The sequence below is a fragment of the Anas platyrhynchos genome, chromosome 3 (assembly GCF_047663525.1).
Source record: "Anas platyrhynchos isolate ZD024472 breed Pekin duck chromosome 3, IASCAAS_PekinDuck_T2T, whole genome shotgun sequence".
Classification (NCBI taxonomy): Eukaryota; Metazoa; Chordata; class Aves; order Anseriformes; family Anatidae; genus Anas; species Anas platyrhynchos.
This window is the reverse complement of record NC_092589.1, coordinates 33897892-34005096: the sequence shown is the minus strand read 5'-3', so window position 1 is coordinate 34005096 and position 107205 is coordinate 33897892. Positions and strand designations below refer to the sequence as shown.

The window sequence follows — 107205 nt, the reverse complement described above, 5'->3', positions numbered from 1 at the left end:
GCTGTGGTGAAAGAAAGCAAAATGATCACCACAGGTGAAACAGCACTGTCTTGAATGGCACGCTACTCCAGGTAGTGAGATGAATAGTGGGGGATGAAGGTCTTGGCAAATGGGGAAAGGACAAAATATCGTATTGGTTGACTGTGTGGGTACCTCCCTACCTCCATTTGACTTTGTCAGGTAAAGCAGAGTAAGATCGCTGGCTGGGTACTGAACCATCTGCCACTGGCTGAAAACAGCATTTCTGTCTTTCTGTCCATTGGTTCTCCAGCTGTTTTTTCAGCTATTACTTCTCCCGAAGGGGACCTACTCCTTAAGTGAATGATGAGTCCATGGGGCAGAATGAAGAACATCTGTCTTCTAGGTAGAAAATGATGCATCATGGAATTGATATATTCTCAGCTTTACCCTGAAGCCTTAGGAGAAAGATGCTATTCTCATGCCATACGAAAAATTAATTTCAGTCCTCTTCTTTCCATGTTTTGAGTTTATTTGTTAAAGGCTCTTATCATGTCAGCAAAATATACAAAGACCTGGAATTGAACCACTGTAGCAAGAGCTTCCCAAGAAAGCTGGGGATAAACAGATAAGTTTAGTTTCTGTTGAACTTCAAGCAGAAGTCATTCTGGTTAAACACACATCTCCATAGAGAAAACATCCCTTTTAAGGCAGAACCGTATTAGATTACAGGGTATGTGACACCATTTTTCCACATTCCAGTTTTACATTCACACAAGCTCTTCCTTACAGATGTGACATTTTGCCTGACACTTACTGCATGTCATGCACTAGCCTGAAGGCAGTAGGTGAAAGTGACATGGCATTTAAATAAAATGTTCCCAACAGCATCGTCACGATCCACAATCACACGAAAATCTCTACCATTTATTTGTAGTGGCTTGCTTAAAGATCTGTACCCAGCCCAAGGGCATAAAGCAGTGACCTAAAGTCTTAAATAGCATTCCACTTGAAATAAAATAAAACAAAGGAAATATGCCACAGTAATAATATTTGAAAGATCTGCTGAGTGGTAAAATAAACACGGCCTCTATTTATCTGGCTATCAATCCATGGAGAACACTAAGTAATTTGTAATGCTGGAATGGGGAGACTCGTGAGCATCTTTGGGATCACTTAGCTCTTATACATGAAAACATAGTGGGAAGACACAAGATCAAAAGCGTGTCTTTTTTAACTTGGCGTTTCAGCCAACACTGAGTAAATAATAATTTCCCTTTCCTTTTCCCAGCGGTCATCAATCTTATTTACCTCAGGAATCCCAGCTATGCTCGATTTTAATTTAATATCCGAAACAATCCTGTAATGTGCACTAAGAAAGCATTTTGGTATATTTGCATATTTTAAAAAGGAATTTACAAATAAAGCCGGACTGGTTTAAACAACTGCATTTTGAAGTGGGCACGATGCCACGTAAGTGGTGGTGGGAGGCCGGGTGTGGATTAGAGCAGATGCAATGGATGGGCTCAGGAACCAGGCACAGAAGTCTCCTTGCTCTGTGCCATGTCAAGGAGCACTGGGAAGCTGAAGGTGCACCTCAGCTGATGCTCAGGTGCAGGATATGGCCCGATGTTCTCCCAAAATATGCGCCTGATCCCACCACCAAGTCAGGCCTGGCATTCAGACATGAAGGAGCAAGTCTGGGCTCAAACACGGTCCTACCAAGGACACGGACACAGACGTGATTTGGGGGGATTTTCTGCCTAACCTCCTTCCATTCTCAGCTCCGGGCCATATTTGTAGCTGCCCAGTAATCAGGCATCGAGGTGCTGGTCCTTTTGCACAAGAAGAATGGAAGAAGAGGCCATTACTGTTGGTAACAACTGCCTGCACAGGAACACAAATTCGGATCAGAATTATATGGCTGTCCTTTCATTTTATGTGCCATTATGCTGCATTAACCACACGCTCCCACATTTCCAGCAAATAAGGCAGGAGTGCTCCAGGCACTCTCCATCATGCCAAGCCTGCCTCACTTGCCACACTGAACATTGAGCAGAAAAGCTGCTGGACACGGCAATAGGTAAAACCCTCAAAGATTCAGTGCAGCGCTTAGAAGCAATGAAAATATAAATCCACGATATATAAATAGAAACACCGCCTATAATCTGGCAGAAAGAATGTTAGAATGATCTCAAGTTGACAGCAGTATGCAAACATGAAAAACATGCACAAGGATTAATATTAAGGGACTAGCATGAGGGGAAAAAGAGCCTAGTGCCTGAGCACACGCAGTCTGGGGTTACAGAAAGGCTAACCCAGCAAATGGCCCCGTTCTCAGAGGGAAGCTGCACGAGGATCTCCAAAGGTCTCCCTCTACCCATTTCATGTCCATGAGCAAAAGACAGAACATGACCCAGAAACAAAGGATAACGTACTTAGCATGGAAATCCTAATGCAATCAACTCTTCCTGTAAATGGATAAATATATAAGTATTTATATATATAAATATATACCGGAATATAAATATATTCCGGTATAAACATAAAAGGCTTGTGATGAAGCCTTTATATATCCAGAGTGGGGAAAAGACACAGGAATGACTGGGAGAAGCATTTGGAAAGGTGGCTTAGTTATCTGTTTGGGGGAGTTAAAGCAATGGTAAGAAAATCATTATGAGCTGGGGGCAATGGCACTGCTCAGCATCTTGACTTCTTTACATTTCGCATCTCCTCAGGCTTCTCATTAGAACCATATCGCTGGTCTGAAACAGTAGGAGTCAGCAGGATAAATGTACTGTAAGAAACACATTTTCATCCAACAGTTCAAAAGCCTCAGTAAAAATGGCAAAGCTTAATCTGTCCGCTGTGGGCTGTAGCAGCAGACAGCATGGGTGGGGCCTCGCTGCAAGTCTTGGCTGTGTGTTTTTTTTAGGGAGCTTGAATAAAGATATTTATTCTTGGAAGAAAATAGGTCAATTATTTTCTATGGCAACTGGAAAATAAACACACAAACTGGCAGCAAAACATCCATCCCCTGTTTAAAAAAAAAAAAAAAAAAGGGGGGGAAAAAAAAAGGAAAAAAAAGGAGAAAAAAAAAAAAAAGACCAACTAAAAGGTTACTTTGTAATGTTCATTGCTAAACTATTTATTCAGTTAAATTCCGTGTTGGCTTTCTCCAGCCATACCGAGCGCAGTCTGCAGCACTGGGAGCTGATGGGATGAAGCTGAAGCCAAGCCTCAGCCCGACCAGACCACCGCTGACAGCGAGGGGGAGGAATTTCACCTGGATGCTCACGCAGACTGGGAACATGAATCCAGGGCACTGCCTCACTTCTAGCAGGGTGCATCATTTGTGTATACATTAACCTTATATCCACAATGACAAAACTTACAAATTGGGCATCTTAAAAGACATCAGTACTACTGGGTTGCTGGGCTCAGAGGGAAGGTACCTATTTGTTTTTTTCCCTCATCTCTGCAGAAGCCAGCACTGCTGTCAGCAGGGCAGCCAGCCTGCAGTTCACTTACTTCTCCTGAGCTCTCTACAGCTCGGTTCCTTCTTCCAAAACTCAGAGGGCTGCCTCAGAGGGAGGACCAGAGAAACACAAAAGGGCTTCCTGGCTCCTTTCACAAGAAATCTGACTGCCTTCCCCACCATCTTTGAACAAGAGGCAGCCTTAGCCTCTCCCAGCCTATTTAGGACTCCCAGTTGTACATCTCCCTGTCAGCCTCTCTCCCTCTTCATTGGCAGTGGGTGATCTGCCAAACAATTAACATTTAGAAACGACAGGTAACTTATACCATTGTGGTCTATACTTGTCAACCAAGACTCTTATTTCTGGTATAAATTTGGAGTAGTTCAATGGATCTGAGTTGTAGGATTCACTTCAAACTCAGAGTCAATTGATGTCAGTTTGTAGCCAATTGATTAAACTTCACAGCAGCACAGCCAACGTGGGAAGCCAGCCTATGTTCTTCCTGGGAGAGAAGAAGTGCTCAAGAATCAGACTTGATGGGATCAAAATGAAGAACTATAAACTGGTTTAATAAAATAACAGCATCTTTGAATACCATGAAACAGGGAGAGGAGTAATAAGGTAAGGAGCAAGTAGTAAGCACGGCACTTAAAGGTGAAAATATAAAATGTCTTTAAAATATCTGCACATTCCCTACAAGTGGGCAGGAAAACAAGCTACTGCTGTTAGCAACATGCTTTGATCTAAGCAGCTGTTCAGAAGTCAGGACCTCCTAGGACTGCCAATTGGGAAGAAAACAGCAATGGATTCAATCACACGTCTTTTACGCAACTTGACTTACAGGAATGTACAAATCCTGCTTCTTTGCCTACAGAAAATAATCAAACAACCTGACAGCTTCTTCACTTACCCCTTCAAGACTTTCTGCCAGAACCTTAATCCAAGAGCCCCCCCTCCAGCTTCCCACAAGCCTGTACAGCAGAGCTGCTCAGGCTGCCAAAGCTGCTATTTCTCTCTCTTTCAGCATGGTCTCACTCCTCCTCTCCCTGAACCATATCTCACGTGTGCACACACACGTGCACACACACACACGTGCACACACACAGAGGCACATGTGTGCACACATGCAGACACACACTTTTTCAGGAGCCCCATGCAGCCAAAGTATCCCTGCTCAGAGCATTCAGACTCCTGAGCAGCTGTGTCTTGCCTTCATTTTGTGCTGAGTATCTAAGAATTTAAGAGTTGTGAGGCCAGGAAGAAACCAAAAAATACAACCTTGATCCAGAGGCTGCAGTGTTAGGGGTCTTCAGCCCTGAAAGTGGGCACAAATGGACTCTAGTTCCAGCTTCCTCGAACAATTTTTCTTTCTTCCAATAACCATGCACTCCGAACTGCATCCTTTCCTGGAAATGGGTTCCTCTTTTTCTCATCCGCGTGCTGTAAGGAGGGGGGCAACCCCCTTGCTTGCTCTAAGTGAAGGGGCACGATTCCTCCTCAGGTTCCTGGCAGGGCCTGGCAGCTCTGCCCTCTCCGAAGATGCGATGCACGAGGCCTCCTCTGGGCACGCTTTTCAGATAAGACCTATGAAGGGCCACAGGTAAAGAGGCACAAAGAGCTAGATAACAACAGAGCTGAATTCCCAGATTAGGTTGCTTCCGAACATGTGCGGTATCTACATTTAGGTGTCTAAATTGAGATCTCCAAGTACTTTTAAGATTAAATACTTTGGGGCAGTAGGCTTTCTGGAGCTCCTCCTTAAAATTCCTGTCTATATGCAGCACAGCTAAAGTTTATCCAGTTTGTGTCATGCCTTTGGTTCTGATATTCTTTTTCTGTCGAACTCAAGGTGTTTACCTCAGAGATATTATTCTTCATTTTTCTATTGTAACTGAATCTGCATTGGACCCAGAAGCTGTGAGCCACTGGAGCCTAAGTCCAGTAGGCTCTTAATGCTTGGATAATTTTAGTACATAGAGATGCCAAAGGGTACTTGGGTTTGGAGTGAAAGACTGCTTACATCCACAGTAAATACCACATGAACTTTTACTGGTACAAAACACCTCTGTTAAAAGAGACCAGGCACAAAACATTTTTCTTCAAACATCTCTGTCTTTACTGGAAAAAAGAATCGTGTTCATAACACGAGTTTCACTTTTCTCCTTTCTCTTTTTTACCACCAAAGCTTCTGTATACCCCGTTTCTCATTTTCCACTTGTGGAACTTAGCAGAACTGTTGCAGTTCCCGGAGACAACACTACATACAGACTTGTTTAAATTAGAGATAAGTGGGGAGAGAGACAGAAAAGACAGCCTAACTATTGCAGTTTCAAATGGCCAGTCCTCCCAGTCTTCCCAAGATGCTGTTTTAAATGTATAAAACAGCCTTTAAGTAGGGATAAATTATGCTTCAGAGAGAATATTTCAACCACCCATCGATTTGGGATTTTACATGTGAAATGTGTCAAACATTTTAACGTGGCAAAGCATCCTGCAACTTCCTGGAGATCCTTAGTGTTGGAGAGTTAGCTACTCGTTGTGACTGAAATTCTCCTTGCTGGCTGGTATGAAAAGTTTTAGGTATCTACACGTATACATATTGCCTTATAACATAAAAATTTTTATTCCAAAATACCAAAGAAAGCCATGAACATGGCTGTTCACTCACTCTAGCGAGTAACTACCACGCACTGGTAATGAAAGGCATTTGGGCATGACAATGTGTGTGACCACTAAACCTATTTTTGTCAGTATATTCGTGTTATTGAATAATTGATTTCCCTCATTTGCTTTGTGTCCTGATTTGCTGGCCTTCCACTCTGCTAAATGTTAGTTTGTTCCCAGCAGCTCCTTAATTCCTTCCAAAGAAAAATGGGGCTGTGGGACTGGGCATCGTGGTGCCAAGTGACAGCCTCAGGCCAAATACCACACGCTGTGTGTGCCATCAGTCTGCTTATGAATGTGTCTGCTCTCATTTCCCCAAAAAATGATGAAAAGAGGTGCTGACACTGATGTCAGGTATGAGCGAGACACTAACTGGTATTTGGAAATGGAGATGGAGGAAAGAGGGGCAACACAGGGTGGATACTTTGGTGATGTCCAGTGGTCTGTCATCCATCAGAAAAGAGCTCCTGAGAAGAGGTCTTTATAACAGGGTGTTGTTTTCAAAGGCTGAACTGGGCACTTAGATGGCTATTTATTTGGATACCCTGGTACTTTGATGAGATGCTAGATGCCTCAGGAAATTAAAATGAGCAATACTTTAAGAGCAACCAGAATCTTTTTGTAAATCCTTCTACCAGTTTCTCCACAAGCTCCTGAGAAAAGAGCCTCTACAGGTGGCCGAGAGGGCAGTGAGGTTTGGCTGAATGCTGCACATGAGGACCTGTCTTAGAGAAAGCAAAGACATTAGAGCCCATCGTTTAAAGAGAACAAGACGAAGCTCAAAGGTCTCATTAAATTCCAGTCCTAAAAATACAGACGGAAGAAAGACATTTTTCAGGTAAATGGCTTCACATTTTTGTTTTGCAGACTCATAGCTGAAATCAAAAATCCTGAAGTTTGGAAACTTTTCGCCACCCAGTGCAGACAGGATGTATTGACACACAGGCAAGGAACTCCACGCACAGGAGGAAATGAAATAGTAAGGGATGAAACCGGAATATTTGAGAAAACAGTAATTTTAGATAAAAGGAAACCACTTAAAACTGTATTAATGGAATACAAGTAGTTTACCTCAGGGGACTGAAGAGTTAACCCATTTACAGACTATGTGACTTTTTCCAAAATAAATTCTCCCACACATGAGAGCATTGAGCTGGGGAGAAGATTAATCTCTTATCAATGCCTTATTTATTTTAAAAAATTAGGGCTTTATGAGACTAACAGAATGATTTCCCAGTGGCTCTGAAATACTGTAAACATGTTATCTGGAGTTTCTATGTGCATTTTTCTCTGGGATCTCTAGGATAAATTCTACAGCTGAACTGACATTCACATTTGCTAGGGTAGAAGACACTGATGTGACTCACATTTTTAGGATCGTTACCAGATGCAGCAAGAAAAGAAAAGAGGAAATATTAAAGGAAGAATCAACCTTAATTACTGCTCACAGCAACTTATTATGAGGTCACATTATCAGCCACATGGAAAAAATGCTCTCCTTCTTACTGCTCTTGATTCCACATCCATAAAGAAAACCATAAAGCAGCTTTGTTGTTATTTCAGATGGCACCCAAGAATGCTCTAATTAGCAGCTGGAGACTGAAACCTTGCAAAAAAAAATAAATAGCTAAAGCATAAGCATCTTGGAAAAAGAAGAAAACATTTCCCAATGTATTTCCAAAGTCCTTTAAAATTCCTTAAGACTGAAAATGGAATAGCTAACTTCTGCTGTAAATTTTGCTGTTTGTGGCAAAGGTTTGCATAGTTCTTTCCTGCAAAATGGTGGAAAACTGAAGTACTTAATAAGAGAAGATGCTTTCATGAAGATGCTTTCAGCAGAACTGAATTTCCATACAGCACATACCTCAACTGCATTTTAAAACTTTTGGCTGAAAAATCTCTTACTCGGTTGAGTGCAGGGGAACAGGAGAATAATGGGCAAGTATCAATAGCCTCAACGGATGTGTATCAGCAAGTTCTAACTTGTTAGAGGAATAGGAGACCCTCCTTTGTTCTCCTGTTGTAACAGAGAGCTGCAAACCTTTCATACCTAGAATGACTGTACGCTTTAGCATGCTTAGTGGTATGAAGCATGTCCTCAGGTGTTTCATTTGCTAATCTACTGATACATTTCTCACTGTCCATTTCTTTGGTAGGGAAAAACTGAAGTATATATCTGGGCAGGAAAAGCAACAAACCTCATACAGCTAAATTCAAACTTGCATCTCTAGAAATGATGACAGTAAGTAAGTTCATATGTATTCACGGTACTTTCTTGTCTTAATCACAGCCATCAGGGCCATAATTCACGATGAAAAGGCATTCTTTAAAAATTGAAACCACAAAGCATTTGAGACCCAAGGGGCCTTAAAGGAACCTAAGTGGTCTACTTACCTCTCCTGCACATTCTCTACTTGTTTATTCATAATGCTGGAGGATGTTTCTGGATTTTAGGGATGTGACTGAGCAAACACATAGCTAGCACTTACATAGGCTTAACAGGGCTCCAAGAACCCAGAAAGAATATCTTGGGAAGAAGGCAATAAATTGTTCATGAGACATGGACCAACAAAGTAGCTGAATGGCACCCATCAGCTGAATCTGTTCTTTTTCACTGTGACTACTGACAAATTTAAGTGGTCTGTATACGCACAGTCCCTGTGAATTTCTTCAAGTCTACCTATAAAGAGAAAATGTTAGCTCTAATGAGCTTCAAACTTCACTCTGGAGTTCAGATGTTTAAATAACCATTAAGATTTATTCAAACAACATATATGAGTTTGTTTTGATATTTCTGTCAGTATTGTAACCATTCCTACAGTTTTATTCTGACTATACACATGTAACCTTAAAAAGGGAATAATTTAACAATCATTATGAGCATATGTAATCTTATGATGAAAAATGGACAAATCTGCTCTTGTATAATTTCTAATTTTACTTCCACACCAGTAGAACAGCTGTTAGATGGAGGATACTTCACAGCACACTATTGTAAGAAGTATGTGAAAATTATATAAAAGAACACTGAAGTTTCATTTTGATAGCCTCCGACATAGGGAATAACAACATTGTTCACAAATCCTTAATCCCACCCCTTCATACACTTGCAGTACCAATAATTAGTAGATCATATATGACTTTTTTCCTGCAGGACTGCTATTTCATCCAGCATGGTGTATCATTAGATTTGTCAGTGACTTCTCTAAAAATCTCATTAGATCCTTGCTGGCCTTGCAAGACCCGGACCTACTGAAAAGAAGCTCATTTTTCCTGATTTTTCACAGCAGCAGCCTACAGAACCTTTAGTGAGCTGGGCTTCTGAAGCCTGGGGTGGGGTCAAAATCTTTGTTGGGAGTCTTCAATTTACGTCTAATTAAGTCTATGAATAAGCAAACCTTGCGCCTTGCCTGCTGTAAATTCCATGCTCTCTGAGGCTTTCAATTGTCACAAATTGTTGAAACCACTGCTGAGCTATATCATCTTCAATAAACTACACCTCCTAAAATCTATTGGTAGAATGCAAATAACAGTTTTCAGCATTGATTATAGCTGGTATACTTATAACACATTGTCAGTACTAACCTTTTGCCATCATTGGGGCCTCCTTCCTGCTGCTTCTTAGCTGCTTTGATTATATAGCAGCAGTGCTAGAATTATTTATGTTAGGATTTTATTCTAATATGCATCACCATACTGTGAATGTGCCACTCATTTACATACAAATGCATACGAATTTAGAGACACAGTCCATATTATACCTCTTCTTTTCTTGCCTCTGATTGGTAATCTAATTGTAAGGATTCAGCCCTAATAAAATTAGCATAATTACCAGTGCTCCCAATTCTTAATTGTTTTAGCAGTCCTGCAATTGCTGTTGTTCCCTCTAGCTTCTCAGCTAGAGTACTTAAAGACTGCAGATTTTCTTATTAGAGAAAAAAGTAAAAACAAAAGGAAGGAAAACTTCTAGCATTCTGGAAACTTTAAATGCTGACAGCAAGAAACAATTAAAGAGTACCAGAATACTATTCATATTTTTGCATTTAAAATTTTATTTCAAAGCCAGTCTAAAGCTTGGGGAATCTGGCTCATATTTTATGGGAATGTTTGATACATGCCTTTTTACTGTGAAACATAAAGCACTGTATGGCAGAAAGTTAGTCTAAAAGCAAAGAGAAAACTGAGCTGAATGACAGTGGCAAGAAGAACTTGAAAATGTTACTGCAAGTTAGGAAAATAATTCATCCTAGAAGAACAGGGGAAAAAGCACCTTTCATCACAGTACTTAGAGAGCAGGATCAGGATAACTGTAACATCTGGTGTGGATTCACAGTGATTTCAATCCCAAACAAACTCTGTTGTGCAGTTATATGGGAAAGAAGCTACAGTGTGGTAGGTGGCAGATTTTGAAAATGTCAGGAAGATTTTGCTCACTGGTCTTGCATTTATTGTATTTTCTTTCTATGCAACATCACTGAACAAAATGATGAATGGTAGCTACTTACATCCTACATTTAACTCTCTTTCATAAGCTGTTGACAGTGTAAGTAGAGTCTCCTCAGCAGATACTAGAGACCCACAGATTCCTTACTAAATTATCTGATTTTTTCATGCTCCTAAATTTGTCACTGCAGCCAAGAACTAATTTTGCAGCTTAGTGCTGTCAGACAAGAACATGCCTCTGACCTCATGTTCCTTAACCTTGTCACAGGCTTTTCTGTGTCACACCCAAATCCTGTGGCTACCTAGTATGTCCAGAGAGTTCAAATTTTCTTAAGATATCTGCTTCCTGACTCTGTCAGCAAATGAATTACAATGACAGGTAGAGTAGAAATCTCCAGTTTGTACAGTCATCTAGCTCAAACTAGACTTATAATGTTGGCCAGTCTTATTTTTCTGAATAAAAGTAAATTAAAAAAAAAAAGTTTTAAAGATCATCACAGGTTTTAGAGACCTGGGAGCTGCACACAGATGACTCAGCAAGTGAAGGGGTTAAGCCCAGGACTTCTTTCCAGAAGCTCCCAGGACTTCAGTAGCAAGATGCTCCATAAATCATCCTTTTTTGGCAACCCCAAGTCCAAAGAAAAATAGGTGATCTGGAAGGATCTACTGTCTCATGATCATGACAGAAAGCAACTTTAGACAGTGGCCTTGGTAGAACATTTGTCTTACCCAGAGAGCAAATCAATTAGACTGGCTTGACATACTTCAACATAGAAGTGTAATTATAATCTTGCCTAAGAAAAAGAAAATGGCAAGAAATATCACCTTTTCTGATAGCAACAATGATAATCAATAAACATGCCTGAAATTACCTCTTCAGAATATCATCTTAGTCTGTGTGCTCTCAGCTCTGATTGTGTTTGTACATGGCGAGCCTCTCTACCAGCTCTATTACCACCATTTTAAAGTGAAATTTGCAGGCAAGAGAATGCATAATATCATAGTTTTGTTTCTTTAGGTATCGTGTATGGCAGAAATAGAACCATTTAATTCTTAACTAGAGTAGTCATTTCACAAATTCCTTTCCCTGTAACACCCCCTGACAGACAGGGAGTGTACTCTTTCATACCTACTTACTGGCAGCTCTCAGAAACACGGGACCATTTGTACCCAAGGCAGAACATCAGTGAGAAGGGCATGGACCTCTCCTCCGAGCAATTTCTCTTCTCTGCAGTCTCACAGATAGAACTTGTCAAAGGCTGTTGCCAGAGCAACAGAAACCTCTCACAAAATATCATTTCTGATGTGAGACAGCTGCACCCCAGGGAAATACAAAGGCAACTATTTTTAAATGGCTAGCGTTGAAGCTACTTGTTACGAAAATGCAATGAGCCATCTTAAGAAATTAGTCTAATGGTTGGTGAGATCATCTTTTGTAATGCAACTTCCCGGACAAATAGAAAAATAATCTACAAAATAATGTTTATGAGGAGGCCTTTAGGATAAATTCAGCCCTTTTCTCCAAAGATGAAAAAAAGCTCTTGAGATTAGAAGCCTAATGACTCAGCTCCAGGATGAGTGCAAAGAACTGGCTGCAAGGGGTCATGTCATAGCCATCGGTCTCTGCACATCTGACCAGGGAGCAAGAGGCAAGAAACCAGAGCCAGAACAGCAAAACAGGGGCATTCGGATCTCAAGGTTGAAACTATGACTATGCTTTACTGTTTTATTATAGGTGCTGAAAATAACGCATCCGTGCAGGTTTCTTTTACCACTTGACTTGGCATGCAGAGCAGATCTTCAGTGAGGAAGTAATTCCCTTTCAGTTTCTTGAGCTACTGAAGAAATATGCAATATTAGCAATAAAAAAAAGAAAAAAAAAAGTGACTGAGGGCTGTCTGAAAACAGTCTCTCATTCAGAAAAAAATATATCTTTCTCTGAGTCATCTATTTATTTATTCTTATATATTTTATTTGGACTCAACTTCAAGTTGTGAGTCATCAAGAAAATGTTCATTCAGAGAAAGTAGGAGGCAAAGAACATATGTAAGCTGAATTATAGCACAAACACGCAAAAAGTTGTGTCAAGCAAATGTGATTTCTCTAAGTGTTCTCAAAGATGGAAAAAGTGATAAAGAAAAGATGCGTTGCTTATGCATGTCACTCATACCTACATTTTTATCTCAAATATAAAGAAAATGAAGGAAAGGGTGGTGGGATTAGAAAGTGAATGCTGAGTTCTGCATTTTTATTTCTCACTGGGGATGTCAAACTCCAAGGTGTTGAACACTCTGTCCCTTATTGTGCTAGCCTTAGTCCTGTTGATTTTGGTGACCGTAGTCATTATATTTATATTGGGTGCAAGCCTCTTGAAAACAGTGTTGGTAAGAGTTTCTGGGGACTTTCTTCTTTATTGGATTAGTCCATCTAACCTACATTATATGCTCTCCACTTAAAGCTATGGTTTCCCATGTTCTTTCCTTCTAAGTGGATTTTTTTTTTTTTTTCCTTAAAAGGCCACCAATGGGGATCTTTCCAAGTTTGTTGACATTTGCATTGTGTAAGGGGCACATTTTCTGATATGCTACTTATCTTCTTCAGGAATTGGGGAAAGAAATGTGCACTTTTGCATGAAATGTAGTTCAGTGTAAGCTATTGAAAGAGAGCCCTCTAACATGATAATTTCATTATGGGGCTGTAAGCCATTTCCATGGGAATCAACTTAATGTTACACAGTTTATACATCTTTTAAATATCACTGTAGCAATGTTTGGACACAACTATAACTACAGAACAGATTGTATTTCAAAATGTCAGGAATCTAGCTACGAATATTTTTCTAAATGATGTTTCAGCTGTCTAGCTTCCAAGTGCTCCAACACTGGAGCACTTCGATTAGAACATTTGTATTTACTAAACTGCTAATTTCTAGAACTCTATTTGAGGAATCTGTGTCATTAATGTTGCTTCTGTACTGATGACTTTTGAGGTCAGAATTTTGATCACTTCAGTGCATGTTAATAGGATGCTATTAAAAATCAAATGCCCATTACAAATATATTCAGTAAAGAAGACACAGTGTCTATCTTCATTTTCTCTCTTTCCTCCATTTCTAACAAATGAAGATCTATCCATTGGTAATCAGCTTGCATAGGTTGAAAATTTCATTTAATTTCAGAAGTAACTCCTCTTATCCACAGGTGTTTATTTTGCTTTTATCTTCACAACTGTCTCAGCCAAAAAAAAATGGGGTAATGATGTGGAAGCACCTTCTAAATAACAAAAAAGTATGTCTGCCCTTTAATCTTATCCTTTCTGTGGATCCAGTGCAGCTATTTACTCACATAATATCTCCTGACCTCAGACAGGAAGATTGTCCTTTGGTGGATACAGACTGCCACATACACAAAGACCAGAAATGAGAATACCAGCAGTAGGTACGTGGAGCTGCAGCAGCATTTCATAAATCTCCATTATCCAAGGGGAGATACTCCCATCTTTTAAGCCAGTTCTGAGAACAACTGCTGAGACAAGCAGCAAGAATTTCCACAGTCTGAGTGGAAACCTTGTGCATCTACCAAATATCTTGAGATAAACTCCTGAAGTACCTTTAATAATGTCAGGGAATTAAATGGTAATTTGACTATTGACTTCAGCGGAGACATGGTTTTGCTCCTGTGTTAATAAGCTGAGCCAGTGTGCACTCTGAGAGATGTCAGGGAGATCAAGGTCCTCCACAAAAGGACCCTTGAACAATTTCTTCAAGAGCTCCTTCAGACAATCTGACTGGGTGAAGAGGGGAGAAAATGCAGACTTGCATGATTTCCCACATTTTTCTCCCAGTGGAGATGAAATACAGAATCTTAATTTGGGGACTTTAATTATTAAATCTCTTGGTACCCTTCCCCCTGTTCTCTCATGACCCTCCTTCCTTCACCCCAATTATTTTTTTCCACTTAAAAATGACTTTGACTATTGAGTTCTGAGCATGGCCCAAAGTTGTTTGTTTCCCAGCAGGTCATGAAGTCCTGTTTGCTGTTATTGGTTATTACTTTCTGGATGCTCTTTTACTTTAAACAGTATATTAGCAAGCACTGTAATATCTTCTGCCTTTGAAACAGAAGAGAACATTTTTTTTTTTTTTTTTGAGATCTTAATCATAAATAGGTTTCTTGGACAGAAATATTCACTTGGCATTAAGCAACAGCAAAGGTCTTTGCTTTCACTTCAGGCTGCTTTAGAACATTTCAAAGGCTACAGGAAATATTCCTTCTATGATTTATGCTCTATCTTAATTGTGCTGCAGTATTTCCAAAACAATATTGAAAGATGTTCTTTCGTGGGTAGCTAGGAACAAAAATATCTTGTTTAACTTTGGAGCTATGTAGATTTTCTTGGCAAAGAATAATTCAGGAGATGGATAAAAGATAGCTTTTTTTGCTCCAAGGAAAGGCTTTACCCCAGCAGAGTGAATTCTGTTACCAATGCAAACCTATTACAGATTAGGTTCAATTATAAGGAATAAAGCTAGGAGAAATGATATTTCCTTGGCTATTTCCCAGGGTTTGTTGGTTTGACAGTATTTTTTTTTTATAAGTCTTTGTCATGCAAGGCATCTGAATGCTTGTCCTCTATTTCTCATTTTTTTCATTTTTGGAAAGGAAATCAGTCTCAGGGTCTAACACAGCTCAGCATGGAAAACAAGATGTGAAAAAGAAAGATTTTGTTGACTCTGTCTTCTGACTTGTATGCATTTCTGTTTTTCTTCTCCTTTCTTCTACTACGGTAACCCTGGGTATGGGAATAGAAACATTTTTGCCTGCCAAAAAGATACAGATCATCTAAAACACCCCCTCCATCAGGCCCAATGTCAAATTGTGTTTAGAAGCCTGTCAAGAGTGGCAGGGAGGTGCGCTGGCCTGCATGGGGAGGGAGATTTCTAGGTGATGTTGTGCTGGAAGAGTCAGGGGTATCTGGAATTAACTGCCATGTGTATGCTTTAAGAGGCTGGGAATTCTGCAGTGATCTGGAGTGCTTTGGGACAATTAATTCTGTTTTTGTTGTAGTTTTCAAAATGCAAGGGTTTTCTTTTATGCAAGACTGTGGCAACTGTAGGATTTGTTGCTTTTTTCTTTCTCTTTTTAAGAATGCAGTGGTGTCTAGATTTATCCAAACAGATATTTTCTCTTTATTGCAGACACTGAATATGGCTTTTTGTTTAACTGATGGTAGAATTCATATATGAGTCATACAGTACTTCCAGTATGTTTTGTTAAACTTTCTTACTGCCACTTAAAATATCAGCATTATTACTGATTTCCAAGATCTTCTGGAGAGATTATATGTTGAGGTGAAGTGCAAGTTTGCTTAAAAATAAAGAGAACAAATGAAATACTCTAAGTGTTCAAAAGTTTATGCTGCAAAGCCTATTCAAATTTTAATGGGTAATTCTTGAATTAATATTCTATCGCTTCCTAATATTCACCCATCAGTTACACTCAGCAAATCAGACTGAGGTGGAGTTCCTTCTGTAATGACCTCTCTGGTCCCTGTTGGTGATCAGTGGCTCCTGGCCAGATGGGTACAGCTAACTTCCACTCACCGACAATGACACATATCAGGAGACTCTACATATATACAAACACATCCTGTTGCCATCAGGATGGCATTCATTCCAAAATAAGTTGCTTCCTTTGCTGCAGCTATGCTCCCCCCTTCCCATAATGTGCAGTCTTGACACTTCTGTGATAGCAACGGACCCTCACTCCCACACGTCTGTGTGGCATGCGATAAGATATTCCTATAGATCTGTAGACCTTCTATACGCCCCATGTGAGGTACGGTTCCCCTCTGTATTTGCAAAGCACCTTCTACAGAAGTGAGTACTGACCTACGCAGGAATGTAGCTGGAACAGTGGCAAACAGGACTTACTTTCACTTGTCATGCATTGTATGTCTACGGCACACTTCTGGCAGCCTCTCAATCTCTAATGGTGACAGGCTGCAGCCATCACTTGTGCGCAGTCAGAATACAAAGAGACATGGAATATGATAAAAGAATACATATTTCTAAACCTCCTGACCATGCAACATGCTACAGTTCCATCTTAAAATGAATCTTATAAAGCAGAGCTGGTATTTTGTTTGTGTGCCTGTGAAATGTGTACTTGTGGAATACTCCTTTTCCTTCCTCTTGTCTCTCTGTGGCTCAGATAAGAAAAATAGGTCATATTTAAAACAAAGTGCGAGTTACAACTAAAATGTAGGCTTGTGCTAATAAACACACTTTAAAAGGTGTGAAACTGTGTTTACACTTACTTAACTTCAAATTTCTGTCTAAAGAAGAATTTAAATGTTTTCAGTCAAGGTCTTTTTTTTTTTTTTTTTTTTCTTTTTTTTAAGCCTAGACAAGTTGGAAACATTGTCCTCTCCAAAACAAACTTATTTTTTCTAAATTTGACCTACCTTTAAGAATTTCCAAATAAGCAGCTATTTGTCCTGTTCCTGGTTTCAATCAAAACCAAAATAAACACATCTATATTTCATAATGCTCTAGCTGAAGTTGCTAAATTTTCTTTGTCTGTACTAAGTTGAAGCAGGGATGCAAATCAGAACGTGAAGTAGCCAGAATTTTTGGTGCCCATGTAAATCAAAATTGGCAAGGTCTGCAGAATCCTAGCTTTTGGTTTGCTCCAGATTTTTTAATATTGCAAAACAGACTTAGCTAGGAATCCTAAAGATGCTCAGAGAATTAAACATTTAGAGAAAGGAAAGGCTGTACAAATATTTACTTATGATATTGCTGTGGTACTTTCAGATCCAGGCCTCCAAACACTTAATAGATGTACTTAACTTTAGTGGGAATACTTCCACTGAATTCAGTAGAAAAACTCACCGGCTTAAAGCTAGACGCAGATGTGTTTGTGGGACTGGAACTTTATGTCTTATATGACTGGTATTAAATTCACCTTCCAACTGTAGCTTTAAAGTTCATTTAATAATGGGACTCCTGGGGGAACAAGCTTAGAAATAATGTATGGTCCTGGAAAAATATTTTGAGTTCATAAATAATATGACAGAGGATATTTTCAAACTTTGAAATAACTTTTCCATTGAGACAAATTTAAAGACTATTTAAAAGAAACATGAAGCTTGATTTAAACATTGGAATACATTGCAGGAGGGAAGAGAGTATGCATTTTCAATGTAATGAATCGTGTTTTGCTGAATTATTTCATTTACTGCCATCCTATTTGCATTTGCAAGGGGCTTATTTTACAAAACACAAGGGCAGAAAGGACTTTTCATGCCTGAGGTGGATTCTAATATTCCATGAAAATGTATCCTGATATATGTCTTGTATCTGACATTTAGGTGTGACCACATGCTACGTAAGTGAGACAACTCGGTACAATAGGCCCAACTTATCTTTACTTTTTGCCCTTTGCAATGTTAGTAACCGTGATCCTAAGTGAAAACACACAGTCTGTAGAACTCTACCAGGTCACACTGCTGCTTGCCCAGGCAGAAATGAATGTGGTGCAGGGTAATAGCACATAGGACCCAGCATGTTTCTGCACTGAAACAAAGCAGAGCTCAAAAAGTTGTGAACAGAAAAGGGTGAGAAGGCCGTAATCCTATCTCTGTGGCATAAGTGAAAGCAGGATCTGATCTGGAGCTTTCAATACTGTGCTGAAAGCTGGAGGAGGTGCCTGAGAAAGAGAGAAAAACCATAGAAAAATGACAGCAAAGCCTTTTTTTTTTTTTTTTTAAAAATAGAACAGAGAATTGCAGGCCAGTCGAGAGGGAGAGCAAAGCACTGGAACTGTTGGGCAGTAGAAGCGTTTGGGAAGACAGGATGCTGTACTAACAGTAAGTTGATTTCTAATTTTAGGTAACAATTAACTTTAAACTCTTATGAGTTTTCTATGAGGTCAAGTGCAATATCCTTGTGTAGTTCTACACAGTTCTAAAGAACCTGAAAACCGAAACCCAGGAATTATTTTTCCCTCATTTGACGAAGTACTTGTGGAAAAAACATAAAATGTAAGAAGACAGAGAACTGACAGGATTTTCTAAAGACCATTACAGAAATGAAGGAAAATAAATACATAAATAAATAAAAATCTAAGACCAAAAATCTTCTCCATAGGCTTCATTAAACAATGCTAGGCAGATTGCATAGAAGGATGATCATTCTCTATCACATCCTCTAATGCCGCTCCATAAGGGCCGCTGGCATAAGCAATCTAGTCAAAACACTAGCTGTCTTTTAATACGGTCAAAGCATTATGTTTAGGAGCTAAGGTTTTCTAATGGAAGGTTCAGGACAAACAAAAGTAGCCAGATGGTATAAACAGACTAAAATTTCTGAGTTTGTCTCAGTGAGGACTGCCTGAGCAATATAGAAAGGAGGCCATAAAATGTTCGCTCTAGGACTCCTTTTCAAGCTCAAGAAGCACTCTGAAGTCAGAAGGAATACATTTAAAGGCAATGAAACCCCATGCAGTGCTTAGGAAATTACAGACAACACTGTCTAAATTAAACCAAACACTTCTCAAGCCTCTGGAGTGTCACTGGAAGGTGTGAAGCTTGTTTAAAGCTACCTTCCTTGCTAAGATGCCAGATGCTGTACAGCAAGTTTCCTATGCCATATTTCTTGACCACATATCTGAGAGACAAAGGAACTGGACCCTGAACTGACACAGATCTACTGGACATACTCTTACCATCCTCCGTGCCACTTCACTGGAAGGCTGCAAACTTCCTTGTAAATCCACTCCTAATCCAGTCGTCACTTGTTTGATCAAATGTCAGTACACTGCATTCAGGATCTTTCTTCCTAGGGAAGAATGAATAATGTCATGACCAGGATTTATAAAACTGAAGTCTAAACCCAGTTTCTTCTTCAGTAAACATGTTCATTTACCAGTAATTCTGTGACTCCCACAATAGAATTTGTAAGATTTATATGCTTTCAATCTAATACAAATTTCTACATAACTGAATTTACAAATACTAGTTAATAAATGACTGAAAGGTACTTATTTCACCTTCTTGACATGATATGCAATTTAAGAGCTGTCATTTTTGATCAGCTTTGCCTGCATTAATGATTTGATTCAAATTCACACATTTTACGTTGCATGTAACGTTTCCTGCTTAAGTATTAAAAAATTCCCACTGTAGACTATGTTGAAAAGCTACTATATGATTTTGATTTGGTAGGAGATACAAATAACAGTGTAGACAAATCTACACTAGATAGTATCACTAGTATCAAAACTAAATAATGAGTGGAAATCAACTGGAAAGCAAACATATCTTACAAACAAATACATTTGGGGAAACATAATCTGAAACATATTGAATTCAGCGGGAGTGAATCACAATGAAAATGGAAAAGGACTATTTGCAGGGAAACAGCAATACCAAAAGGACTTCTGTAATAAAGGAGAGATATATTCTTTGTGTCAACAAAGGCTTGATATGCTTACTTATACAAAATAGGCAGTGTAAAGGGAGAACACAGCAAGATGGAAATGGGGAGAGTCTCATGAAGGCTTACTACATTCATGAGATGTGTTTCTGGGGGACATCTGCTCATCTGTCTACTGAATAAAGAAAGGATATCAACAGTCTAAAAAAAATGAAAGACTAGAAAACTCTACGGCTAAATTGTCTTCCTCCCAATAATATCAGTAGCCTTTTGAAATCAACAACACAAATATCATGAGCAAGCCAGGCACAGTTGGACCTGTAAGGAGTATTTGTAAGTTAAACTTAGATTTCTTTATTTGATATGCTTTACTGAGTCACTGGACTGGGACTCAGAAATACTACTGATAAAATTTCCAGCTTCTTGCCTACAAAATCTGGAACATGCTCATTTCTCTGTGCACTTCCATCCCTTTTCTTTCTTATACATTTAATTTGGAAACCCTTTGAGACAGAAACTTATTCTGGCTGTGTAAACATGCATAACCAAGGACAAAGGGACAAGGTTTTAAATGGAATATTCTAGGTACAGTTAGCACACATCAATAAATCTTGAATATAAAATTTTAAATATAAATTTTCAATATAAGTTACTTACCTATCATCAATCGGGTCTAAATTCCGTTCCTTTCAATTTGGGTCTTTTGATTTTAGTCACAGAAATACAGTTTGAGAATCATGATGTTCATCCAAGAGGGATATTTTGTGATTGCCTGTGTTTGAGTTCCACTTAGCCACAGCTGTAACTTTCCACTACAATTTTGTCTAATATTCCATTATCAGTTTGCTTATATAAATGAAATAGTATGCTAGTAGAAGTGCCCTATCGATAATTACACAGAAAGCAAACTTGCCCAGGAAGTTTATGAAGTGTAAGATTCTGTTAGGAATGTCCCTAAAATATTCGGCTAATGCAAGTCAAGTAAAATTTTTTAACCAGATTTATCACGTGGCCTTGCACAGCTGTGGTTAGCACAATGCAGCACAAAATACTGAATCCTGAAGGAGCAGATTGCTTTGTCAGCCAACTGTACAAAGCGTGAATTCCCACAGAGGCTCAACAATATACTGGATAATGGGAGATTAATATTTCAGAACGGCAAACCAGCATATGCAGTCAGCATGTAGACTAGCATATATATTGTAAGCACTGCAAAAGGAAAGAATTTCTTCAAAAAGTCTGTCCTAGGTTCTTTAAACACCATTTTTGGGGGAAAATCTTTTTGCAGTGTTTCTATCAAACAAGTTCGAGAAACATGATGCAATTGGCATTCACAATGTAACTCACCATTGACAGCCACCTGATCAAATGGTGGATATTTGAAGATGCTTTTACTAAATGTCTCATGACACACTGAAATTGCATTGTTTGGGTGACGACAAAATTAGAAAAGTCAAGTTATCTTTTTAGTTATATTTGCAGTTTCTGTGAGTTTCTCTGGTAGTTGCTTAATTATCAAGCAAAGTGGGCCACCTACTCCTTACTTGAAGTTATGCTGGGGCTCACACCCCACCAAAACCTCATTTAGGTCTGTTTTCTTCTCCTCTACCCCTAAATGACCCCATTAGCTCACACAGCCTTACCCTTTCTGCACTAACTTTTCATCTGACCCAACTCCATCTAATCCAAATTATGAGCTTGTCTCCACACCTTGCCTTCTAGCATTTCTCATTTCCACTTACACAAAACATTTCCTAAGCTGAACTGCTGGGGAGGGATTCTTTGTGCCATGCAAGAAGGCTGGAAGAGTATCAAAGGGCCCCAAACTATTGTATCTGATGAGCGATCTATTCCAGTGCTTAATCATCTTGAAGTTGGGAAGTCTTTCCTCATGTTTGAACTGAATTTCCCCTGCTGCAGTTTAAGCACATTATATTTTTTCTTGATCATCAATAAACATGAAGAGCAATTAATTTCTACCTTTTTCCCAGCAGTCTGTAGGTATTTAAAGGCTGCTCTTGTGTCTACCTTCAGTTCCTTTTCCCTAGACTAAACAAACCTCATCCTTTCAGTCTCAGATGTCAATTCTCTAGACTTCTGATCATCTTTGCTGCTTCACTCTGGTTCATGGCTTTCTTAAAATGGGCAGCCTGACCTAAGCATGATGTTCCAGATGAAATTTTGCCAGAGCTGGCTGGGAGAATTACGATGCACGCTTCAAAGGTATGTCTTAAACACATTTTAACACATCCTTCATTATGATCTAAATCTCCTTGCCCTTTTGCTCACAAACGCCATCTAGCTGTTTGTTCTCCATCTTTCACACCTGCAAGTAAATATTTTAAAGTGTACAACTTTGTGTTTGTCCTTACTGAAACAGAAGTTATTTATTTAATATTTTATTATTACAATCTTTTTTAGTCACCCACAGCACTAATAAAAAACACATAAATACTGATTCAAGAAAAGTTGTTTCTAAAGATGTATTTGTTACCATCATGTATTTTGAGAGACAGACATTAATAACTATCTTTTGAGTACAATTTTCTGACCATTTTTCCATTCACCATGTATTAGATTTGCTTTACCATACATCCCTAGGTGGCTTATATCATCTAAGACCAAATTAAGATAGACCATTTACTCTTTCTCTGGTATCCACAAGGCCAATAGCCAATTTATAGAAGGAAATTAGATTAGCGTGATGTAAGTCTTTCTAGAATCACTGAATCATCTAGGTTGGAACAGATCTTCAGGATCAAGTCCAACCATCCACCTGACCTACTAAGTCCCATATCAAATGATGTCTCTTAGTGCTACGGCCATGTGTCTCTTCAATACCTACAGGGATGTTCAGTCTAAATTTGTTCTGGTATTCACTTAATACCCTGCAGAGTCTCACTTCACATGCTGGGAACATGCATGTGAAGAAACTATTACCTACACTACCCTCCTTTTTATAGCTTAGCTTCAATAAGTGGCATTTTAAGCGATAATTTATACTGTCTGATTGCCTTTCCTAAGGGGATCCTAACAAACCAGCATATCCTGGTGTAAAATATCGTGTACCAAGACAATATCCAAGCGCAATTCATTTGTCCCTGCACAGATGCTTAACGTCTCTTGTCTTACCAAGTTTTCTAACTCCCCAGCATGTCAGAATACGTCTTCTACTGTGGTTTTGAGGCTACAGAGTAGCCCATCTTATTTTAAGGATAACCCCAATAGCAGAGCAGACTAAGGCATTTATTTACCCCTTCACATTTCAAGGCCAGGCTGGATGCAGCTCTGGGCAGCCTGCTCTAGAGGTTGGCAACCCTGCCCAGAGCAGGGGGGTTGAAGCTAGATGACCTTTAAGGTCCTTTTCAACCCAGGCCATTCTATGATTGATCCTGTGATTGATTCTATGATTTATTCATTTGCCCTTCTTCACAAATCCTCAGAGGGAGCAGAATGTTCTCTGTCTTAAGTTATAATTTCTCCTCTTCAGTTTTGCATCGTGTCATAGGGGATTTCCCAATTCTTCTTGTGTTGTTTTTTTGGGGGGGGTTTGGTTCCAGGCTTTCCTAATCAAAGACTACTGAATTATCTAGTAAGCGATATAAAATTTCAAATGTATGAGAAATATATTAATTAGCGTGCTAAGTTCTTTGCTACAGCGATGTGCATGTGTAATGTGTTCCCATTGGCCTTGTTCTGTCATTTTTGTGTTGACAGAAAAAAGGAATTGAGAAAATCCACCTCTTCATTTGCAATCATTAAACTGCTCAGCTTTATGTCTGTATTGACACTGAGTGTCCAAAAATGCAGATAAGGATTTGATGGATTGCTTGCAAAGGCAAGACAACCTTTTCCAGTGCCCAGTGCTGCAGATTAGAAAATATACTCACCTGCACTAGGGCTGCATGACCAGAATTATTGTGTACCTGACTTAGCCTGTTGCCAAGATAATTCATCCCGCCTTACCATAAGCTGCATAAGGAAATCCCTAAAATGGTTAAAAAAATTAAAACTGATTGGAAGCTGTTTTATAGATCTATCTAACACAAGCCATCAAATAGGAAGGACAGACATACATAACCCTATCTCTGTCATTCACATCAGTAGAAATTTGCACACACAAGTAGAGACTGTGAATGAGCAAGGTTCCTTCAGCCATTCCTCTTCTCATGGGTTTGAGAAACTGCAGGATTGTTTGTTTCCACAAATCTATAACAACATCTGCTTTATACATTTTTTTTTCTTATTATTTTAATCACTTTCACTGCTACTGTGAGTACTAGCAACCCAAACAACTAGCTGATTGAGCTTCCAAAGTTAAAATAAATGAGTGAAAGGATCCTTCAGTGGCTTGTTGAAATCTGTTTTAAGTATGTTGCAGAATGGCTCTTGAACCTTGCCTTCCTTGCCAGGCTTCTTGGAAGACCTCCTTGGGAGCATCTACCAAATTCTGGGAAGACAGGTAATACCAATGGCAAAGGAGGGAATAACATTAGAGGCAGGAGAAAAAGGGCAATGAATGAAATCCAGGAGAGACAGGGAAGGCAATGACTATATCTAGACAGAGATTCCTTTAAGCAACTGAACTCATGTTTTGGGATGAAGTACTGCAAAAGCATGTTCATATCTTTTATCTTCTCATTAATCCATCAAGATAGCAAGTGGAAGAGCTAAAAGTCCACTTCCCCAGCCTTTTGTACCTTTTTTGTAATTTTTGACCTGTCTTTCTAATGGTCTTTAAAAAAGGTGAGGTGTAATTTACAGAGAGGTATACGCAACTTACTTAAAGTAATTCTCCCCTACCCACCCCCCCAAAAAAAAAAAAAAAAATTAGAGACCACAGCACTACTGCAGAACATGAATTGATACAAGAATAGACTACTTGGAAGCACATTTGCTCATGATTCTTGCTGATCTCAGGTTCAAGGACAAGGTGAGGGGATGAGGGAAGCTCCAAGCTTTCCAAGCTGTTAATTTATTGTCTGTGAGCAATGCCAACAACTACGTGCCTGTGAGACTTCCACATGAATAAAGCATGATCAGAAGACACTCCCGATTCTCTCATTTCTTTCTCTGTGTAAGTGTGAGAGCCCTGTTCTTGAGTGCTAATACAGTTTTTCCAGAGTCAGTGCACAAGCAGGGGCTCAAGAGCCAGAAGGGACATTATAGGGGGTGTAGGGTGATTTAAGACTTAGAGACTGAGCCATCAAGAACAACTAGCCAAGCTGGACAAAGGAAAAACGATGTTGAGTAAAGAAACACAAAAAGAGAAGAAGGTGAGGGGAGAGGAGCACTGAAGGAAAAGCAAGTCATGAATCTTCATGTGACTAAAGCAAATGCCTGGTGGTTCACACTTACGGGATCTATTGAAAGCTTTCCTGATGACCAACCTAGCCTCTCCCCCCTTGTACCTGTGCAGATTCCCAGTGCTTTAACTCCCATTATACCACTTTCCTGTATAACAGGCACTCCGAAGGGCTTTAAACAGCTGCAAGGAAAGTATCTGATGTGTGCCAAATATTATCATTATTAGAGGAGACTAAATGTCGCAGAGGAAACTCATCCTTCTCTGTTAGACAGTGTCCCTGGAAGTGCCCTGTGATCACATCAGGCTCACAAAAGACTCGCCCCACGGCCCGTCATTTCAACTGGCCTCCAGCAGCTTTGTGGTTAAGGCGCTCCAGCTTATCTCTGTCACTGACTTCCCACAAAACACAAATTTCTCAGTGCCTTAACCCCTCATTTGTAGAAAAGGCATGTTCCGAACAGGCACATTGGAAAGATCAGCCCATTTGTGATGTGCTCACGCAGTCCATGTAGTGTTGTACTTTGGGGGGAAAATTCTGACCCTAACCAACATCTCTGTGAGGCCAGCAAAACAGATTCTCAGCCCTCTACTCCTGTCAAGTGCCTACATTCCCCATTTCCAACACAGATGATATCTGTATCTAAAATTTCATGGAAGTGCATTAGAAAAAACCTGGACAAGATTAACAAATACCAGAGGCTGAAGTAATACGCACAATTATCTTGTTGGAAAAGAAAAAATAAACACAATTATCTGAATAAAACCAGAACTTGCAATACTGAGATAGGAGGCATACCAATTTTGATTTGAACGAGTTACCAATTCAGCGCTCGTATATCTACTTAAGCTGTCAAAACATTACATGCTGTGGAATATATTATATATATTAGATGGGTCAGATTTAGGCCACTTCCTTCCCACATACAAAATAGGAGGTGGTTAAGTAGTGCACAGATTTTAAGCTTGTTCATGGCCTCCCATAATCCTACTCTCAGCAAGTCCTGTAGTGGGAGCCAGAAGAGGAACAGAAGGAATCAGAGGGAATAATTTATATTTTTCATTATTGCTGTCCTTCATCCTGATGTTCTCAATGCTTTCCTCTGACAGAAGTCCTTAAACAGCCAGGAGTGCTGTGGAGCAGATGACTTAATCATTCGACCACGTGTCACGCTCTCCAGATGTTGCCTGGGATTCTCATGGACTTACTACATGCTGTTGCAGTCTTTCTGCCACTCTGTGACCCCGCACGCCAGAAGTATTAGGATCTGATCTACTGATCCGTAATCTGCAGACCAGCTGGCTCCTGTACACGATGCTGGGAAGCAAATGCGAATTACATCTCAGCAGAGCTCAGTATTGAAAACAGGAATGTAAGATCTACCCTACCGTGCTGGACCAGTATTCTGACCCCACCAGCGGCTGCAGGAAATGATAACTGGGAGAGCTTGCACTGTTGGCCACGATCCCCCTACTACTGCTCCTGTGTCCACAGTCACCGGTTAAGCAATTCCTGCCTGGTTTTCCAGGCACTTCCAATTCCTTTTAGCATCTGCTATCTGCCTCCAAAATTTGTGGCAACAAATGTCAGAACTTGACCGCCTGCTGTGTGAAAGAATATGTACCTCTACCTGTTTTAAACCCGTTTCCTACTAGTTTTAAGAGGTGACACCTGGTTTTATAATGAGGGGTTTGGTGAGTTAACAGCTCCACATCCACCTAATTGAATGCCTTCACATTTCTAACTGACCAATCCCCACTCAAAATCAAAGACTTAGACCTTTAAGTCTCTCCTTGCAATGCAGCTGCTTGAGAATCTTAATAATTTCTCATCTTTTTCTGCACCTTTTCAAACGTTACTGTGCCTTTTGCAATGTGAGATCAAACTGCACACAGTACCCAAGATGTGAGTACAAGATTTTGTACCACAGCAAAATGATGCTTTCCATTACGTTCTCAATGCCCTTTCTGATGATACTTGACTTGTTTGTGTGTGTGTGCACACTGGGGCTGATATTGTATCTCAAGGTGATGATTTCAGAGTATTGCCAGTGATGTCTGCAAGATCTCTTCCCTGAGCTGTGCCTGCCAATTTCAAGCTCAGCATCCTACAAGCACACTTTAGACTATTTTTCTAAGGTGAATTACTTCACTTTATTATTTTTATTATTATTATTTTAATGCTGAAGCTAATTAGACATTTTTTGTCCACTCAGCTTTGTGAGGTCTTTCTAGAAACAGGCCCACCGAAAGGCACATTCCTCAACTGCAACTGCATGAGATCCCTCTTGTCACTGGGCCACCTCCAGCCCATGAAGCGCTTTGCAAACACCCTGTGAAGATGTGACTCAGCACACAGGACCATCGCTGCTACCTGAACAGTGGCTCTGAGGAGCTGGGAGAGCAGGAAGTTGAAAACTGCATGCCTGGTAGGGATCGCTTATTTGTATGATGGCAAAGCTGGTCTTCAGCCATTTCTGGAATGACTAAAACATAAAATGCTTGCATTTGCATCTAAGTAGTTATGAATTCATCTTTAGGATCAGAAAAGGAAAGAGTTTGCTTGTCTGAACAGCTATGAGAACTCTGCAGCCTAGTGAGGAGGTCACACCCCTTCTCCTTCACTGGCTTCTCTGCATTGACAGCTGGTCTGTCAGCTCCTTTGACCATCTGGTTTGTTTATTCAGTCCTTTGGGATCCATCTTTCATGTCAGGCTATTCCTACCTCAGGGGCATCAGAAACACCGATCTCCCTGCTATGTCCAAGAGGAGTGAGAACACAGAAAGCTAAAGGAAGCATCCTGGTTTTTGTAGTGTAGTACCAGGCAGGCAAATTAATATAATGCCTAATGACAAAGCCAGATGCCTCCCTGTTTTCAAAACTTCCCCAATATGAGACGGATTAAGCAATGACAAGTAGCAAATAAAGATCTGCCATAGGCCAGGGAAGACCTAAAGTCTGAACGTAGAGGGAATGTCAGAAACAGGAGATGTGTGCTGTCTGTAAGCCTCCATCGAAGGGCTGTCTTGAGTCAGAGAAGTGAACACCCTCAAATCTAGGAGCTAAAACTGCAGTATACAAACCAGTTCTTTTGACGGGCTGTGCTTTATGTGCTACACAAAACTTGCTTCCATTTACCTGTGCTTTGTTTCCAAAGCTTTTACTGAAATAAAATGCTTCAGAATAATGCTTCAGACAGACATACTTCACAAACAATCTTTCAGTATTCAGTTCTGTACCTGAAAGACAGTTCAATCTTCTCGTGCTCTCCTACAGTGTGAAAATTATTGGCTCATCATATTTTTGGTGTTTGTCTTTGATTAAAATAAAAGAAAACCACCACCATCACCACCACTACCACCATGACTGAAACACACAGACAAAAACCCCTACAAGAAGAATACACCATAAAAGACAGATCATATGTTCTGCCTCAGGTGGCCACTCCTTGAATTCCTCTTGCAGGATGACGTAGTCCATATCCTAAATGAGCTTTCCTTGGAAAAAAGGAGCTGCTTCCCTCGAGAGCCTGCCTCCACATGCCGGGAGCTTTCACTGAAACCTTTCTCAGCAGGACTGCCACCTGCTTCCAGGGCAGGCCCCTCAGGCAAACATTCATCCTCTTAGAGGACAGCAGGGACCTAATCGCAATTCCTGCAGCAAAAAACAGGGAGAGGCTGATGGTTGGGCTCTTCAGTCTGGAAAAGGGAGGCTCAGAGGGGGTCTTCTCAGTGTGCGTAACCCTGTGATGGTGGGGAGGAAATAAAACAGAGCCAGACTTCTCAGTAGTGCCCAGTGGAAGGACAAAACACAATGGGCACATGTTGAAATACAGGAAATTCCATTTAAACATAAGAAAAATAAATAAATATATATATATATTTAATTTTAAGTGCGAAACACAGGAACAGGTTGCTGATGCGGGCTGTGGAGTCTCTGCCCTTAGAGATAATTCAAAATCCAACTGGACACGAGCCTGAGCAACCTGCTTCAGCTCTGAGCAGGTAGGGCTGGACTAGACAGTCAGTTCCTTCCAATCTCAGCCCTTCTGTGTGCTTTTCTGTGAACATCTGCAGGTTTGAAAATGCTAACCTCACCGTTCTGCTTTCTTGCAGATTTGCCACAGGACACAAGGGTTTGAATGCAACTTTTGAGCGGGCATGTTTGGGATAGGATGGGTTTACACAGAGACAAGTCAGGAGAAGAAGAGTAATAAACTTGAAAGACACAATTATAATTTATGTTTGGACATCTGGCCCTGTCACGTGCTGTAGGGCTGACTCTCCATCAGGAAGTGAAAGGCAAAATCCACCTGAACCAGAACTATTAAAGAATATGACTCAGAAAAGAATTGGCATCTGTATATGCAAACAGATTTTGGTGGAACTTACTTTAGAACTTTACTGAATCAGGACTGAAATCCAGTGATACTAACAGGGACTTCACCTTTGTAGGGTGACCTACTTAATTACACTAATACCTTATAAGAGATTTATTCCTCTCCTGAGGTATGCATTTTTTCTCTGGTGTTTTAGGAAAACCTACGACAGCCACTATGATGTGTTAAGTGAACTGCTAAAGATTCAAAATAGTCCCAGACAACAAAGAACACATTTTCTTTAATGTGCTTTAGAGGAGTAAAGTAAATATATCTGGAAATTTAAGAGCACCAGCTGAAGTGTTTATGAAGTTGTACATGAGCTATTTGGTTGTAACAGCATTTAATTGTAATTCAGTGATCTTATTCACAACCTTTTTGTTTTTTTTATGACTTGTTTCTTATGGGACTAAGCAATTTACACTGCTGTGCCACTACAGGTTAGAGTGTCATGCTACAAAACAAGATTTACCTTTTGCTGTTTCATATTAAGGACCATTTTCTCAGATAGTTTCAGGAATTGTTTTCCACAAGTACTGACAAATATCAGTCTCATTCACCCATCCTGAAGGAACAAAAAGATTTTAGGCCGAAGGAAGTTCCTCTGAAGAGACTGCAATTGCGAACTCTAGCTGTCAGCTACTCACAACCAGAAGAAGGTACAACTATTGCTAATAAACATGCCAGAGCTTCCTCATCCCATCAGATAGCGTTGAAAACAGCTGCCTTCTAGCATACCCAAGGTTAGATGTGTTCAGCACCTGTTGCAGCAAAATGTGGTAACTGTTGAGTGTGTTTTTCTAAAGCAGGTGCTGAACAACCCTGACCCTATCCGCATGAGCTGGACAAATGGACAATTGTTTTTCCTCAACAGAGAGTGCTTGTGTGATCTTGACATGCAGTCATCTCTGTGATTTTAAGAAAGCCTAAGAGCAATATCTGTTGTTTGCAGCTTAAAGTTTGAGAGGCATTTCAATGAAGTGGGAACCAGCCCTGAACTGAACACCTTCTCCAACTTAAACTTGAACTTTAACAGGGTTGTGATTAATTTAGACGATGCCTCTTGCTAGCTCTTGTGCTCTCTACTGCAGCTCTTTTTTTTTCAGCCATCTGGAAACCTATAGCTGACCTCTCCCTTAAACATCTCCAGATGCACTTGTTTTTCAGCCTCAGCTAATTCTGAAATCTTTGGCACCCTAACCCCTGTAACACCATTCAGCACAGAGATGTTGCTTTCTCTATGTTCTTTCCTGGACATTTATATTGGACGGGCATTCCTTACTTCATACCAGGTCCATCAGGAAGTGCAAATGAATTTTTCCCATTTTATAAGGTGTTGGTAGTGTGATAGATAAAAACATACTGGGTAAGAAGATGTATCAGGGTAGATGTTTTTCTTCTGATTTAGGCCTTGGTTCCTCCCAAATTTTAATCATATTGCCCTTTTCCACAGGGAAAATATACCATTCTATATAAAGTCTTTCAACTGAAGTTAATAACAGTGTTGTTCACAAGGCTTGGCCCTTTTATTTTTGTGATTTTCAGCTTCTTGGCTTCATTGGACTGAACAATTTCCACTTCCATTTACAGAGAATCAAATTGTACTGGTGAAAAAAAAAAAACACCTTCTAAAGCCCACAGTTGTACGTAACCATGGAATATTAATACTGCAACGCATTTTCAAATCATGAAAAGACATTAGAATTTATATGCAAGTATGAAATTAGAAGAGCTGCAAAGTGTACAGCAGTGTATAGTAATGTTCACGTACAGATGTAATAGAAATAAAGCTAAAGAGAAATGATTCTAAGATATTAAAAGAATAGAAATTCTCTTGCCAAAGCAAATAGTATTTTATGGAGTAAAACTAATTAATGTTCTCTTATTCTTATTCTGGTGTTCTCCGTGCCCATAAGTAGCCACTTGAGATACACAAATAAAGTAATTTTAATTTATTTTATTAATTTCATGCATGTCCTCTGTGAGCCATATCTAAAAATTAGTTCCTTCAGAAAATTGGTTATCACGAGCAGGAAATTACTGTTGGATTTTTCAGTAAGATGGGGTTTGAAGTTTGTTCAATATATGGGTTCTCTGTTCCTAGGATTTATCAAGCTAAATGTCACATGAAAAACTGAAATTATTTCCTACTTTCCTTCTGTTCAGAAGCAAAGAGAGAAAAACAGCCTTATGCTTTGTATACTAACTTGGAATTAGGAATATCTATTTTCAGTTCCAAGTTTTGGGACTGGAAGACTCTTTTCTGACACTGACTGATTTCACTCAAGTATCTCAGTTCTTTTTTCTAAATATCAAATATACATAGATCAGGAAAATAAATAAATACAAGCCTGTATCGACTGTAATATGTTGAGCACAGTCTTTGCAGGCAGTTTCTTCCGTGCTGACTCTAATACTTGTACATCCAATGCTGAATGTCTGCGTACTGGTATGTTGTCTGACTTTACCTCAGTATTAAGCAGCAGAGGTAAAACAAACCAACATTTTCATTTTCTTAGCTCTATGAATGTAATAAAATATTTCAACCTTGTTTTTCTCTTATTGAGCTTTTTTCAGTATTGCTACACTGTTATAACAAGCCAAGGTGCTACGACTGGGTTTACATCACTGATAACTGATTGCATGTTGTGCTAAGAAAAAGATGAAGACTTCTCAAGCAGCCTGCTCTGCTGGGCTGCTCCCACAAAGTGGAGGCTGCTGGTTACATTTACAGCCATGCAGCCCCTGAATGGAGGTTTTTATTTACCAGACAATTCCCCTTGCTCTCTCCCTTTGTACCAGCTGGCACACACAGCTGGCAGACACAGCAACTTGTCTGCCCCAGCCAGTGCTCCCACTTCTGCAAGGGGTGAATTCAATATAGCGTGTGCAAAATAAATACCTGCTTACTTTCACTCTTAACACTTGTGGACTGGAAAATGTTGCTATGCTGCCCCAAGAAAAATATATGTATTGCTCCTGCTTTTGCCCATTTTTTTGGCATCAAAACTGACTGTTTTGGAAGGCAGCTAATTTCTCTTTCATGATGTAGAACTAATTAAGAGGAACAACCTTTCAAGTAGACTTGGAGTAACCTACAAAAGAAAAGCACTGTATCTGTTAGTGTGGTGGATGCTGCTAATTTGAGGCTCTCAGAGCAAGAGGCTCTTCTAACCTTTCTTGTTCTGCTACCAATGAACTCATTGATGTGTTAGTGAGGTTCTCTACCAGATATCAGTCCTAGTCCTTCAGGGAACTGAACCTGTTCCTAACTCCCCAATAGGTCAGGACTGAGCTCCCTCCTTCATCGCAGTGAAAATGGCCTTTTTTTTTTCTGACTAAGGCATACTTAGGAGTCCTCCTGGGCATCTCTGTGAGAGGAGGTCCTAGCTGAAAAAATAATCTATGATTTTTTCTGCCTAAACTATTCTTGCGTGGTTTTAAAAAATCTTGACAGGATGAAATACACAGGGTTTTTCTCCTGGTTTTTTTTTGAAATTTGTAGCTCATAAAGGGTCAGTCACCTCCACACAGATGGTCTTAGTGGTCACAGATGATGTTAAAACCTGTTAAGCCCCTGTAAGGCAGGGCAGGACAGTACGATCTGAGCCTCCATCACAGCTCAGATGGTACTAGTGACCTCCCCTGTAGGAGGTTTTCATCTCTGCAATTGCAGAGCTGCCATCTGGACTTCATTCACCCTTTTTAATTGCACTACACAAATATGGATACTTTCAGGCATGAGACTGCTCTGTCCTGAGAAAAAGAGTCCTTCTGTTTTGAAGGATTTAAGGGACAGCAGGGCACTTCTCCAGTTGTGCCGTGGTATGTTGGAGGTACTGCATGCAGTCACATACTTTGTAAACACATTCCCAGATAAGCACTCAAAGAAAAAAAAAAGAAGACATTACTGGTACCTGGAATTCTTTCAAGCTCTGTTATCTGTGGGTGTGCTTGCAACTTCCTCCTCAACATCTCTGTCCTGGGTCCCTGAAAACATGCAGGATTTATGAAGGCAGGAGGAGCTTGGGGCCATAGCACTGCTAACAAGCATAGCCTTGCTTCTCGGGAGGGCAGGTGAGTGGGTGGAGGCGCTGAACGCTGCTGCAGGTGCTGTTAGAACAGAAAAATACACATGGCTTTGCCAAGCTGCAGGTACACGGGGTATCCTGATGCACTGCAGCTACTGGTGAGCAGCTCCCTTGTTCTGGAAAAAGAGCCCAGCGCCAGGAAGGTGATGCTGTGGACACCCCAGAAGTTCTCCTTGGGGTGCTGTCAGATGTGCTCCTGGCGTGACTGCAAGCTGTGACGGGGCTCTCTCCAACAGGAGCATTCACTCCACTCCTTGCCAGCCTCTTTACAACTCTGTGGTCTGAAATTACTCTGGTCTAGGTGAAGCTTTGCATAACCGTCATTTTGCAATATAACATTTTGTTCCATTACAGCATTATTATCGAGCCACAGGTTTTGTGTTTAGCTTGCATGAAGAATTTTGTACAGCAGTACACTTAATGAACGTCAGCTACCTTTGAACTGAAGATTTATGTAAATAGCAGGCATAAGGGCTGCTTTGAAAATACAAAGAAAATAATTACCTAGAGGGAGACACGTAGAATTCTGCTCAAAAACAAAATAACCAAGAAATTGAAGTGTTGAAATTAAGGTCTCTCACAAGCATACAGCATCAAGTATTTGCTTTATTACTATTACATAAAGGACTTATAAAGGAAGCCTCAGTCAGAGCCTCAGCCAGTCCAAACTGGACCAGGATTACGAATTTAGGGAAGGCAGCAAGCGTTTTCCATCTCCTAACCTACACAATTCCTGCCACCCTAACAATTTAAACTAATATAGCACCTGGCCCCTTCTGAGTCTCCATCTTATTAGAAACACATTGACTCTGACGGCTGCCTGGGAAGCCAAGAACCACATTCATCACTGGGGTATCTCATCTGACATCAGTGAGATCAGACTTTGGCTTTTATCCTCCAAACAGTGCACAATTTTTACACAGGACCTATATGAAAATTAACCTTCAGCGCTGCACTAATTCTGTGGTATTTGGAGAAAGGCACAGAATATCGTTCTTTGTTCAAAAGTTCTATTAAAAGAATCCTTGATCAGCTGTCTTCATGTGAAAAGCTTTTTGTCCATTGGTACAGAAGAAGGGAAAAGCAGCCTTGGGATGAAGGCAGCGCTCGTGGCACTGAGAGCCCGCAACAGGCACAGAATCGCCAGACCAGACAGGCAGCAAGCTAGTTAAGAACAAAGATGCAGGAGACATGTGTAAGCCCCTTTTCCCAAAAAATACCTGTGCAGAGGTATGGAAACAGCCAGTATTCCTCAGCGATGGCTGAGCTGTTAGTTTGCAGCAGCTGGTAGGGCCAGACCGTGCTGTCAGGAATGCCGTAGCCTGGAGAACAGAAGAATGGAAACTCACTATATATTACTTGGGTTGTATGCTCTGATTTTGTTTTGGTTTCAGCTGCTGAAAAGAAACAAGAAGACAGGAAGAAGTTCTGTTTAATGGACAGCAAGTGCATGAATCAAGAGGAGGCAATGGAAAAAATAATTGTATGGGTACTGACTGGGTAAAACCACTCTCTCCTCTTTTATTTTTTATTTATTTTTTTTAATCTAAAGATCTTTCAGAGAACCTTAATTATTATTAAGAACCGCTTTAAAATGAGGCAAAGGATTACTTTACTACTTTTTACAGCTACATTTTCATTTTAGCTGGATTTCAGATGAGAAATTATTTTCGTATTTGTAACATTTTAATGGTATTTTGCTAACTCTCTGTGGCGTCAAGGTACCTACAGTGCGTTATTTGTCTCCTATGCTATGCTAAAATTCCAGAGGTTTCAGTTACTGACCCTATTTTTAATACCTGATGCAGATGGATTTTAGGTGTTTGCACTTTGAAAAGGTGCCTGTAATGAAAAAAGAGCTTAATTTTCAAAATGAACTTCCCTCTCAAAATCTTCTTAAGTGCCTTGAATTTGGCTAATCAGCCTCTTTCAAAAATTTAGGCTAGTACTCCCAATAAATTAAATCAGAGATTTCTATCTCAAACACAGGATAAAACCACAAATGCTGGACATCCCTCTCCTTGTGCTTGCGTTTGTGGATGTGTGTGCATACGTATATATATTGTACAGACAAAAGTTACTGAGTTTTTCATAGCAAAGTCTCTTTAGCTACTTAATCATTTCTGTTGTTCTGCAGACTGGGGGAGATATTTGCAGGGAGCTCTGTGCAAGTTGACTTTTACATAATTATCACAAATCAGTCTTCTGGAATATTTCTTGTGCGATAAGCGTTGTTTAGAAAGTAGTTTTATGTCCATAAATAATTGGATTTTATTTAACCTTCCTTTTCATTGGATTTTTTTTTTTTTAAAAGAAAAAATAAAGAAAACAAGGACACATTGGTAGAACTGATGGTATTTATGACAGATCTTTAAAAAATATTTTCAGAAAGATTGACTAACGATACAAAGATTTAGATCCTCCACTCTAATTTGAGCTTACTGTAATGATCTTATCTATAAATGATTAGCAGGTTTATGGGATAGGAAAAAAATGGCTTTTGGGGGGGTTTTAGTACAAATCATGCCCAGAACATGTTCTTTGGCATCCTGAAAACCAAAATAGAGCAGGAATGTGTTTCTTAATATGAAATATTAATCTAAATTGGAGCATGTTCACCCTCTGGGGGTTCTATTCTGATTTTTAGTGATTGCCAAGTATCTTTATAGATGACTGATTTGGTGAGTGCTCTACCCAGCATTCAGCAGTGTAAGCACTAGAAATATGTAGTTGCGTAACATCACAGAGATGGGCTTTTGCCAATAAGACATGAGCACAAATTGCAAATAAGAAAAAAAAGATGTTTTTGCCTTGTTCTATGAAGAATGTAACTTATTACGAACCTTTTCCCCCACCACCATGAGCCATCCTAAACACAGGTAAACAGCCTGAAATAAAACGAGAAGCTGTCTTATCTTGTCTAAACAGTGTAAATTTGGAGCAACAACCATTGTTGCCTTCTTTCTTTATCATTTTGGAAATGGAAAACTGAGACTTACATAGTTGAACAACTGCCTGCAAAGCCTGAGGCACGCAGCTCATTACCGCACTGATACTCTGGCCACTTCTCACAAGGCAGTCACTTGAGAAAGCCATCCATAGGTATGGAGCCAGAGTGGTTTTTAAAAGAAGCAGAACCAAAGTTTCTGTTTGGCTTAAAAAATCAGTACCGTTAAAGAAAAAAGTGCTACTTTACACTCAGATACTAAGAGCTTGACTGCTAGTAATATCAACAGTCTTAGGTCACAGCCCAAAAACCAATAATTAAAATTTATGTTAACCTTAGAAGTCTACTCTGTAGAATAGATACAAAATATGTTAGCTCCTTACTCATGGATTTGGGATCATGCTCCTCCTATCCCTTTTGTTTCGGGGAGCTATTAGCAGAAGTCCCTCTTAGGACTTTTAAAGCAATTAGGAGAGGTTCTGTGTTACGGCAGAGAGAAAGGGAGCAGTTTACATACCTGTATTCAAATACTATGACAAGACATTGCTTTGCATATTATTATATTTTAAAAATGGAGCCTGTTTCTTATGTGAGACAAGGTCCATGATATCTGACAGGAATGCACATAACAATTGTTGCAACTATACACGGAGCGTAAGGAGTTGAAATCGCTGACAGAAGCCTTAGTAGGTGCTAAGCCTTTTAGGCTTAGTGAAATTATGAGATATATGAAGGTTAAGACGCTAATGTAAAACAAAAAATAGCATTTCGTTATGCCTTAATTTGGAAAAAACATGTCGGTGTCTGTCAGTTTATATCTACATTTTCAGTTGCCTTAAGGTCTGAAAGAAGACTTTTTGAAAACTAGTCCAAAAAAATAGGATTCCTTGTTAGAAATAATGAAAAAATTCTGTATGTATATATGCAGACGGGAACACAGATGCCTTTATCTTTCCTAAATTGAGTGAAGGAAAGCTCAAATGGTGAATGAAGTAATTTTGGCAATTCCATGAAAGCTTGCAGTACACAGGCAGATCTGTCAGAGACAGTGCCCTCAGCAATAATACTGGAGGGATAATTGATAAGTGGTTATCCAAAAAACACTGGAAAAGACCACCAAAGCAAAAAAGTTGAAATCCTGCCATCACTCTATCACTTGCTTTTATACGGATTGAATCCATTTAACACCAAAGTAGTTGGGCCTCCAAGTTGCAGAGGAGCAGTGACCGCTGTATTTGCATGTTATCCGTAAAATCCTGTTTTAATTTACTAAGAACACACATCAGGATACCACTTCAACGTGCTCAAAATAAGGTACAAACTGCAGGCCTTTATGGTTGGGAGTCCTGTGGTTTACGGGCTCCATTAATTTCTTTGTGGGTTGACAAATGACTGTGGTGTGGAGCAACTTCTAATAACACGAAACCTCCTCAGACTCCATTCCTTCTGTCCCTCTCTTACCAGCTCCTCGGTGTCTTTCATTCCTGTTAGCAATTTAAAGCCAGCTACGATGCTGATGTTAAACAAAGCACAAATTACTTTACAGAGCCAGTTCTTGTTGACGCAGAAGGAACATTTCTCTGTTTCTGCTGGCAAGACCTGCAGTGGCATTTTGTGGTTTTGGCGTGTTTCTCATCGGTAAAGGAAAATTTGCTTTATTTTGAAGCCATATATAGTACTGGTGGCACATGATGACACTTGCTTGTAAATAGCCATGCGAGAAGCAGACAAAAGTTAAGCTGCACCAACAGCTGTAAAATTCCCCTTCTCGCTTCAGGGCATGATAATTCTCAGTTCCTTAGGGAAAGGTCATCCTGTTGGCATGCCTTCTTAGGGCACTTACACCCCATTCCTGGAAGGTTTTGGTTGCATAAGGCACACACCAGGCTGTCTGCAGTGACAGATACCTCTGGGAGGTGTCCATCAGAAACCTCCACATGCGAGTGCAGCCCTGGGCACTAACCTTACAGAAAATGGTATTGATCTGGCAGCAGAACAACCAGGCTGTCACCGCTTGCAGCTCCGTCAGTAACGGTGTGCCTCCTTCTGGACCAAGGCTTTTCAATGCATTTTCCTGCAGTTGCTGCATATAAAATGCTGGGAATAAGACTTTCTGACCAGAGGAAAAAGTCTGTCTGAACTAAAAAAATGCTGGAAAGGAATTTGCTCCCACTTTCTCCCCTCCTAGTATATATACAGAGTATTAATCTTCAGACAGGCGGAGGATGATAACTGGTGTGAGCAGGCATGCACTACAATCAACAATGATATAATTTCATTCCAGTTCTAACATTTAAAAACATTATCCCTTCCAAGTATCATCAATCAAGCCTCTGCTTAGGAAATACCAAATTAGTTGCTGTTGCTAAAAGGCCATCGATAGATTTTTGTATTTAGGGGAACTATTCCGCTATCCTTTTTTTGCTCAGACTTGATTTCTGGCTATTATCTTTTCAACAGGAATGTTACAAAGGCCTTGCTCAGCACATCTCTATCTTCAGACTCGAGAGGGAAGGGAACCATCTGCAGAGCGTAAAGTATCCTTGGCACGACCGCGATCCTCCAGGCAGCTGCTCTCCCGGCCATGAGAGGGGGAGCTGGTTTCAGTGCCTCTGATTTCCCCGTGAATTATGTGAAGTTCAAGTGGTTCAAACCAGTGACTGGGCTATTTTTGCATGTAAATAATCTCATTAAGTCTTGATCACTAACTCGATAACTTTGTGGTTTCCTAAATGGTCCAGTGGGGAAAAAATAAATGGGCTTCATACCAAGATCGAATGAATAACAATAGGAGATGGTTCTTCTGCTAGGAACTGAATTATTTAAATTTACCTTGCTGAGTTACTTCGCTGTGCTCAGCAGAGCTTAGTGAGGAGAGGAGAGGAAAGGGGGGATTTGAGCCTCTTTTCCCTCAGACCTGATCTCCAGTTTATATACTCACACAGCCTACAGTCATTCTCTTTCACTTGTCATTTCACAGTTTACTTTTTTATAGATAATATTACGGCGTTTGCACAGATTGGGTTTCAGGCAGTTTCACTGCACATTCTGTGGCCTCCTACATTGTAGCATCCTGCAGTACGCACCATGTGTCTGCACATTAGAGGAAAGAGTGAATTAAATACAGACAAGGCATCACCATTTGAAAGTGTGCTCCTGTGCATAGGTAGCAGAGAACTCAATGAATATTTGAACAATTTTGCAAGATGAGCGCAGCAGGCGTGCATGGCAGCTGGTTAACCACTTCATGAAACGGCTGCTCCATTAAACTGGTCTGAAATCACCACAATTGTCTCCAAAAACATCTGATACCTGTTGCAAGTTACCTTTTTTTGGCCTTATTGCAATGTTACAATTTTTCTGCATTAATGCTTCAGTCTAGTTTTACACTTACAGTTTCATTCATCGCCTGTTTTCAAAGGAGAGAGCTTGAGGGACCTGAATAGGCAGTGAATATACAGAAACCCTAGAAAGTTCTTTACAGCACCACTCTATTTAATCGTCCTCTTATTTCATTTAAGCATTGCAGTTTATTAGCGTGTTGTGGGGTAAAGCCACTACTTAAGAAAGATTTGCAACATCCTTAAGAAATGTATAGAAATTAAAAAATATCCACTAAACTCAAATGCAAAGTAATTTTCCTGGGGCAATGAATCCAATTGAGAGCAAAATCATAATCAGAAGCAGTACAGACATCCGTCTAAATCTCAAGGCTATAATAAAACCCTTTTGTCCCCAAATGCCCTTCTAAGTCAGTTTGTTCATCTCTAACACTGAGGATTGCTTTACAAAGCAAGGATTATATTGTGCCTTGTGTCTCTCTTCCTGTAACTGTGCCACTTAATACTGGTGTGTGCTCACATGCATTTGGTGAGTGCTTTCCTGAAGGAGTGGTTCGGTGTGAATAGGTTCACAGAGAACATAAGTGTCAGTCACTGCAACTCAAGGTATAACCTAAGTAGGTTAGGAGGATAAATGTAAAACTTCTAATACATTTCAATGCATTTATATTGACACTTCAGTGTATTTGTGCACAACAAAGTCATCTTTGGAGAAACTAACATGGGCATCCAGAAGAGGAGTAGCTTTGCAGCAGGATAAAAAGAGAAAAAAAAAAGTTGCTTTTCCTATTTCTATAATATGCAAGGAGTCTACAGTCCCGCAGGACTGTGATAGGATATGGATCACCTCATCACTTTCTCTTAGCTTGACAGCTTAAGACAAGATAGGATTTCATTTTTTATTTTATTTTGTGTTTGGATTTTTTTTTTATTCTACATCTCTCTTCTGCATAGATGACACTTGTCTATTCTTCTCCCCTTTGTCCCAATGTCTTCACATCCCTCCTTTTTCTTAGCATTCCCAAAATATTTTCTTCATTCTCTGTTCCTATTTCTTATTGCTTTCATCAACAGTTAATTCAAGTCTCAAGTCAACTCTCCCTTCCTTCCCCATTCCTCATATTTATGGACATTTGCTCAATCTCTAACCTCCCATACCTGTCCCTACTTGCTCCTGTTTTCTATTATACCAGTTCTAACCTCACTTTAATAGTCCTCCCCCTTTCCTTTTTTGTCCTGGTTCTACTGCCTTTGAAATCTCCCTTCCTCCTTTGAAATAGCAAATAGTTTCTGTTTCTTGTTTTCAGTTTCCTTTTCCTTATCCAACATGGTTTCCATGGTTCTCCTTTCTTTTAAGCTGTCTTTAGGCTGTCATGTCTGTTCTGCCCTGCTCTTCCTTGCTCTCACTTCTGGTCCTCCCTTCCACCCTTTCAAAAAGCTCTGTATCTTACACTCTCTCTGTGTGGCTGTCATCTCCTGTCAGTTCTGGTTACATATTGTGTGCTCTCACAACTGGCACATGTGGAAACTGAGACGTTCTGTAGAGACTGCTGCAACTTGATGCAGAGAACAGGGATTGGAAAGAGAGCACAGCTCCTCCAGTGGATAAGAGACCTGGACGTGACAGCTTGATTTAATAACTGAGAAGCACAGGAACACATGCCATGAACGCACTGGTATGTTAGTGCTTTATTTCCCTGTTCTGAACGGTTTTGTCAATGCATCGGCATTAAAGAATTTCCTAAGCCACCATCCTTACTCCAATCCTGCAAAATTTCAGAACAGAATCTAAGCCAGGTGCACACTGAAACACTGCAGTAGGTGTCCTCACGCCTCCTATCCATGAATTATGCTTCTGAATGACTGCTTGTTTCTGTAGGGCGATAGGTTTCTGAACCTTAAGTTGACAGATTTCTCTAGTGAGACCAACTATTACACTCATTGTTCTGACAAGCAATTTTTTTCAAACCTTCTGGCAGTCCTTAACTCAAGCGATTCAAGAAATATTGACCTCTTGGCGAAGCATCTAAGGTACATCCTTGAAAACAAAGACAATCTGAAGGCAGGGTATCATTGCCTTTTGTTTTAAGGACTATGTTGTACCAACTCACACATCAGATTCTGCACATTGACAAGCCAGGCTTAGCCTGTGCAGTTTCCTGTCTTTTGGCAGGAGCTTTTGCCTGCAGAAGACTTACTTAAATACAAATTACCTAATTTTGAATTACCATCTTTAAATAATAATTCTGTTTCTCTTCTTTGAGGAATGTATTTCCCTGGTGACAGGTCTGTGAGCTTTCTATAAAGAGAAATGCCAAAGTGTGCATAGTCACAGCTAAAGATTTCCTTTTATCAGTTAATGAGGACAACCTATTCTGCCCATCTTAGACAGGTCTAGCAGAAAGCCGGAATTACCACACAATGGCTTGGAAACACTGATATTAGTGGGTAGAATTGGTCATGTTTTGCAGTAGGTGAAAGTGTTGCTTGTTTTTTTTGTGTGTCCTCAAAATACATTTGACATCACCTGCCAAATTTAAAAGGGGATTCCAGTTGTCCTAGCAAGGGAGACTTTTCTCAGCTGATGGGACCTTCAAAAGTGAAGCACTTCCCTGGTGTACGGGACTGCCAGAACTGTTCTTCCCTGCAGCTGCTTCCTGGCTGAAGTTCTCCTAACAGATCTGTGGAGCATATTATGAGAAGAAAGGTCAGATAAGCACCAATACATTTTCCTAGTGTGCTTGAATGTATCACTAATAACTATGAGATTGTAACCTGGTGAGCCAGACTTTGGGTAGCTGCCAGATCCAGGGCAGTTTGTTCTGTTCACCTTTTGTTTCATCTAATTCTTCTCTCTAGTTTTTAATGTAATCAACAGTGCTTTCTTGAACATAATCTTGTTCCACGTATTGTTAGTGAAGCTGGCTGCTCCAAAGAGATGTAAAATGAACTTCTGGCCTCTGGGGGTGAAAGAGGAAGGTGAAAGAAGGGAATAAAAGGTACCTGGCCTGTAGCACTCAGCAGAAGATCAGAAGCCAGAAAGTTGCCAAGATGCTAGTTAGTTGGTACATAAACAAGTCAAAAAAGTAAGGGACATATCAGCCACAGGACCAGGCACTGGCAGGTGTCAAGAGGAATTCTCTTTTACAGTGTCAATAGTTTTGTTTTGCTTTGTAAAAACATCTGTCCCCTGCATTCTTAAAAACCCATTTCCAAGCGATATAAAGAAGCACAGCTGGAGGTGGTTATTTCAATAAAATGTATTTCACTTAATTTGGACACACAGTTGGGACAAAGCTTTATTGAAAAAGCTTTTAGAGAATTAATTCACGATAGTCCATAGAAATGTCTGGGACTTAGTGAGGACAGTAGTCACAAGTTTTCCTTAATGAGGTGTACTTGGCCACTGTCATGGACTCACATGGTGTTTAACCAGGTGTTAAATATATGTGAAACACTAAACTTCAGTCCTTTCATAGAAACCTTGCCAAGCGAAGATTTAAAAAAGACCAATAAATGAAATTCAAGATTATTATTCTTATTTCCTTTAGCACTTCACTTCATTCTGAGCCTGATGCTCCCTTTTGTGGGGGTTTTAGTGCCAGGGCCAGGAAACAGAACAGATTTCCATTAGTGTATGTGAACGTCAACATTACAAAAAAGATAATTTCCTGAATAAGCAAGGAACCGGGAGGGCAGCAGGCTTCCAGATCCTGAAAGGTCACGTGTACCATTTCATTTATGTTTTTCTAACCGCAATGTCCCTTCAAAATGTGCTGGAGCCCTGGTATAGGGACTGAATTATTCAAAATTACTGAAACAGCATTGAAATAGCTTTTTTCTAGCAGTAGATGTTTTGGAGAGCGTGCTTTATATGAAGGAAAGTAAACCCATAATTTCTTCCCTGGTACCCAGAGGCCAGGGACACTTTTGTTTGAGAGAGCTAGAAATAATCTTTTAAAACACAAAGTAGTACTGAAGAATGTGAGAAATGGGGCCTTTCCATTCTTGCTTATCTTGAGGAAAACACAAAACTTCCAAGGTCAACTTATTTTTTTCTCCTCACCTTGATACTCTCAGCTCCACAGAAACTTGCTCCACTGATTCAGAAGAGCGTTGGCATGAGGAGCTCCAGTTCCTTGCAGAGCAATGACCCGAGAACAAATGTTTTCCTAATTCAGCTGTGACCAGAGCTCAGGTAACTGGAGGAGAGAGCCATCAGTCACAGGATGCTTTGATATTTGTCCTGCTTTGCAGTCTGGAAAACCTTCTTCTTGCAACAGGGGAAGAGAGAAAAAGGGAGCAAGCTTGTATGAGCTGTCTTGACACGCACCCAGCTTTTCCAGGGACTGGAGGAAACAGCACCATTATTCTGGCCTGCTCTTGCTCTGTTGCCATATGAGGCTGAACTGTGTTTCTTAGGGGGTATAACTAGGGCAATTCCCTGGGGCACCGGGCTATAAACAGAGGAAAAGCAGGAAGCAGCTGGAGACACCAGCAGAAGACAGACCTGATCTCTACCCCTCTTTGAAGCCAGCTCTCCCCCCATAGCCATCATGGCATATCCATAGAAGAGCTTTCCATACTGGGGGCCAGACTCTGCCATCTTTTTTCATTTTTCTAAGTTAGATCTGCAGCCTTCATCTCGGTCCATGTATAGAAAACATGACCCTCATAATGCCTTTCAAGCTAATACACAAAGCAGTTATATTTGGACAGCAGCACAACTGGAGAAATGTCCAACAAAGCATGTCAGTAGAAGAACTCTAGCACATTTCCTATTTTAACAGTGTGTAATTTGAGTGTTTGTTCTCTCGAGTGCCTTCAAATTATGCCAATTTCTGGAGATTAGAGTCTAGGCTAAGCACTCTCCTTGAACAGATACACAGCGGATCTCTGTTTTAGTTGGAAGAAGGTTTATATATGAACTGATTGCTTATTGCTTGAAAGAGCTATTCAGCTGGCTATAAAAATTGTGGTTTTGACATGGGAATGTTCTTGTGGCATTGTTTTACATAGCGGTGGCTCTATCTGAAACGTTAGATTCTCTTTGGACGCTTCAGCTGTGATGTGGTTTGAACTGGAGCACCCAAGACTTCTTTGATTCCCTACCAAGGGAGAAGCGAAACACTATTGCATGTTTTTGATGTCCAGAGACGTCTACGTTACTTTCTCTGCAGGATCGTCTTGTTATGTTGCAGGTATATTACCTTCCTGACAAGTAATGCAGATTAATGCATTTTCTGGTGCGGGAAACCTAATTAAAAGACTTGAATTTACAAACTTGGATTCAGTCGAAATCACTCACTGGAAAATATTTTTCTTTTCAGACAGAGCGGTGACTAAAGCTTAGTAAAAAAAGTCTTTCATTAATCCCGTTTCATACACTGACTCAAAATGTAATCATGGGCATATCCCAAGCCCTCATCTGCTTCAGGCAATCCAGCTAGAAATGAGGTTAAGAAACGAAGCATTGTGGAGTGCTGTGTACCACATCCAGCCTGAGTGTTCTTTGAACAACTTCAAAATTCTTCAAAAACGCAGATAAAATGAGGATGTGTAACTAAAAAAAAACGTTGATGTGCACGGGTGGATTACTGCACTCCTTACAAAGCAAAGCTGTCTCCTGAGAGAAGAAAGGCAGCCCCTCATTTACATGAGCATCGACAACTGCAAAAAGACTACTGAAAAAGATGTAACAAAAGACTCTGCATTTTATAGCCTGGAACAGATGGACAAATCATAAAAACCAAGTCATGATTTAATTCTTCTGACAAATAGATGTGTTGCTGATTCAGGGAGACTAACAGGGTGCAACTGCTGCTGCAGATTCAGTTCAAAGGCAGCGAGCATTTCTCAGACTTCCCCACCATTCCTTGCTGACAGAAATTAGCTTGATTTCAGCTAATTGGGAATTTGCTGTTTACTAGGCTTCACCTCACACCTAATTAGAACTTTGTGTGGAAGGAAATTCTGATGTCTATTTTTAGCTGAGTTTTTACATTTGCATTACATTTTAATTAGACATTTTTGAGCCGTGCATGAGCAGCAGTTGCAAAAAAAGGATGATCTGGGATTTAAAGTTACGGTGTGAAAAACATGGAGCTGCTAAACTCCATTTCTGACTGTTCTTACATGTATTTTGGGAAAGTTTCTTTCTGAGTTTTGTGCAAATCCTACAGAATTTGGCCTAGTAATGTCTGTCTTCAGTAGGAACAACGTAACCACGGTCTGGTCCTAGCCTGTCACAACACAACCCACCTCTACAAACAAAGACCTACAATGTCAACTCCTGTACGCTGCATGAGTATTGACTTTAACTTTGCTTAGTCAAGAACATTATAAAAACAAAACTGGAAAAAAACATGCAGAGACTTCAGAATGAAAAGGCTCAGTTGTTTAAAATGACTTGGGTCCTATGTGGCCATTTAAAAAAAAAAGCTCTTGCAGTCATATTTTTAAAAATAAAATAGCTCTACTGTGCAACTTTTGCTTTCGTCCAACAGAATGGTGTTGTGTTGAATTTCAAGGCTGACCCTGGAAAGCATCTTAGGTGGCAAAGCAAAGATCAAGGCCAATGTCAAATTTTTCTAATTTACATTTCTCCAATGCTTTCAGAGTCTGGAGGCAAGACAAAGTCTGACTGGATTGTGGGTATTATATTCCCACACATGTCTCGTGAAGAAATTTCTTGGGACCAAGAAAATCATAGAAGGAAAAATCCCTTATTCTTTTTGGCTTAGTGTAAGATACACATACGTGAAGTGTAACTCAGGCAAGGCTTTTCAACATCTCTTATTTCAAACTGCTATTTGTGACTGTGGCAGGTATCCCTGAATAATGAAATTGCTATCAGCAAGTGACCCTCTTCTCCAGGATCACACGAATGTCACCATACAGTGCTGAAAGAAGAAAATCAGGTCATATTTCACATTAAGAGAGAATGAAAGCTGGAAATGGTTTTGTATTTTCTCCCATATTTTCTTTTCCACTCCCAGTCATATCTGCATGGCTGATGGTTAACAGGGTGCTTTGCTTCTTTCTGTGGAAGCATTTGTTATTGCTTGCTCACCGCTTTCCATAGCAACACAATGTCTCTGTTTAAGATCCGGTGGAGATGAGCAAACAGAAAAGCCTTTAAGAAGCAGTTTGTGAACGAAGATAAATTAAACTTAACTCTTTAACTGTGCAGTCAGTATTTATTATGGTACTGTGAAATGTCTTGCTGAGGCCAGAACGCCCTCCATCTTGAAGCACAAGAATGGCCATATTGGGCCAGATCCACTGTCCCCTTAGCACAGAAAGCTGTCTCTGCCAGGACTGGGTAGTGGATTCCTACAGAAGACCACAAAAGGAGGACAGGAGTGACATGAGGAATCCTCTGCTATAGTCTTTCTGCCCTCCCTCAGTTCCTTCAAGCTGCAGCTGAGGAACTTCCTTGACTAAAGGAGGTGCCTATGCCTTTTTTTTTTTTTTTTTTAGATGCAGATGTGTATGAAGTGGTTAGACTGCAAAGAGTTCGATCCTTTATTCTCTTCACTAACAGCAAGAAACAAATCATAGTCTCTCTAGTTGCACACTGCACTCAAGGGACATCTGTGCACAAAAGGGCACAAATCAGAGGTGGGAATCAGACACTACTTGAAAAGTCCAAATAATTTACTGAACTTTTTAAAAACACAAAGTCAGTATAAAAGTATATAGCTTTAAGATATCTACCCTGAAGACCGCATTTTGTTTCAAAAGAATTAGAAGAGCAAGTGAATTGTAAATTAAGACTCAGGTTGTGAAAGACGAATATACTAGAAACACACTCAGCACATGGAAAAGGCTAAAAAACCTTGTTATGAATAAACACCAAGGATTTGTGCCCCAGCCTGGAAACTGAAATATGTCCAGGACTTCACGCATAGGTATTGTTCCTATAGCAGTATTTGTAGAAGCAGCAGCTATTTACAAGCAGAAATTCTTTAGAATTCTTTTCTATACTACATCACCCACCTGGTGACAGCAACCATAGCTATGAACAACAGATAGGTAAGAAGTGTTAACTGGGCAGACTTTCCTGTCATTGCAGCACATTTTTAATTAACAGACTGTTCACCAGCACTGCCAACTCTCATAATTTCACCTGTAAGCCCTTCTGTATACGAGGGGTGCTTTAAGCCCCTTAAACCCTGGAGTCATTTGATATATCATAATATCACTTTTACTTCCCTTTCCCTTATATTTATATCCCCAGGATTACACAGAAAACCTTGGAAACATATACTCTGAAGGTTAAGAACATAACTGAACAAATAAAAAGAACCACCAATTTTTAACTCCCATGTCAATTCTAGTTGATGTGATTCTTGGTCGGGGGCACCTGACAACATCTGCTAGGGTTGTTTGCTGCAACAGCCCCCGCTTGGCATTAACCTTTTCTTTCTTTTCCGTATCTGTCCAGCCAAGGATGCTGTCATTACTTATACAGTAGAAAACATCCTTAAGTTATTATGTGAGTTATTACTTACTCTTCAATTGAGTTAAAAAAAAAAAAAGCCAATACTTTGAAAATGACATTTAAAATAAATGTTAATAAGTCTCCGACTGCTCACCAGTAGCTCTTGGGTTTATAATGTTCATTTTTTATCCAATAGAGATAAATTTGGATTTAAAGCAACATGCTCCACTATTTCTATTTTTAAAAACTGTTGGAAACCATATGGAGCTGGTTTGCAAATACTACTGCAACACGCACTGTGAGAGCAGCAGCAGTCTGGTGAAAAGGCCACTAAGTACATCAGGAAATAAGGAAGGGTAAAGACTGAATTTTACAAGCAAAAGCATATCTTTTTGTCAACCTTATCTGAATTGGCATAAGAATACCATTTTATCTCTTTTCTGGTTTTAGTCAACATTATTTTCATGTTTTATTTCACCACCAGACACTCACAACAGAGTAGCAGCCATTTTACAAGTGACTTAGAGCTACTGTACTATATCGAAGTATTTATGAAATATATTATAATTAGGATTTTTCCTCTGCTACAGCAAAATCGTGGTTATGGACACTTTTAAATGTGATTACTCAATCTCAATATGCCTAATGACAGAATTACATATATATATCAAGTAACTCTGATTTTTTATTTATTTTTTTTACCTCAAAAACATCAAGTGAATGGTAGCAACAGACTGATACAGAGTAAGTGACAGCACCAAATACAGCGTGGAGAAAATAAAAATGCCTGAGAATGCAGATCTTCAATTAAACACACTGCAGCAGCAGAACAAAATCAATAGACACGGTGACAAAGCACACTAAAATTTGTGTAAATAATTTCTATTTTTCTCAATCTAATTTGATGGTTCAGCATATCCACAGCTATTACAGACAGTTATTATGCCCAAAAGGTGTCTGTGCTGTGCAGGGCCACACAGGCCACCCAGCCACTAGAGCTTAGTGACATGGTTTAGTGGAGGACTTGTTAGTGTCAGAGGTTGGACTCAGTGATGTTGGAGGTCTCTTCCAACCTAGGTGATTCTGTGACTACCCTTCACTGCCTCCATAGCTGGTGAATAGTCACTGCATTTAAAAGCAGGTGAAGGAAAGGGGAACGTAGTGTGTATTTAAAACAGCTCTCACCAGAAGTATATCCCTGCGTGGGCTCCTGCTTCTCCTCTAGAGGTTGCTAGGACTTCCAGTCTCGTTCTTCTCCCTCAACCATGGTTTGCTGTAGGCAACCCCTAGATCTGGGCAGGCCCAGCCCAAAGCTCCCAGAGCCTCAGCTACCTCTCTTAGCCAGGCTGCTTCACAGCTGTCCCTGCTTGGCCTCAGTATTTAGGGTGAGGCAAGTGATAAATACAGGCCCTCACTGAAACACAACCATGAAAGCAAGAGGTCTGAGAGGAAGCCTTCTGCTCTCAATATCTCCTAGCTGCAGGCAGGTCTCCAGCAGCCTGAGCTCCTGCCACCATGCTGCCTCCTGGATCCCTGACAGACTTTTGTCCCTTTGTCTAAAGGTATCGCAAATATTTATGACACTCTGGTTAGAACTTAAGTGTATGGTTTCAAAATGCTCGGCAGGCTGATCTAAAGCTTCTTGCTGCCAAATGGAGTGTGTGCATCCACCTGCCTCACCTTCCCTCCTTACCCTCAGGATGGTGTTGGCCCTGCCAGAGCCCTTCCTTTGTGCCAATTCTATTAGCAAAACCCAGAAAAACATAACAAAAACCCCCAAACCTGCAATGAAAAATTTGAATATCTCCTTGCCGTATTAATGAGTGAAATTAGATCACAGAAGGCTTCAAAGTGTGCCAGAGCTGGTGTGAGAAAGGAGGTCAGCAGCTGAGAGCAGGAGGGATGGCTTGAGGAAGGAAGGGAGATGGAGCCTCTTTTTGTCCATGTTTGATCTGTTTATTGAATTTCAATCTTTGTTTTATTTTAAACTCAAACTCAAGTGTATGAGAAAGGCAGAAGCTCTCTGGCATTGTTAGTTCTTTCCCCTCAGTTACTGGTAGCTTCCCCTCAGTTACTGGTAGCTACCAGTGAAGTGCTGCCGCCATTTTGTGGCCTGCTCAAGCAGCTAGCACTGTGACCCTCCCTGCTCACGTGGACTATCAGCAATGAGTTTCCTTCTTTCTATGACAAAAAATAATAATAATAATAATATTCCTCTATGCAAGCTAATGTGCTTGTACAAATGCCTGCAGCTTTTCTGAAGTGGAATGTGAATACTTTTCCAAAAAATCACACGTGAGTAAAAGGCTGTGCAAAAGAAAGCATTATAATTTGCGTATGGATTGATCTGATAACATGTTCCTATTGGCGTAATCTTGGCAAGTGCTCTTGGGTGTGATTAAAATTTAGGAAGTAATGAAACATACCTTTTTATTCTTCTCTTGGAAAACCAGAGAGCCGATCTATTGCTTTCTGGCCTGAATTCTATCCCCCTTCTCATCCCCTAGAGAGAATAGTTTTTGTCAATGCTGAAGGTAGATTGAACAGTTTCTACTATGAAGACACAGGCATAACAAAATGCAGTGGTTGAAGTTTAAGTCAGCAAATTTTAAATAGGAAAAACAAAACATTTTAAACACTGATAGAAATAACTACAGGAGCAGTTTACCGCAGGTATAGAAAACTCAGCATATTTTGCACTCCCTAAATTTGAATTAGCTGTCTTTATAAAAAGATGCTTTCTAATGAAGTTTTTGGGGATAACCATGGAAATTTCTGGATAGCATAGGCAGTAGGTCAGGTCTGGCCAGGCCATTGTGATTGTTCCCGTTTTATTACAAAGCACAATTATCATCCTCAGATTGTATCAGGCCTTAGGCTGATAGCCTTCCAGACGAGGAGTACATTTTCTAACAAAGCTGACTTGAAAGCTTAGTCTAGAGTGTGCCTTCCCTCATTACACTGAGGATCAGATGCCCCAAGAGCCTGCAGAGGGCTGCGAGTTTGGAGGTTACTCTACAACTTACTTAATGGCAAATACAGCTAACTCACCTTACATGACTACTGATTTTAGAGAAATCAGTAAACAGATAGAGAAATAGGGTAAGACAAGTGGTGTACAGTCATGCATCTTTGTTTTCCTGTTTTATTTAGAATCGGTCACTTATAAAGGGTGTTTGGAAAATCTATTTTTTGTCAATATTGGCAATTTCCCCAATGTACAATGAAACAGATGCCATTGATTTTAATTTCACTAAACACATTCGCTATAATTATCCACTAGCAGAGTCTATATTGGAAAAAAAAAAAAAAGAAATGTAACTTCAAAATAACCTGACAACTGTCTAATCCTATTAACACTTGACTCTAATAGTTGCATTGGTATGGGATATTTCTTTTGTTTAACGTCCAGCTAACAATAAATATTGAGGAGGATAATTTGATCCTAAAGAAACAGGAAAAAGTAATTAGCTACAAATGCCAATACATAATATGAAACTATGTAAGATTGCTTAGCAACAGTAATGCAGTTAAATCAATACTATGGCATCAGTGCTATGCATTTTGAGATGACAAGCTTTGCTATTTTCCAGACTCTTCCACCTTATAGCTGCTCATTAATTACCTTCATTTGTCAGCTGGCAGTACAAACAGGGTACAAATGTTTAGTCTGCTGCTTGTGTTAATATCTACGAGTTGCAGTAGACAGAAGTTTTCCAGAACTCTGCCATATAACCACCCTATGAAATTTCTTAGCTCTGATGTTTGCTAGCACTCCTAGCTTGTTTTCTTTTTCTTACAAATGAAATCACAGAAGAAAATGTCTCAAGCTAACACTATTTTGTTTGTATTCTTAACAAAATCATTTCATAGCAAAGCAGAAACTTCAATATCAGTTTTAGATGGGCTTGCTTACAAGTTACATTGAAGTGTTCAGTTTTAGGAGGTGACTGATTTACACAGTGGCATATTTGCATAAGCCACCTTGTGTTCCCACCTCATGAATAATGGTGTAGGAAGAAGTGGAGGTAAAATCGTGTCCGCAAAGTTTGCATGTTCTGTAGTCTTCCCAGGCAGAGAAGCAACAGAAGAAAGAGGCAAAGAAGCACACTGAGTGTTACTGCTGTGCTTCCACCAAGTGAAACAAACTCAATCTTAGGCATTGGCTCACTCAGTCACTTGTTGGGGCAGAAAGGGAGCCAGAGTATAAACATGTATATGCAGAAGAGTTTTGCATTAAGCCTGGCATTGGACCAGGCTTACTCACTGCTATGTAAGCCAGCCAGTACCATGCATCTTCAACACTCTGTCTAGAGATAGCATATCATTCCTTTTCTGAAGTACTTTTCTGAAGTACCACGTTGGGGGAAATAGTAGCTCAAGGCAACAGCTAGGACCCCATGTCTCAACTTCTACCACTGCTTCGTTAGGAGATACCCGAAGCCAGTTTGTTGACCTCGCCAGGACTCTAACCTTATCCATGCTCCTCAGACTGGAGCTGTTCCATGAGCAGTGGCATCACCTGCTCTTAATGCTGCTTCGAGTGGAGCTTTTGTTTTTTTTTTTGTTTTTTTTTTTTTTTTTTTAAGCAGCTAGGAAGTTGCTGAATAGATACAGGTGGGATTTAGCCCTGTTCCTTAAAATGTTTTCCTAGAGCATGACAGCATGGATTTTTTGATTTACACTTGCTTTCTCAAGCTGTTTGTGCACTGCAGCTGCACAAAAGCTGTAATTCAATGACCTACTAACATTTTCCACATAAAAAGCCAGCAATGTGTTAGCGTAGTTCCTCGTATTGCAGTAGGCTGACATGGATGTAACAGACAGATCTCAGATAACCTGGGCTTACAATGTTTTATGAACGTGTTTATTTTTACCTAGCATCAATAGAGTTCTCACACGGTTGAAATGAAACACAAGTTAATATTTTCAGGGCTGTTGTTGAAGCCAGGTCCCATAAAGCTATGTGGTCTGCAGCGAAGAGGGAATGTAAGCAGCCTCTGCTATCTATCCATGTGGAAAAACCTACTTCACTTTGTTTGCAAGAACTACTGAAGACAGCAATAATGCCAGGTTACTTGCCTCTGTACGTTAATGGAATATACTGAAGATCTCTATCTTCAGTGTTGTTGCTTCCAGCTCTTGCTGAGGCAGCCTGCAGGTTTATACAGCTGATCTTTCCTCTTTTATTTTATACAGATTCTTTTTGTCAATATAAACACAGATCAAAGCTAAAATGTTTTAAAAATGAAGCTAGAGACAAAAGACAGCAGCTGGTCCCCAGAGGGAGGGCTCCAGGTCGAAGAGACTGGGGAATTTCCTCCTTGTCTTTCAAAGGCTGTTGCTAAGGAGACCACTTTTGCCTCAGGAAGCCTGTGGGATGGTCCAGTTGACATATATGCAACACTTCTGCTCCTAAGGCGAAAGAGAAGAACAAGCTGTGGAGTCTTTGTCAGGACAGAGCACAGAACTCCATTTGCAATGCCCTTTTCAATGACTATACTTGCTATTAAAAAGAGTCAGCAACCTTACCATTTTTCCCCTTTCCTTCACAGTCATCTTCATTGCAGATAAGGAAAAAGGTAAAGGAGATGGATCCTAGCAGCAGAAATCCAAGGAGAGCACAAGCTTTTCATCAGAATGGCTCTCCAGCTAGGCATAACCCTACCATTACTATTTCAGCAGATAATCATTCTAAAATTGACACCGGCTGTACATTCTCTAACAGTATTCTCTAGCAATAACAGCGGTAGGTAGTACAGATGAACCTGAGCTTGCTTTACCCCAGATAGTGCGACTGCATTACTAAATAGTTTCAGTGGTGATTCTAAGTAACACAAATAATTGGCTCACTTAAGAGCTTAAAATGACTATTTTTACATTTAACCTTACAGCATTCCCAGCTTTGATAATTTTGGGTTCCTTCACATTGACTTTTGTACCAACAAATTTGACATTCACATCAGTTGCGCAACATCAGCAGGAAAACTGAGGTCAGAAGACCTCAATTGTCCCATCTATTGTTTCCCTGTGACGATCTTTCTGCCAGATAAATTAATCTTGAAGGACATTTCCTAAAATGGAAGAAAAAGAAGTTTCCACTGGATTATGAAGAATTAAAAGGTCATTCAAATCTGATATCTATACTTTAAACAGGTTTACTATTATAACTGTTTTGATTAGTGTACTGTTTTACCAAAATAGTTGTATACAGGAAAGGCTGTTGGGTGGATACCCATATGTAAATGTGTTACAGTGAAATAGCTACTGCAGCTTCTAGAACAAGCTGCTTTTGGATAAACATGTTCATCTGCAGTAAGGAACTTCTGTAAAACTTCATGGCAGTAAAACTAATGTGGGTAGACCCCTCTAGTGACCTGTGGCTTATCTAGTAATAACAGTGATTCCCTTTCCCTTCTCCCTGAACCTGACTTTATAAAACTGTTGTATAATACAAACGGTAGGCATGCAATTTTCATCAATGATCTTCATTGTCTTACAAGGTGAAGTCAAAGTTATATTTTTCACTTGGCAGCTGCTGCTTTAAATCAAAGCTATAAAGTGGCTTGCAATAGGTATTTGAATGTCACAGGTCTTTGACATTTAAGGGAAGTTTAAGCTTTTTAATTGGATGAATGGTAAGAGAGGATCCAGGAAGTCTTGTTTCTTTTCAATTAATTTAATCTTTTATTTCAGTACAATCGGCACATTGATACTCAAAGATTCTCTAACACTTGATCTACAGAGAAGTAAAAGTAAGAATGGAGTATGGCAAGATAATGTAGAACCAACGTGCTTTATTTCAATCATCTATTTATAATTCTTTGAAGAGAGATGAAAATAACTTCTCTTAATAACCATTTTCATAAAACAAATACATGTATTTGTTTTATTTATATTTACATTTTTACATGAAGTTGCATCTCTTTACTAGTTCTATTAGTGCAATGTAGGCATTATTAATCTTGGTCTAAAAAGGAGGCGTAAACTATTTTATACCTTGAGTCCTTTATGGTCTTTTTCTTTGCACTCCTTTACTTTGAGAGAAGAAAACCAAAATATTGGAGGTGTAATAAGAAGGGTGTCAAACTGTGAAAAATGTGCCACCTCCTTACCAGCTACCATTCCTACCTCTGAGAAGGAGCAGGGTCCAGAGCTGGCAGGTGAGTGAGACCTGGTGACAGCTGGAGAAAATGTAAGGCATTTTCACTGTGGGGGTGGCTAGTTTCCCAAGCTCCAAAACTGTAGCAAGAAAACCAGGAAAAACTCTTCAAATGACCTAATGTAACAACATTTGCATGTCTTTTGTCTCGTGTAAATTAAGAGGTAATTTTCCTCTTTATTTTCTGTTGTTACTTTATATTTTTGGGAGGTATAATCATGTTCTGCAATACATTGTATTTTTATGGAGCATTGTTTCATAAAATCATCACCTCCTCAGTGCTAAGCTAGGAGGAAAGAATGAAATTTTATTGTCATGTCACTTAGATCTATCACCAATCAACTCTGGTTTCTTCTCAGTTAATTACTCATCTCATCCTAAACTATTTATATCTTAGAAATACTTGTTTTATTTTTCACACTCAGAAGGAATGCAACTATAACAAATTGAAAACAAAAGGAAAAACCCAAAGTTGCTTCAAAATGACTGAACATGAAGTTATTCTTCTGAAAACCCTTGAGTTTTCTGATAAATTATGAACACTTAGCAAAGGAAAAAACCTAAATCATCAGAGATTTAACTGCAGGCTTTCTGTGCTGAAGCTTTTTCCTTTTTAAAGGTTTATAGTAAAAGCACTGTTTTGTTCAGGATGCATTAGTTCTTACAACTTGAAGAAATTATTTTGGAAGGTAAAATATTTTAAATAAGAGTTTCCAGTAATTTTTCCACATTATTTCTGCACTTGTGGGTCTGTGCTTGCAGCCAGTAATACATAACAATGGCTTCGTTTCTTTCAGAGTTGATACGTTTTACATTCTGGGTATGTTACTCAGTTTAGTGTAGTCTGGAGAACTTCTGCAATACATGAAGCTAGGGGCTTCCCACCACTAAATCAAATTGACTCATTAAGTTGTTTCCCACACGTTTAAAGTTCCTAACACCTTAGCTATTCCTGTGTTTTAAATGTGTGGGGAGCTTTCTATGCTAACATAACGTAATTTCAGCTAAGCTGTGACAATTTTCAGCAGCTGAGGACCTCTTACTCAGTTGTCACATATTGCTGTAATTCACATTCTCTGCAATAATATTTGCATTACAACTATTAAAATCTGTTAGAAAATAAACCTTGTGCAGATTTTTTGGCTTTGCCAAAAAGAAAAACAAATAGAAGCAGTGATACTATACCTTATGGTTAACATCCAGGCTATCTGGGCCCCAGGAAAGCCAACGAGGGTTTTGCCATTACTTTAAATGTCACAAGCATTTCACCTGATTTTGAAACTAGATCTGTCTAAATATACTCAGGATTTTTGTTTTCCTCTTCACAAAGGCATGAAAAAATAAGATGAATTTTTTCAGAAAATGAGAATCAGCACGAAAGAACACATCCACACTACACATTCATAGTCACTGTTTCTAGGAGGGATGAATGAGAGCCACCTCTGTGGTACGCTTCCCTTTCCCCCAGTCCTGAAGAAGACCCTCAGTGCTGGTTCAGCTCTACCAGATTCCAGACATCACAGAACTGGGGGACCCTGCAGCATCTTCTCAATCAAGGGTGAGATGCATGAAAAACCTTGGAGATTTCACGCCAGCATTCATGCCATAGTTCAGTTGCATCTTTTTACCTGAGGTTTTCCTGGTGGCAGCAGCTTTGTGCTCCGTAACAGACCAGCAGAGAACCAACTGTGGCTGCAGGAGGCAGCATGCAGTGCTAATAGTGGGTGGGTAGGATCCAGGTCTGTGGGGTTTTCCTTTCAAATGCATGCAGCACAACCCTCCAGCTTTCTACCAAATCAACTGCTGGATTGAGAACAGCCAGCTGGAAGTGATGGGGGCACAAAGATGGCCTTGTAGCAAGAGGAAGGTATTGTGGAAAAAAGCATCTAATTCACACAAGTGTTTAATAACTCTTAGGTTCTTTCAAGAATTTCAGTGCTATTAGGTATCCAGATAATGTCTGCTTATGCCCAAGATTGAATTTCCCCATCAGAAGCAGGCCTGACCACAGTGACCTGGAAGTTCAGGAGTTCAGTATTATGTTACTGTAATATTTAGCTAGGAATAAGAACAGGTAGGGTGATGTAGCCCCTAACAGGTTCACTGCCTGGCAGGCTTTCTGCTTAGCAACAAAATTCAGCCCTAGCATCTTGCTTCACTGCTTTGCTGTCTGTAGCAGCTTCCCAGCCTGTGCAGGATGCAGGGAATTGGTATTGCTGATCTACACCCCAGACTCTAGCAGAGCCTTCCAGTACAGACTGGGAAAGTCCAGGTTCTGGTGGAATCACTTTTCGGAAACTGCGTGAGCATCCACGTACGGGAAGGATGAACTGAAACTGGAATGTTTGCAGAAAGGAGCTGGGAGGGTCATTAGGGAATGAAAGGCCTTTTAAGAGATTTAAGTAGAGCAGCTTGTTTAGTCTAGCAAAATGAAGATCGAGGGAGAAAATGAATGCTGTCGACAAATACGCTGCTGAAGAGGGGTAAACACTAGGAGGAAAAGCTATTTAGGGTGAAAGACAGCACTGGCACGAGGGTACAAACTGACCCGTAATGATTTTTGTCTGGAAAAACAAGGGAGAGATTGCTCTAAGAGTGAAATGCTGGAGTTATGACAGCAGCAGTGAAAACAAAGAGCTTAAGATGGAGCTTGACATATCTATAAAAGGGACTATATAACGTGACTAGCTGTGATGTGGGAGATGGGGCTTGATAACTGTGATACTTTAATGCAGTTTTATCTTTTTAAGACTTAGTCTCCAAACGAACATGTACTGAAATAACTCCATCCATTGCCTCTCCAGCTGCCAGCAGGACCTTCACACAGCAGCTGCATTCCACGAGAACAATGAAACGAGTCCAGGCTCCCTCACGAGCACGAGAGACAGGGACTTGGCTTTACTGCAGTTGGAAAGTCTCCCTTGTAGAACTAGGGATAATCTTCAGAACTCACTGCATTCGTGACTAAATGTAAAAATAATTTGCGTGATTGCCTACAGTAAGCTTTATAGGCACATAGTCACATTCAGACTTCAATGGATTTTTACTTATTGCTATGGATATATACAATAGATATATAATTGTATATATAATGGGGAAAGAGAGCGAGTGGGGAAAAGGTGTGGTCATGATTGTCATTACTGCTATAAAATGATTTATGTTTTAGACTATTTTTGAGAAGCGTAGGCAGGTGTCTTAGCTTTAATTAAGGATTCTTCACCATTTCATTAGAGCAGCTTCTTCTAGGATGTATGCTCCTAGACATCTTAGGAACTTAGAAAAATAATTTCAGAGCTATTTGAGTTTTGCTGTGATCTATTAATAAATATCTTGGTAAAAAGAGGCTTTGCCTTTACATATTAGCAAGCTTATGACTGTTCCTAGAATTTAGTGTTGTACAACATTCAGAGACTGTACGTAACAGCTCAGACTCTCTTCATGGCCTTGAGTTCTCATGCTATTGATGACATTTCTTCTAAAAATCTATTCAGAATAGGTCAAAAAAAAGTGTCTAAAAGTCTGCTTTTTTTCTGCCCTATTGCTGAAGGGAGACTCCGAGTTCCCCATGGGGCTGCAGCATTTCCATGTGCAGCAGAGAGGCCTTCCTTGGATGGCCTTGGTCTGTCTTAAAAGGACTGACTCCTCTTCACAACTCTTAACCAGAGAGTTAGAAGCAAAGCATTTGAGCCAAGTCTCTTTACAATCAGGTTTAGATTTGCTTTTTTAAAATTCCTCACTGCATTTTGTCTGATGAGAAGAAACTGTTCATCTAGTACAGTAAGTGCTTGCAGGCAGCCTATAAAAGTATCAGTTATTCTCTCTTTCAGCATATTCAGCTAGTGGGTAATCTTACCCAAAGATCTGAACTATTTATTTATAAAACGCAATAAAAAAATGATCTCTGGTGTAAAGCAGTTACTGTAGGGAGGATTTGGGCCAGTTGGATCTAGCACTGCAAATAAGAGAAAGGGAAAACAATCCTATAAATGGATGAGATTGAAAAGATTTATGAGATCATCTTGAAATTCCCCCAAGATAAACATCAGGAATAAGTTACCACAGAAAACAAGTGGTGACTATCCACAATTTCAAGAGATACCTGCTTGTTTCTGAGGAATATTGAATTATATTATTCCAGAGTAGGATTCTGTAATGGTTATTTTTCAGATTCATGGTCTAAACTGGGATGTTTGGGAAGCTTCCAAGGCCACCTTTGTATTACTGGAAATGTTATTGGTGATTCTGTGGAGGATTTCCCAACTCAGTATTAATTTCTGCATACATCTGTTAGTCTCTACGGTGGTCAAGGGTTGATGGCCAGAAGAAGGTCTCTGAATACTTTGTTGTGGCCTTGTTGCCTGGGACTGGGAGGAGGAGGAAGGGGCCAAACCCAGAACCACTGGAGTGTTATGAACTCATATAGCTTCCTGCAGAGAGCTCTATTTTCTGTTTATTTTCTGACAAGCACTCAGACCTATGAGGCAATTTTAAAGTGAAAATTCTTCCTTTATTTCACAGGAACTAAACCGTGCTTCACTATAAAAATGACCCGAAGAATATTCAACAAGAAAACTTCATGGAATACCACGGACTTCACTTATCCTCAGGTCAGATCTACAGCTTTCAGTTCGTTAAGCAACTTTATAGTAAAGAAATCCTAAATTTATCAAGACTAATTGTATGTTAGGGATTTGGACAGTACCATGTAAATGGTTACAGCTTTATGGTTGGATTTGAGATCCCTTTTGTTTTTTGTTTTTCTTCTTTATCTAGCCCAGACATTACTGAGTAATGAACATACATGAAATCCTATTTAAAGCAACATCTTACATTGTGGAAAGAAGGAAACCCACAAAACTGTCTTTTTTCTTTTTTTTTTTTTTTCTTTTCTCAAGGTATTCTTTTGCAGTTGGAGTGATAAACACTTGGTTTATTCAAACAGAGTATCTAAGCAGATTTTCCCATGACACAGTTTTCTGACTAACTGCAGAAAAACTTCTTATGTTTTTGAAGTCTCCTACATCATATGCACATTCATAACTAGAAAACCACTTTAACTGGGCAGGAAAATAAGTACAGAAGAAAGGCAGATTGAATCAAGAAATGTGTCTGGATGGAATATTCCATGAGTTTTTGACAGAAAATGTTGTAGTTCAAAATTTCAGATTAATTCATGTCCTTCCTACCCTGACTCCATCCTGTGCAGACTTTTTGCATACACAAATGAAAAGATCTGGTTGATCTGAAAAGCTGGAATGTATTAGGTAATTATTTTAATATAAATTACTGTTGGTAGGAAATACAATGTATATGAACAAGCAGGTATAGAATGCAATCAACAGCATATATCTGCCTCCCTTGAATTAAGTCTAATGGAAGTTTCTCATCAATAGATTCTCCCCTAAAAGGAAACAGTTTATAGAACCCAAAAAATTGCCATGCACAAGCCCAATTGTGCATATCTCTGCCTGACAATGATCAAGTTTTTATGAGATAGTTGAAATGCTATCTTTTAGACATTTCCTAAAAAGGAAGAGATAGAATTGTCCGCAGAAGATTAAAAGATGTGTTAAGAAATAATGAACAAACAGTCCAAAATTGGACTGCATAGTGTTTAAACTTGTTTGAACTTACCACATATCTGGATCTCAAAACACAACATTGAGTTCAGCATCAATTTCCACTTTACCTGACTTCATAGACTGCAGTGTGGAATACAACACAGTACACTATTAGTTTGGCTTTTTGCCACAAACACAAGTTTGTTTGCCACAAACGTGGTGAAAATAAGCAGCTAGGGAGCAGAGAAAGACCCTCGTGTAGTATGCCTGTATGCATCAAATGCAAAAAAGCCTGTATCAAGAAAGGAGCCTTCTGAGGCTAAGATCTGAGGGAATCCATAAAACAAGATTTTCCCTTTGTCCCAAAGACATAGAAGTTCTTAGAAACAATGATGTGTTATCAGTTCTGCTTTATTTCTATGATTGTGCATACTTATGTCTTACTATTACCATAAAGTTATAGATTGAGTTTTATCCTATATCAGAAAAAGATGCGTTACCCAGTGGGTCAGCCACTAATTTATGTTCTTTTCTCAGGTTTACCCCCTGCATCTTCTAGCCATGATGCATCTTCTAGCATGCCGAGGGCTAAACAGTTATGATTTAATGTAGTAAGGAAGCTTTCAGATTGCACCTTGGAAATCCAAGTTAACAGTGGAGAGAGTGGTTTTTAAATCCAAATTCAGTTTTCATAACTGCAGGAGGAGATCTACAAATGGAAAAGCGTGTAATTTATATTTTGCTTCCTGTCATGTTATATGATAGACAGAAAGCAAGGCACAGTGGAAACACTCATTCGAGTGACAACTTGCAAGGTGCGTGGTCCAGCACATATCCATTTTCCATTCATGTTCAGTTTTCAGGAGAAGGAACTGAACATATGGCCTTGAGTTGTGCCAGGGAAGGTTTAGATTGGATACCAGACAGAGTTTCTTCATGGGGAGGGTGGACAAATTTTGGGAATGGGCTGCCCAGGCAAGTGGTGGAGTCCCTGTGCCCCCAGAGGTATTTAAGAGATGTGTAAACGTGGCACTAAGGGATGTGGTTTGGTGATGAGACTCAGTAGGTCTGGCTCATGGTTGGCCGTGATGATCTGGGAGGTCGATTCCAACCTAGGTGGCTCTGTGAGCGTATGATACAAGCTAGGCATGCTCTAGCTACGTCTTCGTGTTATTCCACTGAAGGAGCTTAGCCTCAGCGTGCGCCTCCATAAGCTCAGTGCCAACACGGTCTGAATGAATGAATTGCTGAGGTAAGTGGAAAAGCCTACAGGAGTCTCCGTTGGTACAAAGGTACGGAGACTTAGCAAGCAGCAGCACTTAGTAATCCTGCAGACTGAGGCACAGCCACACATTGGGCTTCATCCATTACTTCTCACGTGAGGTGCAAAGTGCAAGTGCACTTGCTATGACTCCTCCACTCTGCTAAAGTGATCTGGTAAAAGCATGCTACCCCCTATGCAGACTACATATAGTTTTCCTCCTTTAATTCAATAACAGTAGGGAAGGAAAATATCCTTTGATTACTGACACATCAGGGAGCAATCCACAATATTGACAGCATAAAATATTTTTCATGATGTGGCAAAGATTAAAGAAAGATGTCTCTTTCTCTTGCTTGCTTGCTCTAGGGAATAATGTCAGATAGTCTGTGGCTACAGGGTGGTTTAAGGTTACAAATATCTCTGGGGTTGAGTGTCTCCTGCTATATTTAGAACGTAACCAGGTAGGTGGTTCATGGTGGTCTGGTCACACCTGTTCACACTTAACTGGATCTGCACAGATTTGACCTCTCTGCTGACATGTCATGGCACAGTGAACCTCTGCTGCTGGCCATGTGTTACGCTATTTCTTGGACTGTGGTGACAGCCAGGTTGTAGTAAGTGCTTTGCAGGCATGGGAAAAGACAGTCCTTGCTCTTTAGCACAGTTCCGAAAAGATAATAATAAGGAAACAAATAAATTAGAAGCCTTGCTGACAATCCCTGAATATTAGATTTCCTGAAGTCATCACTTGCCCTCTTTTCCAAGTCATGTAATCATATTGCCTTATAACTGATCATATTTCAAGCTGAGAGTAAAGCCTAGATTTTCTTCTTCAAATACTATTAAGGAGCATTTTTTTTTTACATGGGCATTTAAAGCAGATGTGATTTTGAGGCATCTATCACTAAAAAATTATAAAATGTATTGAGCATACATATTTACAATACCATGTTGTCTATAGTATAAAGCATTCTTAGTTCCATATAACAGTACTTAGCTTACAAGGCATGAGGTGGTTTATCTAAGCGCTGTCCTCGGAACAATTTACCTACTTTTTTTTATCTGAGCAGACAGAACAGACAAAAGTTGATAGAAGTACGATGTTATCTATCTTATTCTAGAGATGGAAGACTCAGCACTATGGAGAGATTAAATGATTTGCCAAAGTTCAGGCCCACAGCTGAAGTCTGTGCTGGAGCCAAGAGAGCCTAGAAGTTCACATTAGTGCTGTAGTCAAAAAGGAACCTTTCCCTTGCTGTTTTTTTCCTTCTTATTAGGTTGTTTGTCTGCCCTGGACTCCCTTCACTGCACCATTGCAAACGTGGCTATCAGTGTTGGAAAGCACGTCACTTCCAGTAGGAGAAGTGGCATTCCTCAGCGTGCACATCCTCAGTGCAGTTAGGATTTCCCCAATGCTATCACAAGGAGTTAGGGCTCACTATAGAATCCTGTTTAACATAATTGTGGCTTACATTCAAAACTCATTTCACGAGCCAAACACAGTGAAAGCTGTTCCAATCATGTGGATGTAGAAGGTCACCATTTACAGTCAGCTTGCTAAGTTGCTGTCTCCATCTGCATTTTTCTAGTGCGAGCTAGAGTTTGGATAAAACAAGAAGTGACGTGAAGCTCTTCTGAATTTAGAAAATGCTTGATGATTAAATATAAATATGTAAACCATGAATGGATGATATGTGCAAGTTATCTGCCAGGAGAGGAAATAGAAATATCATGAGTAAGTCCATTCGCACAGTTTTTCCAACCCACCAGATATGGTTCACTACAAATTAAGGTGGAGAAAGAAAATCTGTCCTCAGAAATTTTTCTATCCAGATGTTCCTGTAGCAGACTGCTTTGCCAAAAAGGAATAGGTGGAAGCCCTGGGAGACACAGCTGACATCCTACAGTGTCATTCAGAAACAGAATGTAATGGCTGGAATTCTGTTTCATATAAATAAATATTAGAAAACAAACACCAGCTATAGCACTGTAAAATAGATGGCAATGATAGCTGTTTGGGACTCCAAGCGTATAAATTTCTATCTTTGGACTCTGATATTGCCACTAGACATGTGCCTAAAGAGCTGGGAGTAAACGTTTTCAGTTAACATGTGTTTTTTCCTTCCAGTTGCCTAAACATATAGAAGTTAGCATGGGTTTCTTGTATATGATTCTTGGTGCAAATTTTAGGTATTCACCACATGTGTAGGCAGCTAATGAGTAACATAGAGCTCATCCTATATATATAAGATTCAGGTAGAGTATTTTGCAATATTCCTGGGCACTGTTTACTAGGCTGACATATCTTATTGTTTTGAAGGAAAAAAAGCTGTTGTCTGCCTCTCCTGACTGCTTTTCATTGCTTGCCCAAGGTTGTCTTCTGCCCTAGCAACTCAGCCCCTTATTTCCACAGAAATGCAAACAATGCTTGTCTGAAGAATTAAAAAAAAAAAATGTAAAGAAAAAACTCAATGAGTAAAAACATACTATTTCTTGCATTGAGTTTTCTGGAAGTATCCGAGGGTACTGAAGGCACATACAGAGAGTGAACTGTAGAAGTGGGCAGGAAGCAGTTGCAGAGGCTGCTGAGTGAGTTGCACCTTACTTCTCATCACCTGCCTAGGCTCAGTCTTCCCTCTTTTTTGAGACCTATGTGCCTTGAATCTTCTCAGTGTCCCTTGGATCTTCTCAGTGTCCTGTGATGCCCAAGAGCCCTCCAGCTCAGCTCAGCATGCTCTGATTCATGCACGACTTCACATGGGGGCCCCCAGCCCTGTCCATGGGTTTGGGGGCCCCCTTCCAGCTCAGCCCAGCACCTTCAGTCCCTGCCCCAGTGATGCTGGAGCTCCATGGAGAGGTGGAGCTCCAGTCTTCACCTCTGTCACAGCTCCTGTGGCACCCTGACAGGACGTTCTCCTAGAAGAAAGGTTCCTCAATATATAAATTTCTTAAGAAAAAAAGAAAACATAGCACAGGCTAAACGTTGCCCATCCACGAAGCTGAAGTACTAATTTCATTGTGCACAAGCTAAAAAAGAACGGTCTTAGACAATGATGAAAAGAAATGGCCTGAAGGATGTGTAGGGTCATACTGCAGTATTATTGTGAAAAATATTCTTTCATGTAAATATTCTGGGAAATTTATTTCTCCCTGGTGGAAATCTGAATTCATGACTTTGAATGATGCTAATTTATACCAGGAGAAAATCAGCCCTTTTATAATCATTATAGAGAACATAATAGATAACAAGATTAAAAAGTAAACAAAGTATGAGGTGCTTTGTTGATTTCCTAGCACTTGTAAAATGCTAACTAGAGAGAAGCAGTTAGAGATGGATCCAGCCCTACATTGGGACTCAGGAACCCCCTTCAAAACACACCAAATGAAAGCATTTGTAGGAAACAGCTGTACTTCGTGCTCCTAGGAAAAGCCAATGAATGCCAGCAGAACAGAATTAGGTTGCTGCTAATTTAATTAAATCGCCTATAACAACTGTTAATTCCTTTCCTTAGAATAAAGTCTAGTGTGTATCTTCGCTTCCCCTTGCATCATCTGAACTTTATTTGGCCTCATTTTGCAGGGTCCAACAGCTTTCCTGCTAGGCTTGCATCTGGGTTATTTATATGTCACATATCAAACAGCTGCTGCCGATTCTGGTCACGACTGACATTCTCGCAGAGGCAGCCATCTGAAGCGTCCCTTCTCTCACTGATTCGAGCAGGAATAAGAAAATGTTGAGCTAATATGCCTTCTAGGAGTTAAGTCCTCCTGCGTTTTCCTGAAACTTGGCCTCAAACTATTCTTGTTGAGAATTTCCTGCACAAATTAGAGAATGTCCTTTCAGCCCTACCCCTGATAGCTAGCTTCCTTGTTAACACCAAGAAATGCAAAAAGGAAAAAGGCCTAGGAAGGAAGGAAGTGATTCTTAAACGATGTATTGTTTGCCACTCTTGAGACTTTATGTTTTCTCCCCTTTTCTGTTGTGTTCACATATTGTGCAGTTATTTATACCCCTTTCCCAGCAAATCCAGATGGCTCTGTTGCATATACGCTTTGTAGAGCTACGGGGAAACAGGTGAAGCAAAGTGGGGACCTTCTGTGTATGTAAGTTTGAGGAGCATGAATGCAAGCAAATGCCAATGATTGGCAAATTTTCCTAATGTAGAGCTTGTCAATGTGGGGAAGAAAGTAAGGTTGCTGTGGAAGTCATTAGTTTCTCGTACCTATACAATGGACTTTGGAAAAAAAAAAAAAAAAAACTGCTTAGACTGCATCAAACCCCTATCTTGAGGTTTCTGGCACCCTCATCAGGCTGTTTTCCACCCTTTGATTTGTGATTTGGCTTGGAGGTTTATTTTGCTTTTCAGTTTCCTCTAAAGCTTTGGATTTGGTTCTCATTAGGGGAAAAAAAAAAAAGGAAAGAAAAGAGATCAATGTGGGCCCGGCATTTGGCTTGTTACACGACATTCTCGGCACAATACTGATCACCCCAGTTAGGTTGGCAGGGGAACTGTGACATGGGTGGTTGATTTAGATGATACTGGACTTGCTGGTATGCCTGTGCATAGCCCAGTTTGTAGGATTGTACAATTGTGGAACTCTGCTAACACTGCTGCAGGAAACAAACATATCTGGGTGGCTTGCTTTCTTCCTTGGGTGCGTTTAGATTACATCTTTAGGACTTCACTGGACGTTTTAGGGTAGTGGTCTCAAAAAATTTATGTGATATCCAAGGCAACTCCTGCCAGTCCCTTGTTCCAAGGCCAATCTGCAGCAGTATCTCAGTTTTGAGGAAACCAGAGTAATGCTGCCTTGGATAGTCAGCTTTCCACGTATAATTTTATCAAGGCTTCAGGAAGGCAGAACTTCTCACAAACCAGAAATCCAAGGCTTTGATCTGGCATCTGGCAACCTGTATTGTAACAAGGGAGATGCTGGATCAGATTACACAGAGCACCATTTTACAGAAGACCATGTCAAGACAGAAGGTGGGCACATTTTGACTCTGTCTCTCCTAAAGCTTTACGTGGAAGACTGATCAGATGCAAAAAAATCAGGGATTCAGTTTCTGAAGGCAGTGACAAAAATGCTTTAAGAAAGATGAAGTTGACATTGCCAGTGTAAAATTCCTGCTCTTACTCAAGCAAAGGCTCCTCCACACCACAGTGTTTTTTTCTGCCTGGAGTGATAATCATTTAACTCAGACCACCCACCGTCACAGTAAGAGCTAAGGATTTACAAATTTAGAAGAGCAATTACATAGAAAGGGTGATAGAAACTGAAAACTCCTGAAATGTCGAGTCATTTTTCAGGAGCCAGGAAATGACATATAAAAAAAGACAAAGCAAAAATAACACAACTGCAATAGCAGCTGTAAGAATCTGTTTCTGCTTTCCTGAAATACTTGGAGGAGTCCTGCAAGATACTGACTTTAATTCAACAACTACTTTGTTCTGTTCATGATAGTGAAGCTAGTCTACATAGAAAATGCCTAATTACCTATTTCCAAATTACCTATTACCCAAATTTCCCCTATGCTAATGACTGACAAGTTTATTCCAATGAAAGTTTTGGCCTAAATTCTCATTAGGTCCTAAACCCCAGATCCTATTAGAAACAAGTGGCCAAGCAGATCCTTGAGCCTCCTTTCTAAAATACAAAACCCACTACAGTCACAGAAGCACCTTTCCTGTACCACGAATGCACTCAAAAATTAATGCAGGCTTACACACAGAATACAATGTCAAAAATTAAAAATTATCTTAAAAATAAGCACAGCTTTTAGGCATTGTACATCACAGTTCCTCATTTATATGCATGGGAAGCAGATGTCTCAACAAAACACACTAATACAACTGCTTGAGCAGAAGTAGGAATAGTTACTGTCATGGGCAAAATTATTCCTAAAACACATGGAAGTACCGGAATTAGTTGACCTCAACTCCCTAGAAATGTTGGTGATGAAGATAATACATACTAAATCCTCCATGACTTACATGCTCTGATCAGATGATAGAGATGCCATGTGGTTATCGACCCAAGACTGGTTCACAAACTGCATCAGGATTTTTACCTAAAGGCTTCACTGGAAGCTGTGGGAACCATGCCATTAACTTCACTGTGCCAAAGTGATACCCAAGTATTGCTCTCTGCTTTCCAGAGAAAACTTAAAAAAAATACAACCTATATCCCAGAAGGTCCTACCTGCACCAAGTTTGCCCTTATAACCCCAGGAAGCATACTGGATTGCAGTCGTCAAATTAATTGGGATAGTATCTCAGTCTGATCTGCCCCTTGATCCCATATTTTTGCAACTCTACTGCAGTCTGTTTGTTACAGCAGAAAACAAAACTTTGTGTTTTGGTGAGGCTATGTACTGAATCACAAAGCCATAGCGATTTCATTTTTTTTATTGTATTGCACAAGATATCTATGCAATCCATGTACTGTATTAAAGGATCCACATTTCCCAAAACAGCGGCTGTTGCAGCACACATCACAAGCGTTGTGAATAACCAGTGCCTTCTTGAAGAGTTAAAATAATCGGTTGCAAGTTTAAGCATGTGTGGCAATAAATGAAGAAAAAAAGCAAGGAATATCAATACATATTTCTTTTCAAACACACAAATATACAATTTTCAGAAGAGCACCAATAATGTCAAGCAACTATTTTGATGAGATACTGTATGTGTAGGCTCTGCAGTAAAAAGCCAAGATACACGCAAAAAATATATTTCAACTTTTAAAATAATTTAACCATAATATCTTGCATGTGTCACCTGTTTACAACATATCATTTCATATACAATATCAGGCCCAAAGCCTCAACTTGTGTAAATTTGTGCATACTCATTTAAAACAGCCACGACTCTGGACCAGGTGTTCAAGCTGAAAAAAAGCCTTCAAATTGTTCACATCTGAATATAGAGCGGTAGTATAAGGCTGCAGAAATAGTTACTGTGAAGGTATAACAGAAATGGAACTAGGGAAAAAAAAAACAACAACAATCAAGACCCCACACAAGGTTCTAGAAAGAGGCCTACATGTAACGTGCTGTTGTAATAGTTTGTAAGAGTGAATAATACCCATCTCCTCTCTGACACTTACAAAGTCTCATGTATTCAGAAGCCTGTAGAAGTGAACTAACCAAATGTCACAATCAGTATCATCCTCAAACTTTGTTTCTTAAGTTTCTGATCATTATACTGGTACTTAAAAACATTTTATGTTTGCTGAAAATTGTTATTAAAATTTACCTTCCTGATATGAGAATTTAGTGTAATAAAAATCATGAAAAACAATAGGTAAAAAAATAGTACTTTATGAATATTTTTAGAAAACCCGTCAAACAACTGCAAATACAGCTGATTTTTAAGTGTCTCTACTCTTGAATGGTGTTTTTTGTTGATGGTGGTTTTGTTTAAGTGAATCACTTACAAGAAAGCAAGGAGTACCAGCTCTAAGATTTATTCTTGTCCATTACATTGAGGACCTCATCCAAAAGTGAGGGTCCCAAGTCAAGTTGTAAGGAGAGAAGAGAGCCTGCAAGATCTGAAAGGGATTCTTCTGACTTTGTCTTGGTTAGTTCACACGAAAGTTGACTGTCATCAAATAAATCAACTGTTTGCCAATCAGTGCATCGATCAGAAAAGCTGGATGAGTGACTGTCTCTACCATTAGAAAAATGCGAGGAAGAACCATTTTGCTCCCATAAGTCATCTTTGTATGATTCTCCATCCTCCATCTGTTTACTTTTCTCCTGCAACTTTTCTTCAATTACTGGCTCACAGCTAAGCCTAGGATTTCTTGATGACTTGATGGATTCTTGTTTTGAATTAAATGTCACTGGGGACAGTAAGGGCAACGTCAGAGCTTGAGAACCCCCGATGGCAGGCAGGGAAATAGCATTTTTGAGCACTGGTGATGGAGTTTCTGTAAACATGGATTCAGAAGTGCTGTTTGCCCTTAAGAATTCACTGTGGCCATCAGATTGGCTAACTCTGGTTTCTCCTTCATTTCCAGGCAATAGCTCATAGTTACCCTGCAAAAAGGAGATGTCTCCAAAAACATCATGTTGTCCCTCTTTTCCAATGTGTATGGTGTGACGAAAATCTCCAAGTGGTGGGCTGATCATATCTGGAGACAAGATATCCCTTAGTTTGAATTTCTTCCCTTTCTTGTTGTTAGCGGCTTTCAGGTAGATGGGCGTCTTGGCTGGCATCTTGCTTGTAGATACTGAAAGGGGGAGTTACCAAAAAAAAAAAAAAAAAAAAAAGGCAGGGGAGAGGAAGATGAAGGAGAAGCCTCTTACAAGGTCAGTTCTTCTCAGGAGACCTTCAGCATCACCTATGTTACATTGTCACCTTGTACCACTCTCGCAGGTCAACTCCTTTTCTTCTGAGGAAGAAAACTACAGGGTATGTGAAGGTGAACAGCTCCCACTGCAGATCTTTCCAAAGTGGAGCATAAGTTCCAGGTCAGCTAGCAACCAAACGTCCTGCTACTTCCAGAACTTCAGAAAACCTGCATGGGATACAAAATCAGGTTATTATTTTTTTATGGTTCATTCAGCCCTGTTTTTTACAAAAAAAATAATAAAATTAGTAATGGTACTGACAGTTCCAGCCTGCAGATTAGCTTTATGATGTTGCTTCCCTTCATTAAGCAGGATAAAAGGGCTTAGATTAACAAAGGCTAGCTAACCTTTCTCTGACTTTATAGCTTGTTTTGAAGTCAGTTTCTTAGACACGGTTGCTGAGCACAGTTCATGTGATAAACATCACTATCTGAATCTTTCTCCTTATTCTGGCAATCTGAATGTTTTTCTTCAAGAGCATATGCAGAAATAAAACTATACCGTTCAACAACATTAAGTCTTTGGTAGACCCAGAAAGACTGACTAAATCATTCAGGCAACCTTTTTGGAAATGGAGGAGACCACCTTGGATTTGAGAACTTCACGTATCCTCATTTAGTGCTGGAATGCACTGTCAAAAATAACATTTCTGATCAATGTGCCTACTAAAAAAGACAATTTTAGGCATCTGAAGAAAGTATTAGGCCAGGTTTCTACTTAGAAATATCCAGATGTAGGTGTTTTAGAAGAGACTAGCTCTTGTGACTACAGTGTCTGAACTACAGGAGTTCTTCATAGCAATTAGGAGCTCATGAACGGTGTTAGCCGTGAGGCCATGGTGACTTGGAGCTGCTCTGTGCACCCAAATGAAACATTTTAAAACTAAGTCTTCCTCGTAGAATGTGGTCTCTGAAAATTTAGATAAGCAGCCCACAGAGGCTAACAGGCTAGTGAGTCAACAAGTTACGGAAAAATACTCTCTATTAATGCCTTACTGATGTGTTTCATTCTTAATGCACCAGTTCCTGTTTCCTGAGCAATCTCAGAATAAAAGCATTTTTATCCTGGCCACCTTTGTAACTTCCCCTACTCAATCCATGGAGCAGAACATCACAGGTCATTCCTGAATTATTCACACCAGAATACTCAGTCCCAAATCCCTCACACTGTCCTTTTCCATGCTCCCTCTGTAACTCAGCTGGCAGTTTTTGCACAGAAAAATGCTGTGTGCAATACACCCAGGAAAGCTGTCTGTACTCTGGCTTCCTTTTATGCATGCCCCTGTAGAGATATTCCTTGATCAAATTAAGCTCAGCAAGAACCATCAGTTTTAAAGCTTTGTACTGGCTATACAGCCAGATTGCCAAGAAGTATTTAAGCATTTTCACAAATCCGTTAACCTGAATAATTAGTTTCTTCAGTGGGGTGCTTAAGTTTGTGTCACAAGGGGCGCTGGGAACCTAGCCAGGTTAGCATTTTGGTTTTTGATTCCCACAAGATACCCACTGCACTTCAGATATTGCTTAAAATCACTCCCCACAAAAGTACAACAGCTATCGCTGTCACACAAAATAAGCTCAATGTTCTATAAATTAAGAAGACATTCTATACTTCTAAGCTCAATTTTGAAACTATAGTTGCTTGCATTTCTACACAGCAAAACGGTAACTCATCAGGAGCTACAGAATGCTAGGAGATTCCCATTACGTATCAAAAGTATTAATTGACTTAACTCCCTTTTGTATCTTACAATACCAAAATGAAGATCTCTGCTTGTGCCACACATCCTCAACTCAACAATTGTATTCTTGGCAAACAAAGCTGAATGGTGAGGTTGCTTTATGTTTAGCCAGAGAACTCAGCTCTCTCTCACTCTCCAGGAATAACAGAGAATTGCCTCTAGTCCTAATCCCCCATTCTTTCAGATTATTTTTTTAATCTGTGGAATGTGGTTTTAATATGTGGAACCCAGTGCTCCTGTGGTCGAAAATCAAGCCTAATGGTCCCTAGTTCAAAAATGAAAGACCAGTTTCTTGGTCATTCCAAGCTTCCACCAGTTTGGATCTGTATCAAAGGCCATTATCACCAAACTCCGCAAGTTTTCAAACAAACCCTAAGAACACAATGAAACATCAAGAAAAATTAAAATGAACCGTAGAACAACTATTACAAGTAATGCATCTTGATACACAGGAGAGTACTACATGTAATTTAACTCATACCTTGGGGAAAAAATGCAACAGAACCCCAAAACATGAACAAAAAAAACCAAAGCCCAAACCCCTGAAATAGAGCAAACTCTTGGGCATCCAGTAGCTTTTAGTTCTTGCACTATGAGAGAGCCCCAGTAAGGGGCAGTGTAAAACCACACTGCTTCAGAGGATGCTGCCAGAGACTCCTGTGCCAGGAATTATAATCCCCATTCCTATACTGCAGCCCCTGCACTTGTGAAGGCCTTGCCATCCATTTGGACAGTGCCAAAAAGGTTTTGCATATGAAGAGGGGAACGTTCAAAACACCTGATGCTTACTGCAAGCGTCATTTGGTCTGCTAAAAGCAATGGCTACCCTTGCTGCAAATGTCACTAGCCACCCTACTGAAAAACCCAAGATTACAATTGGTAAATACAAGGTTAGGGCTCCCTTCCCAACAGAGGGTCCTTCACCATACAGCATAACGTAGGCTTCAGAGCAACTGCACTTCCTTTCTGCATACCTATCCTCTTAGTCAGCTACTGCCCAAAGCAGTACAGATCTTAAGCCTCTCAACAGCTGAAATACATCATCAATCTGGAAACATTCATCTTAAAATACTGCTGTCACTCATATCTCCTTTATAGTTAAATAAGGAAGAACCTATATCAGTATTTAACACGTGTTAAAAAAAAAAAAAAGTCGTCTTTGGCTAAAAAAAGAAGTTTAAAATTAGACTTTGGCAAACGAAGAAAGGCTTAAAAAGACCAAGCTTCCAACCCAACTCCTGAAAAATTAAAAAAAAAAAAAAATCAGTCCACAAATTTTCACAAGAACCTCACACACTCCCTGCATTCAACAAGGTTTAATGAGATCACCTGTACACACTGGTTTGGAGAAAGGCCAGAACATGCTCCAATCCTGATACCAGGCTACATGGTAAAGTTGCACCTTCTTCTGATCTAGCTGTTTTAGAAGAGCCTGTTTTTGACTAAATTAATTTCAGAAACTAAATGACTGCTTAGCCAAACTTAGTAAGAAGTTACCAGAAAACCAGATGAATAACCAAAAAGCTACAGCCCCTGACTGACAGCCTGCAGCAGAAGACCTTCACTTACGAGAATAATGTGAGAGGATTTTTCTTCCAGTTTAGGGAAGAAAACAAGATCTGAGATGAGCTAAGACAGCGACTCCAGCCCAGTGAAAATTAGTTTTAGTCTGGCTGCAGCTCATGCTCTTCTTCATTCCTGTCACTTCACACTCTCATGGAAGTGTTTTGCTTGGTAACAAAGGCTGATGTTTTCAGGGGCACTTCTCAGTCTGCCTCATGAACCTTCCGGCCACTCTGCAATCATCACCTTCCACACAGCTCGAAGTTTTCAATGGATGCCTCAGTTTATTCCACAGACTACCTGCAAGTATCTCAACAGCTAAGCTTACAAAGCCAGAGACAAATAAAGGTCGAGGTACAAAATTCTCTTTGTGCACAAATCCCAAGATCCTTAAGCAGTGTCCCAGGCAAAGAAATGATAAAAAATAAAAAAATAAAAATCCTGTTTCCACAGAGCAGGACCAGCAGCAAGCGTGTACTCTTGGAAGACTACAGACTTTCTACAGGACAATCCCTTGCAAGTATTCTGCCTTATGCATCACTGGTTAAAAACATCTAAACTTTACAGGAACCCAGCTCCAGCATATCATACAAAAGCAGCAAATTACCTTGCAGAGCAAGTCACCATGAGAAAAGGCGATCTGTTTATTATTTACATATCCAAATAAGAAGACGGTAACACAGCGAAAGAGAGAGACACTATGCAATAAACTGGTGAAACATTTCTACCCAACACAATATCTGCAAGCAGAAGCCAGTCAGGCTTTAGGGGTTCATTTTGGACTGTAGCTATCAGTAGCCATCACCAGTGCAAACTGTTGAGAACCTCCTGGCAATGCTGATATTTTCAATATGCCTGAAATGACATCAGTGCAAACCACATTTTTTTTTAAACAGAGGCTTGAACTCATGCAGTCACAATTCCCAAACGTGAGTGAAACCAACTCCCAGTATAACTAAGCCTTCAGATACAAGAAAAGCAACAGATGGAGTGCAGGAGAACCTTACCTCTCACGTTCCTACAGACTCAGGCGCCTGTGCCAACTGGCAGCCTCTCCAGGTGAGGCCACGAGTCCGTCTGCTTATGCAGCCACCACTTTCTGAGTGGCTTTAACCAAATCAGGTGGTGGTAACACTTCCCCTACAGATTGTTCATCCAAGTCTACCTTGTTTATTAGAGGCCCAGCCTTTGAATTCATCTGTATTAAAGCCATCCTCCCTGATTGGATTAAAAGTCATCACCCCTTTGTTTCTCCCTCCTTCAAAGAATTTGCACCTTTCTGATTAAAGCTACAGATTTAATTACTCTATAAAAACAATGAGGCTAATCACCCTTCAGTACAACTAATCTTCTCAAACTGTACTCACCCTAGTTTCCCAGATCAAATCTAACCTATTTTATCTCATCTGCACATCCACTTTTCAGAAACTGAAGGGAAAAGGACAACAGCAGTTCTGCCCAGACCTGCAGACACACAGGTCAAGAGGGGACCCCCCTGTGCAGTTCATTAATTTCTCCATCCTCCTGCAAAGGCCAAGATGCCCTTCTGCTACTTCCGGAAGATGTTTGTCCACCATCCCTTAAAAATCCCTACAAGTGCAGCCTGCCCACATTAATTTACTCTACACAGGCAAGTCCTCAGGGGAAAATGCACCTCCAGTCTTCCCTGCTCTAATTTGTGCCCTAAATACAGTTCATTCTTTTATGTCCTGCAACTCCTTCAGCCTTGTTTTCTACAGGCTAAACACCACAAATATTTCAGTCTTCCAACACAGGTCATGCTTTCTGCAGCCAGGATAGCTTTCCCTCAACCTCTTTTTAATGCTCTTCTTCCCTTGGAAGGGCAGCACTTCCAACGTGCCCAAAAGTAGACGCAATATTCAAGCTGCAATTTCAAGTTCTCTCGTAACAGAGTGGCTGCGTTTTTCTTTCAGCATCACAATGCTGTTGGCTTATGTTTAGTTTGTGGTCCACTAAAGACCTAGCTCCTTTAGTGAAGAGCTGTTGCCTAGCCAGTTATTCTACATCTCGTTCATGACTACTGCCACTGCAGCACAGCCTTCACACTCACTGCGCTGCATTTTATTAATTGCAAACACTTTAAACCATCAGGATCATTTTGAATTTTAATCTTGGCCTCTTCAGCATGTGGGTTTAGCATCACCTACAGATATAATAAGCATATATTCAAATCATTCATGAAAACACGATGTTGCAACAGAGATGGAAGATAGTCAAAGATAGTCCTAGAGTTCCACCTGGTATGTCTTGGCAGGTTAGTAGTGGTTCAATAATCCAAATTACTACTACTTGAAGTAGTTTGAATTTTTGAAACAAATGTCTCCTCAGGGGTAAGTGAAGAGGGCGGGGTGGGTGAGGAAATAGGAGTATGTTCCATTATACAGATGTACTAATGAATGACAAGGAAGGCTTGGAAAACTTCAGCTGTAAAAATAAATATTAAAAAAGCAGAGGAATTTATTATCAGCCATAGGTTCCCTCTCACTTCCCCTTTCAAAGGGAAGAAACTCACAGGAGTACATATTTTCATCTCCCTTTCTATAAGCACTTCTCCCCATGTAAATTGTAAGAATAAAAAACACACTTGCAATGAGCAGCCCACCTGAAGAGGTATGGATTGTCACGTAATGTAAACACCGATGGGGCAGACTGAATACTATGGCTTTTCCTCCAGATATCTTCCTTTTCTCCAGTGTCGTCCCCCCACTGCCCATCTTTATGAATGAAAAGAACTCAATATTTTCAGTTGTTGACTGCCTCAAATCTTGCAACTATTCCCTGTATAATATCCTTTCAAATGGATCAAGCCAGAGTAAATCAGGAAAAGCAAGAAGCACCTTCAACTAAACCATAATATCAAAATGGGTATTTCGTGTTTAAGAGTTTTTATTTCATCTTGTAAGAAAAAGAAATAAACAAAGCCAACCTGCCTTGAAATAACTGAAGGGTACAATGAAGTGAAAACAAACAGCTGTACCAGCACAGCTAGAAGGGGCTGCTGAAGTCACCTAGTTTGGGGCTGTTCTCTAATTTAAGCAACTGGCCCCAGTTATTATTTTGTTGTGTATCAGTCTGAGATCACAAAGGCCCTTTATCAACCAGTAACCTTCATCCCTGTTAAGGTACTTGAATATTAACCAAGTCATTTCTCAGTAGGTTTTTTTGATCGAAGTGAGCAGGGGGAATTCCTCATGTGGTGATGGTGGGGGAGTAATTTTAAGCCTTGAAGTATTGCACTCACTCTCCTTTGAACCCTCTCCAATCTTCCAACATCCTTTTCAGATCAGATCAGAATTAGTGACAACATTCTGATATCGTTCTCCCTAACAGCATACACTAAGATAAAAATCACTTCTTCCTTCCCATCATTGCTCCTTGTTTATAAACAAGATCGTATTTCTGCTTTTATCCTCACCATCTTTAGAATAGTTTTTTCTGTATTTACAGGCTGTTTGATGTAGCATTTTATCACCAACCCTTTAAGAGCTCAAGCTAGTATAACAAAAACCAGTTCTCCAAGCAGAATAATCTGTATTAGCAGAACTAGAAATTTGTTATGCATATACTCATCTAATCAACAAATTCTACAGCACAGCCAGTGGCAGTGCTCATATTACACGATTTGTCCAGTATGGCTCTACTCTTTAGGAAAAAACCCTATGACTTTCCAAGCTATTTTTCTCCAGCAAATAAGCTGGATTTATGTGCTTTAGGATAAAATGCAAGGCCATGCTTCAGAAAGAGAAAACATTTTATTTGAGCATGCTCAAGCATCTTGCTCATCACTATACTTCCTCCCCCTCCATCACCTGCAAATTTGTACCACACCAATTTTATGCTTATTTGCAGGCTGCTCATGGAAACACTATAAAGCCCAGTGCTGTATAAAAAAGATCTTTGCATAATTTCAATAGAAATATATTCCTCTTTGATGCCAACATCCTTCTGACATTTACTCTGAGATTCTCAATGTGTTTAATGCATGTTTTGTTGACACTACAGAGGAGTAATGTTCTAAAAATTTGGCTGTGAGGCAATATGAAATCAAATACCTTATACAGTCTGTTTTTGCAGTTGTGCTTTTGACCACTCATTTGAATGTTTTAAATAATACCAATTCTTTTTCGCTAAGCAATTGTTTTTTACCTGCCAACAAGCTTTAGCCACAGCCTTCTTTTAACTTGGAAACATTTGCATCTTTTCAAGAACAATAAAAGCCTTTTGTGTTTTCTTCACCAGAGACAGGCGTTTAATGAGCTCACTGTATTCTGTTGTTCAGCTCCACGGACTGAAGCAGGTCTCTCTTTATTGTCTCCTTAGCTTTGCTGGCTGGTACAATCATATACACGAATTTAATACCATACAGTTTGATTTCATCATTAGCTTTCAAAAACTGGGCATGTGCAAGACCATGCAGATCTAGACACAGGTACACATCGGTACAAAGCCTAGCACCTTAACTCGCACAGCCTGTGAAGGTGAGGTTGTGCTAAATCAGCCAGATTGCGCACTGAAGCACATTTCATCCTACAAAGCCAGCACACTTGATGAGCAAACAGCCGGGAATGACCAACTCATACACCACAAGATGAAGCAGCTTAAAAACTTGTCTGTCCATTCACCAAGAACTATAAAACCCCATGGTGAAATGGGATAAAAAACAAACAAACAAAAAAACACAGATAAAAAAGCAAAAAAAGCAACCCACCCCTACAACCCAAATCGAGATGCTGCTTATAAAGATGGGGTAAGTGCTCTAGCTAAAACCTCACCTGCAAAGGGAGAAGGAAGGATTAGTCTTGAGCCAGATCAGCTCCCTGATGCAGCCTGAGACATGCTCAGGTAAGTGCTAGCATTGCCACGCAGGAGAATTATTAGGGCAGGTGGACTGAGGCCGGCAGGACTGCCCCTTCTGATGTCAGCCAGCGTCGGTATCAGTTTAAGGCTTATGAATCCACACCCTTTCTAATTTTAAGCAGGTTACACGGAGAGCTTTCTCTTTTAACACACTGGGTGTAGTTCCCTAGCCAAGCTGTGCTCTCGGAGCTGGTTTTAGAAGTCCCCCCCCCCCCCCCCCTCGATTCCCCACTCCTCGCTGCTGTTCCCAGTTCTGCGCTGCGGTTCCTCGTACTCTCCGCAGCAGGCAGACCTGCAAGCCACGCTGCGAGCTGGTCATGGCAGCAGCTCTCCCCGCTGACTCAGTTTACAGCAAGGGCTTACAAACAGCTGCAGCGTGACCGCTGGTAATGCTTCCAGAGAGAGTTCAAGCCCAATATAACTATTGCTGTCAGAAAGGCATTCTCTCCCCTGCCCCCCTTCTGTGCGCACTCACTTGACCCCCTCCTAAGCCAGTTCAGCACACTGAACTGGGTGAAAACTAACTAGGAAAAGGGTTTAAGGTCACACGGCTAGGAGTGGGACTGCTACTTTCAGCTGCAGCAAGTCATCTGAGCAGCTCAGAGTGCAGAGTTCTGGCAGAAGGGATGGGCAAAGATAAAATTTCCATGGAATTGCATACAAATTTTATTCACTTCTGATGCAAAAATGGCTTGCTAGCTTCACTAGTTCCTGGCTTAAGGTTCCCATGGTTGGTATCATCTCAAAATGAAGTTTTTTTCCATGGATAATCAAGAGTTTATTGTCACTATTTAAAAAAAAAAAAAGTCCCTATTTTACCATTTCCTTAACTAGCAGCTCCTGACAAAAGACAACCTAAAATAAAAGCATCTTGCAAGATCCCACTCAAACTCCAACCCTTAACCCACTCCTCCTCCAATTCTCAAATACCCTTCTTCTCCAAGTCAAATACTCTTTATCATCTCCTTGAAACACATGAGTGACGTAGGCATATTATAATCACCTGTTCTGCTGTTATTCAATTCTCAAAGTGTTTCATGTGAAATAAGTATTTACCATCTTGAAATGGCTGATAAACTAGTTTCAGCTGAACTTGAAGGCCAGAGAACCCTCTATATGCAAAGGCTAATGATGAGGTAGAGGCACAGAGCTACAGAAAAATATCAACTTCACAGGCCTTGTTTGTTTTATCGCCTAGAGAAGGATGAATCCTCTGCTCTGCTGCACTTCTTAGGCCTCCTCCAGAGAGCTGCATGGTCATCAAGATGAGATCAAAGAGCTTGGAGCTGGAGTAGATGGAAGGAAGGAAATTTGTCAGTGAATTAATTACAAAAGTCTTCATTGAATTTCCTTTTTTTTGGTCCACCTCATGCCCTCTTTAAGGGGGAGAAATCATGGAGTAAATAGGACTTTTAAAAATTGATTATCCATATGTGGTTTGAAGGAGATTGTTAACACAACTGAAGTCAGTGCTTTTGTTTTGAAACAGAAGGAAAACGTGAAAATGACATCTTCACTATGAGTTTAAGCTACGCTCCTAACAATACAGCTCCTCTACTTGGAGGCAGCATTTCAGCAGAGGTGGGGGTCTGGCAGAGTAAGTTACAGCCAAAAGACATGTCATATTCCAGCTCTGCAGCTCGTCAGTGACACCCGCGGCTTGCCCCAGCTGACAGGGCTGCATCACACCATGGGGCAGTTCGGTGCTCCCCACTTCCTCCTGCCATCTCTTTTCGACAGGCGCTCAGTTCTGTCAGCTTGGGTTGCTTATACTGCATCGATCAGGCTTTTTTTTTTTTTTCCCCTGGAATATATCGAATGCTATTGGAGTGCGTTCGCTCTCTGTGCCAACAGCTGTGCTTCACGTACTGCTCTTCAAACCTGGCAGGGCTGAACAGTCTCAAACAGATTTGAGAGGAACAAATATCTTAGGGATATGGTTTAATGGGGACTGTTAGTGTTAGGTCAGAGGTTGGACTCGATGATCTTGAGGTCTCTTCCAACCTAGAAATTCTGTGATTCTGTGAATATACTCAGCACTTGCTTTTTTATGTTTGGAAGCACTGCAGAGGTATACTGACAATATTCAGAGTGGCACAGTGGCAGTTCAGTACTGAAACTAGTTTACTGATTAACAGCTGATATTTCTTTCAATCACTAACCCCCAGGCATTTAATTACGCTAAAATACTGCAGTCTCAGGTCCCAGTCAAAACGCCTTCTCGACACTCAGGGTTTTACCTCAGCCACTACTGAGCACCTATCTTCCCATTACTGCAGCCGTATTTCAAGAGATAAGCACAGATGTATGGCACAGCTTAAGCCAAATGGTGTATGGGATGACAGCATCTGTACAGAGAGAAGCCTGGACCTCAAGCTTGCGCGTGCAGGCAGCATGACGGAATAATTAAACGGGTCAGGGAAAGATGCCGTATCCACTGAACCCGAGCAGACCTAATGTACTGCAAGTCAAGTCCTGTCCTCTGCAGCTTTCTGGAAAAGCATTTTGAACACGTTCTTGTTCTCTCTGCGCTCTGCAGGGGCTCCTGCTCAGAGTTCTGCCTTGAGACTGTACGAGAACATAAATCTCCGTGTTTAAAGGTCAGTATTTCAAAGTGCTCCAAAACGCACATGTTGTTTTTAGAAGTAACGTCAAGGGAAGGAGTATTGGCGGCAAAAAGCAAACTTCTAGTAGGCAGTCGCATTAGGGTAATGTAATCATGACTCATGCTCCTCACCCATTTCCTGACTAGGGTTGTGCATGATCAAAAGAAAGCCAGCCACAGCAATGCAGCCTCTCGTTAATGTTAGCTAGCCTGAAAGGATTACAGACTACCAGCAAACAAACTCGTTGCAGAGGATCCTATTTAAAGCCTGGCGTAAATTGACACTGACAAATGCAGTGGCGTAACACCGTGCTCAACCAAAACAACAACTTGCCTTTGTTGCGAGAAACAAGTTACAACTTTTTATGATGAGCTTTATCTATACCAAGCTTCTCACACACCTTAAAAGACTGTAAATCCTTTGGGAGCACAGGGAGAGGGAGGGGAACACCCAGTTGTTTGGTAGCCTGCAAGGAAATACACGATGCGCAGCCCTTTTGATGAGGATCACAACGAACTCAAGACTGCTATAAAACAGCTACCACCTCCCCAGAAAGGCTGTGCACGAACACACACACACACAAAGCCAAAGCACGAGCTGGGCACGAGCAGCTCTCACCTTTTAAGAGAGGCCCTGCAAGAAGCGATCCCTGTCTCAAGGCCCAGTCCTGTTGAGCAGCATGAACGAAGCGTGCCCTTAATTATGTAAATTGGGCTTCATTTATATAAAGAGCTCTTCAGTTGAAAACAAATTTCAGGTCCTTGTTGGGACCTTGGTCACGTTTAATTTGTTCAAAACCCACATTAATGAAAAACCCCAAATTAATCATCTGTTTCCATAGAAACGAGGCTAGACTTCAGGTAGCACCGATGACACCACGCTGCAGTCCTCCTAGGCCAAGCGGGGCCGAGTTCCCTCTTCTCCCTCCCTCCCACCTCAGAGGCAGGGCCCAGCATTTGCAGGTAATTCGCTCCCCTTTACAAATCCCAACTCAGTGCTAAATATTCTCCTCAGCACCAGCCCCCATGTTCCTTACGCAGCTTCAAGCAAAGGATATCAAAGGGGACAGAGTCTGAAGCTGACCATTAATTGTACCATCTGCTGCCAAAACCACTGTCTGTAGAATGAAGCCTGAGCAGCAGGGGCATCCCAGCTTCCAGCACGTCAAAAAGGCTTGTACCAGGTTCCTGACAGCCAGATTCCACCTGAATTAAACAGCGCCCTGCTTTTCTTAATGCCTCGGCTTGCCTCTTGCAAGTATCCTATGGTTTGCTCCTGGCAGGATGCAGAGCTCTGTGCTGACAGGTCGCAGAAAATCGGTCAGTTGCACAAGGCAGAAGTTACATTTAGGTCTGGCGAAGCAAACACCAGCTATATATACTAACCTATGCTTTATCTAGGTTGCACTAATTAGTTCAGAGTTGAGAGGAGCTCGTTCTGAAGCCGAGCACACATACACCAAGGCCTCACACGGCGTTGCGACACTTACTGGGAGACTGTTATAACTCTGCTTGGTCATCAGGCGTCTCCTTTAGACAGCTGTAACAGCACCCAAGTGAGGAGCAGCGATCCCTGTGGGTATGGATGCACCTCTCTCTTCAACCAAGCCTGAGATATTGCCACGCGCTGCAAGCAGTCCATGTACCAATTCACACGCCTGGCATGGAAGGCAGTGGGGTGTAGGCAGATAAATAAAAGAATATTATTCCGAGACCTGCTTTTCCATGTAAAGGGCACTTTTATTTGCTTAATCCCTTAATAAGTAGGCAAGGTGAACTTCTGCTTTTACTGACAGCTATTTAAAATAAATTTCTAATGGCTCTTGCAAGCTCCATGGAGTCAGAAGTCAAGTCGTGGGGGGAGGACTGATAGGTTGCTTAGTTGCATGGTTTACCATTCATCTGAAGAAAACGTGACACGCTGTAGAGCCTAGGACAGACACCCAGACAAAAAACGCTGCTCAAACACTGGAGGAAAAAACAAAAACAAACCTCAGCAAATAAAAGCAATGTAAAGGTGGTGACAATCCAAGCCACAGAAGGAAATGCTCAGGTATTCCTGATCTCCTTTGTGTATGCAAGCAGAGCAAAAATTGAGGTTAATTTCTTTGCCCCGAGAGCAAGCAGAAACCATATCCAGGCAAGATATCCTTCATTGAATACTGCAATAATGCAACAGGATTGCCTTAATTGAAGGCACAGCGTGCCTCTCTTCTCTTGCGGAAGTCCATATTGCTTCTTTTAACAGATAGAGCCTCTGCAGAAGCACAGGGAACTTACACACTTCAGCTCCCTGAATTACAAAAGAGCACACAGCCAACAGAGATAGCATACTGAAGAAATTCAAGAGAAAACTTCCATCTGAGGACAGCATCAACATCTCAGTGTTGCTGCTTCAGTACCGGACAGGAAGAAATCCACGGATAACGTAGAGACTGGTCCCCAGAGCCATTGGATATAGCTCACATGGGAAGGAACAGAAATACCATAACCAAAACTCTGTGAAACACATTGCCAGTAAAAGACATGTACAGTAACTTCAACAAGAAAGTTGTTATAACAAAGCTGCCATTCCTTCTTTTCAGCTGCATATGGGTACTACCTGGATTTACCAGGCTCTGATTTATACTGGAGGAAATCATTAAATTGTTTGCCAGCAGCTACCAAAACCCATGTTAGATGTTAGGGATGTTCATCAACAGCCCTACTGCTATATTCCTACGCTTCTTAAATTAAACTACATCCATAACCATTACTGCTTTATTGAGCTAATGAATAGCATATTGCCCTAGAATAAGAAAGAAAACATGCATACCTGTCTGCTCATCCTCCAACATTAAATGTAATGTAAGGGATGTTCTGAATCCAAAAGAGGAAGACAGCAGATCACCAAGATCTCTTTGCTATTGATGTTCTGTATGTCTTTTTCCCAATGCCTCCTTTACCATCAGCATATTTTCTACTCTACACAGGAAAATTGGATTTTCTTTTGGTTTTTAAATTCTCTCGGAACACAAAACACCCTAAATACAGGTTGTCCTGTAGTAACTCAAATTAAGCATAGCTCTTTCTTTAAAGGGAAATCCTGCCACAGATTCCCTGGGTGTTTCAAACTGCCTGCCCAGGGCAGGCAATATCGCCCAGCACGCCAACACAGGTTGGAAGAGCATTACTTGTTAAAACGAAATCTCAATTCTAACAGCAAGAATACTGTGGATACCTGTATCCAGACAGACTTTTAATCTACCTGAATTTTGTCTGTTGTGCTCTAGTGACTAATTATGCAACAATATGAGCTAAAGTGCTGTTTTAGAACTTGACTAAGCCGAATAAATCATGCAACTCCCTTTACACCTCTTGCTATTTACCTTTCTCGTGTCGGAGAAGATACAGCAACTTTTCCTGTGTGTTTTTCCAGACACCAACATACTCTTCTTGGACTTTCCATCAAAAGGCTGACATTTATGGTCATTTGGGAACAGCCATGTGCTCCTTGTTCAGACCTAGCATTCATATCCTCAGCAGAGCGCGGAGAAGAGCTTACCAACATGAGAAACATCTTAGTTCACATGCTGCATTTGGAAAGCAACAGCTCCCCACCCCACGAATGACAACGAGCTCCTATTTCTGTTCTTTTTGCAAATGCAAGAAGCAACAAGGAAACCAAATTAGCATTTTGAAACACTGTACCAGATGGCAGCTACTGGTGATACTTTTCAGATAGCTTGAAAGACAACCAGATTGACTTTTTGAGCCTCTTAGTCCACATCTTCTCTCTCTGTTAGCAGTAATTAAATGCATGCAATCGTTGGAGGCTATAACCACAGCAAATCACATCAGAATTAGGCTTCTTGTTTCACTAAATAGATGACAAGATAACAAAACCAATACTACTGCAATGGGAAAAGAATAGGTCTGTGTAAGAGCCAACATAACAAGGCTGCTCTTCTGTCCAGCGCACCTACTCAAAGTACAAAATATTTTATTCCCCCTGTCATGGTATCTCAGAGCAGACCAATTACGACTTCTTACATACCAGCTTTATATGTCGGATCTCATACGAATTTCTGCCCATTACAGTAAAGAGTAATGTCACTGGCAGTCAGACTGACTAAAGATGTTACAAATAGGAGTCAGGGCATTTCCATTTCCCAGGGCACTACGGATGTCTTGACTTGCGTGTGCATTCTGCTCAGCGGGAGGACTTCCAACCTGCCTTCCCAGTGGCTGCTCTTTAACTCTTTTCCCTTTAAATTATCCATTTCACATGAAAATGACCTGTACTGGGGGATGGGAGAGCAGGGAAGGGTAAGAAAAATCAACTGGGAGATAGCAAAACTGAGAGGAAGAGGGATCTTGATTCTCTGATACATGAACATCAGCAGGATGCTCGAATTTTAACAGTAGCCAAGCTCACAAATTCAAGACTAAAATTTAAGACCAAATCACACAGGGCATACTTTCAGGATAGAAGAATGTGCTCAAAAACAGCAATAAGAGTTCTGCAGGCCAAAAGAGATAAGCAGCTCAAGCAGATCTTCTTGTGCTGAGGTCAAAAGGGGCTAGTGCAATGCCCTGCTGCGTAAGAGCACTGACGAGGGACAGGAAAGTTCCCCATTTGGCCATCATTCGACCTGCTCCGGTAGCCACAATTCCAGGAGGACATCACTAAACAAAGGAGGGGTTTCAGAAGGGCCACGAGACTGATTAATGGACTAGATAATTTACAGAAACAGACACATGGAGAATTGAATCTCTTCAGCTACTTAGAGAACGAAGCAATGAGTTGGTCATGGGCTGTAACATTGCATATGGAAAAAAAATATAATCACTGAGGGCATCCTGCTCCCAGCCACTGAATCATGATTTTATTTTTCCATGCTATTGCTTATAGTTGCTAGCATAAAGCTAGAGAAAGCAAGGGAAGAAGGAAAATATATCTTCTCTGAACAGTAAGGACAATCAAAGGCTTGTGGTGGATTCTCTGTTAATTTGGCCTTTTTTAAACATTTTTCCCCCCAAAAAAACTGTCCACGGTCTAATTCAAACAATTCAGGCAGATCCAGGAACCATACTGAGCCAGAACTGGGTAACAATTCAAGAAAGGCCTAAAACCTGTGATAGACAGGCTCCTGATTGGTCTGGCTTTTATCATTCAGGGTATGAACAGTATTTTCCCTTGACCGAACACATTAACTTTCTCTTAAGAATTAAATATTTTGGAAAGAATTTTCATCTAAGGAAAGCCACACTAAATTTTTAGAGCCCTTTTGTCCACAAATTATGTTTTCTTGGCCATAAAGATAATTACGAAGACTGAAAGGGTGAATTTCCTGAAAGTTATCAAAACAGAGCTCTCATTCAAACTGTTGTGCTTGGAAAGTTCGAGTCTTTCAGCACAAAGCAGAAAAGAAAAATAGCTATCTACATTTGACACTACTTCAAATCCTGCACAGAAAATTAAATAAATTCTTTGCTGTCAAATTGTCATGAACAGTTTGAGGTCTGCAGGCTTTAAAAGCTGGTTCTCCTCTGATGCCATACAAGCAGAAGGGCGCACGTTTCACAACAGCTTAGCCCATTCAAAGTGAGCAAGGGAAATGAAACATCTTGAAGTACAACTTCCAAAAAGGAGATCTCTCAAATCCGTGACCAAACAGAATTCAGCATCCAACTTTAGATACTCAGTTCTGGAGAAAATAACCATGAAAAATGAGCTGTGACTTGAATTTTGACAACACACCAGAAATACCATTTATTTTCATGCCATATCCCCTATATATAGTCACTGCTGTAAAATCTGACTTCAGGAGCACATTTATCCTTTAGGGATATTAACCCGAGAACTACAAACTTGCCAATTCTGACAGCCCAGTAACTTCTGATGACTCCCTCATCAGACGGACTGAAACTGAAGGACCTGAACTGAAGGACCACAAAAATCACCTGGTGCCACTTCAGACCAGAATCCTTGTTGTACACCCTCCCTGCACAAGCTGTCCTTGCTTCAGCAGATAACAGGTTCATTACCCAGAACACGCACCCCATTTCTCAGATAACTACTTTTTAACTTGTCTGCCTTCAGATGTCTTAGGAACTTCCATCTTAGGGCTCATTTCTGAGTTGTTGATAAATACCAGACTTTGCCATTCAAGGCAACGTTTTCTGTCTGCAGTAATCTGTATATGTTTATTTATTGGGAGGATTAAAAGAGGTAGGAGAATTTTAACATAAATTGGTAATCTGCTTCTCTAATGAGACAAAACCAAAGTGAGATATTTCCCCTCCCCTGCTCCAAACTAATGCCCCTTGTTCTCATCCATACACCTCCCATCACAATCCACAGCCTTGCTAAAAAGTTCTGGCACGTCTTTTAAAGCTAGTCCTGACATTCAAAATTGTGTCTTTTCCTGTCTCTGTGAATTTTCAGGACGGTCAATTTAAAGTGGTTAAAAATCATAATTTCTGCAAGATTCAGTAGCCTGGTGTTTGCCAGCTATAGGGTTCTGAGATCACCTCTCTACGCAAAATACCACCCTACACTTCACCTTGCTGTGCTCCATCCCCACAAACAACTCAAAGGAAGAGCCATCAGCCCAGACTCAGGAAGGACTGAACCCGTGCCGAAGAACTAAGGAGGTGGAACCAAGAGACAGAGGACGGTCAAATTGGGAAGGGATCAACCCTTATGCACAGATACAACGGAGAAAGACCTGCAGGCAGGCTTGATACAGGAAAATCAGCTAGTACTTAGCAATAGGAACGATTTCCATGTTTAGATTGCTCATTTGGGTATTGAAACATGTTTCTTATGTTACAACTCTTCAGTTCTATGCAGATTATGTCTTTTTATTGTCAGAGATTACTTGAATACACTTAAAGATTTATATTTCACTGGATATACTTCTTACCAACGGCAGTGTCAAAAAACTCCCAAATTCTCTGCTGTTGCTTCATTAGATGCCACTCCTGTTTCTTCCCTCTATAAGGTCATCATAGCATATCCCAACAATCCAGCTGCCATACCATAACACAAAAAACTTAGATATGATGCGTATCATTCTGGCAAAATAGAGGCACTTTTGTAGTGCAAAGGTAAAATAACCACTTAAAATAAAACTGAAGTTAATTCTCAGACAAACGATGGAAGCTGCCTGCACTATAAGCTACTTGATTATCACTTTCATTTGGGTGGCCATGGTTTCTTTTGGTCCTTCTCAACTATAGGAACTCCTACAGATTCCTAACCTACTTGGGTTCTTGCTATTGTAACATTTCTTCTTTGGGACCAGAATTTTCTATTTTGAAGAGAACTGTAGAGCCCTCTGCTATAAAACAGATGCCTTTGTTGTCTTTGCTATTGACCTTATTGGATCTTATCTAACAGATTCTGGAGACTGAGATGGGTATTCATCATGCCTGAGGGGACATGTAGACAAAACCAGCTGCAGAGAAAAACAAAAGGAAACGCAGCCTCCCTCCTCAGCTCAAGTCATATTGTGCAAGTGAGAAGGGACATACAGAAAGAGAGTAACTGCCACACAAATTGCTGCTCTGCTTTGTCAGCTATCTTGTTCCTAACAATATATCATCTGTACCGCTAATTACTCTGCATATCATTAAGAAGAAACAAGGAAGAGCAGATCTGGTAACATTAACAATCCAACTTCAGTCTACAACTTCCTCGTAAGGGGGTGTCGAGAGGCAGGAGACCTTTTCTCCATTAACACCAGCGACAGGACCCGCGGGAACGGGGTTAAGCTGAGGCAGGGGAAGTTTAGACTTGACATCAGGAGGGGGTTCTTCACAGAGAGAGTGGTTGCACACTGGAACAGGCTCCCCAGGGAAGTGGTCACTGCACCGAGCCTGACTGAATTTAAGAAGAGATTGGACTGTGTGCTTAGTCACATGGTCTGAACTTTTGGGTAGACCTGTGCGGTGTCAAGAGTTGGACTTGATGACCCTTAAGGGTCCCTTCCAACTCAGGATATTCTATGATTCTATGATTCTAACTTGTTCAATTAAGGCTTTTTTTTTTTCCAAACTGACTAGATGTCTGAACCTCTTTCTTTCAACATTTTACTTCTACGCAAGATGACCAATCCATTTTATTGCAGCATCAGGAGCCCTAATTACAAGGCAGGTATCTACTGTATTAAGACCTAATATCTAGTATATTAAGAACTGTGCGGATGTAAAACAACAACATCAGCATCTCACAAAAGATAGTTCTTCAGTTGTGGCATCTTTTGAGGCAGGGAACACTGTTAGCTTCAAACTTGTGAGCATCACCTTCCCCTCCCCTTTCCATCTTTCTACTCCAAGCGTTTGCACTGAAGTAAAATACAATTCCATACGTCCACACAGCCTGTGTGGACCCACTGCACCATTCTTTACCTCCACATCCCCATCTGGTTTCTAAATATCCAAGCAGAAAAATGTTGCCCACAGAATATGCACACACCACCCCCAGACACACTGCCTCTTACCCTCTTATGAACTGTGGTTATTCTTCCAAGGTCATTATACTACAGAGAAATGAGCAGGCAAAAGACCAGCTTCCACTTGATGAAGAGCAATAATCTCTTGCATCTGAGGCAGGAACATGTGAGCTGCATCTGACATGCAGGACAATCAATAGCACTATTCTTTCTTTTCCTCATTTCACTCTTCTACTGTTTGTATCTCCCTGAGTTGAGCCAACCCCTAATGTTCTTCTTAGGAACCACACATCCTCAAAACAAGGGAGACAACAAAATCTACACAGCCCCATACCATCCTCCAAATGAATACAGATGAGTCACGCAAACCCTGAACGAACATCTCTTTGCAAGGACCGCAGCACTGGGGAGAAATGGTCTGGCTGGTCTTTGCAGCAAACTACAAAACAGAACCTGCATTTTCTTTTTCCTTCACTCTGTGATGCATTCTGCTTTGGTGTCAGAGAAGCTTGTGGTTTTATTGGTTATGATTGCAAAAACAGGTACTCGCAAAGAACCAATGAGTCCTGTCAATGCTTTAAATGTCACGGAGTTTGTAAAATCAAAAATCGATTAAGCTGTAATTTGAAACTTAAACTTTGAGAAGATTGACCTAACCATTGTCTGGGGGCACCTTTTAAACAAACTGAATCTATATTTTAGTTCCCAAAAGGCAATTTAATCAAATAATCAAGAAATAAAGACCAAAAAGTAATACACGTGGCTGTTCACCAACAGAATTTATCATGAAAAACAGTGGCAAGAATGTCTGAACAAGGTGCTTCCTTAGTGGTGGTCTGCCACATTGAAGACAGGGTATTTACAGTGTACATCTCAAGCACAGGAAAGGGAAGAAAAAGCAAAACAGGACATTCATCTCAAGCCTCACTACATCTTGGATTAATCCTGGCCTGAGTTTCAGAGCTAAATTATCTGATCTCGTGAATAAACATAAGTAAAGTTAAACTAAATCAAAGTATACAACAAATCATATTAAATGAGACAAAAAGATAAAGTTTGATTTTTTTTTTCATGAAGATCTTAAGTATTTTCTAAAAGATGTAGATGCATCTATACACACGCAATTTAGGCTTTACATAACTAGAGCTGGAGATACACATACAAGAAAGAAAGAATGGAAGCAGTTCCTGATCACAATAAACTCATGAATACAATTTAAAAGGTGAGATTAGTAAGCACTAGAATTAAGAGGAACATTTAAAAAAAACGTTCTAGTTTCACAAGGATTTTTTTTAAGGTCCTAAATTACTTTACAAATTGATTTTTGTAAAATTTAAAAGCTTTCCTAATGAGAGGCATCAATTAGTGCTGTCATTTGCTTCATGAAAATAAATGAAAAGGGAAAAAAGATGAACAAGAGGGCAAGAATGGAAAGGCGTGTGTGTGAAAAACAGCAACGCTGGCATTATGTTCTTGTACATCACTTGGTATTAGAGCACCACTCAAGGACGAGAAGAACAAAATAAAAAAAAAATAAATCCAAGAAAATGTCTACTACATAGGAGCCAACACAACCATTCTACATGAGAAAACCATGCTCTTAGAACGCTGAGATGCCCTACTAGAACTGGATCAAGTGTTTGTCAAGCAACAAGACTCATCAGCCACTGTTTCACTAAAAAGTTTAAGCCTCCAGTTTTGTCTGCCATCTCCTTCCTGCCTTTCCTTTCCCCCAGCTCTGCTTCCTCCTGAAGATCTGCAGCAAGATTACTCATATCCTCACAGGTGTCAGAGTTTTTTCTCCTCAGGTTCATGACAGAGATCTCTGCTGGCTAGGAAGCGAGTTTCACAACTTCTTTGGAGGAATACTTCACAGATGCTGACAGTGGTGGCACAAAGCACCTTTGATCTTCCTTGCAGAGTATCACTGAGAATTCTGAACCCCGTAATTAGGAATATCCTATGTGGGGCACTCAGCTTGCAAAGTCAAAGAATGCAAAGTTAGGAAATCCCAAGATTATGTTATTGTGCAACCATTATTTGGTTCCTTCACCATCTGCATTAAAACGTTGCCCAGCACAACCCATAAGCGCTATGACAGAGCAGGACCTTCAGCCTCAGCCCAGCATGTCAGGCAGATCCTTCCTTTTGTCACTTCTCACCCGATTTGTTTCACATATTGTCTGAGGCAAGAGGGCTACAAGCAGTAACACGTCAGTATAATGCCCTTATGTACATTATCGCCACTTTCCACAAGCATTTTCCAACTTCTGGATACTTGCTTTTACCATCATTTAACTTTTCACATAGGTTTTTGGGTTTGCTTGACTTCACTGTTATACCATGAAGACTTTTTAAAAAGTTAACTGAAAAAAAAATAAATCGGACTAACCATTTGCTTTTATTTACTATTTTTATCCAATATTTTAGGCAAGAAAGAAAACATTTAGAATAAAGACTTTAAACCTGTTTCCTTTGTTTAAGGCACAACACAAATATCCAGATACACAAAGACATCTACAACAGAACAGCGAGAAACAGACTCAACACATCTGGTATTTCAAAGGGACAGAATAAATAGTAATCAAAATACATCAAGCCCTAAATTTTAGACCTTCCTGGTAAAGATATAAAGAAGTATTTATTTTTAGGAAGTTCCCTACGCGTTGCTTAAAAATAAATAAATAAAAATTGCCATGTAAATCCATCTAGACAGCTTTGCAGAGCCCTGACTAAGCAAGCCATCCCTAGTTTCACTGCCCACAGCCTGTCAGCAGCACTTGCATCTCTACGGAAGGTCAGCTGCTGTTTGCACATAACCACAGAAAAGTTCACTTGGATCATTCAGAATGAGCCCCAGCACAATACCTCGCTACATCATCCCATTTAATTTCTTATCTGACTTGTTCCGTGTTTATGATAGAAATCAAAGCAGTGTATCAAACTTTCTTCTACTATTCAGTGCAAGTACACAACATTACCATGGCATTTACATAGTTGAGCTACATGTTGCTGAACCACACATGGTGAAGTTGAAACCCTTCATGTGGCTCCTTGGCATTTATCAGATACTAGTCATCGTGTTTTAAAAGTATTGTGCAACTTGCATAATTTCAAAAGATAAGTATAACAATATTTCAAATTACTTTTGCTAAACACATCTTCATGATCAGAGCAGCTTTTAATGTGAGGCCAATTTTTTTTTGAAAGTATAATTTAGTCTAGAGTATTTAACTATCATTTTCACATTTTCAGAGCTTTAGGAATTAAAATGTGCTACTCTAACGTAGGCTTAGCCTGTAAACGGCTTATCTCCCCACTTTAAACCACACACACACACAGAAAAAGAATAAAACACACTCTGAGAGGGTTCACTACCCTCTCAGAAGAAAAATCTCACATTGGCTTACAAAAATTATTAATTAACTGTGCTTCTGTGGACTTAACTAGTGGCTGAATCGTAAGACAAACATTTCTTCCTACACCTGACTATTCCATAAGTGTCAATGAAACCCAAGTGAGGGTGTAAATATACCTTGTCACTCTGGCCAGCTCAGTCTGCTTGTAATCATCTTGCTTCATCTTGGCAGAGCAATTTCTGCAGCTTTTCTGTGTCTTGATTTAACCCTTAAACTATGGAGAAGCTCGTTCCAGCCACTCCTATTACATTCTTCTCCCCTGCAGTCACCATGCTGGATCAATATCCGTGTTCAAAAAACACAGAATACCGTAAAATACTCTGTAAGTAATGATTATCCTCGTGAGCATCATCCAGAAGTACCTCTTATTTAGCACAGCACTAGAATCAGATCTCTTCTGCATGAACATCACCTAACTTGTACTCAGTAGCTGCACCCAGTTCTGCCCTCCTGTTTCACAGGAAAGCCTCCCCTGTGCAGGTGGTGCTTTGCATCTGCCCCTGCTGCTCTGCCCAGCCTTGTCCGCCAGCAGCAGCCAGGTGCTTTCGCTGGCCAGTAACTGGCCTGCTTTGCAGCGAGAAGAAATCATTTTGAAACAGTCCCCATCCAACACCCACATATGATTCTCCCCACATCTGCATCGAAATTCAGAGCCCAGTTTATCTGAGAAAGGCGCCTTTCCATCACACACACCTCCCAGGGAAGCCAGCAGAGGATACACCTTCAGCCAAGCACTACCCTTGCAAGAGCAGCAGCAACAGGGATGCAGCAGCACCCCTGAGGCACAGACCACCCAGTCAGTCCGCCTGTACCACTGGGGAGGGAGAGCCAGCCAGTTCCTGCTGCGATGGTTTGAATCTTGAAGAAACATATTTATTCTGCCTTGATCATGATAAGAGAGAAGTAGAGAAGTGATGCTTTTTCTTTGTGTTTTTTTTTTTCCTTTTTTCTTTTATCCCCCCTCAAGCTATGTTTGCATGCAGTAAGGTGAAAGCCTGTGGGTTTGTACAGGATTACAGAAAGCCAAAAAACGGGCACTGTGTCACTTAGATCTACCGCAATTCTGTCATCGAGGGTGAGCAACGGGAAGACCTGGCCAGAGAGGACCAGTGAGCCTCTTGGACACAGCATCAACGAAGCAAAAGAGAGCTTGAAGGCAAGAAGGACGTGTGGTAGAAGGAAATTTGTTTTAAAATGCCAGCGCAGTTCCCTCCCCTACCCCAAAACTATTTCTCAAGACTTGGGCAGAGGACCAGAATTTCTTCTGTAAGGAGTCACCCAGCTTAGAAGATGATACACCAAAGCAGCGTACGTCATTACGAAAAGCTGAGCAGAAAACACATTCTGCCACGAAACGTGGCTTTCTTTGGTTACGGCATAGCCGATATCCGTGGTTTGGAGTAGTTTTAACCAGTTATTTGAAGTCAGCCTGACATTTAGCCCCAGCAGCCCAACAGCGAGGCGCAGAGCCGTGCCGCCCCAGGGGACGGACGCGTGGCTGCGGGCTGCCTGGCGGGCAATAGCCATCGCCTGGGCTCCCACAAGGCACCAAGGCCACCTCCTGGTGATCCTGCCTGGCTCTGAGGACTGCTGAAGAAGGCAGAGGCACGGAGGCAGCCCCTGCAGCCTGATATTCGCTCCTGTGCGTGAAACAAGGTGCTCTGGGTGACCAGTAACTGTGATTATGGTTAATGTGGGCAGGAGACAGGCCCCATTGTTCCTTCCCTCTGCAGATATCGCCGGCAAACGCCGAGGCCAGGACAAATCCCCCCTCTCCGTGCTAGCCCAGCGGCCGAGCAACCTGCTCGGCTCCTCTCTGCGCGCCGTAACACGAAACAAATGTGCAGAGCGAGGAGTGCCTCCGACGTGGGGATTTTCTGATACTTTTCGGATCGCTCCTGCTGAAAAACTGCTTTTAACACGCCGCAGAGCTGGAGCAAAGCCTCCTGCTACCGCTATCCCTGCCTGGACCCTTTCAGCACAAACCTGGAACAGCAAACACCTGCTGATGCGCGCTGCTAGGTGGGATGATGCCACCTCTGTCCCTGCGCTTCCCTTTTCGGTAGGGGAAAGGGAAAAACCCGTGCCCAGCATCCCGCTGCCTTTTTTGGTAGCCCTGCGAGCATCCCGCCCGCGGCCCCGTGCTTGGGAGCGGACAACAATGGTGGGCACACACACACACACGCACACACACACACACACACACACAGATACACACACACACACACACAGCTGCTCCTTGCCCGCCCCAGGCGCTCCACAGAGGACAACAAAGGATTGGGGGGGGGCCCCGTCCCTTCCCAACCAGCCCCCTGCCCCTTTTGGGAGCGCTGCAGCCGCCGCCGCAAGCCCTCCACCAGTCTCTCCCTCCTCCTCCTCCTCCGCTCCCCGGCAGCCCCCCGCGGCCCCGCTCCCCGACTCACGGCCGCTGCCCGGCTCCTCGCTCTCCGCTCCTCTCCTCTCCGTGTTCTCCCTGCGGCCGCCCCTCCGCCCCCGGCGGCACCTGCGAGCGAGCGGCCGGCGGCCGGGCGGGGCGGCGGCGGGGCGCCGAGTGCCGGGGGCGCGGCGCGGGGCCGCGGGCGGCGAGCGGCGGCCGCGGGGAGGCGGCGCTGGCGGCGGGCTGCAGGGAAATCCCGGCGCCGCGGAGCCGCCCGCAGGAAGGGGAGCGGAGCGGGGCGGGCCCCAGCACGGCGCTGAGGGAGGCACGCGTGGGGCAGCCGGTGTGTGGCTGAGAAGCACGGGTGGAAGTACGGGGTCACGGGGGCCCTAAGGGTGGAAAAGGGTTCCGAGATCATCTGGTCCAACCACCAGTGGCACCCACTGAACCGTGTCCCCAAGCACCACGTCCAACCTCTCCTTGAACGCCCCCAGGGACGGTGACGCCACCACCTCCCTGGGCAACCCGTCCCAGTGCCTGACTGCTCTTTCTGACAGGAAATGTCTCCTCATTGCCAGCCTGAACCTCCCCTGGCACAATTTGAGGCCATTCCCTCTACTCCTATCACCAGTTAATCTGTGAGAAGTGGCCAACCCCCAGCTCCCCACCCCTTCCTTTCAGGTAGCTACAGAGAGCAATGAGGTCTCCCCTGAGCCTCCTCTTCTCCAGACCAAACACCCCCAGCTCCCTCAGCCGCTCCTCACAGGACTTGTGCTCCAGGCCCTCCACCAGCTTCGTAGCCCTGCTCTGGACACATTCACATTTACACACGTGTGGGAGAGAGGGTATTTCCCTTCACTTTCCTTGCATTCTTGGTGTGGGAGCGTTTGGATGCCGAAGCACCTTGCCACCAGAGTCATGTTCCCTCTGACACAAATGCCCTGCCAGAACACAGTGGACATCTCAGTGGGCCACATGCCTGCAGACTGCCGTGCCCTGGTACACACAGGGGGTGGCTCTGGGCACCCCAGTCCCAATCCCCAAAGTACAGCCTCTGCAGAAAGTACTGCCCCTAAAGACGAAATGCCTCCTTGTGGCACTGTCTCCAACTCTGCCAAAATCCTTTTAGCCACCTGACTCATGTAACACAATTTTTACTCTACAACAGCCCCAGCCCTCCCCAGGTGGGTTCGATGTCTGAGTGGAGGCACTGGCCCAGTCCATGCGAGGCCTCAATGCTGGACCCATCTGGGGTCGGGCACCCAGCGAGCAGGTGGCTGGAGGCAGCGGGAGCTGATGGGGCCGAGGGCTTGGCCGGAGAGCGTGTGCTTCCAGTAACTCTCAGTCACTGCTGCAAAAGCCAAAGTAAATTTGAGAGCGGCCCAGAGGCTGCTCCCGCTTTCTGCAGCAGGACACTCAGAGAAAACAGCTATTGTAAAGTTTGTGTAAGCAAAAGAAGAAGAAAAAGAATTCTGTAATAAATGCTGGCTTCTTTGGATACACGTCCAACTTAGCAATTATTCAATTATTTATTCTGCGCCAATGCACTCCACGCTACCTTTAATCTACCGACGCTATTCTTGAGACTGCTTTTTCATGTCGGAGCCTAATTTAAGTGGTTTAGGACGTTTGAAACGGGACACTTGAGGGATGACACCGCTCACGCTTCTTTTTAGTGCAGAAAGGAAATGTGTGTGGGCATGCATGTGCGTGGCGTCTTGTGCTGAAGCTGACAAAAATCCACACAGCTATGTCTGAGGACGAAGCAGGCAGGTGCACAGGTTTGTCTGCTGTAATGCCAGGCTGCCAGTGCTGCACAGTGGCACGCTGAAAAGCTTGTCCCAGTCATGTTGCACATCCCTGCCTCTTCCACATCCTTTTTTTTTGGTTCTTTTTCAGAGCTGGGTTCCACACCTCTGCATGTCACTGTACCGTGTCACAGTTGGTTTAACTCTCGTTTCTCTCTCAGGCTCCTTCATGTAGCGACCTCCTGTGCCTCTGACCTGTGGCACCTGTTCCAGCTTTTCCCCCTTCATTTTACTGTTGTCTTTCCCATTCTGAGATTCATGCTTGTGCTTCATGTCGCTGTGATGAGAAGGCAAGCAGCTTCTCTTTGGTCCTAAAAGCCCGTTCTGCCAGCAGCTGCAGCAACACCAGTTCAGTTGTACTCGTATCGCTGGTCTTACCTTTTTGTTTCCTGTGTTAGGCACTGTAGGATTACAGAAAGCAGGCTGTGCCACCCCAGTACAGGGAATGTCTTCTTTAACCTGCACTGTGCCCAAGTGTACCACCATGGGTCACATTTCACAGAACAACCTGAGCTGCAAGGGACCCACAAGGATCATAGAACCACAGAACCATTGAATATCCTGAGTTGGAAGGGACCCACAAGGATCACCGAGTCCAACTCCTGGCTCCACACAGGACCACCCAAAAATCAGACCATGTGTCTGCGAGAGGTGTCCAAATGCTTCTTGGACTCCAGAGCACTTGGTGCTGTGATCACACTCTGGGGAGCCTGTTCCAGTGCCCAACCACCCTCTCAGTGAAGAACCTTTTCCTCAAATCCATTCTGAATTTCATTTGATCATGAAGAACCACAGGAATACATTAAATGGAAAGCATTCTAACACAAGTAAATGCAGTTATTGTTTTGAGGCACTAACATTTCAGAGAAAAGTTTCAGTTTCTCTGCAGAAAAATTGCCAATCTGTTTCCCAGCTTTGAGTGCTACAGGAAACCCTGGAGGACAGAACTGTATTTGTCGGAGGGGGAACGATGGTTCCTACAAGATCCCGAATTCCTCCAAATTCTTAGCAGTTAAAGCCTCAGTGTTGTTAATAACATGCAGATTTTGAACTGATTGCAAGGAATGATGGAATCTTCCACTGCTTGGTCCCTTTCCACCACAGATTAAGGCTGTCTCTCCTGTCGTTTCAAACCTCTGACATTAGGAACTAAAACTGGAGTTTGAAGCACAGTCTTAAGATTCCTAAATGACAGGCATGCTTGAATACTTGAATACTTTAGTCCCCATGATATCTAGAGAATGTAAGTATTAAAGTATCTGTTTAAGTGCCTTCCTGAATCAGGATGACTTCTACTTGTCATAGTATTGGTTTTATTTATGCGTGTCCAACTCAAGTCCGTGGCATTTTTGCACTTCTTTCAGCTGCAGCTATATTATGAATTTAGTGAGGATCATTAAGCAGAGTCTTATGCTTTGAAATCGACTGCTCAAAAGCTGTACTTTGGGAAAGGTTTTATGATCCTTAAAACACACACCGTTAACATAAGCTCTGGAAGCTAAGAAGTTAAACTATTTCACATAACCACTCTTCATTTTACGATGACAAACAACATATCACTAAAACCTTTTTCAAAATCTGTCTAATGCTATTTTCCAGCGTTCCTTAAGGTTGCATTCTGAAATGCCATTCCTAAATAGTATTGAGTAATCATATATAGGAATAGTCTGAATTTTTGTCTCTTTTAATAATCTGTGTGGAGTGCCAATTTTATCACAAAGAACCAAAGGCCATACCCAAATATACATCATTTCTGATAACCTGATTTATAGAGTTATAGAACTGTAGGGTCTGAAGGGACTTTAGGGTCATCCCCTCTGTGTTGTGCCCTGATGCAGGATCAAGCAAGCTTTCCTTTTAAAACCTTTCAGAAACCTCCAGACCTCTCCATTCACTTTTCCAGGGGGAACACAGCCCCTTTACAGTTACCTGACACAGGCTGCTGCATCATGGGCACAAACCCACCTCCCTCGCCACCTTTCACAGTGCCCACAGATCCCCAAGGCACTGTGGATGGGCTGGGAAACCACAGACGGGGCCAGGCTATTCTCACACCTCTATTTATCCTCTGTTGCTAAAACCATCTGCTGATGGAAACCCCACAGCCCCCTGCGGTAGCTCCACAGAGTCATCCCTTCAGTACCATTATTTTTGCTGTTTTCCTGGCAGATAAGCAGCTTACTTCTCTCTTTGCTGCAAAGTAACCCACTTTCTTCTCTCCCTGAGCCCAAAGAACACAGAAACCATCTTCCTTATAACAATCCTATTTGGAAGCTGCTCTGTTCCCCAGCCTTATAGTTTTTCCTCACTGATTGCTCTTACCAAGTCAAAGCAATGATCAGGGCTACACAGTGCAGCTTCTTTTCATGGAAATTATTATGCAGCGTTGGAAAGAAATAATGTGATCTGACTGAGGGAAAAATCTCCTGCAACTTGTTTGCCACAGATTATTTCTGTAACTGTCACTTTGGGAATTTCTATAAATACAATCACTATCACTCTTCTGAGAAATGTGCATTTTCTACCATTTTTTAAACAATGAAAAAATACAGATCTGTTTTTCATCTAAATTCTTTATATATTTGAAATCACTCAGAGAAGAAAGTCCAAAGAAATGTGGTTAGCTTTGACGAAAAGAAGCCTCCCGGTGGGATATTTAACAGAATACCTAGAAAACAGTGTTGAAAGACTTATAATATTTGGATCCCATTTTTTAGCCTCTCGTTCTGTGACCTCTGATCTCCCGAGGTCCTTACTTAGCTTTAACTCATTATCCTCTGCGGTGATAACACGTCGGACACAGGGGAGAAAGAAGGGCTAATTGACCCCCTGTTCGAGCAAGGCCTTCACATGACCTTTTACGTATCAGTGATGGATGTCTGACATGCAACTTTTTTTGGTATTCCAACACTGCACACAATTTGGCTTCCCTAGCCTGCCTTTTCCTCCTGCATTACAAAACCCCACGTGCAAGCACGTGTGCGTGCAGGCACCAACCTTCCCCCACGTGTTCTCAGACTGCCCAGATCTGCCTGGGGGCAGCGCATGGGGTGAGGCAGCGATTCAGCTGGCAAAAGAAGGTGGTAGTTCATCGAGTGCCCCAAACAGCTTTTCTTTCTTTCATCCTCTGCTCTCTCTGGGTCCCCTGAGTTCAGACCACTTTTCTCCACGGAGCTCCCCAGGGAGGACACAAGCCCCCAGTAGCTGGAAGGAGAGGATGCAAACAAGTCTCTAGTGCCAGATGGATGCCACTGTCTGTAATCACCAGCAGCTTCAAATAGGTAATTAGTTAATTTTTAATAAAAGGAAGTCGATGGCTGTTTCAAGCTTAGGAGAGGAAAAGTAATAGGGAAAAAAAAAAAGAAAAAACAACACCTTGAAAGGTTATTCTAATTGTTCATTGTAAAGTCTTCATTGTATTGTAAATGTAATAAATGGATGAAGTATAGAATAAATATTCATTTTAATAATAATTGTTCCCTTCACAAACAAAGAGTAAAAGAACAATGACAACTCTGCAAAATGTTGTCTTGCTTAATATAAAAATTAGCACATTGCTATCAGCGTTTAGGGACTGCTTCTGAAACTGCTGAGCACTCTTGCCTTCCCTTAACTACTGTGGGAGCTGAGAGCACCTGGCATCATGAGGAACCAGGCTCTTCAGCGGTTTTAATTTAGTCTGACAATAAGGCTGAATAAAAATATTCTTGGGGATAGCCCGCAATTATATAGCATGAGCTCATTTCTTCATTATAAAATGTGAGCTGAAACCATTCATATCTGCCAGCCAATATTACAACAGGCAATTCCAGTTTTTCATTGCATGGGAAAAGCACTAGCAAGCTTTAATGAGTTTCAAAAATAGCTGCCACATCAGAAAATTGTAATTGTGCTTGTTTTTCAATGTGAATACCTGTTCAGCAGACATCGCTTGAATAATGGAATCCAAATAGACCAGGGCATGTAAAATAGCTACTTTTATTTGTCAGCTGCACACCCATTGTTTGCAGTCAGAGCCTGCAGAGCAGCTTCAGCTGTACATTCCTGGGAAGTGAATAATATCAGTTGAGATTATGCCGCATCTATTACAAGCACATTATAAAGATTGAATATAACCTAATTAGGAAATGCTGGTCTGCTGGGTGTGGATGTGGGCTGGTAAAGAGCCGTTTTACATGACCTTCACTTACTGAAAATGAGAGTTCACAGAGGATAAAACAAAAGGTAACAATGCAGATTTCAGCCCCTGAGCCCAGATATCACAAATGCATCTCACATTCCTCGTTACCGTTGCCACTAAGCTAAACAATTGCTCCCCAGGTTTCATTTCCATGCAGCTCTTTCATAAACACTTTGTGAATCCAGCAGGGCAAGCCAAATTTGGTCACAGTCTTATTTTTAATCCTGATGAGAATTAGAGCTATCTCCCGGCTTCTCGTGCTGGAAGGAAGAGGTTGCAGAGGGAGGCAGCCAGAATCTCTCCCAGGAAGCAGTTGCCTTGTGTGTGCGCTTCCCCAGCACTGCCTATGGACGAGCCCCTGGCCCCATCATACAAACCCTGCTGGCTCACACCAGAAAATGAGCTTGGCAGGCCAGCTCTCTCCTTTGGGTCCTCACACACTCTCCCAGGTGTTGCTACAGCAGCAAAAGATTGCAGGTACCTGCAGGCCACAGTGTCCTACCTGGGTGATGGGACAATTCCAGCTGTAACGTAGCTTCAGTTTGTCTTTGTTTTGGGGCTTGGATGGGATGTACTTAGTGGACTGGAAGATCTTCTTGCCTTCAGCTTCCTTACAGGCTCATCTTTGCTGGACAAGTGAAGGGGCAAGCTCTTCCAACAGCTTCACAGTCCTCCCTCTTTGGCCCTTCTGACATCCCTTCTGGTGTGCAGGACAGGGCTGCTTCACCGCTCTCTGCTTGCAGCCTTACCACAGCATCACTCATCAGCGTGATGGGATTTCACAGCTATAAAAATCTCTATCAGCTGCCACTGCGTCTGCACGTTGCTGTTAGTCTGGCAAGCTGCTGGCTAACAAGAAGTCACTGACAAAATGCCTTCAAATATGTCTCATGTCTTGCATTTACCTCCTGGTTCCAAACTGAAAGTTGTGTTAATGCCAACAGCTGGAACAGATCAGTGCTCCAAGCTGGACCCCTGCCTTACCACTGAATGGAACAGAGGTTGCAGAGAGAAAACTTCAGCATGCCAACTGAAAGCAGTTTACTATGTTTGTAGGACAAAGTCACATCTGTACAGGTACCCACAAAGGACAGACCAGTCTTCCCACAGCACGCCACAGAATGGTGCAATTGAGTCTGCAGTCAAAACCAGTAAATATAACCTCAGACATCACGGTTTGCCACCTAACTGAGCACAGTACCAGGATAGATATGCTTGAGAATAGCTCTGCCACGCACGTGCTTAGATCTGACCTAAAAATCTACAGTTACCTGCTTGCTTTGCCATGAAGACCTTTTTGAGATCCTATCTCTCCTGGAAACAAAGGACTGATTCATCTCGTTCTGTGTGGGCCTTCACACATTGTTTAAACACTACGGAACCCATTCTCCGCTGTTTTTTCTGTAGGTTAGGAATAGCTATGAAGATCAATGGCATGATGCTGGTGGGAAATCACCATCATGTGTCACTTAAAGATGATGCTTCATGGAGGTGCATGTTCACAACATATTTACCTTGCGCTCTTCTGTGTCTCCTGATGTAACCACAGCTGTGCAGCTCCCATCCTGTGCCGTGTAGATCAGGACCATGTCTGCCTGTGCTATAGATTCCCCAGATGCTGCAGTTGCCTCTTCTTACAGATGAAATTAACTATGTCCTCTTCATCAATGTCAACAAAAGCTGCATTTAAAGTGCAGAATTTATAAAATTACCTATGCCTCGACCCCACAAACATTCTCTAGTTCACAGCTTACACGTATTCAACCAAGACTGAAACCACCAACCCCCCAAAAGCTTTAAAGGTTTCTTTTTTTCTTGTTGGAAACTTTCCCCAGGTCAGTTAAGAGAAGCTAGTTGCTACCCTACTTTTTAGCCATGATTTCGAACCTGTGATCCGTGGGACCCCAAGTGCCCACTTTTAAGGGGCTTATGAAAGATAAGTAAGAAAAGCATGCTTCTTGTTAGGAGGTTTTCAGTTGCACAGGAAAATTTTGAGGAGCCTGCAAACATGAGAAATACTGAAACAAATAATCCAGGGAATGCAAGTTTACACCTTTTTTTTTGCTACACATGGAAAAGGTTTAGCCATTTATTTTAGATTGGAAAGTATTAGTGGGAACAAAATATAGGGAAAGCTTAAAAATGGTTAGACTGATAAGATGTGAAATATTTTTTTTAAAGATACCTCCATTCTGTAAGATACCTAGTATATTTGCAGAAAAATGTCTGAAAACCTAATAACAAACATTACTGTTATACATGTATATGTTTTAATTTTCCTAATACTCGCATCAATTATGGGAATGTTTTTACCAGTACTCCTGTGGCATAATTAGATGACCTGACATCTGGCTGAACAACCAACATGCTGTATGCGATTAAAGCACTGATCAAATTGCATAGGATCGTAATTTGACAGTGGTGGAAAAATTCATTTGCTTGTGATATATAGTTTTATTTTTCCCCAGACCAAAATACTTTCTTCTGAAAAATATCAGCCTCATTAACGCTTCCCCTTCCCTCCTCACCTTCCCACACATATATAAATATGTTGTCATCCTAGAAGATAATTAGGGAAACCACTGGACTGATCTTTTTAAATGTGGCAACAGCCTACGAACGGACAATTAATTACAGGCAAGAAGAGCCCTACTAAAGTAAATAAATCCTAGAATAAGAAAACTCCTACTGAAGTCTGTAGGATTTTTTCCTGCAGTAGCTTAGTCCAGAATCAAGTCCTCACTATCTGTGTGGTTTTTGACACTAAATGATTATTTTAAATCCCACCCTGTTTTAGCTATATTATGTTTCTGAGTAAACTTTAAGCAAACTGGTATGACTGGAATATGTATTTTAGAGAAGAAAGATGTGTACTAAACCTTTGTCATCAGTCATCAGCCTTTCAGCAAAATGACACAATCTGTATTTCTTAAGTAACCACAATATATTTTTTTGAGTCTGTTAGGTTTGAAGTTGGTTGTTTTTTATTTATTTTTAGTGTAGCTTACTGTAGGTGTATTACACTAATGCTGATGTCTGCAAAAGCTGCTGGAGTGGAACAAACAGAGTCAGTTAGTAACATCTGCCAGTTTATTAGAAACTCACAAAGTGTTTTTGTTACAAGATTTCCACTACTTTCAGTAGGCAGCGCTCAGGAACCTTCAAGAACAGCTCCTTCTTTTTGGCTTAAGCTTTCAGGCTGCTATGCAGAAGTATGTGTTAACCCAAACCAGGTTATACATTTGAGTTAGTGCCATCGGATGATGAAATTAAAAACAAAAACCAACCAACCAGCCAAGAAAAAACAGCAACAACAACGTTTGTCCCAAGCCCTGCTGTAAATGCAGATAATATGGAATCTAATAAAACTTGTTGGGTATGAGCTTGCCTTACAAGGACAGAAAAATATAACACTTTCTGGTCATTTGCTTATTCAGCCTGTCTGAATACTTGGAAAATGCATTGCATGTGACTTCATGTTTGGTTTAGAATCCCAGAATCACAGAATGGGTTGGGTTGGAATGGCCCTGAAAGCCCACCTGGTTCCACCCCACTGCCGTGGGCAGGGACACCTCCCACCAGACCAGGTTGCCCAAAGCCTGGCCTTGAACACCTCCAGGGATGGGGCATCCACAGCTTCTCTGGGCAGCCTGTGCCAGGGCCTCACCACCCTCAGAGTAAAGCATTTCTTCCTCATATCCAATCTAAATCTACCCTCATTTAGTTTAAAGCTATCCACCCTTGTCCTATCACTACACTCCCTGACATAGTCCCTCCCCATCTTTCCTCTAGGCCCCATCTAGGCACTGGAAGGCCACTGTAAGGTCTCCCTGGAGCCTTCTCTTCTCCAGGCTGAACAACCCCAACTCCTTCGGCCTGTCCTCATAGAAGAGGTGCTCCAGGCCTCTGATTCTCCTTGTGGCCTTCCTCTGGACTTGCTCTAATAGTCCTGTGTCCTTCATGTGCTGGGTGTCCCAGAGCTGAATGCAGCACTCCAGGTGAGCACTGGTGAGTGCTCAGGAGAGCAGAGCAGAGGGGGGAGAATCACCTCTCTCGCTCTGCTGGCCACGCTCCTTTTGATGGAGCCCAGGATATGGTTGGCACTTGATTTCTGGTTGTCTGTTCAAGAATGTTAAAAGTAAACCTGAAAGAAATAGAAAAATGTGAACTTGCTTTCATATATGTGAACTTTTCCTCCATTTTGACCTAATTTGGAAGAAGTAGGATTGTCTTTCTTCCATAACCTTTGAGTTGCTTTTACAAATATTTCAGGTAAATTCAGCAATTTAATATTGTGAAGCTAATGGCACCATAGGAACCAAAGCAGCTTAAAGCTAGAGTATTAGTGCTCAGGCTTTAGATGCCCAGCCCTGTGGACTAGTTTGCCTTTTTGTACTTGAAGAGATGACTTTTCTACTCAGTTTATTCTATTTTTAACTGGACTCCTAATTGGTGTGCATATTTCAAACAATACAGGCACATCTTTTGAAAAAACAAAAACAACAATAACAAAACAAAAACACTCTTGCTGCTGTGGAATGATATCGTGATCATTCTCTCATGATGTGTCCAACTATCAAAAGCGAATTAAAAAATGCGTTGTCCAAAAAAAAATGCCAGAGGAGATTACATCAAATTCTCCAGTGGATTCCATCAAAAAAGGGAAAGAGCCTTACTCAGAGCTTGCTCACAATTGACCAATTCCTGAAATCACGAACAAAGACTTTCTCAGGCTTTGGTTAGGTAGGATGCATGGCGAGAGGTGCAGAAGCCACCCTTCCTGAAGGGACTCCGTCATTTGGAAAGTGTCCAGCGGTTTGCATAAGGGAGGAAGGTATCAGCTGGGAGGAGACAGCGGAAGGAATCTGATTTCTGCATGTCAGTGTTTTCGTATTTACATCGGTTTGGCCTTGCTTGCCATTGTGTAGTGTTTGTTTAAAAAGTGACTCAATTTATGAAGTCTTTCAGGAGGAAGTCCAGTAACCTGTGATTCATGAATCCTGCAGAAATTGCATAATACCCTCTCTGTTTGAAACTGCATTTCTGAGCTGTGAAACATCACAAGTGCTGACAAATCATTCCAACTTAATTCTGTTGAAAACCTCTTTTGCGATGTACGACCATTTGGAGTACAGGCCGACCCCACAAAAGCTTGCAGAGCGTTTGGTGGCAGGCAGAGAGGCCCCGCAGAGCCCATTGCTCCACGCATACCAGCATAAGATAGTGATACTGAAGAGCTTACACACACAGATGCTACATTATCTTAAAAAATGTTGTATTTTTAAAAATACAAGCTTCTAAATTACAGGTTTAGCCTGCAAACCCAGTCACCATGGCCAGCGGCTTGGCCTGGGACAG

General features: G+C 41.1%; 1 protein-coding gene and 3 long non-coding RNA genes across 9 annotated transcripts; 1 reads left to right on the top strand and 3 right to left on the bottom strand.

Annotated features, from left to right (window-relative positions):
- Positions 1 to 3055: 3055 nt before the first annotated feature.
- LOC110354545 (uncharacterized) lies at positions 3056 to 49816 on the bottom strand. 3 transcript variants are annotated; one of them, XR_005264506.2, is made up of 5 exons: positions 49678 to 49816; positions 34979 to 35080; positions 33585 to 33780; positions 19274 to 19386; positions 3056 to 5021 (listed from the first exon to the last, which is right to left on the bottom strand). It is a non-coding gene; the product is annotated as an uncharacterized lncRNA (long non-coding RNA). The 3 variants fall into 3 exon arrangements; XR_011808153.1 differs by lacking the exons at positions 3056 to 5021; positions 19274 to 19386 and adding exons at positions 27984 to 29032; positions 30140 to 30232; XR_003496200.3 differs by lacking the exons at positions 3056 to 5021; positions 19274 to 19386 and adding exons at positions 27984 to 28943; positions 30140 to 30232.
- On the bottom strand, positions 25997 to 27074 carry LOC119716446 (uncharacterized). The gene is made up of 2 exons (XR_005264508.1): positions 26705 to 27074; positions 25997 to 26606 (listed from the first exon to the last, which is right to left on the bottom strand). It is a non-coding gene; the product is annotated as an uncharacterized lncRNA (long non-coding RNA).
- Positions 49817 to 49932: 116 nt separating the features above from the next.
- Positions 49933 to 69430, top strand: LOC119716445 (uncharacterized). Its single transcript, XR_005264507.2, has 3 exons — positions 49933 to 50054; positions 60173 to 60261; positions 66060 to 69430. It is a non-coding gene; the product is annotated as an uncharacterized lncRNA (long non-coding RNA).
- Positions 68874 to 102589, bottom strand: CDC42EP3 (CDC42 effector protein 3). 4 transcript variants are annotated; one of them, XM_072035658.1, is made up of 3 exons: positions 95906 to 96074; positions 80195 to 80303; positions 68874 to 71002 (listed from the first exon to the last, which is right to left on the bottom strand). In XM_072035658.1, the coding sequence occupies exon 3, from the start codon at positions 70698 to 70700 to the stop codon at positions 69939 to 69941; it is 762 nt and encodes a 253-aa protein (XP_071891759.1). In that variant the 5' UTR covers positions 70701 to 71002; positions 80195 to 80303; positions 95906 to 96074; the 3' UTR covers positions 68874 to 69938. The 4 variants fall into 4 exon arrangements, with proteins under 4 accessions (XP_071891759.1, XP_038032856.1, XP_027309716.1 ...); XM_038176928.2 differs by lacking the exons at positions 80195 to 80303; positions 95906 to 96074 and adding an exon at positions 102350 to 102589; XM_027453915.3 differs by lacking the exon at positions 80195 to 80303.
- Positions 102590 to 107205: the final 4616 nt, after the last annotated feature.

Bases quoted from the DNA above. Each gene is read 5' to 3' on its own strand.
- CDC42EP3 (XM_038176928.2), bottom strand. From the start codon at position 70,700: ATGCCAGCCAAGACGCCCATCTACCTGAAAGCCGCTAACAACAAGAAA.